At 40.4% G+C, this 144,179-nt stretch overlaps 1 protein-coding gene across 5 annotated transcripts; it reads left to right on the plus strand.

Annotated features, from left to right (window-relative positions):
- The first annotated feature begins 47,554 nt into the window (after nucleotides 1–47,554).
- On the plus strand, nucleotides 47,555–108,963 carry LOC126412382 (clathrin light chain). Of its 5 annotated transcripts, none has more exons than XM_050081957.1 (10): nucleotides 47,555–47,739; nucleotides 47,814–47,948; nucleotides 52,619–52,729; nucleotides 72,619–72,660; nucleotides 72,741–72,773; nucleotides 75,318–75,518; nucleotides 83,111–83,146; nucleotides 100,407–100,508; nucleotides 108,082–108,193; nucleotides 108,643–108,963. In XM_050081957.1, the coding sequence occupies exons 2-10, from the start codon at nucleotides 47,816–47,818 to the stop codon at nucleotides 108,821–108,823; spliced, it is 951 nt and encodes a 316-aa protein (XP_049937914.1). In that variant the 5' UTR covers nucleotides 47,555–47,739; nucleotides 47,814–47,815; the 3' UTR covers nucleotides 108,824–108,963. The 5 variants fall into 5 exon arrangements, with proteins under 5 accessions (XP_049937914.1, XP_049937913.1, XP_049937915.1 ...); XM_050081956.1 differs by having other exon boundaries at nucleotides 47,567–47,739; nucleotides 72,616–72,660; XM_050081958.1 differs by having other exon boundaries at nucleotides 47,574–47,739; nucleotides 72,616–72,660; nucleotides 75,318–75,464.
- Nucleotides 108,964–144,179: the final 35,216 nt, after the last annotated feature.

A 144,179-nucleotide genomic window follows, 5' to 3' on the forward strand; every position in this document is an offset into this window, starting at 1 on the left:
ACTTTATTGAACAATTTTTTTCAATACCTTGTCTTCCATTTTTTGTTGTTGTTCCATTTGGATTACATGTGTCAACAAATTTTTTACATATCAAGCAACAGATATGACAGTCTGAAAGGTGATTAAGGTTATCCATTTATATAAGATAAAATTTCACCAAACAAACTATTTTCACATCAACTATAAAATTTCAACTTTCTCTTTTGATTTTACAATTTAAAAAATTGATTTATGCAATTTTTGTATTGATTGGCTAGCAATAGTTATTTTTAATGAATATCAAACATATTTAATCAAAATCATTAAATAATAAATTTGTATGTATATTTTGGCAATAATAACAACTCAATATATACTCAAAATAATTATGTGTTTTTTGTTCATTTCCATTTACAAATCAAAGTTCAATAATTTCTTATCATAGACCTTATTTTTTATCCATTAAATTAATCTGAAGTATAATTAAGGGTTGAACTGATATTATTAATATTTTTTGATAATCTTCAATAACACCATCATATATTGTATTTCTTTTATTAAAATTTGTTGAAATGTTTTTAGTTCCTATTTTAAAAGTTGTTTGATAACAACATCATAACCATTAATTGGATCACTCACTTCTACTAATCTTCCATTTTTAAGTAGTAGAAGACTTACTGTATTGAAAAATGTTACCTAATCCATTGTTTAATTAAATTTCCTATTTTTGGATCTATTCCATTTTTTATTTTTCTAGTAAAAATCTTACTGGTAACTTATCAACAACTTTTAATGTGCTGATGGGACTTAATTCGAAAACTGTATCACCAATATTCATTGATTTACGTTTATTTCCTTAATATTCGCTACATGTTCATAATATTTTCTCCTTTTTAGATCTTTTACCCTTCTTCACATTTATTCACGAAATCTTGAATTTATGATTCTCTTGAAGTATAACCTTTATCATATTGTTTGATTTTTTGTATATCATTAATTTCTTCCATTTAATGTGGTTGTTGGTGATGAGGAATAATTTGTTCTTCAACTTCTCTATTTCTTCAAGTGCTATTAGTACATTGTCAACTACCTACTGAATTACATCAGTAACACATTCGTCTGTTTGATATTGTGTTCCATGGTTGTGTTTCCCATGTTTTAAAATCCTCTCATAATTGTTCTTTTATGTTTGAAAAATCTTTAAAGTTTTTGTTTAGTTCATGTTGTTAAAAACGCTGCATAGTAGTTATTTACAAAATCTTTGATGTTTTTCGTTCAGTTTCTATTGTTAAAAACGTTTCCTAACGACTATGTTGTTCAAAAAATCTTAAATGTTTTTTTTATTTATTTATGTTGGTAAACACGTTTCTTAACGATTAAGTTGTTTAAAAAATCTTTAACTTTTTTGTTTTGTTTCTTTTCATTAGGTTATCTATTCATATCTATTGTAATAAATACCAATTTAATGTTAGTCCTACATTTACTACACGTTTCTTTAAAATCATAAAATTTTTAATCGCTGTCAACAAATTCATGATATATGTGATTTAAATTTGTATCATTTTGTCTGCAAATATTTAAAAAATTAAAGTTATTTCTGATTAAGTGTGTTGTATGTTTCAATAAGTTTGGAATAAATAAGAACAATCTGTTCCTTTATGTCACCCTCTAATAAAATATTCTTCTACTCTACTTTGAATTTCAATAATAAAATCAACAAGTAAAACAACTGAATTATCTTCATATTCATCTAATGGTATAATTTCATCATCAATTTCAACAATTTCTACTTATTTTCAATTATTTGCTTCTTTTTTTTATTCTGATTATTTTCGTTGATCTAAACTTTTAGCATACATATATAAATCAATGATTTTATCCCAGTTTAACCATCCAGGAGCTAAAATATAATTATTAAGCAGTAATGTCGTTTTTCCACATCCACTTGGTCCTGTTATGGCACATGGAACAAGCTTTCGATTCTGGAATCCTTATTCGTGATTCCCAATTGGTTTCCATATAACTAAAATAATATTTTATTAATGTTAGACGAGTCACCAGTTACAATTAAAAAGTAATTCATCAGTTTGGAAAACAGAATTGTGTTTTCCTGTAAAAGAAAGCTATAGAAGCGTTCTAGTTGAATTTTAAACAAATTTTGACTCTAAATTTTAGTTAAAAATAATAAATTTTATTGTATGGAGAAACTGTAATAATTCCTATTGGTCAGCAAAGTTTAAAAGTTTTAGAAAACGTTAATCTTACAAAAAAATCTCAGTAAAGAAGATGAAGTTTTAAATAAAGTTATCATTGATTATAATGTTAAATTATATATAGGTTTAAAAGCTGCTACTGGAAAAATTTTGTGCTTTAATGTACAGATTTTGGAAGCTAATCAAGAAATTGTTGCTAACAGATTACCAAAAGCTATCTCTTTTGAATTAATGAATGAAAATGTTAATTTAGCTAATGGAATATTTTCATCAATAAATTAATATTATCGCTTCACATAATCTATTTAATAATTTCGTTTTCCATGTCTATGAAATAAAATAAGCTTTATTTGTTCCATATTTTGATAAGCGAATACAAGATTTAGAAATAAATAATATTGATGAATGTAATAATCTGATAGGGTTTAATGATGCAACTGTAGCAGTTTATTTAGATATACATTAAACAAATTGTGATGTTATTCAATGCTCAAATTTCGAGATAATTTTTCTATAAATAAATGGAAACATTCGTTAAGATGCACAGCAATTCAAATAATTCTAACTTTTTGTAAAAAAACTAGTGAGACAGTAGGAATTTTTTTAGATACTATTACTATGTGTAAATATTTGAAGAATAGATATGACAAAAATCTTGTTTAGGACTCAATAATTAACTTACACTTATTTTGCTAGATAGATATAATAAAGCAATTAAGTGACATGATATTAATTATTCTAAGGCAGGAATACAATATTAAAATATGAAGGAATGAAAATATATATAAAACAATGATATTCGCAGTATCAAACTTTTAAACTAAAACAACCCATTACATCTAACATTTTTTTTTAATCTGACAAAATTTTCATCTTGTAATATAGTTCTACCAAATCTGATTTTTGCATCTCAAATAAATTTTTGTTTTTAAAAAATAAATCATTTTACCCGCAAAATGAGTATACAAATAAAGGTGACTCTAATTTGTCAAAAAATAATAAGCAAAAGTTAATTTTTTATACAATATTATTGACTGTGGATATATAAACACTAATCATGGAAAAAGTATTTGTTTGCAACTCAATAAGGAATGTAAAATTTTTGTGCCAAATGATACTATAAGAAATGGATAAATATATGTTTCACGATCTTCAAGAATAGATTTCTAAACTAATGTTAAAAGTATTAAAAATAATAGGTTCTTCGAATTTTAATTCAGTAATATATCGTATGCAATTGAAGCTTGTGACTCTCTTAAAAGTAATTTCACTGTAGAAGAACTTCATGAATTTTGTAAATGAGGAAATTGAAAGGGAAATTATAAATAAAATGAACATAATTTAACTGTATATATAATTAAAAACATAATAAGAAACAGAAAAATGAAGACCCCCATTAGGTTTTTTATAATATTGAAAGTCATGATGGAATTTTTCAAACTAAACCTACTAGAACAACAATTAATTACTATATAGTTGAAAATGCATTTAAAAATGATTACAAACTGTATTTTTCGATGTAAATGTAAACTCAATTGAACATAACTATTTCTCACATGCCGTGAACTCAAAAATTATGAAAGCAGTCAAAGAAAATTAAAATTATTTAGAGGTTTAAAAATGAACTTTAATTTATCTTGTGAATAAAGATTGCAAACAAATAATGATGTTAAGGGATATGGACATCAAATGCTAGATTGTAGTATTTCTACAGGAAAAGAAATAATTAAAAAATTTTAGACCTGAAACAAGGAATTTTATAGTAAATGATTAATATTCAAGCTCAAGATTCTGGTTAGACATTAAACAGACTTAATGGAATACAATTAACAATTAATAGTTACATTCTTGCATCAAGTTACCAGAAAAATAAATGAAAAAATGCTTTCATTAATAATAAAAATAATGATGAGAAATGTTTTCTGTGGCCCATAAAGCCTGCTTTATATCCTATAAATAAAAATATAGAAAACGTTATAAGATATAAAAATTTAGGACTCACTACTGACCAAAAAATTTTAAAAATTGAGACTACGCTGAATGTATCTATTATTTATATTTTTATTAAAATATCAAGTATATCCATTATATACAAAATAATTAGAGTGGAAGATGGAAAATACATTAATTTACTTATCTTATATAAGGAAAAAAGATTAATTAAGACTCGTTTCACCTCAACTCTAAAACCATAAGGAATCGAAATTTTTTGTGACATATTTGTTAAATTTAAATAATAAAGAAACAACTAGATGATCACATAAATAAATGTTTAATTAACGAGCTAGTAACAGTAGAACTACCAGAAAAAAGTTTAAAATTTAAAAATTAAAAGTATACCAAAAAATTTCATTGTGTTATTTATTCAGTTTTCAAGTGTTTTTTGTTAAATAAATGGATAATTTCCAACCCAATCTGTAAATCATAAAAATGTTTAAATTAATTCAAAAAATACATTATTAGCAGAGAAAGAATTTTTAGTGTGTTATACAAAGATACATCGAAAGATTGATACAAATATAGCATTAAAATTAAATGATGTATCTTATACTATGAGATATCAAAAGCATGAAGAGATTACAGAATGAGATTTTCACTCTGCAGCGGAGGTGTGTGCTAATATGAAACTTCCTGGCAGATTAAAACTCTGTGCCAGTCCAAGACTCGAACGCCTGAAAGAAAGGATATTGAGGAAACATGGCTTAGCCACAGCCTGGGGGATGTTTCCAGAATGAGATTTTCACTCTGCAGCGGAGTGCTAGTTCTGCAAGATTCGCAGGAGAGCTTCTGTAAAGTTTGGAAGGTAGGAGACGAGATACTGGCAGAAGTAAGGCTCTGAGGACCAGGCGTGAGTCGTGCTTCGGTAGCTCAGATGATAGAGCACTTGCCCGCGAAAGGCAAAGGTCCCAAGTTCGAGTCTCGGTCGGGCACACAGTTTTAATCTGCCAGGAAGTTTCATGAACAGATTAGTTTTTATATTATATTAAATACGCAAATAGTCCCTGCAAAGAACCAAATATATATAGAGAACCAAATAAGGTTCGTTAAATGTATGAAAAAATAAGTTAAAAAAATTGGTTATGTTTATTCTGAAACTGATGAAATGAAACCACTAATGACTGAAGATCAATCTAAACATAATGAATCTGAAATTTGTTCTGTATGTGAAACCCAAAATACAAAAACTAAAAGAAGCCAGTCATTATTATTATTGGACTGAAAATACATAAATCCATTATATAATAATTGTAATGAAGACTAAGGGATCATTGTTTTGTACCAATTTAGATACATAATTTACCAGCAAATGATTTTCACTTTTTTGTGAAAGATCTTGGATGTGATGAAAAAGAAATAAATTTAATGCCAAGCTATAAAAATGAATACATTAGTTTGAGAAGCATCCTCTGAGCTGATCTTAGTGTGAGACACGCAGATCGTACATTATGGTAACTTTCAATTCTGCTAAGTATGTCCTTGACATTATTCCTACATGTAATATCTGACTTTCAATCCCCTGCCCCTGTTGATGAAGCACACCATGCTAGGACACACACCACACATATAATAAGTGTCAATTTAATAACAGCACAAGAGCAATCCACCAAAAGAGTAACAGCAGAATGAAACAAATTTCATTATGACTAGCTTTTTACATTACCATCTCAAAATACATGATAAGGTGATGCCTTCTGATTAATAATGGCACAATATGCACAAATAAAAAATGACAACTAACAAAAAAGTACTATTTTCATCAGTTTTCAATATAGATTAGCACCTCTCCTATTACTGACAGAGAGCATTAGATTCTAGGTGATTTACTTATCAACATGAAGTTTATTGACATACTGAAGAAAACTACACTTTGAGCATGCATTGCATATATGATCCACAACTAGCCCTTCTGAACCTGTCTTTACAAGAGTGATTTGAACAGGCCGGAGCTGTGGATGTTACCCTGTGATTTTCTATGCAACATCAAAACCACAGCAGGTAGTCAGCTCATGGTGTTGAGATGTGGATCAGCGTCTTATCGCAACTGTGACTCCCCTTAGCGATTGGGTATGTGCAAAACTGATCTCAGGGCTGACACACGAAAAACAAAATTAACCTGACAGACGAAAAACAAAATTACACTACCACTCTGTCACGCTGATGGCTTCTCTTCAAAGCCAAAACGCCTCTCATATCTGTAGCTACCAGACGGACTTGACACTTAGGGCCAGGACATGTCACATAGTAACAATTTTCTTATTAACTACCCAATCACTGTCACTCTCGCTTGCTGTATGGATGCCCAATGGCTGTCCAATCAGTGATGCTTTTGGAAAGCGCCCATTGTCAGAGATCACTGGCCTCGGTGCCACACTTGCGGCATTTTCATAATTCATGGAAGGTCCCTCTGTTGCGCAACAATGGCGCCACCGTCATGTGGTTTGGGCGTCTGGTCGAGGGTGCGATCAAAGGGATGATACCATACAGGATCTCTGTGGGTGTTACAATATCTCCCAGCACTGAGCCCATTTGCAGCGGTTTCCAGCAGAGAACTCTGCCAAGGAAAAGTTTTTCATAATACATGATTTTTACTGCAATGTGGTTTATGCTCATTGTGCGCATAGTAGACCTGTGATAGTTATAATTATGTATGCAAAAAGCTTAACTTGGTTTTTGCACTTTCCTAGTATCCATGACAACCATCAGTTCAGTAATAAAAATGCAAATTGGGGGACAATATGGGCCTTGCACTTGCATCACATGGCCCAGATGGGACACCACCTTGTAAGTTTAGGTAAACAAACAAAAAGTTTCAAAATGTGATTTATTGATACATTTAGGTTTATGCCTTTTAGCCTTGATAAAGTTTCTGCAAATTTAAAAAGTTATTTTTGTTCTGGTCTTCAGTCTAGAGACTGAATTGCATCCCAATGCTGGCTAGGAAGTTTGACATGTAACAGTACAATTCGTATAACTTCAGAATGAATTTGTATGTTGCTGGGAGAACATTAACAGCCATTTGTTTCCTTATTTAAATACTTTACTGTGTAGTAGAACTGTGGTAGCCAAGGTTCAATAACATTTAGGCTCCTGCTGGCTTTTGTTATATCACTTGAGACTCCTAATAATTAATATTTGAACCAGAAAAGTTAGTTTCGCCACTAAATGTTAGTAGAATCGCTAATTTAGATTCATTCTCACAGTTTACTCTTCACCCCACTGGCGTAGTTTCAGCAGCATGTGGCAGTTTGAATCTCACTGGCTGAGTTCCAGTCGAGGGAACTGCTTTCCTACTCGTCACAGTAGTGATCTATTTCAATGCTTAAGAGAACAACTTACTTATGTTAACTGCAATGTCGGAGTACAACGTTAAAACAATAAAATAAATAGTGTCCAAATTAAGAGGAGCCTCGCACTCACTCCCCTCTTGTTGCAAAAGTTTTGTTTAAGACTGAGGAGAGGGCACTTGTTTCAGTGGAACCTAAACCAAAAATCTTCTGGCGACATTTACATGATACTTTCGTAGTGTTCCCTTTGGTGAAGTATACCTGACACGGTTTTCATGGCATCTGACTTCAATCCAAGGATTTTCATCACAAATTTTTATAAACACCATTTCTACATTAATTGATTTCTTTGAAATTTTACGAAAAATAAATAAATTTTACAAAATTACAAAAATACATACTAACATCCTTTTCCTTCAGATCACAATAACAATCAAATGCTATCCACCATGCTCTCATAATATTAAGGTACAATACCAGTATTAATTTAATAAACAACAAATACATTGTGGTCAATATAAAATATGCAATATTTCAAATTAATTCTTTAATATAATAATGCATTTTACCAAAATTCTGCTTTATATATGGAGAACAAAGTCATGTAATTATTAGAAACAATTTCTTGAGTTGTATGTTACACAACATTTCAGTTACTCTCATAAACAAAATTTTTGTGATAATCATTATCCAGTCTCAAGTTTTACAGTACCTCTATATACAAATATAAACATTACACTCATGTTTTTCTGGGGTCTGGGTACGTTCTGATAGTAAACCATATGAAAATTGTGTTACCACCTACTACTGTCACACATCCACATAAAATAACGCCTTTAATTTTGCAAGAGGCACATTTATGACATACACATATAATCTGACATGGGATATTTTCTTTTCTTTTCACTTTATTGCACACTTTAATGATACCTTTTACATACACTTTACACTGTTTCCTTCAGCAAATACAGAAGTTTTCGATATGGTGGTGTGGCATTACTCAGTACTTGGTGTAACTATCGAACAGCCTCTAACCAAGTCTCATCCTTTCTGGCCCTCTTGATCTAATCTTGAGATTTGGTCTTCTGGTCATCTGGATCTAATTTTTCCCATGTTTCAGGGTGTTGTTGGCTGTATTAATATTACATTTAACATAAAAAACATGTATTCGACAAGTACAGAAAATATTTTTAATAATTGTCATAAAAATTATTATTAACCATCCTCCCCAAGTAACATACAAAAATTATTAAAATCGCCAAAATAATAAACAAGGCCATTTAATTTTCATATATATATGACGTTATGTCTGCTTAAAAATGGAAAGTGACATGGACCTTGATCAAGTGTGACTTCCTTTTAACTGTACGTTATATGTTACATTGCATTTAGGAAATTTCGGGTAATTGGACATGTATCAATAGTTACAGTTTTCTGTAGTTGTATATATACGTTTGGATGTAGCTGTATTGCGTTGATGTACTGGTGGATATTGTGTGGTATAACTCCTGTAGTTGATAGTATAATTGGTATAATGTCAACTTTATCCTGATGCCACATGTTCTCAGCCAGTTAGAAGTATTTTTCAATTTTTTCTCCTGTTTTCTTCTGTATGTTTGTTGTATTGGGTATAGATGTTTCGATTAGTTGTGTTAATTTCTTCTTTTTATTGGTGAGTTTGATGTCCGGTTTGTTATATGGTGTTGTTTTATCTGTTATAATGGTTCTGTTGCAGTATAATTTGTATTCATCATTCTCCAGTACATTTTGTGGTGCAGACTTGTGTGTGGGATCGTGTTGCTTTATTAGTTTATGTTGTATGGGAAGTTGTTGATGTAATATTTTTGCTACATTGTCATATCTTCTGGTGTATTCTGTATTTGCTAGTATTGTACATCCACTTGTGATGTGATCTACTGTTTCTATTTGTTGTTTGCAAAGTCTGCATTTATCTGTTGTGGTATTGGGATCTTTAATAATATGCTTGCTGTAATATCTTTTGTTTATTGTTTGATCCTGTATTGCAATCATGAATCCTTCCATCTCACTGTATATATCGCATTTCTTAGCCATGTGTTGGATGCGTCTTGATCGATGTGTGGCTGTGTTAGATGATACGGGTGCTTGCCATGTAGTGTTTTCTTTTTCCAATTTATTTTCTTCCTATCTGTTGATGTTATGTGATCTAAAGGGTTGCAGAAGTGGTTATGAAATTGAAATGGTGTAGCCGATGTATTTATATGAGTGACTGCTTTGTTTATTTTGCAAGTTTCTGCTCATTCTATAAAGAATGTAGGTTTTTTATATTGATAAACCCCCTTCCTCCCTCCTTTCTGCTTAATGTGAATCTGATTGCATATTATTTTGTTCCAGTATTTGTTGTACTTGTAGTTTGATGTTTTCTAATTCTGACTGGGGTATCCTGTTATTTTTTATTATTACATGGATCTAATCAGCTAGTCGTTGTTCTGTTAAAAATTTTAATTCAGGGTATCTGGTAATAAATGTTGTGTATACTTGTGATCTGTATCCAGTTGTGTTGGTTCCTAAGTTTGTTGGTTGGTAATAACAGAACATGAGGTGTCGGTTAACTTCATCTGACCATCTCATCCTCTGTCTTCGTTTTCTTTCTAGAGTGGTTGCAGGAAGCATATCCTGGAAAACACCTCTATTTGGATTTAAATCATTTTCCATGTGGCTAGCAGTGTCGTTATCATTGTGGACTCTGCTCACAACATATGGATCTTCAACAATCTCGTAAAATTTATTTACCTCTGCATTAATCTTTGGCCATTTCTGCTGAATTCTAATTATAACTGTATTTTCTACCATATATCTTTTGGAATAATTTTCTTGTCGTATCTAGCTTTTATGATTCGCCTTTTTCTACAGTTTTTCCAAGGCTAATTTCCGTTTCTACTCTGAACTAATATTAGTTCTATTTGGGAATTACAGGCCTCTTACTTGTTAAGGTTTCATAGAGCTATATATCTGTTTTTGAATGTGATAGTTTGTTAAGCACTCCTCATAATCTTTAATGTTTAGTCCCCAAGTTGTATAGTGCACATAACAGAAAACACTGCAGAGTACACCCAGTTCTCTCTACTGGGTTTGGAACCATTCTGAATGTACATGATGTACATAAATTATCTTTGTAACTTCAGATTTTAGAACTTTCAATGCTACACTATATATTAATAAATGGTTTTCAATATGTGCTGACACATGAAGTTTTGTTTCCTCATTCACTCACATCAGCACGTGCACCCTTAGTGGCACAGATAGTGTCTAGACGGAAATTCATTTCTCTCCACATATGATTCAAGATTTCAATGGTGACGTGTTCAAATGCATTGCTCATGTGTGCCTTCAAGTACAGTTAGTTCATAACATTGGTTTGATAAACCAGATCCTTTGCAAAACTCCACAGGAAGAAGTGGAGTGGTGTGAGGTAATGGAATCGTGGCAGCTATCAAATTGGACAATTTTGTCCAATCCAATTATCTGAAAGCTTTTCATCTAGGAGTTGACAGACATTTAGGGACCATTGGGATGGCGCCTCATTGTGCCAGAATATGACATAATGTTGCAGGTGTTTCAATTGTGGCCCAGCAAACCCTTGTAAGATGTCCATGTAAACATCACTGTTGATGGCAGATTCAATGAAAAAGAATGGACCAATGATGCAAATGTGCATCAGTCTACACCAAACAATTACCTTTGGACTGTGTCTTTCCATTTCACATGTGACATGAGGATGCAGTGAAGCTCACATACCAACATTATGATGAGTCATGGGACAAACAGATATTTTCCAGAAACTCATTCTTTGCATCAGTCTTGCCAATGATACCTATGCAAAATGTTCATGTTCGGGTTTCTCTGCAGCATTTACTGCTTGAAATAGCTGCACCTTGTAGGGGTGTGGCTGTAACCTTTTATACAAGATATTGAGCACTGTTAATCGTCTCATTTATAGCTCTCTGGCTAATGTAAATACCAATTTAGTTGGACTCATTGCAAACGCCTGCCATGCCTTGTCCACATTGGCATCTGAAACAGATAGGCAACCCTCACCTTTCTTATGGAGTACACTACCTATTTTCATAAATGATGTATACCACACCCAGATAGTTGGTTGGAATGGTGGTTGCCATCCATACTGTACTCAAAAGTTTCATTGCAGTTTGGTATCAGATGCTGCCTGTATGAACCAGGCCACGGACTGAGCTTTCTCCTGTGGCGTCCCCATTTTACAGGTTTTCAAGTTCAATTTCGCGTCACCTGAAAGGTAAAAAATGCTTTATGAGTAATCTTATCACATGTTGAAAACCATTTGTTAATATCTCGTATGGTTTTAAAGTTATTAAGGTCTTCAGTTGTAATGATAATTTATGGACACCTTTCTCAATAGCCTTTGTATCTAACCTTACCAGTATGTCTTTCGAAGGTTTGGACAAAAACTGAGGACTATTACAACTGAGTATTTTCTTAGGTTACCTACAGTTGATCCATAATCTTTGCTCGATTTGATGACCACTGTCTTTCCAATAATGGGTACACTCAAAAATTTCGAAAAATATCAGTAATCACTAAAATGCAATTAAAACAGTCTCTGGTTTTTGGGAATGGTTCAAATAAATCTGCATCGGCTAACTCATCTACATCTTTAGGAATAATAAAATTCATTGACCTACTGCTGATCTTTTCTACCTACTTTAGGTATTTTCGTTCTCTGAGACTTGTGACAGCTTTCAAGAACCTCCCTAGAACTGTTTGCCATATTATTTAAGGTGTCTACACGCCTTAGGTCCAAAATGGTAATACTCTGATTGAGTATACTAGATACACTGATCTATTGCATTTTCAGGCATGCACAGCTTCTAATGTCCCTAAATTAGGTTATATCTACGGTATAATTCGCCATTTTCTACAAAATAATATTCCCTTCCTTTGCCTTCTTCGTTCCCTTCCAATTTTATGTCATGGTGCCATACTCCATCGAAAGTTCTTGTAACCACTTTAATATGACCCAAATGCTCTGCATTTCTGACATAGAAGAATGGGTGTCTCATATGTTACAATTATATCTTTCTTGGTTGGAACTGTGTATCAGATTGGTGTTATTGGAGTACTATGAGCCAACTAGTAAGCCTACCATGTGTCAGCATACAGTTCTTATGAGAGCTAAAAATTTTATTATTATTGTGGCCTTCAGTACAAGTACTGGTTTGATGCAGCCCTCCATGCTACTCTATCCTGTGTGAGCTCCTTCACCTCCAAATAACTATTGCAACCTACGTCCTTCTGAATCTAGTTACTGTATTCAACTCTTGGTCTCTCTCTACGATTTTTACCTACCACAATTCAATCCAGTGCTAAACTGATGATCCCTTGATGTCTCAAAATGTGTCCTGTCAACCAGTCCCTTCTTTTGGTCAAGTTATACCACATATTTCTTGCCTCCCCAATTCTGTTCAGTACCTCCTCATTAGTTATGTGATCTACCCATTTAATCTTGAACATTCTTCTGTAGGACCACATTTCTAAACCTTCTGCTCTCTTTTTGCCTAAAGTTTTTATTTTCCTTGTTTCTCTTCTGTACATGGCTACATTCCAGACAAACATTTACAGAAAAGACTTCCTAACACTTAAATCTATACTCGATGTTAACAAATGTTTCTTCTTCAGCAATGTTTTTCTTACTGTTACCAGGCGGCATTTTATATCCTCTCTGCTTTGGCCATCATCAGTTACTTTGCTCCCCAAATAGCAAAATACGTCTACTACTGTAATTGTCTCATTTCCTTATCTAATTCCATTTGCATCACCTGATTTCATTCGACTACATTCCATCATCCTTCTTTTGCTTTTGTTGATACTCATCTTATATCCTCCTTCCAAGACAATGTTCATTCTGTTCAACTGCTCTCCCAAGTCCTTAGCTGTCTCTGACAGAATTACAATGTCATCAGCAAACCTTAAAGTTTTTATTTCTTTCCCCTGAACTATAACTCCTCTTCCACATTTTTCTAAAAGCTCTATTATCAGTATATCTAATGACTTTCTCGCCAATTATATAATAGCGATATTTACAGAAAGCCCATACTATGGCAATTCTTCCTTCTCAGTGACTGTGTAGTTTTACTCACATTCACTCAGCATTCTGCTGTTCTGTCGTCTTTTCTGTCTCTATTAACTGTAACAGATGGGCCCCAATCCCTTATATTCCCTTTGCATATGGCTTCCTTAGTGTTTTCAAACTCCATTCAACGTTGTTGCCAGCATTCTTTTTCATTGTGTTAAGTAAACCTGTTGCATTCAAAACTTGTTTATTTACAAATTCTTATAGAAAGTACATAAACCGATAAATGTCTTTCTGTGTTTTCTGCTCATTGGTTTCAGAAATCCTCTCGCTGCCTCAGTTTCTCTGGACTTGGAGTGGTGCCTCTTTCTGAAATTATATATCCTAGGAATTGTGTCTCACTGCAAGATATATGTTGTTTTCTTATCTTTCACTGATTCTCCAATCCATTTATTTAACTTGGTACCGTTTTTGTCTGTTTCAATTCTGTGGAATAATAGCGATACCCAAAGGAAGTATATGTGTAATCTGCGTTTTATTTTTTTTTAATTTCCTTTTTGATCAGCAAATCCTAACTCTGTGATGGGTCACTGTAGAGCATGAGTGTGTAAGTTTAGTTAACCCTTTGTATGGATTTCGGCTTTGCCTTGGTGAAAGAGCACAGGGAGGTTCCATTAGCTTCCATCACACACAACAGTGGGATGGTCACACTGAAGAAGAAGCTGTAGGAGGCCCAACAGCGCATTCCTGTGCGGTCTACACGATTCAACCGGCGTGTGCCCACGTCAAAACAGACATTCCCGCCAAGTTTACAGGGAAGATGCTTCCTTGGCTCGTCCGCTTCCTCGCGAGAGCTTCTAGAAGCTTCCGATAGCTTTCTCTTGCTAGAAAGGTTCCAAATAAGGAGTATTCCCACATGCACTTCTCGGAGTCTAAGTGGCCTGTACTGTCGCGCAGAAAAGTATGAGACAGGACTGGTCGGTGTGAACTGCGAAAGACGTGGAGAAGGTACCATCATGGTCGCTGTAGTGAAAGCAGATAGCTTTGGTAACACGAAGGGTAGACTTGAGATAACTTTGGGAGACACTAAAACTACCATCAGGTATTTGAATAATCACAAAGTTCAGTCAGGTTGCGTTTGGAAATTATAGACAGTATGGAGAATAATTTCATTGCCACATATAGTCAGTAACAGGGAGTAACAGGTAATTCATTCAATGCTGAGGTTCTCAGATAAACTTTTAGTTGCTGCACAAAATAGATCCATGTTGCAAGCAGTAAATGAAAGATGGAAGACCACAAAGGTAGCTGCCATCCAAAGCTGTTCCAGCCAGCACACTGAAATATGAATAAACAAGCAACTATAACTATTACTAAAGCTTTAATTAGTGAAGCTTTAACTGGCCTCCATCAGTTGATTCATACATGCTCCGTAGCTTCCATTGTTAAAATATCTGGATTAGCTTCTGTTTCTCATAGTTTCCTTCAACGGAACAAGTCACGTGTTTGCGTGATTAACGAGCTGTTCAGAAAAAGCAGAACACTTTGAATGAATAGAGATAGGGCGGTCATATTCACAGGACATCTACATTAAAATGTCCTGCAGAAATTATTAGCATTTGAACCCTATTGGCCCGCGGGTTCAAGGTCAACATCGATATCGCGGCGCAACACCACCTACTGGTAAAAATGTCTGAGGCTCTCGTTGTCGCTATAAACTGAAGGTATCGGATCAGTGTGACTTGAGCAGACGTGCAGGGTGTATTGTAGACGTAAGTGCGAACCATACCATCAAATCAGTGAGTTGAAAGAGGGTGCATTATTGGCGTGAAGAATGTGATATATCCATCTGGGAAACAGCTGCTCATGTGGGATGAAGTGTTTTGGCAGTGCAATGGGTACATGCAGATTGGTTCACAGACGTCCAGAGATAACTACCAGATCACACCACCCAGACAACCTCCAGAGAAAATCGAAGTAGTAGGACAAATGCATTGTTGCCAAATTTATTCAAGATGGCGGATCCAAGATGGTGTCAATAGATATGTCAGCTTCTCAAAGACGTCATGGCGGTAAGTTCAAATATTATTGGGAAAATAGGTCATTTGGACTACCTCTACTAAGCTAATGCCCCGCTCCCCTCACCCCACCCCCCTCCCCTCATCCCAAGAAAATGGTGCGAAATAACGGCGGGAAAAATGGTCACTTAGGCTACCTCCCCCAATCAGAGAAAATGATGACGGCAAAATTTTGGCGGGAAAAGGTCTAGTGGACTGCCTCCACTAACCTAAGTCATCCAACCACTGCTTCTTCCTTAGAATTGGCGGGAAAAGCACTCAGTCTCTACTGGGCTGCTGGATAGGATGGACATAAGCCTTTATTTTGCATGCATTCTTTATGTAAATAATTTGAGTTGTCATAGGCAGTAGCTCCATCCAGTTTGTTCACCATGAAGTATGGAGTCCAACTCTACCTAGTACACAGTACCACCACCAGAGGGCGCTGTCGTCCCTCCTCCTCCTCTCCCCTTCTCACGACGTAATTAAGATGACGGCCTGGAGAAAAAAAAGCGGGAAAAGGACTCAGTCTGTGCCCAGCTGCTGGAGAGAAGGAGTACTTTAATTATTTTCTGTGGGAAGTTGGATTAATTTATTTAGGGGCAGATTTCACGTAATTTATTTATTACACTGATACAAAACATTGCCCTGATGCGCTTGGGGTCACAATAAACAGCCTACAGAGCTGAAAACTACTCGTAAATTACCAAAATAATGCAATACACTGACTCACAGACACACAAAGAACTCGTAAATTCTCAAAAGAATGCATGTGAAACGCTCTGCAAACACACTCACTGCTTGTAAACTGTCGAAATAATGCATTGCACAGCCTACAGACCAGACAGGTTCACAAAATAATCCAGTACACTGATGTACAGACACGTTCAATACGCGTCAAATTGGCAAAATAATGCATCTATAATGCTCTGCAAACTCGCTATTATCCCTTAACCAGCCGAAATAATGCAGTGCACCAACACTCACTGCACTTAAAAATACTTTCGAACTGTTGTTAAGGCATCTGACCATGATGTGTCAGCGAACTGTTCCCTACAGAGATCCAAGGCAGAATGGTGACCTGATGTGTCAGGAGTGTACGCCAGTCCAGACTGTCCCCCATGTGAGACACATCTGTGCATGTACATGTTTACCTGGCCGCTGTGGCTCGTACACTGATGCATCACCTTTGTCCTAAGGGTCTTGTGTCGGTCTAATTGCCTACCGAGATGTTCGCCTAGCGACCCACCCTTGCAGGTGCAGCCGAAAGGTTGTCAGCGTTATACTGATGTCTCATGTCTATGTAAGTGTCCCTCTGGATGCACTATAGAAATCTTTTGAAATGCTTTCAGAAACTATTTACGAAAATATCTCAGAATAACACCGAATTCATTCTTTTCGGTGGTCCTAATGAGGTACCCCGTCCATTACGTGTTACCCCTCCTGGAAATGGTAACATTCGGTTTTCAACATATGTCTCTGAAACGGTAAACGTTCATTCATATTCTCACCACTAAAAGCCTTCATCATGTCTGCGCATACTTGCAAAAACACCATTAATCATAAAAGAATTCTTGTTGTTTTGAAATTGAACACTGTCTAAGCACAGACGGGAAAATCAGAACAATTATGCAGACAGAATTCTAAGCACTGTCCTACAGAAGAGAAAAAGATTTACTATTGTCAGTGTTCTACAACTGCTGGTCTGGAGATGTCCTATTGCCACAATGGGGGATGAGGGACAGCAACCCACCAGAGACAGATAGTTTGCTTCAACTTGTCTTTGAACACCTGAACAAAGAAGACATCATATTACTCCCAGAACTTTCTGTAGGTACCTTGCCCCCATCTAGTTCAAACCAGTCTGTAGAGGGTCCTACACCCCAGCACAAAGGATGTCTTGTGAATGAATGGAGCATTATCACTGGCTCTTACTGAATTTACCCGTCAAAGTGCTGCTGCTGCCAGTGTGGGAGCACTGTCCGCCACAACGGACTCGAAAAAAATAGAGGAAACTGATAATTCCATTCGCGAACACTAATGTCGGTGTTATAACAAATTTCGAATCATCCTTATAATTACAAAGTCAACTAAGGTGTTTTTGATGTCTAGAGAACCAGCAAACGTATCTTCCACCCGTCTTTCACCTGCTGGATGCACACAACATACATCACAATTGATGTTCTGCCGACCAAATAGAGATGGGATATGTGCAGAAGCTGTCAACTATACAATTTACATGGGAGGGAATAGTGCTCCAGCACAAGCACACACCCATACTGAATCTTCTCAAATTTCCACGGGGAACACACGTGATCATAAAGGCTGTCCAACACATACTGATTATTAGTTCGCTATTTAGCCGTCTAGAGGGCGACACGGTTAGGTCAGCTGTATTCCTGTACCGCAAGTGGCCTTTCCATTTGGCTAGCTCCTGCTGTAAGCCAGAAACGTGAATCGTTCCCTCCACAGGCCACCGTCGCCGCACGCCACACACTCCCAGACAGAATCGTCCTAGAAAACCGGCCACACATACTTGGTCACTCCACTTACAATTAAATATTACAATTGCAGCCTCAATCGGATGACGTTCGACAATGAGTGAAGTACCTGAAATACCCTCACCTGACGACTGTGGCTGTGGAAATAGAAATATCTGTACCGTTCTTATGACTTGACATAATTTTCCAAGTAAAAAAAAGTCTTTCATTCCCTTTGCGTCTGTCGCAGTGTTCCAAGTCAAATCCATACCTTCCCTTACGACAGGACATATCCATTCTCTTTGCACATGTTGGAACACACACACACACATACTTTATAAGCCTGAAGCTCAAGGTGAATCTATCATGCATCCTCTACTACTTAGAATAATACTTTGCGAAAAACTGAATGCTGGCGATACGAAACAATACTGAGCGATGGGTGGACATAAATGTTTTTCTTGCGAGTGGTGCCACTGTGTCTTAGAAAGAGAGGCGTAATCGTCTTACAAGCCGCCAGATGTTAAAAACACGATCGCTACGACAATGTTACTTTCACAATCGGTCTTAGTTTCACAGTTGCTCACAAGTATCGATAACGATATCCACATTAAAACTTATACTAGTCTTATAAATCAAGGAATGGCATTACCTTCGAATGGCATGGTTTTCTTCCATACAAATACTGTGCCACTTATTAGAGACGGTAATCGCCGAAGTGTACATTAACAGATCAACAATGCAATTACTCGTCGCCGACGGTGTAAGCTCGTAATAAAATCACCAAATTTAGGAAGTGATTCGGCTAAGGAACATGATATGAAGCCGGTATTTGCAACTGCGTCGATGCCACGACAGAGGTTCTGTGATATATCTACTGCGTTTTAGGCGATGGTTGATTGAGAATTATCACATACAGTAGATGATGTGCTGATTGATGTCGTAAGAAATGTACACAGGCTTTTCAGATCTCTAGTGTTACACTTTCTGGTTAAAATGCTGTCTGCGATTTGGAATCAAGTTCGTCCATTCAACCACCTACCAGAGTTTGATCCTATGGAGAAGACGCGGCACTCTCATATCTCGAAATGTCACCTTTTCCGAACCTGTCTCAGACTCTGCCCTGCCATCCCTGCAGATCTGTGCATGTTATCGTTCTAATTTAATTCGAAACTCAGCAGAAGTCGGAGATCTGCCACATTCTGCAACCTGTGTAGAAACAGCCTAAGCTGAGTTAGTATGGCAGGACCGTGTTTTGACCATTCAGTAGAAATGGGAACATGTTGCCGTAGCTCTGCCAACTCAGTACGATGTGTAGGGTCAACACCAATCAAAGCCCGCTCCTGCAACACGAGGTAGTATAAAAGACAGTACAAATAGTTGTGATGGTGTTTCTTATCGGGAAAATTAGGGACACTGAAAATCATACAGGTATTTCAGTCTGAAGCATATCCGCTTCCCTCAGTGTCTGTTCAGGTCTACCACCCCAACATTCTATCATCATTATTTTATACCATCCAACAGAGAAAAATTACGAACTATAAAAGCTCCGCTAACTTCATCCGATAGAGAACTGGATAAGATTTTTACCACATCTCATTCATCCGATATATCTAAAACATCGAGCATATGCAGCGATCCTATTAAATATGAAAGTATTGATCCATTGCACAAACCAGTGTAAAGTGTCAACACCCGTACTGTAGGAGGAGGAGGTCCTTATCCCACAGACTATCAGTCGCAAGAAAGGCTCCCAGTGAACCTGTGTCATTGTTTGAAAAATTGTTGTTTTTTCTGCTGTAGCATGCTTTGTACATTGCCATACATTTTGCTTTTTCCATCCCGACTTCGAGGTCTGTGTCAGGTTCTAAACTGACATTAACATGTTTCAATCCATTGTCTCTTACAGAAAACTAGACATTGCACATTGTAAATCATGTTTTGCTGCTGCTCCTGCAAAACACACACACACTGGATGATTGAAACAAAAGACAGTCACAACATAAGGTCTATGGAAGAGTTCTGTGGCTTTGTGGAGCGTTTCCAAACTTCTAACCGAAGGTGATTGACGGCCTCTACATTTAAACTCATCTGCCACAGCTGATGGCTCTGTGTTCCGTTTCGATTGATTCCTCATATTGCAGTCATGTACACGATCACTAAACGTGTTGCCCATCCTCCATGACTCTTTCTCCATCTCAAACAAGCGATGTCAGTCAATCATTACGTGGTAATCAACAGTGTACCAGTGGACGGATGAGATGGAAAAGACACCATCAATGTACTCTAATAATAAGCATCACAGTTGATGGTACGAACAATTTTAGCAATTTTACTGTAATTTCACCATCAGCCAATGACGTGGCAGCATGCTTCCCAGATTCTGTATCATCGCTAAACCGCCCCTCCCCTACTTTGCGAGTACCACTGCGGATGTAGATAGATGACTGTGCAGTACTTCCATTCATTGTTAATTCTCGAACATATATACGTATCAAAGTATACCAGACACTGATCTACATATTTCTAGCACTTCGCGCGTAATGGGTAATTTACGATCTTTCTCTATGTGGATGGAAGACATAGGGCATTTTCGCATAAGATAAAGTTAGAGATTGAAAGATCTCCTTGCATGGTCTTTGACCAACCCGCCCTGCAACACTGTCATCGATTTCATCTGCAACTGACCAGAAGTAGACCACTACATGCTGCGTCTCATGAAGTAATGGACTGTGCGAAGTCTGTAACTGCTGTTCCGCACAGGACAGCACAGACATACAGAAAACAGAGCAAATGCACTGCAACTGTAGAATATGTGGGTGGAGGTGACTGGATGCAATCGAGCACAGTGCTATACTATACCGCTCGAACAGAAAAGTAGTGCATTTGTGCTAGGTGTTGGCAGCTGTACTACATTTACAAGCAATTTTAGAACACGGAACGAGAAATGGTCATGATCGCATGGGTAGAAGTGACATAAAATTGATAGAATTACGAAAAATGACGGAAAATACGTATAAATTGAGGGAAGATACACCGAAATTTGGGGAAATTGAGGAAGTACTTGGGTGTCTTCTGGTTGGCACAGAACAATACTTGTACATGGGAATGAGTATGCAACAGCAAGAGAAAAACGAGTAAACGTTGACATGAAATCACCGGAAAGCAGGGAAAAAGTCATTTTTTTCGTCAAGGCAGAATTCTACTGTATGTCTATTGAGATAACAGTGATACACACGAGTTGACTGCTGTCTCTGATGCTTTCCTGGAAAAACAGAGAAACATCTGCCTCTAAACTTACTTGCATCTGCGTTAAAGGTTGACTGAGAGTGGATGGAGTGATCAGTTGAGATGGAGCTGTAAAGAGATACGATTTAATGGTAGACTAATGATGCATTATAGAGAAAGAGGGAGATGTTGCTGCAGGTCATTTGACTATTTTTTTTTTCGTTATTCTGTCAGGGTGCATCAGTTGTGTGACATAACCTGCGTTCGACTCACATACAACTGCGTGTTCTGTGTGTGGCTTAGAGTACTGTCTACTTGCGATCGTTAACAGCAAACCTCTCGCTCATCAGGGGACTTCCATCTCATGTGTGATGAAACGTGACAATCCTGTTTCGACACATTCCTCTAAACGAACAAAGATATATGCGACCTATTCCATTCCCCTGTCGCATCTGCGGTATAAAATCGAGACTTCAGTTTCATAACTAAGGTGATTCTAAGTGAGCGACAGGTGTTTGTACGGCACTGTAATCCCCGAGTATACATCTGCTTGACAGACGTCCTGGTCACAGAGTTAGTGGCGACACGTGTAATTTCACATGTCAAACGCCGCTGCTATGCGTTTATCTGTTTCCTTGTGAAAGGTATTCTCCGTTACTAACGATCATTTTATAGGTGTGATGAGAGCATAATAGAATTCCTCCTCAACTGTGATCGGATGTGAACAGTGGACGCTACACACATCTGGAAATCTATAGTGTGCTTGTATCGCACTAATCGATGTTTTAAGAAAGTAGGTTTTTTTTTCATTTTACAGTCTGTCGTCATAGATTATCGCAGAGAAACCTGCAGGAAGGATGTATGTCATGTTCTGGAAATATATTTCTTACTTTGGAATATTAACAACGTTGCATTTCACATGACTAATAGGCCAGAAACTGTAACGATCTAATATTATAGCATTTTTTAAGTGCAGATTCGTGTAGCCTTAGGAGTGCTCGTGTTTTTGTTCTCTCTTACCAGTACCTTCTTGGTAATGCTCTCAGACTAGTTTTCATGTAAAGGTCTTCGCAGACGAGATAAGTGGTTTAATGCATATTCCACCTCGCTGCACCTCGCTGACGTTTCGGGTTTCTAGAGAGATGATACCCAGTGCATAACTTCGGAATTATACTGTGCAAGCAATACTGCTATGCAAACGATATTGCTATGTGATTGATATCGAGAAGTATCACATAAATGGTATGATATTCTGGTAAACCATGTGAAAATACATATGTTCTTGTAATTCGAGAATCTGGAGATGGGTGTAGAAAGCAAGCAAGAAAGCAGGTCAGGCTGTGAAACAGTAACGCCTTTGAGCCGAGGGAAACCGAACCAGCCTTTGTACAACAGTCACAGAGTGGCCTTGGTCACCTGAGGGTGCTCTGGTCACTCGTCGCGTGTGGGGGCAGATGACTTGTGACCGTTGGCTGCGGTGGATGACCGCCCGACTTCGTGGGAAATATCTAGTGCTGTGAGGACTATATACAGTGCATGTGCTCGTGCTATCTGTCTTTGTGGTATATGTACGAGTGTCTGGTGGTCAATAGCTATATGCAGGGTGCAGAAGTGGTGATTTTGTATGGCGCAGGATACGAATTGTGTGTTTACTACATAGATAAGGTATGTGGTGATATAGCCGGGTCGGAGATCGGCTGCACGCTGAAATATTCTAGCTTTCCTCGACATTAGTAGAGCAGTGTAACTGAGGGCGTGACTTTCTGTATTTCATGATCTGTAGACCACTTCTGCAAGGTATAACTGTTAGTGCTATATGCCGATCTGAGCAAAACAGTTTTCCCACTGAAAGTCTCATCTGCAGAAAATGGCGGAAAGTGCTCTCACACCAGCAGCATTAGTTTAGCGGATTTCACACCGAAAATATTGAGCTTTGCTCAACAACAGCAGAGCAGTGTAATTGAGGAAGTGTCTTTCGGTATTTGATGATCTATAGACCACTTTTGTAGCCAATATGGCGATCTATACAAAACAGTTTTGCCGCTGAAAGTCTTGTCTGTTGTGGCGGACAGTGCTCCTACACCGGCAGCAGCAGCAGTTTGATAGGTAAATTCAGTAAGAGCCAATCAGAATGCTCCATTCATTTACAAGACATCCTTTCAAAAATGGTTCAAATGGCTCTGAGCACTATGGGACTTAACATCTATGGTCATCAGTCCCCTAGAACTTAGAACTACTTAAACCTAACTAACCTAAGGACATCACACAACACCCAGTCATCACGAGGCAGAGAAAATCCCTGACCTCGCCGGGAATCGAACCCGGGAACCCGGGCGCGGGAAAGACATCCTTTGTGCTGGATCACAGGAGCCTTTACAGACTGCTTTCAACAAGATGGGGGCAAGGTATCTTCAGAAAGTTCTGAGAGTAACGTGATGTCTTCTTTGTTCAAGTGTTCAAAGACAAGTTGAAGCGGACCATCCATCTCTGGTAGGATGCTGTCCCTCATCCCCCATTGTGGCAATAGAACATCTCCAGACCAGCAGCTGTACGACACCGACAATTCCAAACATTTTTCTCTTCTGTAGGGCAGTGCTTCGAACTCTGTTTGCGTAATTGTTCTCATTTTCCCGTCTGTGCTTAGACAGTGTTCTCTTTCCAAACAAAAGGAATGCTTTTATGATTAACGGTGTCTTTGCAACAATGCACAGACATGATGAAGGCTTTTAGCGATGAGAAGATGAGCGAACGTTTACCATTCCTGAGACATATGTTGAAAGTAAAACTTTACGATTTCTGGAAAGTGTAACACACAATGGATGGGATGCCTCATTAGGGCCATCAGGGAGAATGCATTTGGTGTTATTCTGGAACATTTTCGTCGGTAGGTCCTGTTAGGACTAGTATTTCCATGCAGATAAACTGAGACATCACGGAAGCACCTACAACAAAAGCGACCATTAACTATTTCTATTGCACTTTACGATTTCCGGGAATGGCTGACGTGTAATGGATGGGCTGTCCCCTTAGGATTGCTAAGGAGAATGCATCCAGTGTTATTCTGGGATATTTTCGTAAACAGTTTCTGAAACTATTGTAAAAGATTTATATAGCGCGCCCAGAGGCGGACTTACATAGACATGAGATGTCAGTATAACACTGATAACCTTGTAGCTGCACCTGCGAGGGTGGGTCACTAGGCAAACATCTCGCTCGGCAATTAGGCCAGCACTGAACCCGCAGGTACAAAGGCAATGCGACAGCGCACCAGTCACAGTTGCCAGGTAAACACGCGTGCGCCCAGAGTTGTCTTGCATGTGTGACAGGCTGGACTGGCGTGCGCCTGTAACGCCGGAAATGCATATCCTCCTATTTCCATCTATTGTACTATTATTTTTTTCCTTGTTTTGTTACCTCAAGATATGACATTTCTGTCTCTTTATATATTGTAATTGCTTTACTGTTTGGATATATATATATTTATGCACTTATGTCGATGTATAATTGGTTTGTTTCGTAAATATTATTTGTATTTTTACGCTGGGTCTTGCCTAGGGAAAACTGCTATCGAACGATTACGTCGATAGGTCGTGTGAAGAATCAAAGTGTGTAGGATCTTTGGTAGTGTTAACTCTGCCGCGTGAAGCGCGGGCGGAGCAGTGGGAGTCTGGCGGGAGTAGCGAGTGGAGCAGGTGTGTTGTGTGACGCTCCCGCGAGTTGCCGCGCTTTCGGGGTTTGGCAGCATGTAATTGCGCTCGACTCGCGATGATAGTTTCTGACATGGTGTCGCGGACGGGAAGCATTAGCTGGCGCACATCAAGAGCCCGTTTCGCCTGGTGACCGTGTCGAGAAGAAGGCGCGCCAACATCCAGCTTCTGCAACAGCGACGGCCGACAATGAGTGACTGTCGCCACCTCCTCGACCGACGGCTTCAAACCTTCAATCAACCGACAAGGAAGACTGGACGCACGTAAAGTTTTAGAGCTGTATGGCAGACCTCAGCTTTTAATCTTGTTCCATTTTCGTAACTATAATTACAGCAACTTAGCATGAACGTTTGTTGCTCATTGTCCCAATTGCATCACCAAGCAGAGTCCCTTCCTTTTCCGAAATGAACCCGAGTGTCGTTGAAATTCAAACGCCAGCATTAAAGTAATATAGCTAACTCGTTTTCACTGCTTTAATTTCAAAGTTCAATTATGGCATTAATAGCTGGCTACAATATTCAGATTACACAAGCACGAATTAAGAGTGCGAGCTTTGTTACCGTATTTTAGCTTACCTGTGACTGCAGCTCAGCTTGGTACGTACTAAATTTTACTATTGTTAATTGTTCAGAATCATTTAATTCAAGTTCAAAGTTAAATCTCTTCTTTCTAAATTGCGTAGATTCAAGTAGCTTTTGAAATGATTGTTGAGGTAGTCCAAGACTAACCGTATTTTACTGAATTTCGATGTGCTTCAGAAAGAAAGCTCACTATTAACTTCAGTCACTAAATTAACTTTCGATTTTCCGGTTTTAGTAATTCTTTTGCTAAATTAAGTCAGAGTGTAGCGAAATTTATTACTTCTGACAAACTTTCAGTTTTCACACTACACGTGTCAACCTTCAGTTGCCACGCTTCTAGTGCTAATTATATGTGTAATTACCTTTCTTTTTCAGTTACTATAGTAATTGTCCTTAGGACTGGCGACCGTGATTTCCCCAAATCTCAAATACCTAATTACCGCTAGTTAATTGTTAATGTAACGGCTGCACATTTACTTTCTTTATTAACTTTACCCCTTTTCAAAATTAATTTCCACCAGTTTCATTAGCACATTTCCTTTCATTTAGATGTAACCCTTTCCTCCCTCTTTACCGACAGGTTAACTTCGGTGACGATTGCTTTTCCAAAACTCCCATTAGGTACACGCGGTTTCATTTTTCACTGTCATTAAGGTCGGTAAGTGAGGGGGGAGGTTACACGTGGCGACCTGGTGACAGGACAATCTTCAAATTTGAGGTTGTTCTGGACACGAATTTTGCATTGTGCAAATCTCGTAACAAAGTACTGGTTACGTACAGGCCGTTACGTCAGCGAGAATAAGTAGTGGGAGTAATCCTAATTACATTTGAGATTTGTCATTTATATTGAAAATTATTAAAATGAGTGAAGGCAACAATTACCAAAATTTGGTAGACTTGGATACGGAACAATCGGTCGAACAGTGGGAAACGCGCACGGCGGTTCCCATTGTTCAGGGGCAGGCGGCTAGCATGAAAGACGCGACCGCCGAAACGCAACAAAGAGCAGAAATGGAATTCCAAACTTTAGAAAATGTTTCGGAATCGGAAGCGAAAATAAAATCTGTACCCCTTGATGATGAATACGGGGGAACATGTATAGAGGAACCAGCTACGGAAGTAAAACCGGTAGTCTCCGGGAATTTAACTGATTTATTGAATGTTTTGATTAATGAAATCAAGAGTCAATCGGCAGAAATTATAGCTCTGTCTGCCAAGCAAGAAGCTCAGTCTGAAAAGATTGAACGAAAGCTAGACAATCAGAACAAAGCTATTAATGTTGTTAACAACAATGTTGGAGTTGTTAATACAAAAGTTGATAAAATCAAAGAAGATATTGTTGTAATTAATACCGAAATCGGTAATCTTAAACAGGAAATGATAGGCGTTCAGGCGGAAATTGCGAGCATAAATACTCGTTTTGATTCCGAAATTAGCAGAATCGAGAAAAGTGTAGGAGAAGCAGTTGCTCCGATCATCGAGAATAAGGTGACGGAACAAATTCAATTAGTGAAAAAAGAGGATCAACAGAAGGTGGAAACTTTAAAGGCTTTAGTGTCCGAAGTAGACACTAAAGTGAGGGAGCAGGCTAATACCTGCGAAGAGAAAAAGAGGGAAGTGGAAACGCTTGCGACAACCACTTGCCAAGTAATTACGAGAGTGTCGGAATTAGAAAAGAAACTTGACGAAAAACAGAGCTATGTGCCAATCTGTGCACATAGTTCGGAATTGTTGACGAAAGAGGAGCGGTTCGACCCCTTGAAAAAAGGCGGTATACACGCGACGGATTTCATTAAAAATTGTGAAAGAGTTTTACCCAGATCATGGACTAATGAGAGAAAAATTAATGCGGTTATTGATGTGCTGGCTGGTGATGCCAAGCGTTGGGGCTTAAACCTCGACATTACGAACCTGACTGTTGACGAGTTTAAAAATTTGTTTCTGGCTGAATACTGGTCAGAGCAAAAACAGCAAAGTGTCTGGCGCGAATTTGTCGTATCGAGGCCTTTCGATGCGAATTCGCGCGGTTCGATGAGGGAGTTTTGTGAGGGTTGGATCCGCAAGTTGGAATATTTGCGTGATCGCCGCACGGAATCCGAAATAGTCTGGGAACTCTACAAGAAGCTTCCAGATGATACAAAACGCTACGTAGGAAGCAATTACAGGACAATCAATGATTTCCTGGAAAGAGTTGAGGACGAGGACAATTGGCGCAATAATCGCGACAGTGGTAGAGGCCGTGGTAACAACAACGGGTACCACCCCAACCATAACAACGATAACCATGGGAATAATGCATACCGCAGCAATGACAATAATGGTTCGGACCGTAATAACAATCGGTACAATGCAAATAATAACCGGAATGACGGAAACCAATATCATACTAGCGTGATACGGGCTGCGCAGAATAGTAATAACGCCAGAGGGTGTGACCAGCCGCCTCAGCAGTATCCGGGGAGCGTATCTGCTGGGACGAGACAGGGAAACCATTAGCCGCGCCGGTGAGGGGCCGACCGGGCGTGGAGAAATTTTGGCGGCCCAATAACAGGAGAAAACCCAGGTGTCGTCGTTATGAAAATTCCGTATGGAATAATCAACGGCGGGAGAGTGTGCCAGTGTTAGGAGAAAGGAGTGCGCCCACAAGTAGTAAATCAGCTGTATACATGGCAGCAGAAAATACATTCACTGTCAGTGAGAACAATTTAAGTAGTGTTCCGGAAATCGATTATAAAGTGGCAGCTGTAATACCCACAGCGGAACTGGAGATTGAGTTTAAGAATGATTCGCAATTGTTGAGAGAAGATCAGATGTCGGATAAAACGTCCGTCATCGAGCGAGGGGATGCAGAGAGGGATGAGGTCTGGTTAAGGCAGTTCGGTCGCTTATACGACGAACTAAGAGATTATAGGGGCCTGTACGGGAGGAGCGTTTATAGGGAGCGCGGGCAGGATTTGCCGCGTCTCGTCCCACAGGAAGATAGTATTTGTGAAGTGATGGAAAGTTCTGGCCCTAACCGGCAGACTTTACCAGAAATAGTTGGTGTTAATGGGGAGCACGAGCAAGATTCGTCGTGTTTCGTCCCGCAGGAGTTAGATGTTGAAGTAGTAACGGAAAGTTCTGGCCCTAACCGGCAGACTTTACCGAAAGTTATAGTGGTAGAAGTAGCCGACCCATCCGACGCAAACCTCCAGTTTAAACATTGCGAGAGTATTAAGGAGAAAGATTACGAAAATTTTAGTGATAGCCGGACACGATTGGTAGAAAAGCACATAGATTACAGCGTGTATGAGGTTAGAGCTGACATTATACGGTCAGACGATAGCAGTGTGGGTTGCGCAGATCCAGAGGAAGTAATTTCAGATGCTACTGGGCACATTCCTCCAGGTAGATTGGCAGATGAGATCAATCTGACCAAAGTGGAATCAACGAAGGTGACAATTAGTGAATTGATAGCAAAGCAACACTCACTAGTTGACGAGTTACAGGAAAAGGTTTCGGTATTGGAGGCGAAGCTACAGACTAAGCCTCAGGACAAACGTGTTGAAATTAAAACTGTATGTGAACAGAGGCTGAAAAAGCCGCCAGATAAACCGGATTTAGGATCAAAGCCGGATGGTTTTTTCTGGAATGACCTGGATATAGACGAGGATTTACTGTGGGAAAATAAAGACACAGTCGAGGACAAGTGTAGACAGATAGTAGTGTCTGTTAATATGCACGACCTACAACTAAACGTGTTGATTGACACCGGTGCAGAATTGAGTGCTGTATCTGGGAAAATATTTGAGTTACTGAAAGACAGACCTGGCATCGTAGTTATGCCAGTAACAGGAGTGAAAATTATCGGTGCTACTGGGAAGGCCAGTAAACCGGTCATAAAACAGATTTTTGTCAACTTCGAGATATGTGGGGCACGATTTGAACAAGAGTTTGTCGTCGTGCCAGACTTAACTACTGAAGTAATTATCGGGTTAGATTGGCTATTAAAGTACCGTGCAGTGATTAACTGCGAAAGCAAAACTTTGACTTGTACGTCCCAAGATAAAACAATAGTAGTTAGTTTTGACGAGGCAGGAGACGGTGTGCATAGGCAATACCAGCCTATACACATTGTTAACTGGCCGAATGGTATTGACGTAGGTATGAATTTGAACTACTGTAATGTGAGGAATCTCGGCATTGACAATAGTGTAGAAAGTGAATTGGAAAGTATTGTAGACGGTGTGTCAAACGTAACACACGAACAAAGACGAGGCCTGTATGAAGTAATAATGAGGAATAAGAGTGTGTTTTCAGACAAACCGGGTCTTGTGGAAGGATATAAATGCAAGTTGCACGTAATTCCGCACGAACCATTCTTCGTGAGACCGTATGCTATACCGCTGTCCAAAAAGGAAGCAGTGCAACGGGAGATAGATAAGATGATCGAATGGGGAGTGATTGAAAGAAGTACAAGTCCATACAATAACGGTTTGGTCATTGTAGCAAAACGGGATGGTAGTGTGCGTATTGTGATTGACGCATGCACGTTGAATAGGGTCGTTCAACGTGAAACAGACAGACCAGAGAGTATGGAGGAGATTTTGCAACGTTTTCATGACGTTAAGTTCATGACTAGCCTCGATCTGACGGCTAGTTACTGGCAAATAGAACTCGAAGAAGAATCTAGGCCATACACCGCCTTCTTGTTTGCGGGCAGGTGTTATCAGTATAGAGTACTGCCGTTTGGACTTAATATATCTCTGTCCGTATTCATCAGGGCCCTAGATAAAGTGCTAGGACCGGCTTTGAGTTCAAGATTAACTGTATATGTTGACGACCTATTGTTGGCCAATGCCACTTGGCATGACCATTGTGACCTGTTAGATGAAGTTTTTAGAGCATTGCGCCGTGGCGGAATGACTCTAAAGCTAAAGAAATGCGAATTTGTGAAGCAGGAACTGAAATTTTTAGGGCATGTAATTACCACTGCTGGTATTACGAAAGACCCAGAGAAACTAGAGGCAATAAGGAATTGTCCTCCACCCAAGTCTAGGAAACAGTTAAAAAGTTTTCTAGGGCTCACAGGATTTTACCGTAAATTTGTAAAAGGACAAGTGTTTAATGATGAAAATTTGAATAACCTCTTACGCAAAAATGTTCCGTTTGTGTGGACTGACGGGTGTCAGACCGCTTTCGAGAGATTAAAAGACGAGTTGTTAAGATCTAACATACTATTTCATCCTGATTTATCGCTACCCTTCCATCTGGGAACGGATTCGTCGAATTACGGGGTGGGGGTAGAACTGTTCCAAGAAGTTGGTAAAGGAGAGGATAAGGAACACCGGACGATAGCGTTCGCGAGTCGAACTTTATCAAAAAGTGAGCGAAACTACACGATTTCTGAGAAAGAGTGTCTCGCTATCGTGTGGGGATTCAAGAAGTTCAAGGGTTACCTATGGGACCGTAAGGTGATTATTCATACGGACCATAAGGCGCTCACTTATCTGAAGGATTGTAAACTACTTCACGAAAGACTGACTAGGTGGTCGCTGTATTTACAGCAATTTAACTATGACATCTGTCACGTAAAAGGGACCGACAATTGCGTAGCGGATGCGCTGTCGCGGTTGCCCGAGTCTAATCAAGGTCTATTGAAAGATGAGGCAGATGGAGTGGTCAAATTGTACTATTTTAAAGAAGTTGAGGGACGTAAATTAATAATGAACATTTGTAAGAATTTACGTCGTCATCAGAACGAGGATGGTTGTTTAAATATGGTGAAAACCCGATATGATGAAAAGAGCCCAGAAGGAGAGAAATTAAGGAAGTATTACAAGATATACGATCATATCTTGTACATACGTAAGGGTGAAGATAGTAATATTTGGCGGGTATGCTGGCCCAGCAAATACGTCACGGAAATAATAGACTACTACCATTTGGCGTATGGTCACTGTGGACCAAAGAAATGTACGGAAAAGCTGAGTGAAGTAGTGCATTTCAACAACATGTTAAAACGAGTTACTGACAGAGTGAAAACTTGCGATTTATGTCAGAAGGTGAAGGTTACCAACTGTACGAGTCGTGGTCCTATGCAAAGTATAAGGCCTAACGACACCTTTGAGTTACTGTGCGTGGACTTGTACGGACCTTTGCCCAAGTCATCAGAAAACTTTGCCTACATTTTAGTAGTGCTAGAAGCTTTTTCCAAGTTCATCAAACTATACCCGATTAGGAAAGCTACAGCCAAAGCGGTCTATAGCAAGCTGGTGAACGATTATTTTGTTCATATTGGTAAGCCCAAGGCGATTCTATCAGACAATGGGGCACAATTTACTTCTAAGTTGTGGAATGAAGGCATGGAAAGTAATGGGGTCGATGTGATCCATATTTCAGCTTATTGTCCGGCTGGGAATCCCGCTGAGAGGTATATGCGCGAGCTAGGCCGACTGTGCCGTACCTATTGCCATCACAACCATAGGGCATGGGGCAAATATGTAGCAGTATTTGAGAGAATTATGAACACCTTGAGACATGAATCGACGGGATTTTCTCCAGAGGAAATCCTGCTGGATGACAGAAGTAAAAGTTTAGTGGAAGAGATAATCAAATTCCCTCCACGGATTGACATTAGTATTGGTGTGAAAAAAGATCGTTTGCGAGAAGTAATGAAGCTAAAAGCCGATGCTCGCATACGTCGTCATGACGCTAAAGCGCGTTTTGCTAAGTTTGCGATCGGAGACTTAGTACTTGTAAAAGCTCATGAGAAATCGAGCGAGATAGACAATGAAATCTCTAAATTTAAGTTTGTTTATAATGGACCATATAAAGTCATTGGTATACCTCACACAAATGCTTATTGCTTAGAGTATCCAAGCTCTGGAAAGCTATTAGGTATTCGAAATATAGTAGATTTGAAATTGTACCAACCTAGGATCGATTAATACCACACAATGGGTAATTTGTACAATATGTAAATATAGAGTGTAAGATTTAAGGTTTGCTAGATTGCCATGCTTTTGACTGACCAAGGTCATTAAAGAAGTTGTAATTAATAAGTAATTAATTTTGATTAATCAATTTAATTTTAATCAATTTAATCATGATCTAATCAACTGAAAAATCCAAGCTGCTAGTTTAAGTTTTCAGCTGAGTCACAGTAGATTAAGCAATGTAAATATGATTTTGTAACTAGCTGTAAGATTTCATGAATATGTGTTTTACTAGTCATTGCCGATGTACTTAGACGCTGTTTTAAGTTTCAGGCTTGTACATGTGTGATGATGGACAGTGTTGAGTTATCCACTGTGATAGTGTTTATGGACTCCTTGAGATTACTCGGGAGTGAGTTTTTCCGAAAGAATTCAGTGAAACGGACGTTCTGGAAACGCCGTCACAAGGGCGAGTGAGATCAAGCGTGCCGCACACGCGGGCGCAACAATACTGGCGAGGCGAGCCGCTGTCGGCTCTTGTGCCGCTGTTGGCTCTTGGGCCGCTGTCGGCATTCTTTGTACTTGCGAGTACGGAAGGCGGAATTGTTTTTCTTCCTGGACAGCTGAAAGAATTCTACTGTCAATATTTATGTTTTTTTCGATCTGATGTGTGTTATTTTCTTGTTTAGCGTTTAATGGACTCCCATGACGAGAATATTAATTATGAAAGGGTTATGTAAAAATGTGTATTCTATGTAATTAATTATTAATTTGCGTATTTTGATCTACCTGTTTTTATGACCATGTACTCTGATTAATTTTGTAAATAGTATTCCATTTCTTATACTGTTGGGAATTTTGACAATTTTAGAATAGCTAAACCATTTTCTATGTTTTCTATGAATTTTGATATGTTGTCAACCTGTTTTATTTTGTGCAAGATGACAGAGTGGAATAAGATTAGGAGTTTCTCCACTCAATTATTATTGTCTACAAATTGGTTTATGGTTAATTATACGAATGCTAAATTTTTTTGATGTTTCGAGCATATGCATTTCCGCTGTTTCTTTTTTGGGACATTTTCTGAGTCTGTTTACGTTACACGAACATCCTCAGACAATGTGGGGCACGTGTAACGCCGGAAATGCATATCCTCCTATTTCCATCTATTGTACTATTATTTTTTTCCTTGTTTTGTTACCTCAAGATATGACATTTCTGTCTCTTTATATATTGTAATTGCTTTACTGTTTGGATATATATATATTTATGCACTTATGTCGATGTATAATTGGTTTGTTTCGTAAATATTATTTGTATTTTTACGCTGGGTCTTGCCTAGGGAAAACTGCTATCGAACGATTACGTCGATAGGTCGTGTGAAGAATCAAAGTGTGTAGGATCTTTGGTAGTGTTAACTCTGCCGCGTGAAGCGCGGGCGGAGCAGTGGGAGTCTGGCGGGAGTAGCGAGTGGAGCAGGTGTGTTGTGTGACGCTCCCGCGAGTTGCCGCGCTTTCGGGGTTTGGCAGCATGTAATTGCGCTCGACTCGCGATGATAGTTTCTGACATGGTGTCGCGGACGGGAAGCATTAGCTGGCGCACATCAAGAGCCCGTTTCGCCTGGTGACCGTGTCGAGAAGAAGGCGCGCCAACATCCAGCTTCTGCAACAGCGACGGCCGACAATGAGTGACTGTCGCCACCTCCTCGACCGACGGCTTCAAACCTTCAATCAACCGACAAGGAAGACTGGACGCACGTAAAGTTTTAGAGCTGTATGGCAGACCTCAGCTTTTAATCTTGTTCCATTTTCGTAACTATAATTACAGCAACTTAGCATGAACGTTTGTTGCTCATTGTCCCAATTGCATCACCAAGCAGAGTCCCTTCCTTTTCCGAAATGAACCCGAGTGTCGTTGAAATTCAAACGCCAGCATTAAAGTAATATAGCTAACTCGTTTTCACTGCTTTAATTTCAAAGTTCAATTATGGCATTAATAGCTGGCTACAATATTCAGATTACACAAGCACGAATTAAGAGTGCGAGCTTTGTTACCGTATTTTAGCTTACCTGTGACTGCAGCTCAGCTTGGTACGTACTAAATTTTACTATTGTTAATTGTTCAGAATCATTTAATTCAAGTTCAAAGTTAAATCTCTTCTTTCTAAATTGCGTAGATTCAAGTAGCTTTTGAAATGATTGTTGAGGTAGTCCAAGACTAACCGTATTTTACTGAATTTCGATGTGCTTCAGAAAGAAAGCTCACTATTAACTTCAGTCACTAAATTAACTTTCGATTTTCCGGTTTTAGTAATTCTTTTGCTAAATTAAGTCAGAGTGTAGCGAAATTTATTACTTCTGACAAACTTTCAGTTTTCACACTACACGTGTCAACCTTCAGTTGCCACGCTTCTAGTGCTAATTATATGTGTAATTACCTTTCTTTTTCAGTTACTATAGTAATTGTCCTTAGGACTGGCGACCGTGATTTCCCCAAATCTCAAATACCTAATTACCGCTAGTTAATTGTTAATGTAACGGCTGCACATTTACTTTCTTTATTAACTTTACCCCTTTTCAAAATTAATTTCCACCAGTTTCATTAGCACATTTCCTTTCATTTAGATGTAACCCTTTCCTCCCTCTTTACCGACAGGTTAACTTCGGTGACGATTGCTTTTCCAAAACTCCCATTAGGTACACGCGGTTTCATTTTTCACTGTCATTAAGGTCGGTAAGTGAGGGGGGAGGTTACACGCCCACGACATATCCGGTCATCACTCCAACTTGGACCTATGTAGGGAACAGTTCACTGATACATTGCAATCGAATTTCCTAATGATAGTTCGAAAGCGTTTTTACATGCAGTGAGTGTTTTTGTACTGCATTATATAGGCTGTTTAAGCGTTCTGAGCGCGTTTGCAGAGCTTTATACATCCATTATTTTGCATTTTCTGTTTCAGTGTAATAAATAAGCTACGTGAAATGTGTCCTTAAATAAATTGTTCCAACTTACCACAGACAATAATTAAAGTACACTCCTTCCTCTGCAGCAGCTGGACACAGACTGAGTCCTTTTCCCGCCGTTTTACCCAGACCGCCATCTTGGATTACATAATGGGAAAGGGTGAGGGGGAGGGACAACAGCGCCCTCTGGTGGTGTTAATGTGTATAAGGTCAGTTGGACTCCAGACTTCATGGTAAACGCACTGGATAGAGTTACTGCTTTTGACAACTCAAATTGTTTAAATAAACAATGCATGCAAAGTAAAGACTTACATCCATCCTATCCAGCACCCCAGCACACAATGAGTCCCTTTCCCACCAATTCCAAGGGAGAGATGGTGGATGGATGAATTAGGTTAGTAGAGGTAGCCCAAGTGACCGTTTTTCCCACTATTATTTCCCGCCAAAATTTTCCCATCATTTTCGTGGGGCGGGGAGGGGAGGGGAGGAGGTAGTGGAGGTAGCCCAATTGACCTATTTTCCCATCAAAATTTGAACTTCCCGCCATGACATCATTGCGACTTTGCCACATCTATCGCCGCCGTCTTGGGTCCAACATCTTGAATAAATTTAGCAACAATGTAACGTCAGGTGATGCCCCTGTTGCCCTTCTAAAGATCGACACCTAATTCAAATGGCATTAAAGGACAGATCTGCATCCTTCTCAGCTATGACACAACAGCGGAACATTGAAAAAACGTCATACACTATCAGGGGCTACAGTCCGTCACCGCTTATTATAGCATGGGCTACGTGCACGTCGTCCACTTCTCCACCTACCTTTGACGAATGTGCAAAAACATGCTAGGCATCAATCGCTTGTGTAATGTCATATCACTGGGGACAGGAATGGCATCAGACAGTGTTTTCAAACGAGTCCAAGTTCTGTTTGTTTGAAACTGTTTGGTTAGCCACATACAGGGGGAGCAGCATCACAGTGACTGCATTCATGAAAGACATACAACTCCAATGATTCAAGGCCTTTAGGGTGGGGTGGTGCAGAGTACAACCACAAATCACAATTCCTGCCTGACCAAGGCACTATGACCACTGTGACCTACATGAATGACATCCTTTGACCTGTAGCCATACCCGTTCTACACAGCACCCCAGGTGCCATTTTTTAGCAAGACAATCCATGACCACATGTTGCTGCATGAACACGCGCCTTCTTGCTGTCACAGGATGTTAGCCTTTTGCCCTGGTGCACCAGATCACCGGACATGTCGCCAATCTAAAATGTGTGGGACATGGTGGAATGACAGATGCAGTGCTGTGATCCAATACCAACCACCACAGATGAACTTTGGAACCACGTGAATGTAGTGCGGATGACTATGATACAGGACGCCATTCACGCCTTATATTCCTCAATGTTATCACACATGGAACAAGTTATCAGGGCCCATGGTGGACCCTATGCCTACTGGGCAACAGGACACCTGCTGAACCGAGGTGACTGAAATGCTAATTATTTCTGCAGAACATACTGATGTACATGTCCTGTGAATATGAACGCCCTGTCTCTAGTCGTTCGAGGTGTTCTGTTTCTATTCAGTATGAATGTAAATCAGGGCTTAAATACTTCGTTTTCTGTGGGTAGAACTCGGCAGAGCCATTGCATTTAGGGTTTGTTGTGTTGGCAGAAGAGCCAACACCGTGTTACGAGAGGAGGCCGAAATGCACGCGTTTTAGCTCACGCAGGCTGGCGTGAGGAGGGAAGGGCTATACTGACGTGAGGTCTGGAACATGACAAGGAATTAGAATTCAGAAAGCGGACGTAATTAGTTTGATACTTAACTTTAATCCATTAATGATGAACGTCGCTCTTGACGGTACATGATTCACAATATTATCTGTTCAGAATACATTCGTAGTAACTGAATATGGCGCCTTGCTAGGTCATAGCAAATGACGTAGCTGAAGGCTATGCTAAACTGTCGTCTCTGCAAATGAGAGCGTATGTAGCGAGTGAACCATCGCTAGCAAAGTCGGCTGTACAACTGGGGCGAGTGCTAGGGAGGCTCTCTAGACTAGACCAGCCGTGTGGCGGCGCTCTGTCTGCAATCACTGATAGTGGCGACACGCGGGTCCGACGTATACTAACGGACCGCGGCCGATTTAAAGGCTACCACCTAGCACGTGTGGTGCCTGGCGGTGACACCACAGGGTTGATGCACGATTCAAAATTATAACAAAAAAGATTGGGAAGTGTGACATGAGACAATACTGATATACTTATATAAGCTAGAAACTATCATCTGTTAATTCATCACAAGTTTTGGCTATGATTAGGCCCAGACATTCATTAAACACAATAAAATAACAAATACCTTCCAATTATTGCGACTCTTCCTTAGAACAGGGCTTTATGGCATCTTTTTTTCCTCATGGCTAGATCAGTTAGGATAACTTAGATTTAAATTTGCTAGTGAAATTGACATTCTTTCCATCTGAACAGGAATTAAGCAATTCTGTGTCGCCTTATGTTTGAATTGTTCACCTCTGTTATACAACGTTGATGATTATGCAGAGTTGTTTGTACCAGTTTTTCTTTTTTTCTCGTCAAATATTTCAAGGGGTTTACATAAACTGTGTAGCTGAATTGGGTATAGATAGCAGTTGCAGATTTAAATTTATTTCAGTGTGTGGTTTAGGGAAATACATCATCTATTGTTGTTAAACTGTAAAGATTAAACACGAATATTGCTACACGATCGCGAGCGAAAAGTTTTGTAGGCTCAGTCTCTGAGGAGGCCAAAAAACGATGCCAGCTGAGAGCGCCACGGACTCGGATATGGCAGAAGCCGTTTGGACGGGTCTGGAGCGAGCCAATAGCGAGGGTGGCTGCATAAGTGAGAAAACTGTAGCAAAAAAGACAGACACAAGATGCTGGAGTCCAGAATGTTGTTTGCTTCCTGTAGTTCAGGGACAATTTCAGGCCCAGGTTCAAGAACCAACAACGGAGGAGAATAGATCAGACATGGCACAAAGTCCAGTCTGTCTTTGACATGACTAGTTTGCAAACACTACTGTGGGACATAAAATTGCAAGAAGGAGATACTTCAAAAAATTACAAGATACTTTGGAAACATTAGAAGTTACCTGAAAACAGTAATCGTAGGCATTTTAAAAAAATTCAAAACCTTCAGCAACAATTGTGAAGCGTCAAATTGGAATTAGATGTGATCAACCAGTGGCGAGACGAAATGAAGAAACACAATGTGGTCGTAGGTGAAAATCTAGAGAAACGAGTTGCACCGGTCAAAAGTATTGAGGGAAACAGTGCAGTTACTGTTGCGTTTGATCCAGCCGTTGTAGAAGAACTTCCGGGACCGGTCAACATAGAAAAAATATAATGTTACGTGAAGAGTGCCAGAAAGTGTAGAGTCATGAATAGATCTTAAACCAACATGATGGGGTAGTATTTGTAAGGTAAACACCCAAACCAAAGTCTTTACGCAGGCAGTTGAGCAGCTAGCTGCTCGAGAGAAGAATGATTCGGACAGAACTCGTGCAGTAGGCGTATCACAATCGTAAGAAGTACAGTATCTGCATCGTTTTAAGGAAAATCAAATTGAAATTAATAAGAGTCACTGCGAAGTGCGAGACGAATTGCATAAATTAGCCACACAGGATGAGAAATTGCGGGAGCCACAAGGAGTTATGCATTCAGATAACGTTGATACAAAGAAGAGAAAACGCTCTTTGATATGCTCAAATAATCTGAGGAGATATTGACTAGGATTCGGGGACCAAAGGTCTATAACAGTGGAGCCCCAAATGGATCGATAGAGGAGTCAGAAGACGATGAAAATAGGAAGCATTTCCTGACACTTTAGAGATATTGTCAATTTCTAGATCCTATGAAAGTCAAGTTAAGAACTCATTTCCTGTAACGTGGAGCAGCCCACCACTACAAATGTGCGTTGTATACATACACCTAAGAAGTGACTCATCACCACAGATATACGTTCTCCTGTAAGGTTGTAAGCCATACACAGCGTTCCAAACAGCATTCTTACATGAATATTGACCGAAGAGTACGCAGAATCAAGTCAAACGTAGCATCCTGACTGGTGATGCGTATCACGATGCGAGATGTCAGAATCTATTACAGTGCTTCAGAGTTATGATGCAATGTAACCAGTATCACGAGGTTCCATTGAAATTAATTGTGATCTGCTTAACCAAACTGCCACACAGAGTGCAAAGAGAAATGGATTGCTGGAAGGTATATGAGTGATATTCGAGGTTTCCAATCTCTGTTACAAGAATAGGCTATGACCAAACTGCAACACTATGTTTGTCATTATCTCCAAAGAGAGAAATCAATCTGCAATTACTGTCACTTCCATGAGACACAAGGAGGTCCACAGCCATATTATTTTAAGTGGAAAAATGGATGAAAAAGCTGTAATGGAGGGAGGGACTCCAGACGCCACGACCTGTTCAGAAAAAAAAGAAAAAACCAGAACACTTTGAACGACTAGAAATAGGACGTTCATATTCACAGAACATGTATATTGGTACGCTCTGGAGACATGATTAGCATTTAAACTATGTCGGCGGGCGGGTTCAAGGTCAACATCGACACCGCACTTTGACACTACCTACCAGTAATATGTGCCTGCGGCTCTCGTTGTCGCTGTAAATCGAAGTTAACCAATCAGAGTGACCTGAGCAGACGTACAGGATGCCTCACAGATGTATGTGCGAACTGTACTATTAAATCAATCAGTCTGAAGACGCATTATTGGCGTGAGAGAATGTGTTGGATCCATCCAGGAAACTGCTGCTTAGTGTGGGACGAAATGTTTCGACAGTGCAGTGGGTGTGTGCAGAATGGTTCACAGAAGGCCATAGATTACAACAAGATGAGCCAGGTCACATCACCCAGGCCACCCCCTCCTCCCCCCCCCCTACCCCGCCCCGAGAAGATTGACACCTCATCCAAATGGACAAACCTGCATTATCCGCGGCTCTGGTGCAGCAGTGAAACAGTGTAACACATCTTACACTATCAGGGGTGACAGTACGTCGCTGTTTATTATGGCATGAGTCACGTGCGCGTCGTCCACTTCTCCACCTACCTTTGACGTATGAGCAAAAACATTCTAGATGGCAGTCGTGTGTGTAACAACGTCAGTGGGAACAGGGATAACGTCAGATAGTGTTTTCGGACGGATCCAGGTTCTAGTTGTTTGCAAAATGATGGGCGCATTTTGGTTAGCGACAGACAGGGGGAGCGGCATCACAATAACTGCATTCCCACAAGACATGCAGCGCCAACTCAAGGCCCTATGGTGCAGGTGCTATTGGATACAACCACAGATCACAGTTGGTGTGTGTCCATGGCACTGTGATCACTGTCACTTACGTGAATGACATCCAGTGAACTGTACCCATACCCATTCTGCATAACATCCCAGACATCACTTTCCAGCAAGACATTGCACCACCACATGTTGCTGCATGAACATGTGCCTCCTTGGTGTTACAGGATGTCAGCCTTTTGCTCTATCCTGCCGGATCACCAGTCTTGTTGCCAATCGAAAATGTGTGGGATATGGTGAAATGTGCAGCACTGTGACCCTATACCAACCACCACAGATTAACTTTGGAACCAGGTGAATGCAGCACGGGCGGCTATACCACACGACGCCGTTCGCGCCTTATGCGCCTCAATGCCATCATGTATGGAACAAATTATCAGGGCCCATGGTGGACCATATGCCTACTAGGCAACACGATAGTTGCTGAACTGAGGGGACTGAAATGCTAACCATTTCTGCAGAACATACTGATGTACATATCCTGTGAATATGAATGTCCTATCTCTATTCTTCAAGGTGTTCTGTTTTTTCTGAATATGAGTGTACAGTGGTCAAAGAAACATTGACCACCCAAGTCCGGCACGAGTAGAGAAAGTTGTAGAGAGAGGAACAGACATTCATTAGACAGAACCCCATCAGATTGTCCCACATGAGGAAAAGCTAAATAATGGCAGAGTATCAGTAGAAACATTAAAAGACAGAGTCAGCAGTTTCTTGATAATGCAACATTATTTTATAAATAGACTTTGAGTGAAGGAGAGGTAGGTTATATAGGTTTAGTATACAGCAACAGAACAGATAGACTCAGGGAGAAAGCGGCCTACCCCAGTGCAAAGGTACCGAGATATAACAAGGTTGGCAATTGGTGGAATAAAGGTTCAAACAAAGGAAGTAAAAGAAAAACCTGCAGGAGGGATTGGGAAGATTAATTTAACTATAGGACAGAAGATCCTAATTAAAACATATTATTTGTCATGAAGCATCAGTTTATTTATAGCAAATTTTCAGTGCTCATACAGGAACTTTCAGAGTCAAAAGGAATGTGCTTTGAGGTGGACACTTTGAGAACTGGTAACGCAATGGCCTTACAACATATTAATTATCTGAAGATATTCCGAGAATGAAGCGCAGGATTGAAGGTAGAGAGACAAAGGGTTCCCAACCTGATACACGTATTAGGTACTTGTCTGCGTTTGTGAATATGTTATACCTGATGTACTCTGATAAACTGTTGATAATTAAGGTGTACTATAATTATTGGCATTTGGTTAAGCGAAATTTTGATTGTTGTAGTAGGTCTTGTTCACAGTGATGACATATATCATTTAGTTGGTATCTTTAACTTAACTGAGTCAGGAGTCATGCGTGAGTGCATTTTAATTGAGCTTGAGGGAAGCTGTAATGTAAATGTGATGATTACAGGTGATGTATGCAGTAAGCCATGCTGGGAAAGCGCTTAGGATAATTAAGATGATGGAGATTCGTCATTATTGATGTGTCTCCTGTATTTATATGAATAATTGAGCTCTCTGTTACATTAAGGAATGGATACCTTGATGTAAATGAGAGCAGATGCCTAGATGGATTGTTGATTTGCTGGGCAGTGGCAACACACAGCTGGTTGAATACGCTGTTCAAACTGATAAAGATAAGTAGTTACTATCCAAGCATTGACTGGAAGCAACTGTTATGACTACTAAAATGCTGGAATCAGGTATGTCCCACTCCTCACAGTAATAAAGAGCCAAGAAAAGAGTACACATTGTTGTTTTGATTGGATTTTTGTCCTTCTGTGGTGATTTCAGCTTTTGTTTCAGGTCCACCACCTGGAGTTTTCTTTATACATGTAAAAAATGATCAACAGGACAATTAGGCTTGATGTCTGGTCAATTGGTCATGTCAACAACCTTTCACTATGGAATTTACCATAGAAAATGGGTGCCCACGTTGGTTACATTCTTTTGGTAGCGTGGAATATCTATCTTCAGGAGACAGTAAATGGTCTTGTTCACAGAAGGTAGAAAGAAGGAAGATTAACTTTAACGTCCTATCGACATCGAGGTCATTAGAGATGGAGCACAAGCTCGAATTGTGTCAAAGGAACCATCCTGATATTTGCTTGGAGCGATTCAAGGAAATCACAGGAAACCTAAATCTAGATGGCCAGACGTGGGTTTGAACTATCACTCTCCCAAATGAGAATCCATTGTGATAACCACTGTGCCACCTTGTGCAGTGGGTCTTGATCTCACTATAGTGAGATTGGTTGATGTTGGATAGTATACAATGCTTCACTGCATTGACAGGTGGTACACTATCGTTTGTTGCCCAATAATGGCATGCTGCAGTAATTTGACTGGAAACCCCTGCCAGAACACTTCAACCTGATCCATTAATATCTATCCCCATCTGTGTGTTCTGTTCTTGTCTCGCTAAACTATACTTACAGGAAATACGTTTTGTAGTTTAAGATGTACATAAATAATAATATGTTTCATGTTGTAGAACATGGGGGTAACATGTTTTGCGCTGCATTCTATGCCCTTTGTATAAATTTTGATCTTGCTTTTAATGTCTATAAGGAACAGCAGATTTCTGTAAAGCATTCTTCTCCATTGTGTAAATTTGGAGTTTATTGCTAGCTTTTCATGAACCATAAGAATTTTTTTTTATTTGGTGAATATTAGGATAGTCAGTTCTCATTTCTTATACTCTTTAATCGTCATAAATTGTTAATGAAGATAAGAACTGTTGTGTATGGAAACAGTTGGAGGAACTAAGTTTATTTCATTTGTAACCATGTTTCATATCATGTTAGCGTTACATGGAAGATGTATACATGGCAACAGGCAAGCTGAATCAGAGTCTCAGCAAGGGACAAAATGGCAAACCCTGGCATGACAAAGCAGGGTCCCTGTCGACAGCCTGGCACACTGCTAGCTCTCACTCTGGGACAGCCAAGGCATGCTGCGTCACAAGCACCAACACACAATTGGGTCACTTGCCACCAGCTCAGTGTGCTTTCCTCTGAAAAACCGACCGACTGCACCCTGCTCTTGGCACATGACAAAAGCGAAAATCTTAGCACTCAATGAGCGTTGATTATCAGTGAGTCGCAATCTGTCTAATAAGCCCTTCCACTTGACTGGCACTGCAGGAATGACAGCTGTAATGAACGATATTGCAAGTAACCTACCAGGTCTGAAGTCAGAGAGAAAAGGATTGTGTAACTTATTTTGAACCAACAATGGGCATACATGTCACAGGACACTACTGCCACAGTACGATCAGATGAACATTACATACATACATACATTAATGTCTTAATCCTTGTTCCATAGATCATGAATATGACATTTCGTAATTATGTGGAATGTGTCATTGTAACATAAGTTTTCTTTAGATAAAATAATTAATTAATTAATTCTTTTACAGTTACTACTTCATATTGAAGAATTCATCTATTGAGTAGAAGGAGTTGTCATTCAGAAATTCTTTAAATTTGCTTTTAAATAATAGTTGGCTATCTGTCAGACTTTTAATGTTATTTGGCAAATGACCAAAGATTTTTGTGGCAGCATAATTCACCCCTTTCTGTGCCAAAGTGAGATTTAATCCAGGATAGTGAAGATCATCCTTTCTTCTAGTGTTGTGGCTATGCACTTCACTGTGATTTTTGAATTGGAATGAATGACAAATTTCATAAAAGAATATGTGTATTGCGAAGGTACTGCGAATATCCCAAGTTCCTTAAATAAATGTCTGCAAGGTGATCTCGGGTGAGCTCGAGCTATTATTCTGACACAATGCCCCAAAATATGATGCTATATGAAAGCAGTGAATGAAAATAGGCGTAGTAGGCTAATTTACTGATATGTTTATCACCAAAATTTGGAATAACCCTAATAGCATAAGTAGCTGAACCTAACTGTTTTAGCAGATCATCAATGTGTTTCTTCCAATTAAATTTTAAGTACTCTGCCTTAGCAACAGACTTCGGCTCATTGTCTATATTTATCAATGGTGTTATGCCATTTACTGTACAGAATTGTATTAACCATGTTTTATCAAAATTTAGTGAGAATTCATTTGCAGGGAACCACTTAATAATTTTCTGAAAGACATTATTTGCAATTTCCTCAGCTGATTCTTGCTTCTTGGGTGTGATTACTATACTTGTATCATCAACAAAAAGAACTAGCTTTGCACCTTCATGAATATAGAGTGGCAAGTCGTTAATATATATTAAGAACAATAAGGGACCCAAGACTGAACCCTGTGGGACACCATTCTTGATACCTCCCCAGTTAGAGGACTCTGCTGGTTTTTGCAAACTATCTGTACTATTAATTTCAACCTTCTGCATTCGTCTAGTTAAGTATGAATTAAAACATTTGTGCACTGTCCCACTCATGCCACAATACTTAAGCTTATCTAGAAGAATTTCATGACTCACACAATCAAAAGCCTTTGAGAGATCACAAAATATCCTACTGGGTGATGTTTGGTTATTCAATGCATTTAATATTTGATCAGTGAAAGCATATATAGCATTTTCTGTTGATAGGCCTTTCTGAAAACCAAACTGAGATTTTGTTAGTACTTCATTTTTACAAATATGTGATGCTACTATTGAATACATTACTTTTTCAATAATTTTGGATAAAGCTGTCAGAAGTGATATTGGGCTGTAGTTGTTAACATTAGATCTATCCCCCGTTTTGTGCAATGGTTTAACAATAGCGTATTTCAGTCTGTCTGGAAAAATGCCCTGTTTCGGTGAGCTACTACATATGGTGCTGAGAATCCTACTTATTTGTTGGGAACAAGCTTTTAGTACTCTGTTGGAAATGCCATCAATTCCATGTGAGCTTTCACTTTTGGGTGAATTTATTATTTTCCTAATTTCAGTAAGAGAGTCTGCAGAAAGTGGTATAGGCAACATGCAGTACAACTGGTCATTCATTCCCACTCAAGGCAGAAGGAGTTAGTTAACCCTTTCTAGGGTTATCTTTGTGAATCAGCACATATAACTTCATCCAGTCTGCTGTATACAGTTCTCTTGCTAATGTCTAATGAAGTCCCCTGAATCAGTTTTCATAAATAGTGGATCACTGTAGGTTCAGGCAAGAATTTTGATGACATCAGTATCAGCATTCCTGGAATCGAGAATATTAACGTTCCTCGAATCACTGATGCCAGCATCCAGTGCTCAGGCAATGACAATGACATCAGCATCATCATTCCCTGAATATTACCAGCTCAGTGCAAATATTTGTGCAATAGTCGTATCTCCCTCAATACCTTTCCCTTGAAGAGGTTTTCTTTGTATCTTATATTTTGACAGCTGAAGTGCCTTATTTGTGCTAGGTTTAGCTAGTGAAACTGCATATATATTGACCACTGATTCTTGCAAAACTGTTTCATGCACAATCCAGAGAGATACTTAACATTAAATAATCACATATTGAAGCAAATAACTGTAACGTATGGAAAAAGAGCATTTTTACATTTTTTTCAGTGTCTGAAGCTTTCAGTTTGTTCCTTTATCAAACATTACAAATGCCTGACAACATACAAACAAATTCCACTTAATAATCTGTCTGATTCTACGCACTTGTTCCACTTCGAGTTGCAGCCATATGATTCATTTCATTTTAAAATACTAAGTACAGTACTAGTATGTGCAATAATCGACTTTATAGATGTACTAGAGGACAAGTACTTCGTACACTCAGCCCATACAATTCAGAATAATGCCTCACAGTTCCGTCATTATAGAATTATAAATAATTAGAAAAGAAGTACCGAAACAAAACAATTTTTAACACAAAAAATAGCGAAAACAGAGACTTGCAATAACAACTGATATCAACAACGAAAAGCATGACAAAATGAAATATGGAGTTGAGCACATGGCTGTGTATCGGAAGGAAATGAGATTCGGGGTCACGCGATCAACAATGGATGATGACATCAGCCGTCAAAACTTTCTTCCCGAGAAACGTTGACGGTGGCGTGGTGTGACGTGATATGACGGCCAGTGTGAAATGGTTAACTTATAACCTCACTTTCACCGCGTAAGCTAACTGACGTGACGTGACATGACGGACAGCGTGAATCCACCGTGCCGTAATGGTACAGAATAAACTGCTCGTAATTGTAAAGCCTAAATAATTTTTTTCTCTCAGATATCTGACACTGCTTATGGAAGAACACTCAATGAAAAATATAACCAACTCGTCGTGGAATATTTGCAATTTTCCACAAAAGCAAAATCGTCCAAACTTTTATCCCTAGAAATAAACATTAAGAAAACATAACAGCACAACATCCACTATTGTAACATGACTTTGAACGGCCAAAATAGATTAATTTCCAATGTTAGCAAGCGACGTCACCGTCCAAAATTTCTTCCCGTGAAACCTTGGCGGTCGCGTGAAGATCTGCTGACGGCATGTGCAAATGCCGCCATTTAAATAATATTGTGGAATGTCTTCATGTGATGTGACTTGACGGCAATGTGAAATATCCTAAACATTTTTTTCCTAAACATCTCCTGCCAATTCTTTTCGCTTCTTATTTCAAAATAAATTTTATTTTATACAGAATATATTTCAACGAGAGAGTGTGGTTAAGAAATAAATCAGTTCTAGACGGACATTGGGAAATATTTCATACTGCCAACAGTCTACTGTAACTTTCCTGTGAAGTGGTGGCTGCATTGCTGGTGGGGTGTATCCAACTGTCAATGTACGTCATGTGCTGTGTGCTGCATGTAGTAGTGTGAAGTTAAAGAGAGCAGATTGGAACGTGAGAGATAGTTAATTGGCGATTTCTGAAGAATTACTGTAGTGGCTTGGCAGGTAAAACACCATGTCTTTATAAAAAGCTTACGTAGTGTTTTGGCGCACAACTGATTCGTATCTCAATTTTTTAGTTATGGATGGTTTTGGTGATAATTTCGATCAACCTGAAGTTGATCCAGCAGCAGAATTCCTAGCTAGAGAACAAGATCAGCTTGCCGGATTGGAGGATGAATTAAATCCTGGAAATGCGCCACCTGCTGCAGACGGTAAGAAGGAAGTACATTAAATGTAATGTTGGAATGTGGTTACCCACTTTGCAGGGATTTGTGTGTGTGTGTTTACTTTTGGATTTATTAACGTGGAAACCTAATTTTCTTTGCAAACGATACTATGTACCAGAGCGTTAGACAAGGTTGTTAACCTTGTTTTTGTTTTTTTCCAATCGTATGTTTCTGTAGGCTCTATAATTTGTATTTAATTTTCATAATCAGTTAAGTTACCTTGGACGTTTGATTTACTGATGCCTTGGTCTATGACTTTAACTAATTTTTAGATCAAGGCACAGTGAAATTACAGGAGATTTGAAACATTCAATATAGAAGCTGTGTGATATTGTCGCTAATGATATTGTTTTTCTTTTTATCATTGTGCTACTTAAAATGCTGCGGTGACTCTACCTGTAAGTTTGATAGATCAGAGTAGTATTGTTGCATGAGAATGAACAACTGTTAATGAACATCTGAGCATCTATTTTTCGAAATTTAATTTATGTTGGTGTGGTCAGGACTGTATTTGTCTTTTGGCATTTTAGTTTCTGCATATGTACCTAATCATCAGCAAGAATTTCAATGAAAAACTGTATATGTGAGAAGTTTCGTTTGGCGTGATACCGTTAAAGAAATACTGAATCATTTGTACATGGACATACATATATATGGTGCTAAACAGTTTTCATTTAGTATGTTTTTCTTATGTTAATGTATTGTGGTGATAAGACTCTTAGTAAATTAGCTTACTATGCCTACTTTTATTCACTGCTTTCGTGTAGCATTGTATTCTGGGGTAATTAATCGTTGAGTAGAAAAGTATTCATTGCTCAAAAACGTGTAATCAGAATAATTGCTGGAGCCCACCCACGGTCATCCTGCAGACATCTATTTAAGGATCTAGGGATCCTCACAGTATATATATTCACTTATGAAATTTGTTGTTAATAATCCAGCTCAGCTCAAAAGTAATAGCAGTGTGCATAGCTATAACACCAGGAGAAAGGATGATATTAACTATGCAGGGTTAAATCTGACTTTGGCACAGAAAGAGGTAAATTATGTTGCCACAAAAGTCTTTGGTCACCTACCAAACAGCATCAAAAGCCTGACAGATAGCCAACTAACATTTAAAAATAAATTAAAAGAATTTCTAGATGACAACTACTCCTACTCATTGGCTGAATTTTTAGATATAAATTAAGGGGGGGCAAAAAAAAGAAAAAAACTTAAACATTAGTGTCATGCAATATTTTGTGTAATGTAATATATTGTACAGACATCTTTTATTAACCTGACACATTCCACATCATTACGAAGTGTCATATTCATAATCTATGGAACAAGTATTAATCTAATCTAACCCCGTACATAGTTAGTTTTATACATGACCATGTCTGTAAGACTACATTGAACTGGTGGTTTATTTCTAATTGCCAGTTAACAAGACTGATCTCTTAACCGTTAAAGCTGCAAAAATACAAATACTGTGCAAACCAATACACTGACTAAACACAATTCAATTAGTGGGGCAACCAGGGGAAAAGGGGATTTTGGATGGGGACTTACTGAAAACTCTATACCAAAAAGTATTAGTTATTGTGTGGGCAGCTTTTCTTGCATTTTACAGTTGGTAACTGTATGCAAGTTGTATCATAGGAAGTGAACGTGACAAATGAGTCAGATAGGACAGGACAGTGGAACCCATGAGAAAATAGTTTACAATGAACATCATAAGTGGATCAATGTTTTCTTAATTAAATTGTGGGAGAAGGTAGGTGGATCAGTGTTTATTAATAATAGTTGCAGGTTTGATATGTTAATAAACATATTGACCTACCTGCTCCTGTGAATTAATTAAAAGTATTGATCCACTTATTCAGTGGTTATTCGGGCATCCAAGAATCAATTTAAATTTTATGACATATTGTTTTTTTATATGACAACATTCTGTGCAGTTTATTCCATTGTCACCATGTAATTTCCTACAGTCCATATCATGATGACTGTAGCACACTAAATGACCCAATAACGTTCCTCAGAAATATATCACCACCACATAATAAAACTACTATAGTGTGCCACCACTACACACACCATACCCTTTACAGTGTGTTACTTGCACTCCAAATCACAAACCACAGCTCGATGTCCCACAGCACATCGCGGCACAGTGCAACTACATCCCAGGTTAAAGCAGATGGGTGGTATCCTACAACCAAGTATGCCACATCCATCCGTATTCAGATTTTCTCTTTATCCCATAATCTATTCAGGCAAATGCTTGAATGCTTCTTTTGTGGAGGTGTGATAGGTGTCAGCCCCATTCTCATAATATCTAAGCTTGTAATGTCTCCAGTCGGCCTCTTCATGGAGTCAGTATTTATAACCCAATCTTCTTTAATTTTTTATGGTTCACAAATATCAGTCTTTGACCAAAGCTTTTGCAGGTCACATTGTTTAGCTGTGCCCATTTTATGTGAAGTGCTTCCTCTGATTAGTGAATAGTGGTAATCCTCCTTTACATACTGCAATCTAAATTCTCATCAGTGAATTTTTTTACTGTACAGGCAACAGAGTAAACACGATGTGGCATAGCTGATGTCTCAAATATAATAAATTTTAACATAGGAAGGAGTTTAGTTCTTAGTGAGCAGAAGAAATCAGTTTTGAGATAGTGTAAGATGTATGGGAAGAACTGTACAGTGTTCCTGGAAGATGCTATGGTTCAGATTAATCATTTTAAAGTGATGAACATCCATGTTTGGAACTGAGACCTTTTATCCCTTCATCATAGTACACTGAAGTACTCGGTATCTTATGTTGATCATTCAGTTTAGCATAGTGAGTGAGGTTGTCAACTCTTTGGAAGTTTTTTCTATTAAGGATTTTGAAACATTGTGAAAAAGAAGTATTGATCATGGAGAAGATTAATACAAATACCACTATATTTACAATTATGTACAGTGGTTTGCCTGTATATGCATGCTATTAGGCATTTCTTTGAATATTGGTACTGCATGGTTACTAATACAGGACAAGGTTGTTTTCAGTTTTAGTGTTGATTTGTATAGTATCATAACTGTTCATAATTTTGTTAAGATCTTTTTTTGTAACTAAGAAGGAAAGATATCTAGAACTATGATAAATTAGAAGGGAATGATCATTGCATGCAGCTTACCGTTTCCTTCAGTATTCTTAATTCTGTAGTATGTAAAAGTTCAAAATGGATGTGAACTTTTAGATTGACAATTATTAACCATATTAAATGGCAGAAGTGTCTGTTTTCAGGGGTCCTCAGTTTGAAATGGAAGGGGAAATAAAAGTAATTAGATCCCCATGATGTAAAACCAAAATTTGTGAGCATATGCTTTCAGGGTGGTAAGAGATTTTTCTGTACATTACCCAGTTGCATAACTTTAGATAAGTCTTGTGCATCAGATCTAGATTTTTTTTTTTTTTTTTTTTTTTTTTTTTTTTGGGGTGGGGGGGTGTCATAAAGTGAAATTTTATCTCTGAATAGCTTCTGTGTAAAAGGGCTACCACCTGGGTGTATTGTAGTAATAACAGTATGGGTAAACTGATTCTCTGTTGATAGCCATGACTGTGGTGAGACTGGAAGGTCACAACTTAAGAGGCCAGTGCTGCCAAACAAAAATATGGACAATTACACAAGCTAGAAACATCTCCATGACATGAAATACAAAAGCTACCTGCACAAGAGTACATCTGACAGTATTGCACAATCGAAAAAAGTGCAAGTTTACCACTGTAAGACTGGGTGTAAACGCACTTGCATTGAGGCTAATTCGTGGATAGAAAAACACAAATAGCACAGTGCAGCATGCTAGCTTGAACACATCAGAAAATGGCAATGTTTACTGAGATGGAATAGTATTCTATACAGTGGGACAGTGTTGCCCCAGCAAATATTTATGTTCATTGAGAGACAATCGTGGTTTTGATGAATGCTCCAGACATTGATTGTATCTGCTTGGATCATCAGTGTCAGCTAATACCCACCATGGGACTCATGTCTGTACTGCTATAAAGTGAGAAGTGCACACTGTGAACTAGGAGCCAAGAAATCTCCACATCTTATGTGCAGTCACTTAACAGTTGTGGTTCAGTTTCTCTGTGTTCTTCATTTGGCAAAAGAAGATACCTGATGCCTAGCAATGCTGTTGCTGGCTTTAAACTGTGAAGTACAAAATGTTACTGGTGGTACTGAAGCTGTGTGACTGAAAACAGTTGTGTATAGAACTGCAGCAACGCTGATGTGTAGCCATGGAAACACATACAGAATCACTTTACATAGACTGTTGTAGACATGAGAAGCAGATATGTTATACCCTCTTTGTCATGTATCTGTTTCTCATTTTATAGCCTAGACACAGTGTATCTATAAGATTCAATGCAGTAATGTCACTGTAATTGTAGTGTTGAAACTAACACTTGCCCATCAATGCACTGCTATAGTGAATGAAATATGAAGAAATCTTTGGAGTCGGTTAGCTTTTTCTGCCATGTTTACCTTGCCTGTTTATTTCATGCTTTGCATATTTGTAATTGCATATAAATTCTTGTTCTTCCCACATAAATGTATAAACATTAGTTGTGATATATAGTACTATCTGTTTAAGTTACTGATAATTTTGATGTGCCTACAGATGCCATGTTTGGTACACAAGGTTCCGCCCCTCTCACTGGTAGTTTTGAGATGATTGATAATTTTGGACAACAGGATGGCTTAGGACCAGACCTTTTATCATCGGCTCCAGGTAAGCAGCTTAAGACACCTCCACAAAAAAACTTTCTGCTATGCACATTTTACCTATTATAGTGAAAGAAATATTTTTCATCAATACTAATTGCTTTTTATATTTCAGTTTTTGTCAAATTGAATACATTTGTATGACAGAATAGATTTTCAATTTTTTTGTGGGATGAAATAACTTCTAAAAAATTAATAATTTTGTGCAACACTGAGATTGCGAATCAGAAATAAAATGGATTTCACTTCTTCCAAGTATGTATTGGTTGTGCATTTAGTTGATTCGTATATCTCATCTTATTTTGATAATCATAAATCAAATGTATAGTAATAAAAAAAACATTTGTTTTGGTCTCTAACAATTTTTCATGATTTCAGAAGTAGGGATAGGGTGATAGAAATAAGAATGTCAGTCAACAGATTATGTCTTACGGTTCAAGGAAAGAGAAAAGACATTTAGATAGAATAAGAGTAAGATAAGTGGAGAATTTGAAGCATGAAACACTAATTAAATTGGTTTATCATTTCTACTTTTAAAGGAAGATAACCTATTTTGGTTGGTATTTCTTACAGATGTTAGGAATTAAAATGGGGGGGGGGGGGGGAGGAGAGGGAAGTCCACATACATTTTGGCTTTTGGTTCAATCCTTTGTAATTTTTGGGAAAGTTAACAAATTTTTGTCAGTCATAACACTCGACCAGCTGGTCATATGCTGTAATATTGAATGCCTCATAGCCAAGCTTTGCAGACTTAGGTTTAAATCTGACTGTGGATTTGTCAAAAAAATTTTCATATGAAGATATACATTTTAACTAAACAATTAGTATTTCTGTATTAGTCATTTAATAGGAAAGTGAATAGAAAGCAGAGGTGTTGTTCGTAACAGTGGCTGGAAACTTTAACTAGATGTTCAACTAGGACAAATATTAGGGCCACCAATATTTTTGTATTATATCAGTATATATGCCGTGCCAGGTTGTCTAACCCTTTAACTGCTCTGGATGTGTTAGCACCCACGCCTTTGTAACTGTCCCTGTGTGCTCTGAACATGTTTGCATGTGCAACCAGTCCTTCTACCTGGTACTCTGAACATGTCAACGCGTAGACACGCTCAGAGTACCAGGTAGGACTGGTGGTGCCCATAAACATGTTCTGGGCACACAGGGACAGGTACAAAGGCACGGGCACTAACACATCCAGAGCAGTTAATGGGTTAATACTGCCCTGTGTGCAGAAAACTCACCAGCAATAGTCTATTGTGAACCTGACAGTTAATTAATTTTGAGCAGAAACCTACGGAACTAGACATTGGTAAAAAAATAATTTGAAATTAAACTTTGCAAAAACAAATTGTTTATTTCCTCACAAAACTACCAGCTGAAAATATTAAGATATGGCATGGACAAAAAACTTGACGCAACAGTGTCAAATTTGTGTAGTAAATAAATGTGCTGTGCAGAAATAAAGTGGACAGCATACGGTGTTGAACTTTCTCGTGATACTCCTTTGAGCCTATCTAGTAAGGATCCTACACTGTGCAGCAGTGCTCCAAAGGAGGACAGACAATTTGAGTTGTTCGTAATTGCACTCCCTAGGTTTTTAGTTGAATTTGTGTCGTTTGGACTCGATTGATTTATTGAGTAACTGAAGTTTAATGGATTCTTTAGCACTCCTGGATAACCTCACGCTTTTCACTGTTTTGGGTCAATTGCTAATTTCACACCATACAAATGTATTTTAGAAATCATTTTGCAGTTTTGATTTCCTTATTACTTGACTAGGTGATAAACGACAGCATCATCTGCAAACAACTGAAGACGGCTGCTCATACTGTCTTCTAAACAGTGTAGATAGGTAAGGAACAGCAGAGGGCCTTGAACACTATCTTGGAGAATGCCAGAAATCAGTTATGTTTTGATTGATGACTTCGTGTCAGTTATTATGAACTGTGGCATCTGACAGTAAAATGCGAATCCAGTCAAATAACTGAGATGATATTCGATAAGCACACAACTTGATTACAAGCCGTTTATTTGGTACAGTGTCAAAAGGTTTCTGGAACTCTAGAAATGTGGAATCAATTTGAAATCCCTTGTCAACAGCACTCAACACTTTGTGTGAGTAAACAGCTAGTTGTGTTTCAGAAGAAAGATGTTTTTTAAATCCATGTTGACTGTGTGTCAATAAGCCATTGTCTTCAAGGTAATTCCTAATGTTCCAAAATCCTGCTGCATATTTACATTAATGATAAGAGTCTGTAATTTGGTGGGTTACACCTATTGGGTTTCTTGAATCTTGTTGTGACTTACACAACTTTCCTGGCATTGGGTGTGGATCTTTTGTGGTGCAAGCAGTTGTATATGATTAAGTGTAGAGCTATGGTATCAGCATACTCTGAAAGGAACCTAATTGGTACACATTAAGGAAGACTTAATTTTATCAGGTGATTTAAGTTGCTTCACTGCTCAAAGAATATAGACCTCTAAGTTACTCATGTTGGCAGCTGTTCATGTCTCAAATTCTGGAATGTTTACTTCAGGTTCCTAGGCGAAGGAATTTCAGAAGGCTGTGTTTAGTAACTCTGCTTTAGCAGCACTGTCTTTGATAGTATTTCCAATGCTATCATGCAGAGAAAGCATTGATTGTCTTGCTGCTAGCATACTTTACACATGACCAGAATCTCTTTGGATTTTCTGCCTGGTTTCAAGACAGTTTCATTGTGGAAACTATTATATTTCCTTGAAGTCTGTGCTAAATTTTGAGCTTCTGTAAAAGATTGTCAATTTTGGGGGTTTTGTTTTCTTTTTAATTTGGCAAGCTTTTTTAGTTATTTCTGTACCAGTGTTCTGACACGTTTTGTGTACCAAGGGGATCAGCTCAGTCGTTTTTTAATATATTTAGTATAAATTTCTCGAGTGCTGTTGATACTACTTCTTTGAATTAAAGTCAGATGTGGTCTACATTTACATTATTAATTTGGAAGGAGATGGTCTCTCAGGAAGGTGTCAAGTGAACGTTTATCTGCTTTTTTGAATAGGTATATTTTTAGTTTATTTTGAAACTTCTGCGAGTTAGGGTGTTCAGTCTCGCTATGACAATCTTGTGTTCACTAATCCCTGTATCCATTTTGATGCTAGTTATTAGCCTGTCCCAGATCTTCTCCTTGGTGGTGGTATACCCAACAGTGCATTGGATCTTGCCAAACATATCATGACCCATTTTGTGCATGCATTGATGCCCTCTTCTTATCCTACTACGTAACGAAAGCATAAAAGACAATTGAAAACATTCTGCTTTCCTTTAGCCTCCCATCATGCCTACATAATGAGCTTTTATCTGACTGGGAACTGCTTCAGCCTCTTTACTCGCCATACAATATTGTTCAGGCCCTAATTAGTCTTAATCAGGTGATCCAACATCTTACTGTTACTCAGACACCATCTACTGACGGCCTTTGATACCATATTTTACAGACTATGATGCTCTTATTTCTTTGAAAAAATGCCTCCATAATTCAGGTGCATTTATGCTCGAAATTAATATAATGTCCAGCGTGTGATTTAAAATACCTGTTGTTGTTGTTTTCAGTCCTGAGACTGGTTTGATGCAGCTCTCCATGCTATCCTATCCTGTGCAAGCTTCTTCATCTCCCAGTACCTACTGCAGCCTACATCCTTCTGAATCTGCTTAGTGTATTCATCTCTTGGTCTCCCTCTACGATTTTTACCCTCCACGCTACCCTCCAGTACTAAATTGGTGATCCCTTAATGCCTCAGAACATGTCCTACCAATCGGTCCCTTCTTCTTGTCAAGTTGTGCCACAAACTCCTCTTCTCCCCAATTCTATTCAATACCTCCTCATTAGTTATGTGATCTAACCACCTAATCTTCAGCATTCTTCTGTAGCACCACATTTCGAAAGCTTCTAATCTCTTCTTGTCCAAACTATTTATCGTCCATGTTTCACTTCCATACATGGCTGCGCTCCATACAAATACTCTCAGAAATGACTTCCTGACTCTTAAATCTATACTCGATGTTAACAAATTCCTCTTCTTCAGAAACTTTTTCCTTGCCATTGCCAATCTACATTTGATATCCTCTATTTTGCTCCCCAAATAGCAAAACTCCTTTACTACTTTAAGTGTCTCATTTCCCAATCCAATTCCCTCAGCATCACCCGACTTAATTCGACTACTTTCCATTATCCTTGATTTGCTTTTTTTGATGTTCATCTTATACCCTCCTTTCAAGACATTGTCCATTCCGTTCAACTGCTCTTCCAAGTCCTTTGCTATCTCTGACAGAATTACAATGTCATCAGCGAACCTCAAAGTTTTTATTTCTTCTCCATGGATTTTAATACCTACTCCAAATTTTTCTTTTGTTTCCTTTACTGCTTGCTGAATATACAGATTGAATAGCATTGGGAGAGGCTACAACCCTGTGCCTAGACTCTTATAACTGCCATCTGGTTTCTGTACACATTGTAAATAGCCTTTCACTCCCTGTATTTAACCCCTGCCACCTTTACAATTTGAAAGATAGTATATCAGTCAACATTGTCAGAAGCTTTCTCGAAGTACACACATGCTAGAAATGTAGGGTTGCCTTTCCTGAATCTTTCTTCAAAGGTAAGTCATAAGGTTAGTATTGCCTCACGTGTTCCAATATTTCTACGGAGTCCAAACTGATCTTCCCCGAGGTCGGCTTCTACCAGTTTTTCCATTCGTCTGTAAAGAATTCGCGTTAGTATTTTGCAGCAGTGACTTATTAAACTGATAGTTTGGTAATTTTCACATATGTCAACACCTGCTTTCTTTGGGATTGGAATTATTATATTCTTCTTAAAGTCGGAGGGTATTTCGCCTGTTTCATACATCTTGCTCACCAGATGGTAGAGTTTTGTCAGGACTGGCTCTCCCAAGGCTGTCAGTAGTTCTAATGGAATGTTGTCTACTCCCGGGGCTTTGTTCGACTCAGGTCTTTCAGTGCTCCGTCAAACTCTTCACGCAGTATCGTATCTCACATTTCATCTTCATCCTCTTCCATTTCCATAAAATTGTCCTTAAGTACATTGCCCTTGTATAGACCCTCTATATACTCCTTCCATCTTTCTGCTTTCCCTTCTTTGCGTAGAACTGGGTTTCCACCTGAGCTCTTGATATTCATGCAAGTGGCTCTTTTCTCCAACGGTCTCTTTAATCTTCCTGTAGGCAGTATCTGTCTTACCCCTAGTGAGATAAGCCTCTACATCCTTACGTTTGTCCTCTAGCCATCCCTGCTTAGCCGTTTTGCACTTTCTGTTGCTCATTTTTGAGATGTTTGTATTCCTTTTCCCCTGCTTCATTTACTGCATTTTTATATTTTCTCCTTTCATCAATTAAATTCAATATATCTTCTGTTACCCAAGGATTTCTACTAGCCCTCGACTTTCTACCTACTTGATACTCAGCTGCCTTTACTACTTCATCCCTCAGAGCTACCCATTCTTCTACTGTACTACTTTCCCCCATTCCTGTCAATTGTGCCCTTATGCTCTCCCTGAAACTCTGCCATCCTCTGGTTTAGTCAGTTTATCCAGGTCCCATCTCCTTATATTCCCACCTTCTTGCAGTTTCTTCAGTTTTAATCTACAGTTCATAACCAATAGATTGTGGTTGGAGTCCACATCTGCCCCTGGAAATGTCTTAAAATTTAAAACCTGGTTCCTAAATCTCTGTCTTACCGTTCTATAATCTACCTGATACCTTCTAGTATCTCTAGGATTCTTCCGTGACTACAACCTTCTTTTATGAGTCTTGAACCAAGTGTTAGCTATGTTATGCTCTGTGCAAAATTCTGCCAGACGGCTTCCTCTTTCATTTCTTACCCCCAATCCATATTCACCTACTATGTTTCCTTCTCTCCCTTTTCCTACTCTCGAATTCCAGTTACCCATGACTATTAAATTTTCGTCTCCCTTCACTACCTGAATAATTTTTTATCTCATCATACATTTCTTCAATTTCTTCGTCATCTGCAGAGCTAGTTGGCATATAAACTTGTACTGCTGTAGTAGGCGTGGGCTTCGTGTCTATCTTGGCCACAATAATGCGTTCACTATGCTGCTTGTAGTAGCTTACCCGCACTCCTATTTTTTTATTCATTATCAAAACCTACTCCTGCATTATCCCTATTTGATTTTGTATTTATAACCCTGTATTCACCTGACCAAAAGTCTTGTTCCTCCTGCCACCGAACTTCACTAATTCCCACTATATCTAACTTTAACCTATCCATTTCCCTTTATAAATTTTCTAACCTATCTGCCCAAGTAAGGGATCTGACATTCCTCCTCCGATCCATTGAACGCCAGTTTTCTTTCTCCTGATAACGACGTCCTCCTGAGCAGTCCCCGCCAGGAGATCCAAATGGGGGACTATTTTATGTCCGGAATGTTTTACCGAAGGCAACGCCATCATCATTTAACTATACAGTGAAGCTGCGTGCTCTCGGGAAAAATTATGGCAGTAGTTTCCCCTTGCTTTCAGCTGTTTGCAGTACCAGCACAGCAAGGCCGTTTTGGTTAGTGTTACAGGGTCAGATCAATCATACAGACTGTTGCCCCCCAGCAACTACACCAGTTTAAAAATGACCATATATTCAATGCCGTAGGAAACCTCTTTCTATCTGGCAGCATTGGATTCAACTTGCGGCGGCAGCAGCAGTGCATTGATGCGATGAACATGAGTTCCAGGGATTCAGAAGCTTGCTAACACTTTCTGCCTCCCACCCCACCACCACAAAACCAGAACACTAACCTGTGACGTGTCGTTGCAGTCTGTCGTGCCAGTGAAATTGAACTGAAAGTGATTTGTCTTATTGGTAAGAGTACAATATTTTTGTTAATAGCTAATTTCACAATAATAAATGGTATCCATACAGTGTGAGATATAAATTGAAAATAATAGCATATGCAGAACAATGTGGAAACAGGCGCTGAGCAGCAATTCGGCCTTCCACCAAAAGAAAAAACCACTCGTGATTGGCGGGCTAGGAATGAACAACTTAATAAAAGTGAGGAAGATTTAATGTGCAAATAAGAGAACTGAATGCAAAGTGGCCAAAACTAGATGACATATTGAAATGGATTCAAGTACACCATCAAAACGGCATTGAAATTAATACAAAAATGATTAAAAAACATGCTCATAATCTATCGCTATAGTGATACTTAATGAACTTTAATGGTAGAGTTGCTTGGTACTTACAGGTTTATGAAGTGTCGTGGGCTTAGCATGCGAACCAAAACAAAAATATCTCCGCAAATGCCACAAGAGTATGAAGAGAAAATATTATCATTCCGTCATTTTATTGTTAAACATCAAAAGAAAATCGGTATGGAACTAAGCCAAATAGCAAATATTTATGAAACTCCTGACATTTGGTGTACTGAATAACAGAACTGTTGCCATGAAAGGTGCTAAAACTGTAGTTATAAAAACAAGTGTACATGAAAAAATGCACTACATTTTTGTCCTTTCATGTTGTGCTGGTGGTACTGAACTTCATCCAGTGAACGTTATCACGTGCAATGCAATGCCAAAACGTTTTGAAATACCACCAGATGATGGTAATGTACATGGCAAGGGTTGGATGGATGATGCTGGGATGAAATTATGGATCAACAGTGTGGGAGAGAAGGAAAGGTTCTTTATTGAAGAAAAGGTCTCTTCTTGTGCTAGATCAGCTTAGTAGTCATTTGAAAAATTCTGTGAAAGAGAAATTCAGACAGTGAAATGCAGAGCTTGCTGCTGTTTTGGGAGGACTCACTTCACAATTCTAAACCTTGACATCTTTATAAATAATCTATTTAAAGTGTGTACGGGAGAGGAAAGGAACAAATGGATGATGGATGAAACCCAACATGAATTCATGTTGAAGGGAGCTTCAAAGTGACCCACAATAAAAGAAGTATCAGTGGATAAAACAGTCATGGCCTAGAGTGAGAGAAGACATTACTGTTAAATCTTTCAAGAAGTGCGGCATATGTAACGCTCTGTGACAATGGAGACCATCTTACATATGAAGAGGACAATGATGGTGATAATGAGGAGGAGGAGAAAGTTCAGGTGACTATTTTCAGTGATTTTAAAGGTCAGTTCAGTTTTTAAACAAAGAATTCTTTTTAGTCTGGTCTTGCAATCTAGTAAGCAGGCCAATAATAAAAATTGTTTAAAAAATTGCTTAAAAATTTTAGTCTGTAAAGTATGGTAACATTGGACTAGGAAGTGTTTCACGAGACAGTATTGCCCTAATGTCCATAAACAGCTACTGACCCCACAAAAGAGATCTGAAAACTGCTTGAAAGTTATGGTAGCCTGACAGTGATGCAGAGTAGTAAAATCATGGTGCCTTTTGTCCCCATATCAGCATGGTTTTTGCAACAGATGATACACAACTGGTGTGTACGGGAGAGGAAAGGAACAAATGGATGATGGATGAAACCCAACATGAATTCATGTTGAAGGGAGCTTCAAAGTGACCCACAATAAAAGAAGTATCAGTGGATAAAACAGTCATGGCCTAGAGTGAGAGAAGACATTACTGTTAAATCTTTCAAGAAGTGCGGCATATGTAACGCTCTGTGACAATGGAGACCATCTTACATATGAAGAGGACAATGATGGTGATAATGAGGAGGAGGAGAAAGTTCAGGTGACTATTTTCAGTGATTTTAAAGGTCAGTTCAGTTTTTAAACAAAGAATTCTTTTTAGTCTGGTCTTGCAATCTAGTAAGCAGGCCAATAATAAAAATGGTTTAAAAAATTGCTTAAAAATTTTAGTCTGTAAAGTATGGTAACATTGGACTAGGAAGTGTTTCACGAGACAGTATTGCCCTAATGTCCATAAACAGCTACTGACCCCACAAAAGAGATCTGAAAACTGCTTGAAAGTTATGGTAGCCTGACAGTGATGCAGAGTAGTAAAATCATGGTGCCTTTTGTCCCCATATCAGCATGGTTTTTGCAACAGATGATACACAACTGGCAATCTGGTTATGTTGGCAACAACAATCTGACAGGCATTTTTCTAAATGGGAACATCTCATTACAGTCTGTCTTGACCTATGTATGACATGGGGCACTGTTTGGCACAGTCACATTTTACTTGACCTTCCGTACTGGCACATTAAAGGCTCCCTACATGTTGCTGTTTGTCAATTTTTACCTCACCGGTTGGTTGTTTCCGGTTAGAGTTGGTATGCCAATTAGCTCCTTATGGGTTCAAGAGGACAGTGTTCTGCAGGGCTTCTTGCTGAGTGTTACTCTTTCATTGGCATCCTGTTGGACCACTGCTCATCCTTGGGCTGTATGTCAACTACTTTTGAATGTATTGTAGCTTCCATCTTTAGTCTTGGTTGAACACCACTGGACACTTTCCCATGGATTCCAGGTTTCTCATGAGAAAGTCATTTCTGTTCTTACATCACAGTCCATCCCTCATCCAGAACTCTGCATGGGTACCCAATTTTTGGGACTCCCTTTAATAAGAAATCCTATCTGGTTGCTTTCGTGCCTACATCTTGTGGGTTGCAGATCACTCTAATCTCCTCCCTATTTATTGGATCCTGCTCTCATCTCTGTTGGAATATAGTAGCCCGGTTTATGGCTCAGCAACACCTTCAGCTTTAAAATTCTTTGATAGCGTTCTGCATCATGGAATCACTCTGGTCACTGGCACCTTCAGGACTAGTCCCACAGTATCATTCCTGAGATGGGGTTATTACCTCTTCAGTTCCAACAGTACCACTTCTTGTTAATTTGTGCAATTGTCATCTGACAATTTCCTATTATATTCAAATTCTTTTTTGCATACAAGGGGCATCACTGTGCTAATACTTGCTCTCAGGTGAGATTACCAAGTGGAATGCACGTCAAGGCACTCTGCCAGGACCTCCACCTAACCTCCTTAGAATGTGATCCTTGTGTTCTGCCCCCCCCCCCCCCCCTTCCCAGGTTAATACCCACGCCACAAATTAGGTCTAATTTATTTCAAAGAACTTACTTTTGTTCCTTCATTATGTTTAAGTATCTTTTCCTCTTTGCTCTTAAGGAGTTTCAGGAAGCTCGCATCATTGTCACTTCCAGCTCTAAAACTGTGGATAGACTAAGATTTGCTTTTACATCTCCAGTCAGTCTGCAATATATGTTGCTGGGAATACGTAGTTTACAACAGGGGTAATAGCCATTAACAGAGCCGTGCATTTCATTATTCAGATCTCCCTAAACTTCGTTTTAATTGGTATGAACTCAATGGTCTGTTTTCAGGCTATTAATCAGCGTTAATTTGTCATCCTCTGTTGTCTGCAGTTCACGACTTTCTCTCTGACCTTAGGCATACTGCCTGCTGAGTTGTCTTTCTCTTGCTCCCAAGTCTTCTGGGTACCTCCAAAGAATGAAATGATTAACTGTATAACTAGAGAAACAATTATTTGCCCAACATTCATTTTGATGATCCAAGGTGTGGGTTTGCAGGTGCAAATAAAACCGCTTCTCAAAGGTAGACCATCTGTTGTATAAAATATTTGATCAGACGAACATCTGCAATTGAGGAACATAGTATGAGATAAAAATCCATGTTTCAGTTTTGAGTAATTTTTCTTGGTTGATGTAACTAGTTTCAAAAGCTTAAAGTTCCATCAAGTGCCACCAAATAATCATAAATATGTGGTGGTTGGGCCAGTTGGTCATGAAGGACCAAACATATACCAAACAACACATGGAAATGTAGGAGCAGCAACCATGGCACCTGCCTTGACAGCCAGTAAGGAACTCCTTGTTGGCTGTTGAGGTCGGTGCTGTGTTCACTGTTCCTCTGTGTTGATTGGGTGTGTTTGATCCCTGTTACTGCCTGGCCTGACTGCTACACATTTATGATTATTTGGTGGCATGTGGAGCTTTAGACTTCAGATATAATTCATGTAATAAAAAAGACAAATTACTTAAAACTGAAGTGTTTTTTATTTCATCAGCATCTGATAGTATTTTGTCCCTCTAATAAATGGTTTGTTAATCCAGTGATGCCAAACATGCAAAAACCATCAGTTCTTTTGATAGTGTTCCTTGCCATTCAGTTCTCAAGGTGTTTGCTATGAGATGCAGGTATGATAGAAATGAATGACTGGTGTAAGCTTGCATATTGGCCTCGCTCTTGCAAAGTGATATGTGCAGAAATATGTTTGAAGTGCATTTTTTCCAGTGGTAAGTGGCAGTGTAACTCACAGGAAGGCACATTGTCAGAGGATGCCATATAAAAAAGTTTTGAGGATATGTAAAGACTTCTTAAAGGCCCCACTGTAGAAGTGGTTACTCGATAAAGTATGGTGGAAATGAGCTTGTATGGATGGAACAGAACTATGATCTTACTAATATCTCTAAATGTTCGCTTACTATAATTTTATACTGTTTTGTTAATAATTTTATGTTTTTGTTCGGTATTTTACCTTCCAGATTTACATCTCACAGTTTTATGTAGTTTTGCCGTACACTAAGTAAGCAAAATTTTACTTGCATTAGGTGTCTGGAATACTGAAGTTGTCTTTCTGGTGTTGGGAGTTCTCTTGTTGTGTGTATTTAAAAGAAATGTTTTAAATTGATTATTAAATATTTTCATTTTGCATTTATCATCTTGGAAATATGGGTAACTAAAAAAATGTGGTGATATATCAAGCAATCGGGTGTCAGACTAGCCTGTACATACATCAGAACATTATTATGCATCTGATTTAAATCATGTTATCTTGTGTTAAGGACCTATGACAGAATTCTAGTTTGAAGTTGATTCTTAATATTATATTCATCTAAATATAACAACTAGGAAGTTTCAACCATAACAGATATTCCACAGCATTAACTTTAAGTGCAAACATTTAATTCCATAGCATATCTGGGAGTGCAGTTATGTAAACTTTTGTATTACCTGGGTGAAGGAAGTAAAACTTGAGCCTTAACCTCTTTCAAAACAAATCAATTCAGATTTAAGTACTAAGAGTACTGCAAGATTTAGATAGTTAAATGGAATGTGACATCGAATGGAGTTCTGTGCAGGAGGTGGAACTCTGCTTGTCATCTTAACATACTGCTGTTTGGCGTCAGTCTTAAAATGATTTTGAACTGTGTGTCTAGTGAAAATGGTTAGTAAGTTGAAGCTTACAGTTCATCATTAAATACAGTAGTTAAGTTTTGTATTGTGAAGCTCTTAGCACAGTGCTAATTTGTGGTCAGCTCTGTTGTGATACGTTGGCACACATACTGGAATTGTGTTTGAGAACATTGGTGCTCAGATACCTATCAGACCACCTTTATTCAGTTTAATTTCCATTTGTGCATGCCTGGAGTATTTGTACAAGGCCAAGGTCACTTCCTTCCACAGTCGGAGCATTGTCTCGAAGTACCTAAATGTCAGTAGGATGGTAAACTCTTACATACGTTCCTTGCTTGCTTCTTTTCTTTCTATCTTTGTTTTCCTTCTCATATTGTCAATAGTAATTTGCTGATCTGCTGGACCATTTATTTAATCCTGGAGTTTGTGAAAACAATGTTCACTGTTCACACATGCTTAGCACTGTCTTAATCAGGCAGAAAAACTGATACTTTATACTTTCTAGTCCAATTTTAGCTTTAAATTTTTTTATGCTTTTCCATGGGTGTCCATGGAAATTTATGGAAGAGAAAGCAAAAATCTAAAATTCCAGTTTCGACATCATAAAACTTGAAATTCTTGGTGATTATTAACAAAGGCAAAAAGGAATACCAACGTCACAAATGAGATCGACAGGAAGTACAAAATGGCTAAGCAGCGATGGCTAGAGGACAAATGTAAGGATGTAGAGGCTTACCTCACTAGGGGTAAGATAGACACAGCCTACAGGGAAATTAGAGAGACCTGTGGAGAAAAGAGAACCACTTGTATGAATATCAAGAGCTCAGATGGAAACCCAGTTCTAAGCAAAGAAGTGAAAGCGGAGAGGTGGAAGGAGTAAATAGAGGGTCTATACAAGGGCAATGTACATGAGGACAATATTATGGAAATGGAAGAGGATGTAGATGAAAATGAAATGGGAGATACGATACTGCATGAAGAGTTTGACAGAGCACTGAAAGACCTGAGTCGAATCAAGGACCCAGGAGTAGACAACATTCCATTGGAACTACTGACGGCCTTGGGAGAGCCAGTCCTGACAAAAAAAACTCCACCATCTGGTGAGAAAGATGTATGAGACAGGCGAAATACCCTCAGACTTCAGGAAGAATGTAATAATTCCAATCCCAAAGAAAGCAGGTGTTGACAGATGTGAAAATTGCCGAACTATCAGTTTAATAAGTCACAGCTGCAAAATACTAACGCGAATTCTTTACAGACGAATGGAAAAACTAGTAGAAGCCGACCTCGAGGAAGATCAGTTTGGATTCCGTAGAAATATTGGAACACGTGAGGCAATACTGACCCTATGACATTTCTTAGAAGCTATATTAAGGAAAGGCAAACCTACGTTTCTAGCATTTGTAGACTTAGATTTTTATTTATTTAGTGTATGGCTAATACAGACATATCATGAAATTACATATACATATGTACATATTGACACACAAGAAACTTAAGTTTGTCTTTACAACTGAATATCCAGTCCTTCAATCCAGCGCACTGCATCTGGAGTTGCTAGCAGGAAGTCCTCTTTGGCGCCGTGATAGGCTCGAATCCTGCATTCACTGACAATGTGGTGAACAGTCTGGTATGGAGCCCCGCAGTCACAAGCTGGATCAGGCAGCTTGTTCCACTTAGAGAGCATCCCTGCATCGCCCATGGCTGGTACGGATTCTGTTGAGAGTAGACCACGTCTTGCGTGGTAAGTCGAATCCACTTGGAAGTTTAGCACCTGAGAAGATGTTATGCAGGTGCACATCTGTCACTGCTTCCCACCGACCTTTCCATTCTTCAAGAGGTTTGAAATTCTTAGCAACCGTGTCAGCAGCATCGCACAGAGTTGGATGACGTGATTTCAGTCTCTTGCGATTTAAAAGTGGCACGTCGCTATGCACGGGTAGGTTATAATTCCTGGAGATCTTGTGGAATTCTCTCATAAGGGCAGAGCTCATTAACAAGAAACATTGGACCAACTATCAGACTCCTTCAACTGTAGACTTAGAGAAAGCTTTTGACAATGTTGACTGGAATACTCTTTCTAATTCTGAAGGTGGCAGGGGTAAAATACAGGGAGCGAAAGGCTATTTACAATTTGTACAGAAACCAGATGGCAGTTATAAGTGTCAAGGGGCATGAAAGGGAAGCAGTGATTGGGAAGGGAGTGAGACAGGGTTGTAGCCTATCCCTGATGTTATTCAATCTGCATATTGAGCAAGCAGTAAAGGAAACAAAAGAAAAATTCAGAGTGGATATTAAAATCCATGGAGAAGAAATAAAAACTTCGAGGTTCGCCAATGACATTGTAATTCTGTCAGAGATAGCAAAGGACTTGGAAGAGCAGTTGAACAGAATGGACAGCATCTTGAAAGGAGGATATAAGATGAACATCAACAAAAGCAAAACGAGGATAATGGAATGTAGTCGAATTAAGTCGGGTGATGCTGAGGGAATTAGATTAGGAAATGAGACACTTAAAGTAGTAAAGGAGTTTTGCTATTTGGGGAGCAAAATAACTGATGATGGTCGAAGTAGAGAGGATATAAAATGTAGACTGGCAATGGCAAGGAAAGCGTTTCTGAAGGAGAGAAATTTGTTAACATGGAGTATAGATTTGTCAGGAAGTAGTTTCTGAAAGTATTTGTGTGGAGTGTAGCCATGTATTGACGTGAAACATGGACAATAACTAGTTTGGACAAGAAGAGAATAGAAGCTTTCGAAATGTGGTGCTACAGAGGAATGCTGAAGATTAGATGGGTAGTTCACATAACTAATGAGGAGGTATTGAATTGGATTGGAGAGAAGTTTGTGGCACAACTTGACTAGAAGAAGGGATCGTTTGGTAGGACATGTTCTGAAGCGTCAAGGATCACCAATTTAGTAATGGAGGGCAGTGTAGAGGGTAAAAATCGTAGAGAGAGACCAAGAGATGAATACACTAAACAGGTACAGAAGGATGTAGGTTGCAGTATGTAGTGGGAGATGAAGAAGCTACCACAGAATAGAGTAGCATGGAGGGCTGCAACAAACCAGTTTCAGGACTGAAGACGACGATGACAACAACAACAACAACAACAACAACAACAACAACATCATTAACAAAAATAACCAAAACTACTCAATACTAAGAACAGTTATTAAAAAATCAAGGAACATGCACATAATGTCAGAAATCAGCAATTTTTACAACCTAATTGAGGCTGTATATAATGTAGTGAAACGAGACAACCAGCCACAAAATAGGATAACATCATTGTTGAATTGTATGGAAGGGGCAATAAATAAGTCACAGGTAACAAATATATTTAATAATTTCTTAAATATATTAGAAAGTCTTGGGACAAAGAATTAGAGGAAAATCACAGGAGCATTTTGAGAAAGTTGTTGTCTAAAATTCAGTTAAATGAATGAATGAGGGTGGTTTGAAAAGTTCTCAGAATGATATAGAAAAAAAAGTACTTACATGACTGAAACTTTTTTATTTTTCAATGAAGTATCCTTGTAGAGTAATGCACTTGGTCCAGTGATGTTCCAGTACCTTGGTCTCATCTCGAAAATGAGTTTCCTCTAGGCCTGCAAAATAGATGTCAACTCCGGCTATTAATTCATTTGAAGTGAATCTTCCATCCACCAGGAAAAATTTTCAGTTTTGGGAAGAGATGGAAGTCTGACAGAGCCATATCAGGTGAATAAGGTGGGTGTGGCAACAATTCATTCCTTAGTTCATGTAAGTTTGCCATGGCGACGGCACGCGTGATGATTGAAGATGACTTTCTTCCTTGCTAAACCTGGCCTTTTTTGTGTATCTTTTGCTGCAATATGTCCAGGAGGTTAGCACAGTATTCCCCAGTAATTGTTTGCCCAGTGGGAAGATAATCTACAAACGCCCTTCACATCCCAGAACATTGATGCCGTGACCGTTCCCACCGAAGGAATTGTCTTTGCTTTCTTTGGTAGCGGAGAATCCGCATGTTATCACTGCTTGACTGCTGTTTCGTCTCTGGGGTATAGTAATGCACCCAAGTTTCATCTGTGGTCACAAACCAGCACAAAAAATCTTGTTCATTTCTCCTAAAATGGGCCAAACATTATTCCAATATGTCCATTCTCATGCGTTTTTGATCCAGCGTCAAGTCGCGGCACCCATCTTGCAGATAAGTTTTTCATTTCTAATTCTTCAGTTAAAATGTGATAAACCCTTTCGGGTGACATCTGGCAAGCGTGAGCAATCTCAGGCACTTTGTCGGCAATCCTCCATAACCATTTTGTGCACTCTTGCAATGATTTCCGGAGTAGTGACACATTTTGCCTGACCAGTGCGTGGATTGCTATCTAAGCTCTCCCAACAAAGTTTAAATTCATTTGTCCACCTAGCAACAGTTGAATATGAAGGAGCAGAGTCCCTTAGTGCACTCTGGAAATTGACATGAATCTCCTTTGCTTTCATACCTTTCTTCATGAAGTACTTAATCAATGCTCAAATCTTGATTTCCCCCCCCCCCCCCCCCCCCCCCCCCCCCCCCCAAAACAAAATCACTACAAAGGAACAACAGAGCAACATCACTGCCACAGCTCTCTTCCAAGAGCACTTATTCTCTCAAAACTGAAAGCATCATCTAGTTTTGGTGTTTCCAGTAGAGTACTAAAGATTTTCTTTCCTTTTAATAAGCCCAGTCTTAAGTGAAATATGTAATGCATCACCAACAGAAGGCATTTTTCCAGACTGAAATATGCAGTTGTCAAACATCTCTTTAAGAAAAATGATGGGAGAGCCATTAATAACTACAAACATGTTTCACAGCTAACAGTTTCCAAAATATTTGGGAGGGTGGTGTACACAGTAATATCTCACCCGAGCAACAATAATATCCGCAGCAAAACAGTTTAGATTTCAGAAGATGTATTCAGCTGAGAACGCCATTTACATGTTCATTTGCCAAATTGTACAAGCATAAATAATATAACAGTGTTGGTTGGTATTTTCTGTGACCTAACTAAAGCATTTGCATGAATCATAATATGCTCCTAGATAAATTGAAGTTTTATGGGATTGAAGATATAGCCAACCAATGCATGTCATATCTAACCAAAAGGCTGCAGGAAATTGTACTTAGTGACTCAGCAGTGTAGTATAAGGACATTATTCTGGCTGCAGAGAAATTGTGTATGGGGTTCTCCAATACTTGATCTCAGGTCTAGTATTGTTTCTCATGTATGTAAAAGATGTTCTGTCTAATATGCAGCAAACAGAATTAGTTCTTTTTGCATATGACACTGGTATTGTATTCAAAGTGTACATACAGAAAGAAAAGATATGGTGATCCACCTTTTAAATGTATCATGACTGGTTTTCTGTGAATGGTCTCACACTGTTTTACAAAGACGCAGCATATTCAGTTCTGCACATCTAGGGGTACCAAGCCAGTAATAAGTGTAACACATGGTGGGGAAATAATAAAGTAGAAACTTCAAAATTCTTAGCTCTCCATGTTGATGAGAATTTAAAGTGGAAAACACACACTTTGAACTCCTAAAACAGCTTAGTTCAGACACATTTGAATCATAGCAAATCTTGGAGGGACAAATCAGTAAATTGAGATATTTAGCATATTTTCATTCAGTAATGTTGTAAGTAATAATGTTCTGGGTAACTCATCTTTAATAAAGAATCTTCAGTGTTCAAAAATGTGTCTTAAGAATAATATGTGGGACTTGACCACAGTCATCTTGTAGCAGTTTGTTTCAGGAGTTGGGTATTCTGACTACTACTTTACATTATATTTATTCCCTCATGAAGCTTTTTGTAAATAACTCACTAAAGTTCAGAAGGAACAATGATGTACATAATTTCATTACTGCAAGGAAACTTGACATTCATTACTCCACAGTAAAACTGTCTTTAGTATGAAAAGGGATGCACAATAGTGCAACTAAAAGTTCTGCTCACTAATCCAGTGACATAAAATGCATTACAGACAGCAAAATGAAAATTGAAAACAAACAGTAGTAGTTTCTTCATAAGAGCTCCTTCTATTCCTTAGAAGAAATCTGTTACTGTAATGTGTGAAAGGTGGTGGTTAGGAATTATTAACTAAAAACTATACATAAAAAACTTAATTGTTCAGCATGTAACCACATTACCCATTAATTTGCAATGTGAATGTAAAATATCTTGTTTCACATCATTAAAATTTATGATCCATGGAACATAAAACTAACCAACCAACTAGCCAGCAAAAATGCCACTGATAAATATTCATCAAATTGAAGAAACAACAATCTAACTTCAAAAACACCTGTTCAACTTGTCCTGTACTACTGTTTACTTACAATAACTTTACCTCTAATGACATTAATGGATTTTGTTGCATTACTTTCATGTCTTCTAGTTTTAAAAGTTGACTAGAATAATTAAATATTAACAAAATGTTTGGAAAGTTGCATTTTTGAAGTTGTTAGAATAAAGTATAACACAGGCTATCATTTGAAAAAATGACTGAGAAACCTCCCAAAATAAATTGCCCATTACAGCTGACTCTTCATAGCCTAAGATTGACCCAAGATCAGTCTTATCCGTCCGTCCTCCTCCTAGTATGACGTATCTTTGTGCAGCCATGCCATTGGATTGATGAATTTGTCATTCTGGTGATGTGTTGTGCTATGTTGCACCCCATGGAGTTTGAGCAGATCCTATTTCTTGAAGTGGTTTCTCCATATGTTTCCCATTGTGCAGCTGATATACAAATTGTGGTCTCAAAAAGCCATGATGTATCTTCATTGACCACATACAAATGGTAAACTACTATTGTGAAGAAGTTGACCTGGAGGAGGTGGGGTAGGGAGGGGAGGGGGGGGGGGGCAGTGTCCTTTTGGGAACTAGGGACAGTTGTTGGGCAGGTTACTGCAGCTGTGTTAATTTTGTGCAGAGAATAGCTGTCAGAATGCCTTTCTGGACCGTGACAAGGACTTTTACGAGGGGATAGAGAATAGTTTCAGGACTGTAAATTGACTGTTCTGTAAATAATATCTGCCTTGAATGAAAAACAGTGCCAAAATCCCCACTGTGCTGAATAAGGCACAATTTGCCCTGAACAGTCAGTTAGAACTCTGTACCAAAATTCCAACTCCTGCCCCTCCCTATTCTGATCATTTGTCATTGTTAGATTATCACATTTATGTATACTCTTTCACATACATTCACAATCTGTTTGTACATGTAACATTTACTGTATTAAAATTTAGTAAATTAGACAAAACCAAAATCAGCTATGGCTGATCACATTACATGACAAATCTCTCTCTCTCTCTCTCTCTCTCTCTCTCTCTCTCTCTCTCTCTCTCTCTCTCTCTTCCCCCCCCCCCCCCCCCCCCCCCCTTCATCCGTCCCCTCCTTGCGTGCTCAAAATATTGTTCAGATGAATAATTATTTTTACTCTCTGGTGTCTAATTTGAAGGTGCAGACCCAAATGACTGAAGACAGCATTTGTATGCTTTCCCTTAATTAATAATTATTACAAATCTGTCAATTTTAGTTTGTTGAAAAGTATTTAAAGCACAATTTCTATTCAGTATATATTTTTTCTGTTTTCATTTATTTTTCTGTTTAAATGTATCAAGTGGCTGCTTTTATATATCTTATTGCTTGCATGTGCTTTTTGTTGTGCCATGTGGTATTGTTTGCTTATGTCATTGTTGTATTGATTCAGAAGGTGTTCCTTCAGAGGTGAAAGCAGAATCAGAGCCACTTGATGGTAAGTTACTCAACAATATTCCAAATACACTGAATTCCATACATAAAATTTCATCATGCATGACTTTCATGTTCTTGCAGCAGAATCAAAGGAAACTGAAGCAGAAAATTCAGGTGAGCTGCATCTGATTTGTAGGATTTCCCTCTCCTTAATTTTTTGCCTACATTTTTAATTTTGTTTCATTGTTGAGCAAAGGGTACGTCAGTTTTGCAACATTGGGCATTGGAAATTACTCAGAATGGTGTTGACCAGATAGTGTTGACCAGCTTAGAGTATTGTACGAGATAGTGCTGATTACAATTGAACTGTCATGTTGTGCTCTGTTACCTTAATGCTCTGTGGTTCACATAAAACTGTTGATGCTTGTGGTGCATATAGTTATTGGAATGTGCAAGTGTCTTATGTGATACTTCATTCACACATTGTAGATTGCTTTCCACATGTCTAGACTTATCATATTTGGTTATTTATTCATGCATCTATACTCTGCAAAGTGCATGGCAGAGGGTCATCCTATTATACCCATCATTATGGTTTTTCCCATTCCATTTCACATATGAAGTCCAGGAAGGAAGATTGTTTAAATGTTCCCACGCGTGCTGTAATTTATCTAATCTTCTCCTCAGTCTTTCCCTCCAATATGTAGGGGCTCTAGTATATTCCTAGAGTCATCATTTAAAGCTGGTCCTTGAAATTTTTTTAAGCAGGTCTTCTAAACTACATATTTAAGAGTCAGCCAGTTCGTTTCTTCAGCATCATCTGTAAACAATCTTCATTATAGGGATGGAGCCAAAATATACAGTATTTACATTGCACTATTTCCATTTTCTTTAGATATAACATTAACAAACTATGTAGATCAAGTTAAAATTAATTAAATATGCCTTTGACATGCTCTCAAATTCAGTAAAAGATTGCATAGCCACATCCTAAACAAAATAAAAACAAAAACAAATCACCCTCTCATCTTCACAATGCTAGTCTTACGTAGGTTCACTTCTGTAGAATAGATTATGTCCAAAGAGGGCTGGGACGTGTGTGTTACAAAAAGGAACAGTCACTTTATGCAGATGTTGATTGGTTTTTGGATGTGTAGCAAGCTTGATAATTTTTGTTTCGAAGGAGATCCTCTCTAATGTACAGATTCTAGATTTCTGTGAGGTTACACAGGTGACACTAAGTGAATTCATATTTCTAAACATGGATACTTCCTTTACATCTTATTCTGAGAGATAGTTTGGCACGTAAATGAGCCCAGAAATTACGGAATCCTTTTAGTTGTTCAGGCAGTTTCCCATTTAGATGGGCATCCCTGTTACTCTTACTTTACTGTAATAAAGCCTCCCCCCCCCCCCCCCCCCCCCAACTGAACAATATAGCAGTGTAGTTTCCCAATTTCACAGTTGTTGCAAAGATATATCCTGGGGCCATTTGGGATATTAATTTTTTGGAATTTATTTGTGCAAGATTGTCAAGGCATCAAATTTTTCACTTCTCTGAAGCACCACAGAACTGTTATGTACATTTGCTGTGTGTGATCAGTCTTTTAGTATTTTTATAGTTAGATTTCTGCTTATTATGGGGCATTTAATACCTCTGTAGTAATCTAATGTGGAACAAAAACATTCCAATCTCTAATACTTTCTATTGCTCCAGTCTTCAGCTTTTTTGTGATATTAGTAGTTTACTTATATTTTCTCACTTCAGCAGTGTAATTTTTAGAGCTGATGTTGCTTCCTGATATTTCAGCTACTTGATCACAATCATTGATAGTTGAAATTATTATCTTCTGTTCCCTTACACTGAGGTATATTTGCAATTAAGGTACCAATCAACCTGTAGGTAGTAATTATAAAAGCTTCTTTTATAGCTACTGTCTTTTAATATTTTAACATTTAGATCACCTACTATCAGGGGCACCCATACGATACTTGGTGGGAGGGGGAGGGGGGGGGTTATACCTGGGTGCATGAAGTATTAATATTATGGAAGATGAATTGCAAGTTAAAAAAAGTTCCTTTCCGACCTTGTTAAAAACCTGTTCAATTTTGACTTTTAAATAATTTTCTTGAAAGAAAAAGCCTAACCACACTATACTTTCCTTTTCCTTTCCTTGAGAGTTGGGGGAGGGGTTTGTTCGAACCCTCCTCTTACCCTGGGGTGGGTGCCCATGTTTCCTTGATAGCCTTATCAAAAAATTCTAGTTCTTTCAGAACACTTTTTTAGCTAAGTGATCAGTACAGACTTAATATCACACTTCCTTCCAGTACTTTCATAGCAGCTTTTGCTACTTAATTACCCTGCAACTCCCCTTTAAAGCTTGCAGAAATTGAAATTGTTCGTAATCCTGCACACAACAAATACTAATTTCATTCTCTTTCAGACCATCCTGTGTTGTAATAGAAACATGTGGTAGCTCAGCTGTCAGTGAAATTTTTGCTTCATAATTTACTTGACACATTATGAATGTTTCAATGTAATTTTTTATTTTTTAATCGGATTGTTTACATCAAAGTTTTTTTACTTTCTTTGCTTCCTGTGTTTAAAAAAAATCCTGGTCCTTCATGCATATGGGCCACTACTTCTGCCTCTTTCTGGATGAGGAGCAGCAGCAGCAATTGCTGCTGCTTATGACGATGGTTGTTATGGACGTGCAGGTAGTGAAGATGCTGCAGCTGCTGTTCTTGATGTTGATAATTACGCTGGTGGTGGTGACGACTCTGCTACATGTGATGATGGTGAAACTGCTGCCACAGACAGAGGTGCTGTTGTGGAGTGTGATGGCTCTGTAGCTGCTGCTGAAGGTTTTGCCTCTGTAATAGATTCTACTGTTGATGATGATTCTGTGGCTAGTGATGGTAATTCTTCCTCTACTAATTTTGGGGGTTGATAGTGCTTCAGCTGTAGGCTTTGAAGGCATTGTGATTGTTTTGTGCTTTTCACTTAGGGTGTTACCCATAATAACCTGTAACGTATGTTGACACAGGATGTAGTCTGGTTGGTAAAACAATTCCTCACACAACTTGTCACTTTGACAGACATTGTGTGCTGTATTCTCGTGCAAATCTTTTCGAATGTTCATGAACTGAAATTTCAGGAGTGCAGTCATGTAAGCTTTATTTCTTCTGTCTGTAATATTTTGGGTGCATATATTTCTGCTATCTTCTGGGTGAGCCTACAGAAGCTACGGTGAGCTGCAGTATTTGCGGCATCATTTTAAATTGCAGAAAAAAAAGACACCAGATACACTGATTGGTGGCAAAGAGTATTCAGAAATTGAATATGTGGCTATGCAGTGGATAAATGCTGGGATGTCAATGTGTCATTATTAGCTGTGTTGTAGTAACATCTTTTGAGTTTATTAAAGAAAGTGCCATGATTTGTTAGGTCAAAACACTATCTTTAATTAAAATCCTTTACCAGAAGGATGCCATCTGATTCTTTCACCAGAGTCCCAAAAAGGCGAAGCACACACTAGAATTTAGATATTGTCATGCTGCATTGAGAGACAGACATCAGTACAGTGCTCTGTAACAGCTGATTTATTGGGCTGTAAGAGCTGGGTGTACCTAGTGTTCCATGCATCCTTGCTATGTGGTAAGTCATCTGCCCAGTAGAAGCAGTTGAAATTTATTTATGAATAACTTTAACGAAGATAGTGGTTTCAGCCTAGACAAATCATGAAATCCAGCACTTTCTGCAGTAAACTTGGAAAGACATCAGTTCAGTGCTGGTAATGATACATTGGTATTCCAGAGTGGATTGATCATGCAGTCAGATTCAGTTTATGCTTACTGTATTTACTCAAATCTAAGCCGCACTTTTTTCTGGTTTTTGTAATCCAAAAAACCGCCTGCAGCTTAGAATAGAGTGCAAAGTAAGCGGAAGTTCTGAAAAATGTTGGTAGGTGCTGTCACAACTAAGTTCTGCCATTGAATATATGTAGTGTTACATGCTTTGCAGGCACAAAGATAAATACTGGTGCCAAAACCTCTGCGTCAGTAAATAAATTTAAAAAACGGTGGAAGAAGAGCTTTTTTCTCCACCTCCAGTTTCGACCACTGCGTTTTCATACATTATCCAATGAAGTAAATACAAATTCTGTATTGTTCATCTTTGAATGTAGCGGCATTTAAATGTACTACAAAAATCAGACTGGCAAGACTGATGTAGCAGCATTTCAATGTACTACAAAAATCAGACTGGCAAGACTGTTTGGGATGTTTGTCAATATGGCCAACTCTACGTTCTGAATTTTTTCGTACCTGTGAGAAGAGATGGTTGCTAATAGGAACTTTTATGAATTGTGAATCACATGCAGTATTCTCTTCACCATAAGAATAATACGAATATAAACATTTTGCCACGTATTCTTTCATGTTTGCTGCTATCTCATTTAAATCCTGCCTGCCTAATAAACTACGAAACTAGAGTGAGACAACAGCAAACGCGGAAGAATATACATATCAGGTCATGTTTATATTCGTACTATTCTTATGCCTAATAGTGATACAGTCAGAAATGAAGCACGGCAGTTGACTAGATTTTTAAATCTAAGATGACTCTAATTTCTATACAGATTGTAATGTACTAAAGAGGCGTCTGCAGAGATTTTCAAATGGAGAAAAATTTTTGCTAAACTCTCGGTCAGAACATCTTCTATGATATGCAGTCTATTATTTGGTTCTTGTTGATCATTATCAAAGAAAGCAGCAGTGTAAGTAACAACAAATACCAGTCTCTTGCCATTGTTTCGCTAATGAGACGATTGCTCTTTTTATTTTAATTGTAAGCGGCGGTAGCGTGCACAAAAGCAAGCCATGCCGCGAGCGGCGACAGGCCATAAACACTCATTATCAGAATGTGACAAACAATGCATGACACAGTACAGTAATGTATTTTCAGCTTTGTGACACAAACACCTGTAACAAAGAGAACGGCACTTATCAGATCAAAGAAAAATAAGCAATCAATTCAAACCAAACGAAGCACGTGAAAAAGGAAAGGTACCTGTATAAATACGGACAGAACACCTGACACATAGCAGTGGCTACCTGATAAGTCTTAACTGCTAAGCTTAAGACTCAAACCAAACTACTGTAGCTGTATCATCATTCATTCGACCTAAATTGTCTCATATTACAATGGACCAACTTTGTTTAGATTTGGAGGTGCGGCCTAAAACTTTTCTCTCCCCTTTAAATTAGTCGCAACAGGTGCGGCTTAGATTCGGGAAAATTTTTTTCCTTGATTTCGAGTCTTATTTTTCAGGTGTGGCTTGGATTAGAGTGTGGCTTGAATTCAAGTAAATACGGTAGTCTTTGCTGCCATTTTTGTTTTCTGTGGTTCAAAATGATGGAACAAGTACTGTAGTGTATGTCTCCTTGCTCTGAAGATGGCAGATATACAGCTGAAATTTAGAAAAATAAGTAAAGTTTATGCATCTGCACTGCCAAAATTTTTTGGATGAATTATTAGGTTGTGAAAAGTCAAGATGCATTTCTTGAACTTTGTTTGATGCTGCTATTTTCTTTGTGAACATAAAATTCCTCTAAGGAATGCTATAAACAAAAAAGCTTGCATAGTTTTTTCTAGTACTCTTTAGTACCCATGATGCTAGCCAACTCTTAATATGAAAAACATAATTTCCTGTGCTAGTTGTAACACAGTTGGCCCCTTTCTTAACTGATTCCTTCAATACCTGAGAAGTTTGTGTAGTGATATTTCTAGTGTTGTACTTTAACTCAGTACTAGCTGCATTTCTGCTGTAATAAAGGTTAGTCCCTCCCAATTTGTTGCAGATAAAATAGTTCATCCCTTTTTTATGTAGATGTTACCTCTGTAATTGATTTACAGATTTCCATCTGTACAGTTCATGCTGTAAAGTGTGCATTTGGAGTCATAGATCCAGTTTGCATCATGAATGAGATTTCTTTGTTTTGGTATTTTATGTTGGTCTTTTTCACATGTTTTCATAGTCCATAGACAGAACTTTGTCTGTTTCGTAGTGGCATACTCCATCAGAATTTGTAGGAACTAGAGCAAAAGTAGTGTTTACTCTTCCTGTTTGTTTGAAGCTCCTTGTTCACACTTTACCACTTTTAGTGGATCATTCGAGAGTTGCATCACATTCTCCAACAATCTTCTGTAGAAAATCTTCATGCAGTTCATCTTATCTGTTTAAGTAAAGTCCACTGTTCCTCATTACCACATCTGCTACACAAACATTGCACAACTCTAGTCGTACCAATGACAATCAATATCCTTGACTGAAACCATTTTTACATTTCTACACTTTCTCTATTACCTTTATCACATTCTCTAAATGTAAAACAGTTAATTGGTGTCAAGTACACATTATGTATAGAGATCTTTGTTTACTTGTTTGCACGCCACCATTTTCGGTAATGAAAATTTTAAAGGAGATGAACTGTTAGACATAGTTTTATTTGGTATAAGAACACTATAATTGAGCAGCAAGCCATAAAGAATGCAGTACAAGAAAGCAATTGCACCGTGTGAGAGTCAAAGAATGAAGTACTACGTGCACTCCTCCTGTCTTCCTGCCTCTTAGACAACTCGGCATTACAGTTATTTAGTGGCTTTTAGTGTGTTAATTTAGATGACAACTAATCTGTTGATGTAGATGTAGAAGATCTGTACTGGACACACACTGGTGAGCCAAAACATTGACCATTGCTAACCATTAGATTGAATACTTCATGGTATCCTTGTGGGCACATGACACAGTAAGGAAAGTATGTGATCAGAGCAGAGCCTAATGGGGAATCATTCTAGTGATACAGGGGAAAATCCATTGGTATAAGGGACTTTGAGAAAGGGCAGATAATGGCATGGTTCCTTGGAACAAGCATTACAGAAGCAGTGAAGCTGGTAAGTGGATGATGTGCTATTGTAGTCAGCATCTGTGGAAACTGGTTGAAGGATGGTGAATCCACGAGTAGGCAACAAGGTATTAGAATTCCATGTCTCATCACAGAACATCACAACGATACCATCTTACAGCAGGATAACTAACCATATCTCAAGATCAGAACTATGCTACAGTTATTTGAGAAGCATTTGACAATGCACTGGTGGATGTCTTACCCAAAGGTTTCCCCTTCTCTAAAATCGATAGAACCCATATGGGACACTGTTGGGTGCCAGCTCTGTGGGCACCAGATTAGCAATTGAACAAAGATGCTGTGACTTACCAAACGAGAAAGAGCTGGTAGATAGACACAATAATAATAAATAAATAAATAAATAAAACCACACACACACACACACACACACACACACGCGCACACACACACAAAATTCAGGCTTTCGAAACCCACGGTTGCTTCATCACAAGAGAGGGAAGGAGAGGGAAGGATGAAAGGATTTGGGTTTTAAGGGAGACACACACACACACACACATCCATCCATCCATCCATCCATCCATCCATCCGCACATACACAGACACAAGCAGACATGTCTGTGTCTGTGCGTGCGTGCGCGCGAGACGCGAGACAGAGAGTGTATACCCGTCCTTCCCCAAGGTAAGTCTTTCCGCTCCCGGGATTGGAATGACTCCTTACCCTCTCCCTTAAAACCCACATCCTTTCGTCTTTCCCTCTCCTTCCCTCTTTCCTGACGAAGCAACCGTTGGTTGCAAAAGCTAGAATTTTGTGTGTGTGTTTGTGTTTGTTTGTTTGTTTGTGTGTCTATCGACCTGCCAGCGCTTTTGTTTGGTAAGTCTCATCATCTTTGTTTTTCGATAAATTTTCCCACGTGGAATGTTTCCCTCTCGAGAAACCTACCAAGCACTTAGCAAATCGATGACATGTAGAATTTCTGCTGGATTGTGTCAAGAGTGGACTAAAATGCCATTAATGTTTTGGCCCATCAGTGTGTTTCCTTGCTGCCAGTTCATCTATGTTCTTTTTTAATGTCCACTGCAGTGGACAGCTATTAATGGTCACTTATTTTGAGTTTCCAATCAGTCGTAAGGCTGCAAATGCGTGCAGGGCACAGTACCAGTAGGGAGTGTCCACTGAAGTGGGCTATGTGCATTTGCAGTTTCGGAATTGATTGCAAAAAAAGTGACATTAACAGCTGTCACAACCACAGTGGGCATGGGTACCACAGGGTTAACAATAGTTACAATACAGTTAAATATACAGTGATAATTGAATATTAATAATCTTACAACTAAGTGTTCTCCAAATTTATGTGCATCAGCAGTAGCCTTTAACAAAATGAATTGTGATGTCACCCAATTTCCATATCGATTGGTCCAATAAAAGTATTATTGATTTTGTGAGTTCTGTTCTTTCTCATTGCTGATACAATATCAGCAATTTTTCTTTGAAGAAATAACTTACTTTCAGAAGTCTTATATTAAATAAGAATAAATTTCCTTCAGAAAGTGAACTGTATTGTATTGTTGCACTGTAGCATCTATTGATGTTACATTGTACTAAAACTATTATCTGGATAATGCTGTCAGCTGTGTGGATTGGTTATTTTGACAATATCTAAAAACCATAGGCTATGGAAACATCCACTAGTCATGTTACAGCTGAGCTGTTATTTTTGACAACATACTAGTGAAGTTTAAATAGCTGTATTAGTGATGGTTCCCAAGTTCAGGTGCAGAGCAGAGACAGCATTAGAGCACTAGTTTCACCAAACTCAAATCATTTGACTGCCTAGAAGCTGTGCAGTGATAGGTCTCTGACAGTGGGTCACTGTCTGAATATGCCCAAAGATTTTCTGTAAACTGCTTGCAGCTGTAATGCTCTGCATGTTAATTATTATTTGTGGGCAGTTGGCTCTCCAGTTGGAGAATCTTACTTCAGTTTTCTGATTCTTTCACATTGTTACTAAGGCAAGCATTTGTTGCAAAACATAGAAATTGTTTCTGCCAACTCATTCTTTTCCTTACAAAGCTGCCTGCAGCAAAATGTTTGTATTGTGCTCCAGTTAGAGCCAATTGTATAAAGCATTGAACCTTGTGTTAAGACAGAAAACAACCTTAGATGAAGCTTAACCTGGAAATCTGCATTGTATATATATGTTGATTCTAGACCATTTCACCATGAAGTCGGATCATATTTGACGTGAAAATTCGCGGTTCAAAGTCAGCTTCAGCTCTAATTATCAGTTTATAGTGCTACTATTCATTGCTTTTGTTTTTAGCAGATATGGAATGAAATAATAAAGTTTTAACTCAAAGCACACTTAGCAGTAAAGTAAGAAAGCAAAATTCGAAATATTTGCGTTCAACAGTGAAGTGCAGGAATTTTGACAGTGGTCAATAATGATTCAATATCATTTACATATGTAGCAGTAACCATGCAATTAAAATCAAATTTGTAACTACCGAACAAGTCCTTAAACTGCTCTGACAATTCCATGTGTGTTTATAAATAGAATGTAGGAAAGAGTTTTGAAATACTCTAACCACATACTTCGTTCCGTTCATTTAGTTGGGTTGGAGGTTGCATTGTAGACTGCAGTGCAGATCATCACATGCTCAAACCCACGTCAGTTCTTGAAATTTTTTCCATTTGTTACTACTTTCTCTACTTCACTTGTCGTAAAGATCATTGTAACAATATTACCAAGCCATTCTATACCATTGAAACCACACCGTATTCTCCATTTTCCAATTGTTCTGGACCACTGTTGGCAAAATTCTGTGTGCCGTAACACTAAGCGATGTGAATTACATTGTTTTCTTTCATTTACTTTTCGAATATCTGAGCATTCAGATCCTGAGGATAATAATGAGAATCGGTGAACTGCTCACACATTCCGTGAAAGGGTGCACCCATTCTCGGAGATGAATAACAAGTTTCATTTGCAAAAAAGTGCTGTAGAGCAGTTGAAACTAAGGCTCAGACTATCTAATGAAACCAACCACTGATTCCAGTGTGCATGTTGCTGTTGAGATTAAGATTTTACACCACAGGAGCATTTCAAATAGTGGTTGGTCATATTTTTAAAGCAGACATAGCACCAGCTTGCAGAGCTCTCCATAAGGTATTGGCCTTATGAGAGAATTACTCAACAGCAACTTCTCTCCATGGGGCAAAAGGAGATGCAAAAGTCAGTCAGTATACTGCTTCCTTAGTATTTCTTTGTGTATCTCTTTCCCTTTCTCACATGAATCTTGTATTCAGACAGGGATACATGTAGTAAACATCAGGGTTCAAAAGTGTTTGTTCCTGTAGCAGTAAGCTCGGTTGTCTCAGAAATTCAAGTAAATGTTATTTCTCTCATGTAATAAAGTCTGCAAGTATATAAAAGAATACGTGTTCTAATGGTCACAGAATTGTATTGGAAAAACTGTATTGCAGCATTATTGAAAAATTGTTATGAAGTGAACATTAATGTAATTAGTGGCTCTTTCTTCAATATTTTGTTTACTGAAATGAAATGTTTTTTCTTTACAAGCAAAAGTTCAGCTGGATGGTTTAACTAGTCAGCCAAGTAAGTGTGCTTAAAATGTCTCCAACAATAGTTTGCTTTGATACCATATTATTATATTATTTGGATGCTCATTGTTCTTCCTTTGTTAATGCTGTCAGAATTACAATCATATGTTGAATAAATTCCTTTAATTTTTCTTTATCTGAGGGTGTTCAAATCTTTTGCTTTTAGTATCACTGGTATTACAGATTATTTGGTGATATTACGAGGGTGGTTTGAAAAGTTCTTGGAACGGAATAGAAAAAAAGTACGTACATCACTGAAACTTTTTATTTTTTAATGTAGTTTCCTTGTAAATTAATGCACTTGGTCCAGTGATGTTCCAGTACCTTGATCCCATCTCGAAAATGAGTTTCCTCCAGGCCCACAAAATAGTTGTCAGCTCTGGCTATCAATTCATTTGAAGTGAATTTTCCATCCACCAAGAAAAATTTTCAGTTTTGGGAAGAGATGGAAGTCTGATGGAGCCATATCAAGTGAATGTGGGTGTGGCAATAATTAATACCATAGTTCGTGTAATTTTGCCATGTCCATTCTCATGTGTTTACCTGCGTCAAGGGTTGTGGCACTCACCTTGCAGATAATTTTTTCATTTCTAATTCTTCAGTTAAAACGTAACATTTGGCAAGCGTGAGCAATTTCATGCACTTTCAATCTGCAATCCTCCATGACCATTTTGTGCACTTTTACAGTGATTTCCGGAGTATTGACACATTTTGGCTGACCAATGTGCGGGTCATCTGAGCTCCCCCAACAAAGTTTTTAATTCATTTGTCCACTTAGCAACAGTTGAATATGAAGGAGCAGAGTCCCTCAGTGTATTCTGGAAATTAGCATGAATGTCCTTTGTTTTCACACCTTTCTTTACGAAGTACTTCATCGCTGCTCATATCTTGATTCCCCCCCCCTCAGAAATCGCTACACAGGAACAACAGAGTGACATCACTGATCACTGCCACAGCTCTCTTCTAAGAGCACTGATGTGGCACGTGTTTACAGGCAACAGACCAATGAATATCATGTGAACAACTCGTTGTGCTAGTGCTGACTTCTTGTAGCGATTCAGAGAACTTTTCAAACCACCCTCATAAGTTTATTGGACATAGGCAAAGGTCTGTGCCATGTTTCTGTGCCGAATGTTCAGTCTTCTAAGGCTGGAGACATCAGATGCTATAAAGACATAATTAGTTAATTCTGAAAGCTTACATTTTAAAATGTTAGGCACAGAAACAGCCTAATGTCTAAAACCTTGTATCACTAAGCGTGTAAAATAATTTGATTAAAAGTAAAAACTTACCGATCGTAGAGGATTTGTGCTGTTAACACAAACATAAATAAGACTGGAAGCTTCACTACCTTTTTGTACAAATTACACACACACACACACACACACACACACACACACACACACACACAACAGTATTGCAACATTGTGCCAGCTCAGGTGAAGGGCTTGGAGTGGGCGAGGGGTGAAAGGACTGGGAGAGTGGGAAGGAGAGTGCGTGGAGACTGGGTGAAGCCTAGGAGGGAGGCAAGAGGTACCCATGATAGGGATACAGGAGCTAAAGGTGGTGCATAGTATAGAAATGCAACACATTGACACTGGTGAGTTAGTGCATCACACGGTGTTTTGGGGGGGGGGGGGGGGGGTGTTTGGATTGGAAGGTGTGACAAAACAGAGGAAGGGAAGACTGTGTTGCTTAATTGACCATGAGCCAACTCTCTTCCCCACAGTCTCCCCTTCATCTGTTCTCTCACCTCACTCCCAATTCATTTCTTGTCAACGTATATCGTGCAAACCCATTGGTGCAAGTACATGTTACAGGCATGTGTATATGTGTGTTACATTTATTCTAAATAAAAAGATTTTTCTCAAAGCTAGTGAATTTTCAGTCTTGTTTTTATCCTGTTGACACAGTACCTCTACTATTCAGTAAGTTGTCACCTTTACTCAGATTTAACAAACATCCGGGATAAGCATGGATTTTTAGTACTGCTTGGGGTAATTGTCTGGGTTTGTAAAAATGTTCAGGGTCTTAGAATTTTATGAATGGTGAGGATATAGTTCTTAGTCTCTAACCTATATGTTAGACATTTGGTTTTTTAATATTCTCTTACACATATCTCGCTCGACTGTGGAACAAGTGCTGACATCGATAGGGACGTGTGGTTAACGGATGTACCACAACTTTTCACTTCGGAATTTGGCAACACAACTGGTATAATGGGTTCATGTTGTTTTCATGCATGAAGTAGTGTGCCTACACATTTTTGATAATTTTTTGTTTATGTTAACCTGTAACAGGAAAGGAAATTTTCAAAGTTGTGTAATGACATTAACAATGCAGTGTAGTGCTAAAAAGGCTACGTTTCCGTACCGTGTCTACGTCTACATAGAAAGTGGAGGGTACTTCTGATACTACTGATTCCCTTTCCCTGTTCCATTTGCGAATGTTGTACGGTAAGAATTACTGTCATCCAGCCTCTTTATTAGCTTTAATTTCCCCAATTTTCTCATTGAAATTTCACAAGATATATTTGGGAGGAAGTAATGTGTTGTTATACGCCCCCACCCCCCATAAAATATTCACTCAAAATTCCAGTAGTAAATCTCTGTGATGCACACCGCTTCTCTTGTAGCAACTGCCAGTGGAGTTTGTCGAGCATTTCTTTAATGCTCTTGTGCTAGCTCTTGCTTTGTCGTCGATGTCAACATCAGAACTGTCTCTCTGATGCCTTTACTTTACTTAAAGCTAAACTTTTCGTCATCCAACACGTGCTCACTTTTCTTTTCCATTCTACTGTGTGACAATTCTCACACTTGTCGGCTCATCTCAAGATGAAACGTGCTGCTCTTCGTTGGCTCCTTCCTCTGTCTGTCTGTCTGTCTGTCTGCCTGCCTGCCTGCCTGCCTGCCTCTGTCTCTGACCCTCTCTCTCACTTGGTAAGAATTCCAGATTGATGAACAATACTAAAGAATCAGTGGAACAATCACCTTGCAAGTCACTTCTTTCATGGGTAAGTTAAATTTCTGTAAGATTCTTCTTATTTATGTCTCACATCTGCTTTTCCTACTATTTGTTTCATGTGATGATATTTCAGATCACCATAGTTTTCAAAGTTGCTCCTAGAATTTTTTAAGACAGATGCTGTATCCAGAAATTTGTCATCAATATTGTAGTTGTGTAGTAGCAGATTTCTTTTCCTTCATATGCACAATATGTTGCATTAATTTATGTTGTGGATCAACTGCCAGAATCTGCATCAGTTATCATGTCTCTGTACATTGTTCTGCAAATCAGTATTCTCCTCTGGTATTACTGCTTTCTTATAGATAACAGCATCATATATGAACAGCCGTAAAGCACTTCCAACACTTCCTACTAAATCATTTTACATACTTCGTAAACAGTAACAGTCCTAGCACACTTCCTTGCAGTACTTCAGGAATTACCTTTGCAGCTGTCAATTTTTTTCTGTTAAGAGCAACGTATTAAGTGATACTTGCAAGGAAGTCTTGAATCAAGTCACAAATATGATCTGATACTCAATCAGCTTGTAATTTTTTCACTAAGTGGCATTGTGTGACAGTGCCTTCCGGAAGTCAGTGAACATGGCATCAAGCTGAGATTATTGTCTACAGCATTACGGATCTCATTGAGGAACAGAGCGAACAGAGTTTTGCAAGATCCCTGTTTGCAGAATCCATGTTGATTTCTACAGAAATTTTAGTTTTCAAAAATGTCATAATTCATGCATAAGTCATGTTCCATAATTCTAAAACAGATTGACTTCAATGATAGAGGGCTACAATTAAGTGCATATGTCCTACAGCAGTTCTTGAAAAGAATGACTTGCTCTTTTTTTAATCACTAGATACTCTTCTTTGTTCCAACAAACTATGATAAACGGCTGCTGAAAGGGAGCAAATTCTTTAACATAATCTTTCTAGAATATTACAGGTGTGTGTCCACTATTAAGATTGTAGTTGCTTTTCTATTCTGTGTTTGGTTCTCAATATCTGCCATTTGTTTTTGTACAGCAACTGAAAGGAAGGAAGGACTGCATTACAATCTTCCACAGTGAAACAATTTCAGAAGACCAAATTCAGTATTTCAGCCTTGTCTCTTTGTATCTTTCATTTTTGTTCCTGTAGGGTGAGACCAAAACCTCTTGGTTTTCTGTCAGCCCGGTTGACAATATTTTACTGATGTCATTGAACACTTCTCTAATGGACACCATTTCTGAATAAAATAATTTCCAGTGAAAAATACAGCTGAATAAAGTTAATGTTTCAGTAAAATACTTTAACTAATTTCAAAAAGATGTCCTGAGTTGATCACATGAAATAAGGTAAGCGTACATTTACCCCTAAATTATTTACATTCTGTCAGAACTTTCCATACCATATTTGTCACCAAATACGTGGATATTGACTATGGAAGCCTGCATTGTATGATTGCAGGTACTGTAGTACAGTGATTGTCAATAATATGCTATGTAAATACAGGAATCAGTGAAGTGTATAATGACTCTAAATAAGAATATTGAACTAAGTTCCCCCATTTTTTACAGTCAATATCACGCCATTGCATGTATATCAACAACTGTGAAATGAAAAGTGATTTTACATATGGACTTCTCGTGTACCCCTTAAATCTCTTCCAGGGGAAATTTGCAATTGCATTTTTCTGTTCTTTTTCAAGTCTTTTATGAAAATATTAATAAATATTGAGTCTTAAGTGGATTATTTTCAGTAATGTAAAAATTTTAAATAAGAAAGTTTTACATAGACTTTAGCCCATGACCCTCAGATTACCATTGTGCATGGTTTACATTGTGCCGACCGCTGCTTGGAAACTGCACAATCATAAATGGCTCATGGCCCCGTGGCCTTTCTAAACACTTGTCCATCTGGAGCTCCCTCTTCTATCACTTTAATTTCTGGCCGAGACCTGCATATACTGAAGTGAGATGAAATTAGTGCTGAGGAACAGATGCTGAGATTTAATGAAATAGCTACAGGAATGATTTAGAGCAAGTACATCTGGTACTTCTGTTCTTCAAACCTTTTCTTCAACTTTCTTGTGCTCCACTCCATGGCCCTAATTTTCAGTTTCAGTGGTGTCCTAATAATACAATATTAACAGTAGTTAAATTTTCCCTGCTTTATTCCATATTACCTGATGCAAACTCCCACAGTGTGTGTCAACTTCTTAGTTACTATACAGATCCTAACTATTTTCCAAAGCTTCTTTTTCTTCCTGTTCTTAGAGTAATCTCATGGAGATCATTAGTTTAGTGGGAGGGCTTCTCTGTTGATCATTAAAATTTTAATACTGGGAATGATAGTAGATAAAAAAATTACTTTGTGGGTATGCAATACAGTAAGAGTAACACATTTATTATGTTTTTAGGTGATTTTGGGGTGTGCAGGGGGTGAAATTTAGTACATACTGTTTCTGCCTATTGCAGCAACAGTGGCTTTAACGTGACTGGGCATTAAGTCAAGCTGAGCTTACATGATAGTGACACTTTTTGTTGTGCCTATCTACAGCTCAGCATCTCTGCTATATGGTGAATAGCAACTTTCCTTCTCACAATTTTGTTACATTCCATCCTGGATTTTCCATTGTTTGATTCGATATTGGTACACCATTCTATGCTCCTTCAATCCTATGCCTGCTGTCATCAATGGTGGTGACGTGAATGGTGGTGTGCCGACCGCTCTCCAAGCCTTGACCAGATGTTTACAGTAAGTGAGAGAACAAGAACATGTTGGCCAGTGAAACAAACACGGTCTGTAAAGACAGGGTTAAGCCACTGCCTGTAACACACCTGAAATGACATTTTTTGTCCAAATTACCAGCTTTGTGAATCAGTTTATGGTGTTGTGTACTTAATGATACATCATGCGATCGTGCCATATGAAGATGTAAAATGCAGTCTGGTGACTGTCTCCTCAGAGCCTCCACATTTAAATAGATCCGTTGTGCTGCTGCATGTAGAACTGAGATTTGCCCAGAACATGACATGGTGCCATTCTTTCTTCTAGTTTTGTCATTGTATGCCCCATTGTAAGAGTGCCTTTTTAATGACTCAGAGCATGTCATCTTGACAGTCTTAAATGGCTGAAAAAATGATTTGTATGTCCTTTCAGATTCTAGTCTAGTCGGGTTGTTGAAATCCTATGTTGAAGTATGGCTCTCCTCAACCCTTACAACGGAAACCCCCCGTCGCACCGCCCTCAGATTTAGTGGTAAGAGGGCATAGTGGACAGCTTGTCAAAAACTGAACACAGATTAAGCATGAAAACAGTAAAAAAAGTGAAATAGAAACAGTGAATGGTCCAAGAACAAAAGGTGCAATAAAGAGCAGCCGTAATGAGCAACGGTGTCGTGGGTAAGTGGTCATGGTGTTGGACTGTTAAGTGGGGGAGCTGAGTTCAAAGCTCCCTCGTGCCTATTTATTTATTTATTTATTTTTCCACTGTTCGCTGTATTCAAATTTGTCTGTCATGTGTAATGTCCATTTGCAACACTGAGGTGGAAGAAGGGTACCTATAATGAAAGTTGCGTCTGCACCACTACTCTGTTAGCATCCAAGAGGAAGTGGGTTTCAAATGGGAACAACAAAACATGTCTGGTGTGTCATACACAACATTAGTGACGATGTGTATTTCATATGATAGGACCTATAGGCCTCCTTACCTGATATAGGTATTTGTATGAAAGTGAATGTGATCACTCATAAGGAAATGATGAAAACATACTAGTTTGTCACATAAGCTGCAATAAATGAATGCAACTGTTCATGCTAAGCACAGTTTTTGTGTTCTGTCAAAATGTATGTTTTTAACATTTTTCAAGCTGCGTTCTGTTTTGGAAGTTTTGACTCTTGAATTCCTTTGTTCATTTGTTTTCATTTCTTTGAAACATCTATGTGGCATCTAGCCTGCTCTCACCATTCATCACATTTACTTGTGACAGTAAAATATTCTTACCACATGACTTATATTCTATAACCAATGTGTAGTATGACAACTGCCAAGACTAGAGTAAGAGAACAAATATTTCTGTAACTGGACAGACAGTTTATAAAGTTGTGAAAAAAGTGGTACGATGGGGTTTAGAACCTGGCTCACCTATTTCCTAGTCCAACCCTGTGAGCATGATGCCATGGCTTTCACATTCTCCTGATGTTGCGCTTGTTAAGTCTGGATCCTTCACAGTTTGTTTTGCTGTTTTTTAATAGTACAGTACAATCCACTGGGCCATCTTACCACTAAATCTGAGAGGGGTGCTTTGGGGAGATTTCCTTGTTTGATTCCTTATTCATATGACAGTTATCTGATCACAAGCAGCAATATTGCACAATGATAAACCAGTCATAATAGATGATGATGATGATGATGATGATGATGATGATGATGATGATGATGATGAATTCAGACACATGCTGGTAGAAGTATCTCTTTGCACAAGGCATAACACAATTTTCTCACAAACATCATAATTCAAATGGGATTTCTGAATTAGAAGCCCTCTCAATAATCTTATCTTATATGTGCAGAATGTACACTGTCTAGTCACATTGTGACCACATGTCAAAAGCCTGAATAACCCTTTCTGCAGTCTGGATCACTGCAAGACACACAGGAAGTGTCTGAGGTTCTGGAAAGTATCAGCAGAGGTGTGGAGTCATGCCAACGCCAGAGCTGTGGCCAACTGGTCTAGGTCTCTTGGTGGTCTGAACAGCCCCATTTGAGATGGCCCTAGAGATTCTAGATTGGTTTTAAATCTGGAGTTTGGTTGCCGTGGGAGTATGGTAAACTCATCCTAGTGTTCCTCAGACCATGCATTTACACTGAGAGCTGTGCGACATGTTGCATTGTTCTGCTGGCAGGTGCCATCACGCTGAGGAAGAAAAAACTTTATGTAGGGCTGGACACAATTTCAAAGAATAGATGCAGATCCACGTTAATGGATTATGTCTTCCGGAATGATGAGATCCTGCAGGGAATGCCTTCCAGCCTGCAGTGTTCCGATGATTGTTGCAAGGTGTTTGCTTTGATGTTTCAAGCCAATGGGGCAAAAAACATGATTTATCTGAAAAGGTCACTTGTCATCACTCAGAGGCCATCCAGTTGTTGTACTGGCATGCAAAAGCCAGCCATCATCGCCAATGAACAGCAGTCAGTGTGAGTGTATGAACCAGGTTCCTGTTGCAGAGACCCTTTCACAGCAGCATTTGCCGAGTGGTCATTGAGAAGATGCTGTTGGTAGCCCCTTGCTTTATCTGGGCAGTAAGTTGCTCAACAGTTTCACTTCTCCTAAATACTATAACAATTCGACCAAATTCCTGGGTGATGTCATCAACTCCAGATGGAACACACCATGAATGAGGGACTGATGACCTCACTGTTTACTCCATTAGTCACCCCGCACCACCACCACCACCACCACCAACCACCTTATATACCCATATACGGCCAGGGGGTTCACTGATCTTTGGCGGGTTCGTGCTTGGCTACCACGTTGCTACTCTTTCTCCGCTCTTGGGGAACACATCGGGGGTGTTTTTTGGAATATGTTCCGCATTTTCAGTGGCTGAAATAAGAACATCCTTCCCATTATTTCTCGTTCCATTTTTCTTTCTTTATTAGTGTTCTCCTATCCTTCCTCCACTTATGCGTTTGATGTTTCTCTTTTCCTTATTCCTCCCTGTGAGGTCCTGAAGGCCGGCCAACATGTTTAATACGTCACATGTTTAATACGTCACATGTTTAATACGTCACATGTTTAATACGTCACATGTTTAATACGTCACATGTTTAATACGTCACATGTTTAATACGTCACATGTTTAATACGTCACATGTTTAATACGTCACATGTTTAATACGTCACATGTTTAATACGTCACATGTTTAATACGTCACATGTTTAATACGTCACATGTTTAATACGTCACATGTTTAATACGTCACATGTTTAATACGTCACATGTTTAATACGTCACATGTTTAATACGTCACATGTTTAATACGTCACATGTTTAATACGTCACATGTTTAATACGTCACATGTTTAATACGTCACATGTTTAATACGTCACATGTTTAATACGTCACATGTTTAATACGTCACATGTTTAATACGTCACATGTTTAATACGTCACATGTTTAATACGTCACATGTTTAATACGTCACATGTTTAATACGTCACATGTTTAATACGTCACATGTTTAATACGTCACATGTTTAATACGTCACATGTTTAATACGTCACATGTTTAATACGTCACATGTTTAATACGTCACATGTTTAATACGTCACATGTTTAATACGTCACATGTTTAATACGTCACATGTTTAATACGTCACATGTTTAATACGTCACATGTTTAATACGTCACATGTTTAATACGTCACATGTTTAATACGTCACATGTTTAATACGTCACATGTTTAATACGTCACATGTTTAATACGTCACATGTTTAATACGTCACATGTTTAATACGTCACATGTTTAATACGTCACATGTTTAATACGTCACATGTTTAATACGTCACATGTTTAATACGTCACATGTTTAATACGTCACATGTTTAATACGTCACATGTTTAATACGTCACATGTTTAATACGTCACATGTTTAATACGTCACATGTTTAATACGTCACATGTTTAATACGTCACATGTTTAATACGTCACATGTTTAATACGTCACATGTTTAATACGTCACATGTTTAATACGTCACATGTTTAATACGTCACATGTTTAATACGTCACATGTTTAATACGTCACATGTTTAATACGTCACATGTTTAATACGTCACATGTTTAATACGTCACATGTTTAATACGTCACATGTTTAATACGTCACATGTTTAATACGTCACATGTTTAATACGTCACATGTTTAATACGTCACATGTTTAATACGTCACATGTTTAATACGTCACATGTTTAATACGTCACATGTTTAATACGTCACATGTTTAATACGTCACATGTTTAATACGTCACATGTTTAATACGTCACATGTTTAATACGTCACATGTTACAGGGTAACATGTAATTCTCAGCCCTGGGTCAACAAGTAGGGTTCACACATACCATCTGGTACAGGCCAGGCCCAGGAAAGGATGATTACCTGGGCTGCTACCTTCCTAGATTGCCGATTGGTCCCTCTGTCAGTTGTTCGGGAGGTGCGACCTGAGGTGTGGACAATCATGTAAGGCAGGTGAGCCCCCCTCTATGGGGGGAAGGGGGCGGGGCAAGTTGGAAAGAGCGTGCCATCGGATATGATGGCAATCCTGGGGATTTCCTCGCAATGAGCCTATCATCTTCTTTACAGTCAATGTCTGCTAAATGTAAATGGAATGAAGCTTCTGATTCAGAGACCCTCCCAGCTGCACCACAGTTCCTCGTTGTTTCACGTACTGGAGATGGTCAGTCCTTTGCAATGGTAAATCCGTTTCTTATTCAGAAAAGTGTTGGTGCAACTGTTGACCCTGGGAATCCAGCTCTTTTACACTATGGCAGTTTGCTTTTGGTGGAGACTACTTCTGATTCTGAAGCACAACAACTGCTTGCTGCTTTACTTCTCCACGGCTACCCTGTTTGTGTCGAGGCCCATAGAACTCTGAATTCTTCCCGTGGTGTTATTTACACTAGGCTGCTAGATGGTCTGATCGAGGTAGAAATCTAAATGTAGCTCTCTGATCAGGGTGTCATTGCAGTCCATCGGGTGATGATGCCTCTATAGATCTTGTGGAGCAGGATCGCCCAGCCTCTGTGCCCTTCAGCATTGAGTCTTTGAAAGCTAGCACTAGGCAGCCGCCGAGGTGACACCCCTTCGTTATGACTCTCCATTAACAGAAATTGGAGAGGGTTTGCGGCTGCCCTTAGAATCACAGTGTCAGTGTTCGTGCCTGCAGGAAACACAATTGTGTCCTCACAACTGCATTGAGCTCTTGCATTTCTTTCCAGTTCATTTTGAGCTTCCACTCCAAGGATGGCATTCTATCTCATGGGGAGTCGTGCTTCTCGTACGGGATGATGATCATAGTCTCCCTGACTACCTGCCTTCAAGCTGTTGCAGTTCACCTCTCCCTTTCTCACTTGACCTTTTCCCTCCATACCATTCACATCCCTCTGTCACTTAATGTCACCAGGCAGACTTCCTCTGGCTTATAGGACAGCTACCTCACCCCTTTCTGCTGCTCAGTGACTTTAATGCACACAATCCCTTTGAGTTTCTCTCAGAACCTGTCGGGAGACTCCCTCTTGACTGACCTCAATCAACTCGACCTCCTCTGCCTTAACTCAAGAGCACCCATGTTCCTTTCAGATTCCACACACACCTCTTTCCATTTGGACGTATCCTTGAGCACTGCCCAGCTTGCCCATAATCTTGAGTGGTCTGTTCCATCTGACACATACTCGAGTGACCATTTCCTGTGAACTGTTTGCTGACTCCTACCCCAACTACATGTCCACCCAAATGGCAATTTACTAAAGCCGACTAGAGGCTTTACAGCTCAATAGTGACCTTCGAAAACATCATTTCCCCAGTTGAGATGACTGGGTAGAATATCTTGGAAACCTTACTGCCACAGAATGTTCGTTTCCTCACACTTCCTCTTTACCACACTGTTTCCCCACCCCTTGGTGGACTGAGGTGTGCCACGATGCAGTTTGCACTCAAAGACATGCTCTCCACATTTCTCACTATCATCCTATGATGCCAAACTGCATTAATTATAAACAGTTGTGTGCACAGTGTCGTCACCTTCTTCGGGCTAGCAAAAAAAAGCTAACTGGATTTCATTCACTAGTTATTTTGACAGTTCCACTCCTTTTTCTGTCACGTGGGTCAACCTCCGATGGCTCTGTGGGACCAAGATCCATTCCCCAATTTCCAGCATGATAGTAGCAGACAATATTATTGTGGACCCTATTGCTGTCTCCAACACCTTGGGCTGCCATTTTGGGAGATTTCGAAGCTGCTCAGACTATCATCCTGCCTTCCTCCATCAGAAACGGTGGCTCGGGTGATGCCCGTCTCTTCGCAGAATTAAGAGTGCTACAATGCCGCCTTTACTAAGAGGGAGCTAGATCATGCTCTCACTTCATCCCGATCTGCTGCTCCAGGGCCAGACAATGTTCACATTCAGATGTTGTCTACCTTTCTCTTGTGGGCAAGCACTTTCTGCTTCATACATAAAACTGCTTCTTGGCAGAGGACACATTTCCCAGACACTGGCGTGAAGCCACTGTCATAACCATACCTAAGCCTAGTGAGGACAAATACCTTCCTTCTAGCTACCGCCCCATTTCTCACCAGCTGTGTTTCCAATGCAATGGAACGTATGATTCATGGTCGGCTGGTATGGTGGCTCGTCTCTTGCAATTTACTAACCACTACACAGTGTGGATTTTGAGCTCGTCATTCTGCAGTTGACCATCTCGTCACATTGTCCATCCATGTCATGAATGGTTTTCTGCAGAAATCCCACACACTGTCCATGTTTTTGAATTTGTAGAAAGCCTAAAATACCTGCTGGAGGACTTGTATCCTGTGTACACCCTACATATGGGTCTTCTGTGGCCACCTGCCCAATTTCCTTTAGAAACTTTTTGTGTGTGTGTTTCTCCTTGTCGGTCATCTTTTTCTAGGAAGACCGTATGCTCCGGTTTCTCTCCTGAGCATCATCTTCTTTGCTATCGCCATTAACCCTTTAATCGCCTGTCTCCCGCTGGGCATCTCTGGCTCCCTGTTTGTTCTAGGTTTTGCCTTCTATTGCAGTTCTCCGTGGACTTGTCTCATTGAGCCGTGTTTCAGCGATGTCTTGATCATCTACTTGTGGAGCATCGACAATGGTTTTAGTTTTTCCACTGACTAAAGTGTTTGTACGAATTTCTGGCGGTGCAGTTGGTTTCTTCCACAATCTTTACGTCTTGGGTCTGTTGCTCTTCCATTTGTTGAAACTATGGAAATCTGGGGCTTGTGCTCGATAGGAAACTTTCTTGGTCCTCCCTTATCTCTTACTTGGCAGCCTGCTGTATGTGGTCCCTCAATGTCCTAAGTGTCCTCAGTGGTACTCCCTGGAGAGCAGATCGAACTAACGTCCTCCATTCGTACCCTTCCCTTGTCCATTCGAAACTAGACTATGGGTGTTTTGTTTGTGCATCTGCACACCTGTCCCTCTTACGCTGTCTCAATGCTGTCCATTGTCGTGGCATTCATGTGGCCACTGGCACCTTTTACATTAGCCTGGTTGAGTACGTGTATGCCGAACTATCGATGTCATACTTTCGTGACTTTCTCCTCAACAGATATGTGTGCTGTTTGTCTGCAATGTGTGGCCACCCATCCTATGCCTCCTTTGATGACTCCTTTAGTCGGCACTGGGGTGTATCTCTCTTCTCTGCTATCTGTTGGAGCTCGCTTTTGGGTCTTAATCTTAACTTCATGCTGCTTGCCACTTTCCCGATGGGTATGTACCCTTCATCACCGTGGCTTCGTGTAGCAGCCTGTGTTCACCTTGGCCTTCATTTGCTCCCTAAGGACACTACTCCAGCCTTACTCTATCACCTTCAGTTTCACAACCTTCACACAGAACTTCGTGTAGTACCTTTGTGTACACTGATGGCTTGCAGACTGACTGTGGTGTCGGGTGTGCCTTCGTCATTGGCACTGACATTTTTCAGTATCATCTTCCGGAACATTGTTCAGTATTTATAGTAGAGCTCTTCGCCCTATATCAGGCCGTGCACTACATTCGGTGGCACAGGCTTTTCAGTTGTCATCTGCTCTGACACTCTGTGCCCTTCAAAGCCTCTGTGTGCTGAACACCGTCCATACTTAGTGCAAAGGGTGTACAAATGCTGTCACTTGCTCACTCTTCGTGGAGCCACTGTAAGGTTTGTGGGTTCCTGGCCCCATTGGTCTTGCAGGAAATGAGGTCACTGCCAAGGCTGCAGTCCTCTTACCTCAGCCCGCTAGTTCTTATATTCCCTCCAATGTCTGTCAGCAGGTGGTTTCACTTCAGCATCGCCACTGGACGTCCTCTTCACGCCCTTTTCGGCGGGAGGAGGTAGTTTTGGCCTGGTTAAAAATTGGACACTGCCGGTTCAGCCATCGCCATCTGCTGACAGCTGCACCGGCGCCGTTCTGCCCATGTGGGCAATTACTGACGGTCCGCCACATTTTAACGTCCTGTCCGAATTTTAATACACTGCGTGTTGATCTTGGCCTGCCATGTACTCTGGATGCCATTTTAGCGGATGACCCAGGAGCAGCTGCTCGCGTTCTTCTTTTTATCAACTTGACAAACCTGTCTAAGGACATTTGATTATGCTGTTTTTTTTTTAATCCTCTGCCTGTCTGTCTTTTATAGTATTGTCCCTTTTAGTTGCTGTTTTAACCTTGTGCCTCACGTTGCATTCCTAACTTAGTCTGGGTGCTAATGACCATTGTAGTTGTGCGCCCTAAAACCACAAAAAAAAACACTGGTGTTCCCTTCATGGGAACAACATCCGGGTTATTAAGCCCCTCTCAGTGGCTTGGATGACTGCCTCCTCAGCCCTCTGGCTATGAGATCATCATTTTAGCTAGGTTGCATATCAGGCACTGTCTTTTTATTGCCATTTAAGTGGTTCTCCCCCACCACTTTGTGCTCATTGCACTCAATCTTTGACGGTCTGCCATTTCCTGATAGAATGCCCTTTTTTGACCACTCACATTCTCATTTGTGTTTGCCTTCTGAGTTATCAACTGTTTTAATGAAGACATGTGGGCTGTCAACTGCATTTTACTTTTTATCTGTTGTAGCAATATGGTGAAGGACATTTAATTTTTAGTTTAGGACCTCCATTTCTCTACAGTGTATTTTGTAGATATTTCTCGATGACCCTGTTTTTAGCTATCTTATCTTCCGTCGATTGGGATTAAAATGGAGTCGTTTTTAACTCTTCACTTTGTCTTCTTGTTATACAGTTCTGACATGGGGGCTTATGACCCTAGATGTTTATGCACCCAAAAAAAAAAAAAAAAAGAAACCAGCCTATCATTGGTGCAGATTTGTGACACACCGAATTCTCAAGCTAAAGCTAGTCAGCACACTAGTTGCTTAGTATCATAACTGTGGGCAGTCTTCAGAGACAGCTGTATAGTTCTTTGGTAAATCCCTTGATAACAATATACGTCTACCTCAGTGTTCGGCAAGTGACTATGGGATGGATAGCTGCTAATGCAAGACTCTTCAGAGGCAACGTCATGGGCAGCCTTCTCCAAATAAGTTGTGCTCTGTCTCAATCAACATGTTGACTCTCCCTGCTACTTTCATGATGTCCATGGAACTTACTAATTCATATGAACTCATCCAACAGTGTGGGTCACTGTCAGGCAGTATATTCACAAATCTGTTGGCTAGTCTCTGTGGGGAAAGAAATAGAAATGAGAGCAGAAACAGGGTGCAGATCACACACCAAAATGTACAGTGCGGCTATAAAATAACGGGACTGTTGTTGTAAAAATTTTTATTTCAAAATTGTACAAATGTCGCCATCAATATAACTAGCTGTCCAATGCTCATGTGAATTTTCATTGATGGAAATAGTGCTATAAGTCATCTTCCGTGAGATCCTTGATGATGCTTGTCACTTTTCTTCCTCTGCTTAAATGACCTGAAATGTTGATTGTTTTCACGTAAACTTGACCTCGGGAAATAGAAGAGTCACATGGTGATAGGCCAGGTGAATAAGGGGGTCTGACACTGGGAAGCTGTAAGTCACAAAGAACCTTGTAACAGAAAAAATTCAGTATAAGCCAGTGCATTGTCTTGATGTGGAAACCATGACTAAATATTCTATGAGGTTTTGGGAGTGTAACCAGATCATGTTGACTCCTTGCCACAATATTCGGCTGGCAACCTTTCAGCCATCGGCAGATGAGTGTCCACCACTGAAGAGTGCTAATTCAAGATGTTAGCTTTATAGAAAAAACTGGCATGGAGACACATGTGCATTGGTGGCCCTCACAGTAGCATTCTCTATTGAAATCTACCCCACTGCAAATCCTGTTTCATCTGTGGCACCCAGGCGCATGCATAAAAATGGCCACCCCTCTGTCAGGATGTGCACTCGCCGTGCTAAAAACAAACGTCAAACGTCAGATGTCACCAGACACGTCATTATGAATAAAATACTTTTTCTTACAAGAAATTAGAGATCACCGGGTCCCAAGCCTTGTCCAACTGAAAACCACTGTCAAGATTTAAAACTCTTGTTCTAGAGATATTTGCAGATTCTTTAATTACTGAATCCCAAAAGGACCTCACGGGGGCCAAGATTTTTGTGGCAGAATAATCCATAGTGTCCTGTGGTAATTGTGCTCAGCTATGGCCAACTTACTGGGCTGCAAAAGGCGAGGGTGGCACTCGCGTTCAGTACACCTTTCATGTACTGTGTGAATCATCTGACATTTGTAAGCTTTGCTGCATTGGCAAGGAATTTTGTAAATTCCAGCCTTCTGCAATCCCATATCATCCTTTACTGAACTGAGAAGAGCATTGATTGTTGCCAGTGGCCAGAAAACTACTTCAACTTGATGTTTCCTTAGGATCTTGCCTACTTTAGATGAAAGGTTGCCAATCTATGGAAGAAGCCGTTAAAGTCCAGGCAAGACAGAAATCTGTTTTGAAGTTCTAGATACTATAAGGTCTCTGAAATTACTAATTATTTTGCGGAGTAAAACAGAATTGAATTAAACTCTTGAGTTCTGGTAGTAGTGTTAGAAAGTATTGGAGTACAGTTTGAGAAAAGTTGATTCACGTGTGGCTAATGATATGAGGCTGTCATTCATTTAGTGAAAACTTTCTCAAAATTCATCTCGTTAAAAAATATGTAAGTGGTGCTGAAAATATTAGAGAACGGCAGCTTAGATGAAATATCGTGGCTTCTCCCTGTATTGTTTCTAATATGTTTGTTTTCTTTCCCCCACCCCAATCATTCTCTATTTGCGCAAACCATTGAGATACATTCTGTATCTTCCATAGTGTCCAGTTTTATTTTTTGAGGCAAAGTGCAGAGTCATTGTCTTCTATTAAAGCGTATTGTGCAAAGTAGAGATTAAACTTAGAATCACTCATTTATTCTTTCTGTTACTGGAATGCCCATATTTGTATGGGAATATCTTCTTCACTTACTAAAAGTTATTTGTATGTTTCTTCCAGAAATATTTTCGACACCAACACCTCCAAAACCGGTTGTAAAGGAAGAACCAGAAAAAATTAGGAAGTGGAGGGAAGAACAGAAGAAACGCCTTGAGGAGAAAGGTTAGTTATGTTGACTCACACAGCTGCACTTCATTTCAGAGTAAAGGTATGGTAAATAACAGGATGGACCCAAGAGTTCACTTAACAGTTAATGCTACTCTGTGCACTTCGAGAATCAGTTCATTGCATTATCCTGCAAAATGATCGTCAGGTCCTGCGGAAAGTGTCATCACTTTCTGCAGGACAATGCTCCAGCACGTAAGTGCAAGCTGCTACTGATTTGTTTGGCTGATGGGGCTGCTAAGTGCTATACCACCTACTGCACTCCCCTGACTCAAGCCCACGCAAGTTCAACTGTTTCTAAACTGAAGGAAACACTTCACAGCATTCGCTTCAGAACTACTACAAATTCGTCGGGCAATAGACCGCACCATTTGAACTGTCAACATAACGCACTGCTAAGAGTATCCTAAGACTTCCACATTGCTGGCAACGAGTTATAAACAATGCTAGTGACTACTTTGAAGGTCAGTAAAACTTTGAAACATATATCTGTTTTGTACGAGCTGTAAATAAATGGTTGCCACTATTAAAGTTCCAACCCTCGTATAAAATGTGGTTATCAATTTGTGTGTCATTACAAAATGAAAATGACTAGGGTTCTGCTGCTGAGGCCAGCTTGCGAGGAGTTGAAAGATATTTGGACCACACAGATACACCCCCCAGGGGGGCCACAGTCCTTTTGTGGGTACGTGTGTGGCGTGCACGGGGCCCCGAGCTATTGCAGTCTCCTTTCCTTTCCAGGCTGCATTACGATCCCTGTTCCTCTCCCTCCTTATCCTTACTCCTTTGTCCCTGCCCCCTCTTTTTCCTCTTACTGGACTTCACGTCGGCCTGGCTACCCTCCTGGCTTTGTTTTGGTCTGTGCTATTGTCTAGTTTGCTGTTTCGATCTCCTTTTCAGCATTTTTGGTCCCGTTGGGGTTTGACTTCCATTCCCAAAATTTTCCATTCATTGTGAGCCATTTGGGGATGAACTCCCTACTTAGCTTCCATGGTGAAGGTTCCTCTCCCCCTCCCCTCCTCTTTCCCTTTGCACCCTGCCACCTCCCCCCCTGCCCCTCCTTCTGCTAGGTCACCAGCATGGTAGCCGGTCCATGTGGTGGGGCTATTAACTACCATCTTGGCTGAGCCCCCTGAAACCACAGGGATCACACTGCTAGTACCTGAGCTGTTAACGCCTCATGTATGCCCAGGAGTAGATGCTCATCACTATGGGGCACCAGAACTCCCAGCAGTGGCTGCTGTGCCAGATGGCCCTTGCTGTGGCTGGGTGGCGCCCATGGGACGAGCCCCTGATCGGAGTGGGTGGTATTAGGGCAGACGCCATGCACATGAAGCGACAAAAGTTTCACCATCCTGGCCATTCTGTGGCTGTGTCTGAGTGGTAGCAGATGTGACACTCCTTCTGATCCTTCGGCCTTCCCCTCCCTGGCCACCCCCTGGGAGGAGGGTCAAGCTCACTGGCTTGGGTTGAAACCTTTCCCTTGGTACCTGGCTTGTGCCAGGACAGGATGGTGGAAGTTTTGCAATGACCAAGCCTATGTTTTTTGTGGAGACGATTGAAGATAAGTATGGCAAAGTGGAATCGATGAATAAAATGCGATCCAGTGCTTTGCTCATAAAGATATGTTCTGCTGCCCAATGAGACGCCCTGCGTGCCTGTGACAGTCTCGGTGACGTCCCAGTCTCTGTCACGCCCCACCAATCTTTGAACTCGGTACAGGGCATTATTTTCCACTGAGATCTTCTTCTCCAAACTGACGAGGAGCTCCGTGCTAACCTCGAGCGGCGAGGGGTTCATTTTATCCGCCGTGTGTAGCGAGGCCATCCAATCAATCGCACTGCTATGGGTTCCTTTATCCTGGCCTTCGAGGGGATGTACTCTCGGAGAAGGTCAAGGTAATGGTGTATCAGTGTGATGTAAAACCTTATATTCCTACACCGATGAGATGCTTTAAATGCTTACGGTTTAGACACGTCTTCCCGCTGCACCACTGATCCCCTCTGCAGTGACTGGGCACCCTCTCCATGAGGGGAGTGCCTGTGCTCCCCCACCAGTGTGTGTAAATTGTCATGGACAGCATTCTTCACGCTCGCCTGTATGCCCGGTGTTTGTGAAAGAAGGAAAGATTCAAGAGTACAAAACCTTAGATCGGTCACCTACACTGAGGCTTGTCGAAAGTATGACTGGCTCCATCCCGTGTCTGTCTTCTACTTTTGCTTCCATTGCGTCCATTCCCCCCTCCTACCCCCCCCCCCTCTTCCCAGCCCCTCCCCATTCGCCCCATACTTTCAGCCTCCTCCTCTCCCACTCCCCCCCCCCCCCCTCCCTGTCAGTACCCATACCCACACCTTCGGGTGCTGCTCCCCCTTCCCCCACCGAAGAAGTGTTCCCCTCCTTCAGCAGCTGCCGGTACTGGAGCTCCCTCCTGGGACTCGTCTTCCAGGCACCCCTCTGAAATCTGTGGCCGGTGGGCACCAAGATTGCCCAGTGTAATGTCGTGCCCGCCCTGTCCTTCCCAAGAGAACAAGCAGAAACGCGAGTATAAGGGTAAGGCCCCTCGGGTACCCTGTGAGGTGCAGTCTTTCACCCCTCCAGTCAATGAACCAACAGTCTGACCCCCACCTATATGGATATTACCCCATCCTTATCGGTGACAGATGGCGACTCGGTGGCGTGACAGCCTCTGCTCCCTTCGATTCCCCTTTGGACTACGGCTTGAGAATCCTCCCGTGGAATTGTAATGGTTATTTGCATCACCTTCCAGAGCTGCAGCCCCTTTTTTCCTTCTACTCTGCCACTTGTATTGCGCTCCAGGAGACCCATTTTGTCAATTCTTACTCACGCGCCCTTCGTGGGTGAGAACCGAATTGGCCCTTTGCAGGCTTCTGGTGGTGGTTGCACCTTGGTCCGCAAGGACATTGTTAGTAAATGGGTTCCCCTCCTACCATTCTGGAAGCCATTGCTGTCAGGGTCCATCTGGCGACTCCAATCATGATCTGTAATCTCTACCTCCCACCTGACAGACCGCCCACATTCCATACCCTCACCACCCTTCAACTACTACTCCCTTCTGCCTTCCTGCTATTAGGGGACTTAAATGCTCACAACCCTCTTTGGAGTAGTCATATGACTACTGCCTTCGGCAGGACAGTTGAAGCTGTTCTGGCAGGGCTTGACCTCTGTTTACTAAACACAGGCACTCCCACACACTTAGTGTGGTGCACAGAACTTTCTCTTTTCGGGTCCAAGTTAGGTGCTCCTACAGCACTCCCCATTGGCAAGGAAATGGGGTTCCACAGGGTTCCGTGCCGAGTGTCCCTCTCCTTCTCTTAGCCATTAATGGTCTGGTGACAGCTGTCCGACAGTGTCCCCCTCTTTGTATGCTGATTATTTTTGTATCTACCTCTCTTCCTCTGTAATGGGCACTGCAGAACGCCATCTACAGGGGGCAATCTGCCGGGTGCACTCATGGGCTCTCTCCCATGGCTTTCAGTTTTCGGCAGCCAAGACGTGTCATGTGTTTCTACTGTCGCCGTACAGTCCACCCCCATCTGGAACTGTTCCTTGATGGCCAGCCCCTCAAGGTAGTGGACACCATTCACTTCTTGGGTCTGGTCTTTGATGCCTGGTTGACATGGCTCCCTCATCTTCGCCAGCTAAAGAGAACATGCTGGTCCCATCTCATAGTTCTTAGATGTCTGTGCAATACAGCCTGGGGTGCAGACCGCTCTGTTCTCAAGCGTTGGTCCAGTCTCGTTTAGACTATGGAAGTCCTGTCTATGGTTCTGCAGATCCTAGACCCCATCCACCACTGTGGGGTCTGACTTGCGACTGGTGCCTTCCGGCCTAGCCCCGTACTTAGTCTTCTCGCAGAGCCAAGGATTCCACCACTGCGAGTTTTGTGCCAACAACAGCTGATATCTTATGCGCTCCGCATTTGCTGCACCCCAAAGCACCCTAAGTATGGTCTCCTTTATGCAGACATGGAGATCACCCCGCCACAGCGGCGGCCACTATGTGGGCTTACCATGGCTGTCTGCATTCAGTCACTCTTTCCTGAGCTCAAGCAATTCCCTTTACCGCCTCTTTTCTGCTCACGCAAGTACCCCTCCTTGGTGCGTCTCTCGGCCACAGCTCTGTCGTCATCTCTCAATAGATTCAAAGAATTCTGTCCCTCCCATGGCCGTTCGCCACCAATTCTACTGTCTCCCCAGTTCATTTCAGGGTTCAGAAGTGATTTATACTGATGGCTCCATGGTTGCTGGCTGCACTGGTTTTGCTTACACATATGCACAATGCACAGAACTTCGTTCCTTGCCTGAAGGCTGTAGTGTTTTTACTGCAGAATTGGTAGCCATCTTGCACGCACTGGACCATATCCACTCCTGCTCGGGAGTATCCTTCACTATCTGTAGTGACTCATTGAGTGGTTTGCACACTATCGGCCATTGCTTCCCTCGCCACCCAATGGTCATCGCTATCCAGGACTCCCTTTCTCTCCTTGCTCAACGTGGATGCTCAGTGGTTTTCATTTGGACCCCAGGCCATGTTGGGATTCCTGGCAATGTACTTGCTGATTGGCTGGCTAAGTTAGCTACTACCAGGCCATCGCTTGCTATTAGCATTCCGGAAATAGTTCACTCGGCATTACATCATCATGTTTTGGGCCTTTGGGATTCAGAATGGCACACCCCTTCTTCGTCGATCAAGCTCAGGGCGATTAAGGATTCTAAAACTCCGTGGCGGTCCTCTTCCTGGGCTCCTCGGAAGGCCTCTGTCATTCTATTCCGGCTCCACATTGGCCATAGTTGGTTGACTCATGGTTAGGACCCCCCTCTCTGTTGTTGTGGTCGATGTTGACTTTGGCTCACATCTTATTGGACTGCCTCAACTTAGCCACCCTGCGAAGGACTTTTAGCTTTCCAGACTCGCTATCCCTGGTGTTGGCTGACAATGCCTCAATGGCGGATCTCGTTTCACGTTTTATTCATGATGGGGGTTTTTATCACTTTATTTAAGGGAGGGACCTTCCACCTTATCGGTGAGTGGAAGGGATGGCAGGCCCTCTTGTTCCTCCTTCATCCTGACTGGATTGGCTTCAAGTGGGCGTGGTGGTTCACCCCAGCCCTCTGCCTCCCCACTCCTTTGCTCTCTTGTCCCCTGTGCCCCTATCAGTCACTTTCTTTCTCACCTCTTCTTCCATCCTTTTCCTTCCTTCCTTCCTTCCTTCCTTCCTTCCTTCCTTCCCTGTCAATAGGTCATAGTTTTATGGATATTGTAGTTCCCTCTTTTTTATGTGGGATTTTATCATTTTTAGTTAATCTAAGATAAGAGGGACTGATGACCGCGTAGCTTAGTCCCTTCAACCAACCAACCACACAAATATAGTGAATGCTTTCTGACCCTGCTTGTTGTTTACCTTAAATGCTGCAAAGTGCCATGGTAGTCGTTTGGCACAGGATTCGTAGTTCTCAATCATAATTCAGTGCTGGTAATGCAGGTAACAGGACTTGCAAACTGCTGCAGCGCTTCTTGTGTCTGTTGATTGGTGGTGGAGGATGATTCCTTCTGCATAATTAATTCCCTCGACTGCTTTGGCTGCTGCAGTTGGTGAAGTTGTTACTGCTGTTGAAAGTCGTTGCTGTTGCAGATATAAAATATTTAGCAGGATGGAATGTTATGTACATTAGATTGTGTAGTGTTAATCAACACAATTCAGAAATCAGTTCGTAAGCAACACAGTCCATGTGGAAGATCGTTACTGTAGATAGCATAGGTGTAATAGGAGAATAAGAGTGCTCATACTGCTGCACTACTCCCCCCCCCCCACCCCCCCCCCACCCCCCACATGCCCTCGACCCTTAATCACCTATGGCTAGTGACTGTCACCTTGTTCTTGTGTGGCAGTGTGGCATCCTCTTTAGACATACTGCTTCTGATTGCATAAATGCCTTTGGCATATCTGTATGGGTAGCACTTGCAGGTACTAAAGTTAGTATACAGTTCTTCAGTTTTGAAATTTCGTGATACTGATGACACAGACTTAAAAGTACTGAAAGGTCTTTTATACAAATACAGCAAAAGATTTTTCTTTCTGTGGAAAAATAATAGTTTGGTTTAAACATAGTTTCACAGAAATGGGGCTAATATTTTATACACACTAGTTCATTTCCTGCAAATTGACAGATTTTACCAAAGGTTCAGTAGTCCTTTTTGGTTACTGTTGTCTTAGTAATAAAGAATAATCAAATCTTCAGTTGATATTCCATCACTCTGTCAGCTGACTCAATCACTACAGATCAGTATAGATGACTAGGAAATTGTCACTGAATCCCTTTCTTACTAAAGATGTTATTTGATTTCCACTTCTTTCCTTGAAGCTCATTGCAAAGAATCTTGAAAATTGATGGTATTTGGAGTTCTAGTAGTGGCATTTAAATCATTTGAATTTGTCTGAAATATATGATACACAGATCAGTAGAACATAAGTAGCTTTTGTAAGTAAATATCAATAAGCAGTGCATCCTGAAATGTCAAGTTGTCATGGAAAATCTGTGTCTGGTTGGATGCAGGAGCCTGCCACAATTTAAAGGTTGTTTACGTACTAATGTAAGGCTCTCATAACATGTTTTTCTAATTTTTCTGTACAGTAAAAAACTAAACATATTATCTTTAATTCAGTGTGGTATTGCTAAACACTTAGCAACTGCAAAATAAGATACGAGGGCTATCCACAAAGTACATCACGTTTTGGAATTAAAAATAAAGTATTGGAAATTTTTTTATTATATACAGATGAAAGCCACACTTAAATACTACTTTTCTACATAGTTGCCATTTAAATTAACGCACTTATCATAGCGATGGACGGGCTTGTAAATTCCTTCATCGTAAAATTCGGCCGCCTGCGCCTTCAACCACGTGGCGACTGTCTTTTGGGACAGAAAAGGTGTGATTTTTGTGGATTTCCTGGAAAGAGGCACTACAATAAACTCTCAAAGGTATTGCCAAACTTTGCACAACCTCAGAAGAGCAATACAAAACAAGCGCAGGGGAAAGTTGGGCTCAAAGATCTTGCTGATTCACGACAACGCCCGGGCCCACACGGCAAATGCCACTTGTGAAGTTCTCGAATCTTTTAAGTGGGAGTTGTTTCCTCATCCGCCGTAGAGTCCCGACCTGGCACCGAGCGACTTCCACTCATTCCCAGCAATGAAGAAGAGGCTGGCTATGCAGCGTTTTGATGACGACGCACAGCTTCAAGAAGAGGTAACCACGTGGTTGAAGGCGCAGGCGGCCGAATTTTACGATGAAGGAATTTCAAAGCTCGTCCATCGCTACGATAAGTGCCTTAATTTAAATGGCAACTATGTAGAAAAGTAGTATTTAAGTGTGGCTTTCATCTGTACATAATAAAAAAATTTCCAATTTTTTATTTATTTTTAATTCCAAAACATAATGTACTTTGTGGATAGCCCTACACTGGATAGACTACACTGACAAATTAATCATTTATTAGTACTAATCTTCTGTGTCTGTTTTGAGAACAATATATTCCTGTTTTTAGATGCTAATGAAGAAAAACGGAAGGAAGAACTACGGGAGCAAGCTAAGAAAGAGCTGGAAGAATGGTATAAGCATCATGAGGAGCAGATAGCCAAAACAAAGGCGGCAAATCGGTAAGTTGGAATGATTTGCTCTAAAGAGTCTATTGTTAATTTTGGAAAAGCAATTATATTACCTGCTTCCTCTTGGAGGGCTTCCTTGCTCTAAAATGTTCCACCTTCCCCCCCCCCCCCCCCCCCCCCTACCCCCCACCCCCCCACCGCCGTTATCACTCTTGGGAAGATTATGGAACAACTGCATATTTAACATGGTGTAACTCACTGTTGTAATTTATTCTTGCCATTACACAAAGACTTTTATGCTGAAAATATGCTATCAGTTGTAATGAAAATGTAATATTAAATATTCTCTTCTTTTTTTTAATGCTGCCACAGGGAAGCAGCTAAGTAAGTGCTATATATTTTGCTAAAATAATTTGCATAATTACTAACAGCTGCTGATCATATTTATTTAAGCACCCTATAGCAGAGATCAATTTAATAACATTTCATTAACTTTACAGGAATGCTGAGAAACAGTTTGTTGCTGAAGCAGGAGAAATTGAGCCAGGCACTGAGTGGGAGAGGATTGCAAAGCTGTGTGATTTCAACCCTAAATCAAGCAAGACCAGTAAGGATGTCTCCCGCATGCGTTCCATTATTCTTCAGTTGAAACAGACTCCTCCTGCAGCTAAGCGTGCTTGAGGATATATTCAGCAAACTGAATAAACAACAGGTCACCTTGTAGTTAAGAAATGTTGTTAACTGTCGAATCATTACCTAAACATGTAGGGAATATCTGAAAAATTCTATATTTTCATGTTGAAAATAAATGCCTCACTTCAATATAATGTTAATTCAAATCCTCAAGATGACATCCCCGATGACGTACCACTCTTCTGAAAATAGTTAAATCTCGTAGGGTAAAAAAGCTGATTCTAGCAGTAAATAATTATTATTACTATTTTTATCTTCAAACAAAATTATGCAGTTCGTAATTAATGTAAATAAAATGTAGGCAAGATGGCTGCAGTTCCTTCAGTTCTGAATACAAAATGTAGGGGACTTGAATCTGTCCATGTAAAACTTCACTGCTCATATCTTCAAGAAATGAGGTATGAGATGGGGTCATTATCGTTGGAACAGAAGCCTCTCTTAATCCGTAGGCAAATTATCTAAGATCTTATAAGGCAAGTAGAAAATGCATGCTCCAGAGTCCATCTGAAAGTAAGAATTTGCTGTTAATGTTATAATATTTTGTGACCACATTTAATGATCAAAACTGGCTATTTACAAATATAACTTTGATGACAACTCAAGTAATATCATCATAAAGAAGTGCAACAAAGATTGTTGTTGAATAAACTTTGAGTGCAAAGTCTTAAAAATGTTAACAATGTAAGTGGAGATTTCACTGTTCTACTTTTGTAATTTATGTGAAAAATAAATTTGTGTAAAACACAATTTGTGGAGCATCCTTGAGTATGCACGAAGTTATTGAATATAACAATAAATAAATGTTAATGAAAATAATCAATTTTTGAAACTATAATGGAACTGGATTTATAAAAAATCTAATCACCAAGTGATGGCAGGAGGGTTGAAGCAGAAGTAAGAAGGGTGAAGGAAAAAGATGGGTGAGGTTGAGGAGTGGGGAGAGTTTGTAAAAATTGCCCAGAACCCTGGGCCATGGAAGTCACCAGACTTCTTACCCCATGCGGTTACACTCCTAACCTGGTGCTCAGGGAGACTTTCCTGAACTATCCCATTTCCTGAACCTCACCAGCCCTGCTCCTTCAACCCTTCTGCCAGGCTCCAAAATCATGCAGATTTAAATATCCTCATGTGTGTTGTTCTGCCACTGCTTGGTTAATGAATGAATGAATAAACATTGTATTGTGACTGGTGTGTCAGTTTTGTTGTATAATTTTCCAAGCTTCTTTTCATTTGGCTCATTCTAGGCGGCATTCACTAAAGAGGAATATTGCTGCAAGAAAAAGGGGAACTAATATCAGTTTCTTTGAGAAGTTTTCAATTCCTGGTACATATTTTGAAAAATATAGCTCTGGTGCTAGTTGTGAAAGCAATTCTGTACTTCATCTATACTCCACAAGCAATTTCATGCTGAACATAGTCTACCCTCACAGGTGACAGCAAGCACTGCAAATATTTTTCTGCTCACTATGGAGATAGACATCAGATGTCAAATGAAGCCAGCAACAGAAAACATGTGTGAAGATTATATACTGTGTGAAATGGTAGTTAAATTTCTAGACGAACATGGAAATAGTGCAGACATGTGGCTAGAAATGACTGAAACACTTGATGTTGCAGATTGCAAATCTGCAGACGGTAAAGAAACTTACTCGTGAAGACTCTTGGAGTAACAGTGTCATGTATAATCAGTTATCTCCAAAAGTAATGCCACATGCAATCATTAGTTATCTCCAAAAGCAACACCAGTAAATAAAATTACTTATCAGACAAAAAGCAGCAATGTTTTGGTTGGTTGAAAGTGGTAAGAAATTGCTGTATGTCAGTACTGTTCAAAATACATATTGCTTTGTCCGTTCTGAACGTGAATTGTATAGGTGGAAAAAGTCACTAGATGACATAAGAGTTGACTAGAGATTGAGACAGTCAAATGTATGACTTTTTGAGCTATCACTTCAGTAGAACACAAAGTTGTGCCAAGAAAAATAACAAAATACATATTGAGAAACAGGTTGCAAAATGAAGCGATTCAAACAAGCTTTTATGAATGAATGCAAAGCACAAGATCAATCACTAGTTTTAATGAATTTTAAGTTTAAAGTGCAGATTAGTCTGGTTTTCAAAACAAAATAGGTGCTAAAAGAATGGGGAAAACAGAGGCGATTGCACTCAACCATTCATACACTACAAGGTGCATAATTAGAATGGATGCTTCATTGCTGCCTAAATTATACGTATGTCTTAAGGAATAAACTGAATGTTTCAGACCATGTGGCAGAACAACAAAGTTCTATGCAGACAATCTTGTGGTAGACCCATTGAAATTTATAAAAAATGGGAAATGAAAAAGTCTCGTGCATCATGCTTGTCTTCTGTTCTGTGAGAACAACTCTTCTTCTAGATTGGTGGTCAGGTCAAAAATGTTCTGATTCATTAAAAGCAGTATTTCGAGCTCCAACAAAGCAGAGATAGTTCAGATGTCACTCAGCACAATGAACATACTGTTAGAGAATTTTTCCGTCAGTGGAAAGAATGTTACAGAAAACTAACAGAGAAATTATTGTGAGTACATCACTGCAGTTTCCAGTCTATCAGCGTGACAACGTTCTAGAGTTGCAAGCTAGCAGTACATCATCAGTTTCCCTCTCAAAGGCTTCAAAATTTGATTAAATGTGTGTGGCACTCCTCAAAATATGCTGATATGAGGCCTGACTCATTTCTAACACCGACCTAGTTTTGTCTAACGTCTGTGACTCATAGGGCTGTTGTACATCGTCTTTGCAGTTGTCCTCGTCAACGAAAGTTTAATTATCTTAATATTGCTTTCACTGGGCAAATCGGCTTTCTCATTGCTGTGGCAACAGTGTGACGTGTAGCTAAAGCCACCCTAGATGGCACTGGCATAGCAGAACAAGGGATGTCAGGGCTGTATAGTAAGCAGTTAAATGTGCAAGAACCATGCGACAAACATCTTACTTTGTAAAGGTTTTTTAAAGACTTCCAGGCCATGTCAGCAGATAAAATATTGTTTACGCACTGTTCTCAGTGCTAACTCACAGCAGTAAAAAAAAAAGCAACAGTTTTCAAAATGACAAGTCTGACCATTCCCTTGTCAGACAATGAGAGGACATCATTTATCAGCAAATTTTGAACCATTTGTAAATAACTCTCCTGAAGCAGGATGTGCCGAGTAACGGGCTTAAAGATCCTCCATGGTTTCATTACAAAATTTTGAAAATGCTGAGGAAACTGATTATTGTACTCTCAATTGAAGAAAAAACACACACACACACACACACACACACACACACACACACACACACACATACTCGGCAGGCAAAAGTTAGTTGAAATCATTTGTGTTTGAAAATTTCCGTGTGTAAAGCATACAACTCTCATAAATTAGCAAAAGATCTTGCCGAAACCAAGACAAAATTCTGCTCCTACATAATCACCAAGTGCATTGAAGGCTTCTATCCTGTCAATTGTCAGCCAGTTTGGCGTAGCGATAGAAGACAAAAAGAACTGCTGAAGTTTTAAATTTTTGCATTCAAAAAATTGTTCAGGAATATCAATGTCTTGTAGTTGCGCAAATTCCTGTTTGGAAGACTTTGAAGTAGGTATCCCTGGCATTGAGAAGAAACTCAAATCGTTGAAAACAAATAAGTTGCCACGTCCAGAGTGCTCTTCGTCATCGGCCCCTTACTTGTATTTATTGTGAATTCTCGCTTAGTGCAAAGCCTCAAATGTCCCAAAGGAACTGCAAATAACTCCCATATATAAGAAAGGAAAAAACGACGAACCTGCAAAATTACAGGCCAATGCCCTTAAAATTGGTCTGTTGCAGAATTATGGAGCATATGCCAAGTTTGAATACAATAAATTGCCTTGAGACAGATGAGCCACTGTCTACCAATCAGCACAGATTTAGAAAGAATCACTTGCACAAAACAGCCTGTCTTTTTCTCATACAATATCTTGCAAACCATGATTGTAGGGCAGCAGGCAGATTCAATATTCCGATATTTCCAGAAAATGTTTGGTACGGTGCCAGACTGCAGACACATATGAGGATCCGAGCATAGGGAGTAGGTTCTCATATGTTAATAGCTCAGACTTTTTAAGTAATAGAATCCAGTATTAAGATGTTGATGGCGATTGTTCACCATAGATGAGGATATTGTTAGGTGTGCCCCGGGGAAGCTTTATAGGACAGCTCTCTATATACATAAATGATCTGATGGTTAGGGTGAACAACAGTCTGCATCTGTTTTCTGTACACTAAAGAATAGTCAGCAAAGTGTTAAGTGAATGTAAAAGATAGATGATGACTTTGAATTTCTATTTGATGTGATGAGTAGTTACTTGCTGTAAATGTAGAAAAATGTAAGTCATTGTAGATGAGTAGGGATAAGTCCTGTAATGTTTTAACACAGTATTAGTGACATGCTGCTTGACAGTCACATTGAGTAAATATCTAGACATAACACTGCAAACAAAATTAAAAGGAATGAGCATATACGATTGGTTGAAGGGAAGATGAATGGTCAGCTTTGGTTTATTTGGAGAATTCTAGAAAAGTGTAGTTCTTCTACAAAGAAGACTTCAAAGAACACGTGTGGTTGAGTACTGCTTGAATGTTTGGGATCTCCAACAGCTCAGATTAAAGGAATATACTGAAACAGTTCAGACAGCTACTGCTAAATTTGTTACCAGTAGGTTTAACAGGCCAGTATTACGGAAAATTTCCATGAACTCAAATGTGTTCCCCAGAGAAAATAAAATGTTCTTTTTACAAATCATTAACAAGAAACTTGGAGAACTGGTATTTGTGACTGATAGCAGAACAATTGTACTTCCATCAACATATGTCTTGTATAATTACTGTGATAAGTCAAGACAAAATAAATTAGGACTTACACAGATGCATTTAGACAGCTGTTTTTCCCCTCACTCCATTTGCAAATGGAACAGGAATGTATTAATAATTGCCCAGTCACTTTAATGTGACCACCACCTATTTTCAATGCCAGTGTGTAATAACCACTCCAGATCGGAGGTGGCTGCATAAGTAGCGGAGGGTTATAGTGTTCGGGGTGGGGTGGGAGATCAGTGCAGTTGTCTTAAAGCAGAAGCGGAGAAATTTATCTGATGTCCAGAAGGGCAACATCATTGGCTTTCGGGCGAAGGTTGGAAGCATTTTGAAAGATATGATACTGCGTGAAGAGTTTGACAGAGCACTGAAAGACCTAAGTCGAAACAAGGCCCCGGGAATAGACAACATTCCATTAGAACTACTGATGGCCTTGAGAGAGCCAGTCCTGACAACTCTTTGGTGAGCAAGATGTATGAGACAGGTGAAATACCCTCAGACTTCAAGAAGAATATAATAATTCCAATCCCAAAGAAAGCAGGTGTTGACAGATGTGAAAATTACCGCACTATCAGTTTAATAAGTCACAGCTGCAGAATACTAACGCGAATTATTTACAGACGAATGGAAAAACTGGTAGAAGCTGACCTTGGGGAAGATCAGTTTGGATTCCGTAGAAATATTGGAACACGTGAGGCAATACTGACATTACGACTTATCTTAGGAGGAGGATTAAGGAAAGGCAAACCTACGTTTCTAGCATTTGTAGACTTAGAGAAAGCTTTTGACAATGTTGACTGGAATACTCTCTCTCAAATTCTGAAGGTAGCAGGGGTAAAATACAGGGAGCGAAAAGCAGATGGCAGTTTTGAGTCGAGGGGCATGAAAGGGAAGCACTGGTTGGGAAGGGAGTGAGACAGGGTTGTAGCCTCTCCCCGATGCTATTCAATCTGTATATTGAGTAAGCAGTAAAGGAAACAAAAGAACATTTAGGAGTAGGTATTAAAATCCATGGAGAATAAATAAAAACTTTGAGATTCGCCGATGACATTGTAATTCTGTCAGAGATAGCAAAGGACTTGGAAGAGCAGTTGAACGGAATGGACAATGTCTTGAAAGGAGGGTCTAAGATGAACATCAAAAAAAGCAAAACGAGGATAATGGAAAGTAGTCGAATTAAGTCGGGTGATGCTGAGGGAATTGGATTGGGAAATGAGACACTTAAAGTAGTAAAGGAGTTTTGCTATTTGGGGAGCAAAATAACTAATGATGGTCGAAGTAGAGGATATAATATGTAGACTGGAAATGGCAAGGAAAGCATTTCTGAAGAAGAGAAATTTGTTAACATCGAGTAGTGATTTAAGTGTCAGGAAGTCGTTTATGAAAGTATTTGTATGGAGTGTAGCCATGTATGGAAGTGAAACATGGACGATAAATAGGTTAGACAAGAAGAGAGTAGAAGCTTTCAAAATGTGGTGCTACAGAAGAATGCTGAAGATTAAATGGGTAGATCACATAACTAATGAAGAGGTATTGAACAGAATTGGGGAGAAGATTAGTTTGTGCCACAACTTGACTAGAAGAAGGGATCGGTTGGTAGGACATGTTCTGAGGCATCAAGTGATGACCAATTTAGTACTGGAGGGCAGTGTGGAGGGTAAAAATCGTAGAGGGAGACCAAGAGATGAATACACTAAGCAGATTCAGAAGGATTTAGGCTGCAGTAGGTATTGGGAGATGAAGAACTTTGCACAGGATAGAGTAGCATGGAGAGCTGCATCAAACCAGTCTCAGGACTGAAGACCATAACAAACAAGTCTGTAAAATGCTCATGAGCCACTGTGGTTGAAGTATACCACTCATGGCAAAATGGTGTCGGTGCAACTGCAGTGCACCACAGTGCATGGGTGAATGGGTAAATAATAGCTGTCGAGTGAATAGATATACAGCTGTTAAGCAACTGACCGCCCTGATGAGCCAAGGGGCTGCCAACAGTATTTCCTCAATAACCGTTCAACGAATGTTGCTGCGTGTGGACCTTCGCAGCAGGTGCCTGGAAAATGGACTCAATCCGACTACTGTTCATTGGCAGCAAAGGCTGGAATTTGCACACCATACTGCAGCTGGACGTCCACTGAGTGGTGACAGATGGCCTTTTCAGATGAACCACATTTTATGTTCCATTGGATAAATGGCTACTCGCATTTACAGTGTGAAATTTCTGAAAGTGAAGGCTCCAGGCTGGAGGAGAGAGTACTATGGTGTGAGAAATGTTCTTTTGACATTCCCTGAGTGATCTCATCATTCTGGAAGGCACAGTCATTCAATACGAGTGTGCGTATATCTTCGGAGACCATGTCCACCCCTATGTGCAGTTTGTTTTTCCTCATCACGATGGGTTCTATCAGCATAACAGTGCAATGTGTGTCGCAACTCGCAGTGAATGTGCATGGTTTGAAGAACAGCAGGATGGATTTCCTGTACTCCTCCGCCGACCAGACTCCCTGAATTGAGAACTAATTGAGAATCTGTTGGACCATTTTGATTGGACTGTTCATGCAGTCTCTCCTCACCTCAGAAATGTAGTGCATCTGGCCACAACACTGGAGTGGCATGGCTCTACAGCTGTGTCGGTACCTTCCAGAACTCATTGAACCTCTTCCTGTTCATCGCGCAATGGTCAGTGTGCTGTGATAGGTGGTTATTCAGGCTTTTGAGAGATGGTCACATTAATTTGATTGGACAGCATAATAAACCATCACTATACTGCTTAGCACTAATCATTCTTGAGTGATATAAGTCTGAATAAATTAGAAAGAAAACTGCTACTTTGATAATAACAGCTTCCTCATCAGTTTTACTATATAGCTGCTGTTTATTTGCTATTAATAGTTAACTATTTCATAGATTAAGGTATTTTCAATTTATAATACATGACTACTACATAGCTTTAAAATAAACACTGCTATTTGGGTTTCCCCTTTCGACAGGAATGTGCCTATATTTATCGCAAATTTCCGCTATTTTCGAGTATATTACTTGAGTTTGTTAGTGGTCATAACCTAAAACGAAGTTCCATATAGTTTTACGACATCAATAACTTTTAATCCAGTGTTCTCTGCTGCAGTAAAATCCCCTTTGCTGGATGTTAATTGGTTCAGTTCCTAAAGTGAACTTGAGAGTTTGAAGTTAGTTGTGTACTGTTTTGTAAAACATTGCACTAGTGAAGTGTGGTGCGCAAGACAAGTAACGTGATGTAGTGCTCTGCAACTTTTATCTGTAGCATTTATTGGTGGATATGGGTTACTGGTTTCATCTGCCACACTACTCAGTCAGCTTAAATAAAGGTCTCCGGCTTCATATTGACCTGTTAGACAGTGATTAACTTTTAATTACTCCAAAGTCAATACTTAGAAGCTCTGTAGCAATCCATTTTCAGAAACATTAAGAGGTATAACCACTGAATGGAATATGTACGGTGCTAACACTTCATATACTACCTCCAACTGGCTCCTAGCAACTTTTGCTGATAATCTCCACAGCAACAAAACGTACATTCCAAAGTCAATATGGAAAGTGTCACAGAAAACCTCACACTCAAATTTCTGTGGAAATGAATATAATATATTGGCTTCAAAGCAATACCACTATCCAGCTAGCTCCTTGGATCCATAACCTAATTGCTCTGGATACTGTGTCTCTGCACACTTATTTAATGCCAACACTTGCCTAGAAAACTGGACTGACAGAAATCCTCTCCCACTTACAGGAACATATTTTTGGATTCTCATAAATTTCTGTACTGCAAGAAATAACTCAGCTGATCATTAAAGGACTTCCTCATCCACCTACTGAAGTATAGGGTATCCCTTTCAAACCACCCACTTTTCACAGACCCAGAAGAAAAGGCTACAATAGATATGGTAATGAAACTGCACTGTATGCTAGATCTCACAGATTTTATATTTCCACGTCAGATGTGCCAACCATTGCCGCCAGAGTGCAGCATGATCATATGAAGTGAAAATGGCGACTCCACAGCAGTGCACGCAAGCAGAAATGTGATTTACAGAAACAAAATCACCAATTACTGTGCAAAGAAATTATCGTAGGTTGTACGGATCTGATTCACCTGGTAAGAAACAATTTCTTAATTGTTTTCACAAGTTTCTGGCAACTGAAAATGTTCTGAAACATTCTGGAAATGCATGTCGTAGTGTTTTGGAAGAGACAATGGAGGACATCCAACAAACATTTTTCAGAAGCCTGTTTGTCAGTTCAGCTGGCATCTAGGTAACTCAATGTATGCCAAGCCACACTGCATCATGTAGTACACCAGCGTCTTCATTTTTATGCTTACAAAGTGCAACTTCTGCAACATCTGATGCTGAATGACAAGCAATGCCACAAAAAATTTCCTACAGGTATGCTGTGGCTTATTGACCTTCCTGGGAAGGTTTATTATTAGATAAGACAAGCTTTCATGTATCAGGAACAGTTAAGAGACATGATGATCGGATTTTGGGCTCGCAACATCCGCGTTCTATCATTGAACATGTTGTGATAGCCCTAAACTGAATGCCTGGAGAAGGGGAGGGGGCTAATGCATGACACGATTGTTGGATCATTCTTGTTTGCTGAAAACACAGTGAGCAAGACAGTGTATCCGCACATGTTGGAGAAGGTGCAAGACTTGCAACCCAGCATCATGTTTCAACAAGATGGAGCTCTGCTGCATAGATCAGCAAATGTTCTCTGTCACTGAATTGGAACCAGATGACCCATCGTCTGGCCACCACATTTCCCCAATAGTAACCTGCTGGATTTCTTTATGAAAGACCGCATGTACGTGATCAAAGTGGACAATATTTATATGTTACACTGTCATATCATTGATGCAATTGCAAAGTGACAGCGAATGTGGCAAGGAAATGAGTAGAGACTCAATATTTTTCATACTACAAATGGTTCACATGTAGAGGTATACTAATCAGCGGCGCCGACACTGTGGCTGCTGCGGTGCTCACACACCCTCCACCTCACTCCCCCAAAAGTTTTCTGGGATGCTCAGCACTGATACAAAATGGGGAAAGAAATTTACTACTCCTCCTCCTCCTCCTCCTTCTTCTGCACATCAGGGCTTAGGCACTTGTGCCTGTTCCACCTTGACTTTTCACTGACAGCTCATAATGCGTCTGCCTATGTCCCATTTTCCTCTTGGCTGGTACAGCGTGGCCAGATGTGAGATTCTCCTTGCACTCATTCAATGCAGCTAGGGGATTTTATGCATATTTGCTCTCTTCACAATTCACGGCCTCAGAAGAAAAATGCGATAGGGTTTTTTTAAAAAATGGGGAAAAATTCAAAGCTGTCACTTAACACCAATTTTAACATCATGGTCCAGCACTTCTCAATCATCCAGAAACAACTGACAACTGCTCAGCTCTACTCTTTGACAGAAACATCAAATAAGTTTTTGAACATCCCACACAACTGGCAATGGCCAGCAGAGATTTAAACCACCTGCTTTGCTTGAACAAATATTTACTCATTCAGTATCGTTCTTTGTGGAGCAGTAAGCTTTAGTTTACATTTTTGCAATTCCTTTTTATTTTGTTTATTTCTGTGTTGTTGTTGGTTTTTTAATGGATAAATTCATTGTTTGCTCGTCAAAGAAGAAAAGTGGTTTGGTACAACATATGCAGATATTGTTTCTGGTGGCTCTGGTCATGTTTGTGCTGGTTGTTCTTCCCAAAAACAGCAGAAAGATGAAGATAAGCGGATGTTATACAATGAGAAATATGACATAGTGTTTTGTCCTGTATGAGAGGAAATGAGTTTGTGGTGTGTCTGGTACAGAGTGCCCTGTCTTTGTGACTTTTGCTTCTTTGGACTGCTTTGTTCCAGTGTTCACTTTCGGCGTGTAACATGTTCAGCTGCTATATTTCTTATATATGAGTTATTAATAAATGTGTATTGAATACGTAGTGTGTGTTATCTCCCAACTAATCCTCCATGATAACTACAGTGGTGACCCCAATGCTGTCGTCGTCTCATCCTGAGTTATTTTGTGCTTGTTTTCATCATTTACGAACTTCATGTGCCAGCCCACATTGTTTCCGCCACAATGGATCTACCAGTGTCTTTTGGTGCAAGTGTAACGGGCCCCATTAACTATGCCGCTTGCGGCCAAGAGTGGAAAGTGTACTTACTTCGAATTTCATTAAAAGTGAACAATTATTTATGCCTGGCCACATCATGGATGACACAGTTAAAGACATTGTGTTTATCCTTCATGTACATCGTTCCCTTCGGAATGGTTTGACGTGCCGACAAAGGACAAAGTTCCAGAACCGTGAGTCGAACAATCCTATGCATGGGGTAGCGCATTCTAACATACATGGTGTCACAGCAAACCCCCCCCGCCAATGGTTGTACCACAACTGCTTTCTGCTCGCCTTCGTAACTGCACTAGCCGTCCCACACGCGCCAGTTACTGGGTCAGCCACCCCGTGGCTCCACCGCGACCACACCCCACCCACTGTTGCAGCGGCATCAGTCATTACACTCATGCCACGTTCTTCGTTGGGCTTGCAGATTGGGCATACTGTGCTGACTTATATGCCCATTCACTCCACACCGTGTGCTGCATGTGGCCACTGCCCCAGAAAAGACCTTGGACAACACACCGTTCACCGCTACTGCACTTCCAGCATCAGAGGCGTCCTGCTGTGCCTGCGCTGATCCCCATCTGCCGATGCTGCCTCAACATGTGTTACCTGGCAGGTTCCCTAAGCTACCTACATTACAAAGAGACGATCCAAAAACTTGGTTCGCGTTAGTGGACCATCTACTGGACATCCACGGCATTTCGGACGACAACGCGTGTTTTGTCTGCCTGGTGAGCCACCTACATGCACATACGAACCTTATCAGTGACTTGCTTGTCTCACCACCCATGTCGCACAAATATTCGGTGTCCAAAGTACTGCTCATCAAGTGCCTTTCCCACCCTCTGGCGGAGGCTATCCATCACATTATTCATGAGGAGCATACCAACGACCGTATCCCTTCGCAGCTTTAGCGACTCGTACTTGCATAAATCGACAATCAAGTTTCACCTGACACTGCACTTGTACATTGAGGATGGTCAAAATGCCTTCGGACCTGCAACTTCATCTACTGTCTCACACCGTCGACCCACTCGAGGTTTAGTTACGCACGGTGTATCAGGCCTATGCTATCATTTGTCACCGCCACCACCTGTCACGAACGTCTTCTCCATCATCCTCAGTTGGTCCACCTCCGGTTCTGCGCCCTGTCGGCAGAGGCCAGCGCGCTCACCTCAGCTGCCGGTCAGGAGCTGCTACCTAGCAGCCTACTGGACGTACTGCCAGCGGGCTGCCAACAGCTGTTGACCTTGCCTGAGCAGCAACCCGATCGGCTACTGGCTCCGAAGCTGTTAGCTGCAACCCCCTCCCATACCGACCGCCACGCCAGCCGGCCTACCCGCTGTGCTGGTTCCACATAACTTAGGGGGACGCCACTCACAACTGCCTTGTGCCTTGCACTTACCCAAACAAGACTGGCGGGCACATTTAGATGCCACATCCCGCCAAAGTGCTTCAGTGATGCGATGCCTCTATGCCATAGACATATCGATGGGCATCCGTTTTCTTGTCGACACTGGTGCCGATGTTAGCATGTAACCAAGCATGCTGTCAATGCACTATCCCCTTCCACCCTCACCATGGTAGCCACCAATTGTAGTCCTATTGCAGTCCATGGCTCCATCAAGATGTCACTTCATCTATCACTGGTCACACCTTCCATTGGACCTTCTACGCTGCCGATGTGGATGAACCTGTGAACGGTATGGATTTTCTATACCATTATGAACTTTCACCAGACCTGCAGGACGCCACATTTGGCTCTACAGTTCCGTGCTCACACGAGTTCAGCATGAATTCACTCTCCGCCTCCTTGGCTACGCTTTCCACGTGTGCATCCCTGGTCGACTGAATAACCATGTGGCTCGCTGATGTCACAAATAGACGAACTCCGCACCCAGAATGATGCCTTGTGCACCCACATCTCCTCTGGCTCCGCTGAATTGTCACATGGACGGCGTACCACACTTTGCCTATCTGCAGTCCTGCAGCGAGGTGACCCATCACATGCCTCTACTGTGTCTCCTCATCAAGCTGCTACTGTGTCTCCTCATCAAGCTGCTACTGTGTCTCCTCATCAAGTTGCTACTGTGTCGAGCATTCCACAGCCTGCTGTTTTTTTTGCAACACTGCGGACAAATCTCCAAGACACATCTGTATGCACTTGTCCTGATTCTTCACACCATGTCATTCCTGCATCGCGCCTTCCATCGCCGAGTACAGCCAAGGTCCCACCTACACCGCCCTGGTTCACCAACCTTGCCTGTCGATACCTTCTTGATCCTTCTTGCCAACCCTCCTACTGGAGTATCGCACTAGGATAGGATACGCACTACCAGCAGTCCGTCTGTTCATTATAAGGCCAGGGGCCTTAATGCTTCCAAACTTCTGTGTGCCAAAGAGGATGTTCAGGATCTGTTGGCTTTGGGCATCCTCCACCCTTCCGATAGCAACTGGTCTTCACCTACTCACCTTGTTCCCAAAAAGGACAGCACCTTACATATATGCAGGGACTACAGGTCCCTTAATGCCTGCACCATTATCTGTAACTACCCCATTCCATATATCCAAGACTTCATGCAGTTACTCCATGGTTCTATGTTTTCTCCGTTTTAGATTTTTCCAAGGCTTATCATCAGATTCCTATGCATCCACCGGACATTCCAAAGGTGGCCATCATCACCCCCTTCGCCCTATTTGAATAGTGTTACACGCCTTATGGACTGAAAAATGCTGCACAGATTTGGCAGCAATTCATTCATTCCATTTTGCTACTTCTGCCATTTGCCTATGATATACTTATCTTTTCCTCCTCCACTGAGGAACATAAAGTTAACCTTGATGCAGTCCGTTTGGCCCTCGCTGCCAACAGCGTGGTGATCAATCATGATAAATCTCAACTGTTCCACATATGTTACCTCCCTCGGCCATACTGCCTCTGCCGATGGCCTCCGACCGACGAGTTCTCATGTCAAAACCATTCTTGAACTTCCTTTCCCTGAGGATTATGCTCAACTCCGTCATTTTCTGGGTATGGCAACCTTTTATCACCACCATATTCCTCAAGCTGCCTCCATCCAAATGGCCCTCACCATCACTCTCTCCAGCAAAAACACAACTGGAAAACCCAAGTTGGGTGGACCAAACCAATGCTCGATGCTTTTGGTAACCTTAAAACTACCCTCACCAAAGCCGTCGCACTCGCCCACTCTGACCCTGAGGCCCATGTTGCGATCACGACTGATGCCACTGACTCCACCCAACCCCTCCGCTTCTCTTCCAAGAAACTAAGAGCAAGTGCAAGTGGTTGGCTTTCAACCGTGAGCTCTTTGCTGTGTACGAGGCGATTAAACATTTCCGTAGTGACCTCGAGGGGCAACCCTTCACGATCTATACAGACCACAGCCACTCGTGGATGCTATTCATAATCCGGTTAAGGACCTTCCGCCGAAGTGTATCCGCCATATGGACTACATCTGTCAGCTCTCTTCCAATGCATGTTATATCCGTGGCATGGAGAACATTGTGACAGACTACATTTCCCGCATCTGTGTGCTAACTGCTTCCGCTGAATCTGGAGAAGCTCACCCGACTAAAAGTCGACGACGATGATATACAGTGAATAATATCAGACAGTGACTCATCTCTCTACATCCAGCCCCATATACCATCTGGTTCAACGATCCCTGGTCCCTGCCACCCTTCGTCATAGGGTCTTTACTGCCTTTCACGTCGTAGCTCACCCTGGGACACGAGCCACAACGCAGCTGGTTACAGAGCACTTTGTCTGGCCTGGTGTGAAGCACAACTGTCGCACTTGGAGCCCTGTGTGTGTCCCGTGCCAGCGCAGCAAGGTTGGCAGGCAAGCTCAACCTTCATTGGGCAAGTTTGAAATTCCGAAGGGGCATTTCGAGCACATCCATATTGACATTATTGGTCCCCTCCCCCCTTCCGAGGGTTACAGATACATCTCATCGATCATCTCATGTGACCCGCTGGGTCGAGGTGGTCCCCCTTACTGACATCACGGCCGAGACCTTCACCCCCTCCTTCGTCTCGGCGTGGATTGCTCACTTTGGCTGTTTTGTCTCTCACGGCAGACCACAGATGCCAGTTTGAGTCTGCCCTCTTCACAAGCCTCTGCGAACTCTGCAGCATTGCCAAATTTCATACCGCAGCCTACCACCCAAAGGCGAACAACCTGGTCAAGTGATGGCAATGCACACTCAAGGCTGCTCTAATGTGACACGGAGGCCTATGGTCGGAAGCTCTTCCGTGGGTCCTACTAGGTATTCGCTCAGCTCATAAAGAAGATCTTAATGCCTTGCACGCCAAGGTTCTATATGGTGAGCCTCTCCTTCTCCCCACCAAGTTCGTCAAGGATTCACCTTCAGCCGCATCTGAGGATATCACCGCATTGGTTGAATGGGTATGCACACACATCGCACACCTCCACACCCCCTTACCTCACCCCCACCCCACCCCACATGTGTTCATCCACAAGGACCTCATTACATGCGACTTTGTTATGCTGCAGTACGTCACTGTCCTAGCAGCCCTGCAGCCACCTTATTCAGGCCCTCACCATGTTCTACATCGTGGTATGAACACTTTCATCATCCAGCTCCACGGATGGCCACAGACAGTGTCTGTTAATTGACTAAAACCGGCAGTGTCACTCACCGATCTGCCTCCTGATGCAACCAACCTGCCTTCAACTGATTCGTCTCTGCCTGTGCAGCCGTTTGAACCATGGCACTGCTGCACCGCTGAGACTGACGCCTCCACTTCCTGCACCAGCCGTCGCCTACAACTGCCGCGTTGGCACCGAGATTACAAATGAGGCTTCCCTCTGCCGTGCTCCACACTACTGATGGTTGGTTGGGGGGGGGGCCTCTGTGGCATGTCTGACGCAGAGTGCCCTATCTTTGTGACTTTTGCTTCTTTGGACAGCTTTGTTCAAGTGTTCACTTTCGGCGCATAACATGTTCAACTGCCATATTTGTTATATACGCGTTATTAAGAAATGTGTATTGAGTACTTAGTGTGTGTTATCTCTCAATTAATTCTATATGATAACCACAAGTTCCTCAAGTAGGCCTTCTGCGAAGAAAACTAAATAAGATGACATTGTGACAAAAGTATTCATTTAAGTTTGTTTTTCTGCTTCGAACAAAGTGTTGGAAAGGTTTGCTTGTCACAAAAAGTCGAATTATCATATGTCTTGGTGTATAGGAAAAGTGCAATTGAGAAAGGTGTGAATGTACAGTGTTTAATGCCTAATGGTAGGGAGGGAGATATGAAGTCTACAAGAACAACTCTTTTGAAAATGTTATCTTCACCGCATTATCTCATGGTACAGGGGTTAGCAATCCATGGTCACACAGATGAACATTCTAACTATAATGGATTGTTGGAGTTAGTTGCTGAAGATAACTCTGCTTTTTCCTCTTGATTTTGGCGTACAAAGTGCAGATGGCATTCACGTAACATAACAAATAAAGTAGGTTCTATTATGACTAATGAAGCCTTATACAGATTTGCTAAATTTTGTAAAGTATTCTCAGTACTGTTCAATAATTGTGGATGAAACTAGTGACATATGTCAACAGGAGCAGGTTTGAATTTGCTTTTGGTGTGTCAGTGGTGATAATTTTCAAGTTAATGAATTTTATCAAATAATACAGAATCTACCACAGTTTAAGTATTGTTGTCAATCATAATGGATGATCTCCCTGCTTTTCTCTAAATATCAAGTCGTACCGAGATATTGCTGCTGATGGAGCAATATGACCAGTGCTTTTCCAGGGTTGCAAGCAAATATCAGAGAAATTGGGTTGTGAGCTTTGCATGTTCACAGTTTTGCCCATTCCATGAACCTTGTGACCTAAGAGACAATGCAAAATCAGACCATGGTTGGGGACTATCCTTCAAACGAGAAAGAAATGGCCAAGTTTGTATGCGGTTCTCCCAAGTGACTAACAATAATTGAGTTTCTACAAGCTGCCCAAGGTGCTAGCTTGGTTCATTCTGTAGCTCTTCAGTCATTTGACCCTGTTAGGTGGTGTTGAATAAATTCATCGCAAACTATTTTCCAGAATTATGAATCGTTAGTTTTGTCCTTTGAGGAACTTGGACTCGAAAAATCTCAGATGCTGGTGCTAAAGATAAGTTTCTTTAATTTTGTGCCTTGAATTTATCTTTGTCACTACATTTCTTATTAAAATTTTAGAACCAGTTGAAATTCTGAGCACTCTTCTGCAAAATTCCTCTTCACAGCTCCAAAAAGCCATGGACAATATTAAGTGTCCGAGAAATTGTGCAGTTATCTCAAATTGATGAAAGTTTCGATGAAGTATGGAGCTCTTGCTTGGAATTTAAAAAATTGATGTTGAAGATTGGAAATTTCTAAAAGTTCAAAAGATTTCTCTAAACTTGAATGATGGCACTACCCTGTGCTTCTGCCAGTGGCCATGATTATTACTGGAGAATTTATTTTGTAGTTTTACATATTGGAATTCAGTATTTCAAGGAACAATTTTCTAAGGCTTATTTGACTCGTGTCACAAAAATAGAAATAATTCATCTTTCCAAATCTAAAGATTGCAGTTATGTAATGCCAAGGAATGGGAAGTATCATTTTGTTTACTCAATGTATATGCCTGGCAGCAGTGACAAAAGTTCCATTTCCATAGGTTCCCGATTTGTGCTGCCCAAAGTTGAATTGTAAAGACAGAAAGGGAGATGGGTCTTAATCCAGACAACAGGGTGTATTTGGGCATGAAGTTGATTGGTGTGGCTTTGGAGATTCATCCCATTGGGGTCTACCTCAAAATACACCGTACTGTAGGTGGCGATAACTGTCCGGGATCCAAACTGGCACCTGGCTATAGGTGCTGGTGAGACCACTGAGTAACATGCGTGAGCTGATGAATGCATCATGGGATGCAAGAGATCTAACAAGGTGTGTCAGCAGTAGCCATGAAGTATCTCGTTCTGGGACTGTCCATGAATTAGAATGGTCTGTTACAAAGAGTGGAATTCCATCAGGGTATCCTCTTTGTTGTGATTGCTAAAGTTGTTTATTAAAGGTATGTAAAAAGCACTCTGCTGGTTTTGGATGTGGATATATGGGTCAACCGTTAGTGACAAAATGGCACGCTGGATGAAGTAGAGGGTCATTACCAGTGGCTATGGTTTTGACCTCCTTATGGATTTTTGAACCCTCAACAGTTGCACTGCGTGTACCATCTGTCTGAAAGCACGTGGGCTCCTGAGAATCAAATGAAGGGTCAGGACCCATGAGGAGATGGGAGAGAGCATTTGTGTTTGCATCTTGAGATGATGTATGGTAACGAATGTCATACTAGTGCTTGCTTAAAAAGTTTGAAGTCATTGGGTATTTCGATAAGACAGCTTGGATTTACGTCTGAATGGAGCAGGGTATAGTTTGCTGTGAGTGATTAAGTGATATTTAGTTCCAGATAATATCGGCATGAAGGGAACTGCAATAATGGTCACAACTGTACTGACTGTCTGGTGTTCCAGACATCATTCCACTATCTCTGTGGATACTTGTCGTGCTACAATAAAACTCCTACCTGACTCAAAGAATGTACAGTCATGTATGTCCAAGCAACAGTATGTCTGTCCTCTCAGGTGCTAGTCCTGTGAAGACACTGAAATAGATGTTGCATGGTATTGAGTATGGTTTTCTGAATGTATCAATTCCATATTTTCGCAACAGTCATGGGTCACGAGTAGCAATGCCGCGGAATGATAAATGTCACTGCTGTCGAATACCAACAAATGTGGGCAGACTTTTCTTCTTTTGGCACAGGACACAACACGATTATCTCAGCATCAACTAACATTCAAATGCGGTTTTTGAGTGAGATACACGCTGTGTAATGCAACAGAATGATTGATTCCTGAAGATTTGATTTGCTTGCTGCCACCATTCTTGGAATAACAACTTCTGCCAGTACATAGGTCTGTGGTTACCAAGGGAGATTAGTCGAAAGAGAACTCACTTCGATATGAAATATACATTTATTGTACACTTGACAATTATAGCTTTGTGGACAAGGGAATGGTATGGGAGCAGGGGGGGGGGGGGGGGGGTGCGGAGGTGCGTGTGGACATGCTCCACCAGGGTGGGGAGATCCTCTGATGCAGCGGGAGGTGAATCCTCAATGAAGCTCGCTGTACAGAACCTCCGCGAGCAAGGCATTAAGATATTCCTTATGAGCCGAGCAAACATCCAGCATGACCCACAGGAGGGCCTCCGACAGTAGGCCTCTGTGGCACATTAAGGGGGCCTTGAGTGTGGTGCCACTGCTCGAAGAGGTCACTGCCTGCGGGTGGTAAGCTGTGGTATGGAACTTGGCGATGCCGCAGAGCTCACAGTCATACGAAGAGTGTGGACTCAAATTAGTGTGCCTGGTTGGTAATGAGAGATAGGGGACAGCCAAAGATAGCAAACCACGCCGAGATGAAGGAATGGGCAACAGTCTCGGCCGTGGTGTCAGTAAGGGGGACTGGCTCAACCCAGTGGGCCACACGGTCGATGACTGACAAGAATATCTGTAGCTCTCAGACGGAGGAAGGGGACCAACGATGTCGATATGGATGTGTGGGAAACACCCCTTAGGGATGTCAAACTCGCCCAGAGGAGGTTTGGCGTGCCTGCCGACCTTGCTGTGCTGGCACGGAATGCACGCATGGCTCCAAGCACGACAGTTGCTTGACACCAGGCCAGACAAAGCTCTCCATAACCAGCCGCATCATGGCCCATGTCCCAGGGTGAGGTAAACCACACAAGGCAGTAAAGACCCTATGGGGAAGAGCGGCGTGTCACAAAGGACAGGGATTGCTGAACCAGGTAGTATATGGGCAGAGTGATGTACCGTTGTCTGATCTTAGCAGTGCAGTTAGCACGCAGGTGTGGGAAAGGTAGTCTGCCACAATGTTCTCTGCGCTGCGTGTAGAAAATCCAACCCCATCACAGGTTCATCCACATTAGCAGTGTGGAAGGACCAAGGGAAGGTGTGAACTGGTGAGAGATGAAGTGACATCTTGATGGAGCAGAGGACCACAATGAGAGAACAGTTGGTGGCGATCAATGCAAGGATAGTGGGGAATAGCACATCAACAGTGTTGTAACGTCCCAAAAGAAAAATTTAATTATAATATTCACATTTAGTGTAACCTCCCAACAGAAAATTCTTGTTTAAGTTCCCAATAGAAAAAAGTCCTTCCAATAATAAAATTTCAAGTTTTAATGTGACCTTCCATTAAAGACTGACTGCATATCGAGATTAATAAGTTCTGATGTCAGCAGGGCTGCATCATGGCCCTGTGAAATCATCCTGAATAAACTGAAAAATTCTGACCTCACAATGATGTCGCCAGATAATGCTATCTATATATGTGGTCCTATGAGAAATTTGACACAACCCAGTGCAATGCTGGCCCCTAGATTTTCATTTGTAGGAAAACAACTGATTTTCTTTTGCTTAATCAACATGAGTAAGCACAGGAAAAATTCGTAAAATCTTTAAACTCAGATAAATGACTGGCAAAAGTTTTCTTCAGAACAAAAGTTATTATTGAAACATTTCTGCAAGGAATTACATGGGACTTTAACATTACAATTGTGGTTAAATCAGTTTGGCAATTAACATATGCGAATGCCAACAAAGAACATTTTTTTTTACTACATCTCTCAGGCACGACCATCGTTTTGCACGACTGGCCCAACACAAGTCAACCGCTGGACTGCCTTGTCCAAACTTCAGAACTCAAGTGCTCTGTGCAAGCTACAAAACACGACTGCTCTCTGTGAGCTACTAAACTCGACTTACTGCCAACACTGCTCTGACCTGCGATTCTATTGTAGCATAGATATTCCATATCGTAGGCAGCGCATGAGCAGTCCATCGAAATTTCATCTGTTCAAGTGCACTAGCGAACAGTAATGAACCCCTTACAGTGTGCTTGGCCACGATGACACTGTCGGCGCCAGTGTCGACAAGAAAGCAGATGCCGATCGAGGTATCTGTGGCAAGGTGGTGTTGCGTTGCTGAAGTGGGTGATACAGCATCAGAAGATAGGTGCCATGAAGGTACATGGTGGGGCATAGTGCCTAAACGTGCACGCCAGTCTCGTTCGGATTAGCACAGGGTGCTCATCAGTTGCAGGTAGCATCCCTGTTAATAGCGTCGAAGCAGCACAGTGGGTAGGCTGGGTGGCAGGATAGTGCAGTGCTGGCGGGGTCAGTGGCTGACTGCGGTGGGCCCAGTAGCAGATCGGGTCACTGCTCGGGTGAGGTCAGCGGCTGTCAGGAACCTGCTGGCAGTACATCCTGTAGGCCACTAGGTGGCAGCTCCTGATGGGCAGCTGAGGCACCAAGGCAGAGTGCTCCGGCCTCTGCCGGGTGGGAGCTGAACCGGAGGCACAGGTGTGCCAGCTGAGTAGGATGGTGGAGATGTCATTCATGACAGGTGGTATAGGTGACAAATGATGGCGTAGGCCTTATCCTCCAAATGTAATCGAACCTTGAGTGGGTCAGTGAAGTGAGACATCAGAGGAAGCTGCAGATCCAAAGGCATTTTGACCATCCACAATGTCCTACGAGTGGCGTCAGGCAATCCGTCGTCGTTGATTAAAGCACATAGACGCTGTCCAAGTTGCGAAGGGGTGTGGTCATCAAGATGGTCCTCATGTGTAATGTGATGAATAGCTTCCGCAGGAGGGCAGCAAAGGTGCTCGATGAGCAATGGCCATCAAATATTGTGCGATGTGGGCAGTGAGAGGAGCAAGTCGCTGATGAGGCCTGTATGTGCATGGAGATGGCTCATCAGGCAGACAAAATGGGCACCATCATTGGAAATGCTGTGGATATCCAGGAGGTGGTCCACTAAGGCGAACCAAGTTTTTGGGTTGTCCTTTTGTAATGCAGATAGCTTAGGGAACCTGCCTGGTAACACATGTTGAGTCTGCACCGGCAGCTGGAGATTGGTGCGGGTGGAGCAGGATGCCTCTGATGCCGAAAATGCAGTATTGGTGAAAGGTATGTTGCCCACGGTCTGGTTGCCTATTCTGTATCTTTTCGCTATTTTACCGATCGTTTCGGTACTCAAGAGCACCGAACTGTCTAGTACTCGAATTAGAGCCTCTGCATTATTCAGTATGCATTTCGGAACCGATACCGTTCAGGTCTAGAGAACCGAAGCGCTGTTGTCGGTTCGCATCGCGCAGGCAAATCAAAAGCAAGCGGCCACAGATCCGTGCATGCGCACTGCAGCGCGCACAGGGCCACAAACACAAAGCGGCTAGCAGACGACACAGACGCACTTTTCTTCGAAGTATCGAAAGATAGCGTATTTGACTGTGTTGCGCAGATTGTCGTAAATGCCGCATTATGTCATCTTATTCTCATTTACACTGACATCGTGTTTTGGATTTTACGTTTCGGAAAATGAGTTAGGAATAGTGTGTAGTACCAGATTGTACTAATACATCTATAAAAACACCCGAAAAATTAATTCTGAGAGTTTCAACGAATAAGAAGATAAACAGAATATGGTTATAGCTCGCTCCAAGAGATGCAAATGATTAAGTAGCCCACTTCCCTATATGATACTTCAAAGATTTGGGTATATTTGTGCTGGATCGTTATTCCCTCCCATGTAAATTGTTCGGTTGACTGCTGCACATTTCACGCCTTTATTTAGCTGAGAGAAGATCGATTGTGGTGTGTGGATCTAGCATGTGGAAGACACGTTTGCCTGTTCTCTAGACATCAGAAAGACCTTACTCGGCTTGTAAATTATAAGAATGATTTGGAATCTGGTACATCGCCGACTTCGGTATTCGAGAGTAGAAATATAAGTTTCCCCTATTTGTTTGTAGTTACTCAGTGGCTTACAGCACGCTGCACCTTGCTAAAGCATGGGGTTTGTAGAGAAATAATTTCCAGTCTATATCTTGGGAATTATGTTGTGCTAGCGATCGTTAGGATGCTGCCTAGTGCTTGACATCGAGAAGTACCGCGAAAATGGTATAATATTATGGTGGCCCATGTGAAAAAAATACATGTGTTCTTGTAATCCCTGAGTCTGGAGATCTGTGCAGAAAAGCGAGCAAGCAAGGAAGCAGGTTTGGAGCAGAAACAGTAGCGCATTTGTGCCAAGGGGAAACAATCCCGAATTTGTAGAACAGTTCTGAGAGCGACTTCGGCCCACTGAGGTGCTGTGGGCACCCGTTGGTCGTAGATGCCCTAGTGCTGAGAGGAGTATATATACGGTACTGTCCATTTTCGTGATATACGTACGAATCATGTACAAGGGATGATTTTGTGTGGTGGAGTATATGAATTGTATGTTTACTACATCGACACGGTACACGGTGATATATTGCTGGGTTGAAGATCAGTTTCACAGGCTAATATTCAAGCTCCTGTCCTCGGTGGGAGAGCAGTGTAAATGAGTAAGAGTCTTTCCGTATTTGACGATATATATGGCACTTTGCGAAATTTAGTTGTCATTGCAGTATGTTGATCAGTGTAAAATAGATTATTGCCGCTGAAAGTCTCGTCTGCAGAAGTAAAAAAAAAAAGGCTGACGGTGCTTTGATACTGGTGGCATCAGTAATTCTCAGTGCCCTGTAGAAGCAGAGAAAAAATTAGAGGTTTTGCACTACATAGAAAAATGAACAACTTCCAAACAACAGCTTGCAGAACTAGTGCCGACTAAATTCAAAGAATGTGCTGTACGAGACAGACAATGTGCTTTCCGATTTCGTTCTTTGATGCGTGCCTACAAACCAGTGTAGGTTCCTGACATAGTGCTTGCGTTGTCATATGACTGGCCTCTACAGTCAGTAATTCAATGGAATTTGTAGATAGGACTTTTAGTATGGCCTCAGCTAAGCTTTCGGACTTGCGCCTCAGGTTTGGTAAAAAACAGAAGGAAACGTTCAACAGGTTCACCATTCTCGTTCACATTTCTTAATACGAAGATAATTGATCAATATGTGAAATGTCCGCAGTAGAATCTATTCTTATTGAGAAATATTTGGATTGTTTTATTTATCTTACGATAATTCTTTTTATTCGTTCAGAAAGAAGCTCTATTATTTCATCATAGATTGTTGAAGAAAGATAACTTATATGTGCCTGCCCTGGATTTCTATATCGTTCAACGTGCTCTGCAAGAAAAGGATCAAACTCTGCTACAAGTTCAAGAGACATCATAAATTGACCACTGTGTAATGAATGGAACCTTTCAACATGTCCACGTAGGGGAAGTCCACGACTTGTTAACTTCTCCACTAGTGCAAACACTCTTTTCAACACACTGCGCCAGCACATTTTTTCTGTCTCAGCATATGACTCGAAATGGTTATCTATTGTTCCTAGTGACTTTTTTCTTGTTAAGAGTGACCACTCAGAATTTTTGTGTTCAAGTGAATTCTCGTGATGAGATAAACTAGTAGAAATATTTTTCCAATCTGCAATACCATTAGTAGCAATCGTGGCCTTACCTCCGAGCTTTTTGCATGGTGCACAAAAAGAGCACCAGTGGTACAGGAGTATACTAGAAAATCACGCAAAGTTGATTCACCCTTTAAAAGTTTACAATGAAATTCATTTTTGTTCAAATATCTGGTTTTATCGTCTATTCATTTTCTTGAATTAGAAAAATCGCAGTTACAATTTTGATTAATGCCACATTGTAAGAGAATGTCAATTGTTGATTCATTGACACACCATTCCGCAGGACCATCACAAACTAGGTTGTTTTTTTTTTTTGTAATGTCTGACTCGACACTTAGCTTTTCGTGAAACTCGAAATCAGGAACAATTTGCTTTTCTTCATTTTTAACTTTTGTTTCGTCTGTATTTACTTCTTTTACAACAGCTACAGTGCCAGAAATATCATCCGAAGTACTTGAACTCTTAAGTCGGACCAGCAACATTTTTTGCGAAAAATTTATCTACTCTGCCAAGCGTTTTTAGAACGTTTCCTTCGATAATTTCTGAACTGCCGCCCCACTTAATGTTACACGTTTGCTTTTTTCACTGTTATTAATGTTAAGGCACTTACAAAATTGACAACCAACATTCGAAACAAAGGAAAAACATTTGTAAAATGAAAGGAAGGAAGACTGTATCCAGTTCCAATCGTACTACACCGCACATGAACACAAAGCTTTTTACTTTAAACACACCACACGAGCACAAAGATTTTTCCTTTAAACACGCAGCGATGAACCGACCAACTCGGATTACTCGACGTAACTGTGCTATGAAAGAACGAAAATGCAGAATAATTTAATTTCATTGTCGCCCGTTTTTCTGTTGTCTTTGAACAGTAGAATCACACCTGGCGGCTGTCTCGTAAACAGTCCCATTTTTGGCTTCTGTTTCCCGCGTCGCAAGAATTTTAGCTGGGACGCAAATATATTCTGAATATTCTTGACACTGTCTTTCTAATTTAAAAAGCAAATAATTTTTGCAATTTCTTGCAGTGAGCTGTGCTGGATCGACTCTTATCCCAGTTATTCATACAACATTTTAGCGGTTTCTGTGGGCAGAGAAGATAGACAACAAAGTTTAAGTAGTCTCGTTGGCAGTTGTTGTGTTGTTATTTGTGTGAACACTACTGTTACGTCTAGACGCAAATGCACCTTTTGTTCCAACGTAAAACAAAAATAACCTTTCCTCGAAGGAAAAAACCTTAGTTAAGAAGTTATTATAAAATTTGCAATGCCACATACTATTCGATTGCACAGAGTGGGAACTTGGATATCGTGCAGGCTGCAGCTCACTAAATGAGACAAACGAAAGTTGGTTGCTTCTTCTTTTTTCGCCAAAAAAAAGGAAATAAGTAAGTAAATAAATAAATAAATAAAATTTTTAAACTGTTATGAAGTGTGTTTCACACATTATTAGATATTCTACTTATGTTCTTTTCGTATAAACATGTGTTTAAAAATGTAAAACATTGCCATTGTCAACAGGTTTTGTTAAACGTGTGTCATTAAATCGAAGCTTAGATGTTAAAGACCACAGAGCTTTCACATTAAATACAGTAATGGAAGGCTTGCTAGATACTTCCCTGTAATTTCTACAATAAATGTAAGTAGAGTCAGTTTTACATACTGAGGCCCACACATGTTACGGTATTTAAGAAACTGCTGATTAGTTTATCACAGCTTTTCAGGGGTCCTGGTATTTTCACGGGGAAAATATGGTAGGGTTAAGTAGAAGCCGACAACATTCTCGGAATAATAACGTTTTAAACACTGCCATCCTGACAGGTTACTTCAAAATATTTTGAACAATCATGAAAATGATACTAGGCAGAAATCCAATGTTAAATTTCCATTCAGTCACCAAGTAAACTACGTATATTTCCAAGCGTGTATTGTCGAATTTCGTTCTTAAGCCTTATTTAAAATAGCAAGTTGTTAACAGTATTAAAAAATTTTGTCGTTTGTAAGCGCAGTTATTTTAAAACGCAAAAGGTTAAAATGAGTACAGAGCAAAAAATTCCCCGCCCCCCCCCCCTTTAAGGAGCCACCGCTAGGCCCGCGCCTAGTGGGCATGTATGTAAATTCGTCACTGGTAACAGTTCTGAAAGATGTTTCTGAAAAACTGGAAGAGTAAATGGTGACTTTCTCTGGTAGAAAGATAGAGGCTGCAACTAGGTCTCCAGTTAGTTTAAATCAGTCATTTAGCCTCGTAAAGTACAACATTCATACTTCTTTTACCTTCTGCAGTTCCTTACACATCTTCACTTCTCGCTCTTTTATGATACTTGTGAAAATCTGTTGGATTTTTAGTCATGCCTTCCCTGATGTCTGTAATTTAACGATCAAAAGCTGTCAGCTGATCTTGTGCGTAAGTTGGGTCAGTATCCTTTTTCTGTACATTTACAAAATATCCACATGAATCATAATTTGATTAAAAAACAAGAACTAGAACACGAATCGTTGTCCTTGAAAATCGTTGTTAAGCTGCAAGCCTATACAATGATATTTTTCTGTGGTGTCTTGCCCCCTTATGTCTTATAGGGTGCCTAGGAAGCTGTTCTCGGAGAGCTAGACAACATACAAGCAAATCATATTAAAAGAGTTTATTACAATAAAGAAGACCGACAATACTTAACTTTGGGTCGCAAGCAAATGGCGACATGCAAATAATCAATGTCCTTCGCTATGTACAATAACCATACAAGCAATTAATGTAAGGCACAAGTCTCAGTATAAGAGTTAGGGTGACAGCTCTTCTAGTGCTCTCTTCTAGTGCATGGTTTCTACAAGTGTCCGACCGAGGCCGCTTCTGTCGTGGTGCGGTCCTAGTCAGCGTACTATTGCTGACGTCGTCTGCTCTTGCGGTCATCATCTTCGTGCTGGCGCTTGTCATTACGCCAGAACATTCCCCCCGCCCCAAAGCGACTGGCCGTTGTCGTGTAGGGAGTGTGACAACGGTGGGGGAGACAGGAGTGTGGGCTCACTACTGGACCGGAAGCTGTGGCTGCAGGGGACGTCAAGCTTCCGGTCGTACCATTCCATCCAGCCTTTGCTCTGGCGGAAATGTGCCCCGGGAAACGACTAGAAGGGTAGGCGTCAATCTCCCGATGCCATGAACCAGACCAGGTGAAGAATGCGCCGACTGCAGCGATGTGGGTCTCCATACGTAAGACGAGAGAAGGCGGAGGAGGTGAAGGCTCTTCTCGCGATGTCGTGATGACACCTTGTGGCGGCAGTTGTGGCCGCGCTGTCCTCTGGATCCGTGAATCTGGGGTAAAAGACACTGAAACATCATCGTGCATATGACAGAGGCGAAGTTGATTTTGATGTCGTCACTGCAAGCCACCTGGACCTGAAATAAGATACGACGGACGATTTTGCCTCGCGCCCACCATCTGCTGCCGCTAAAAACCCTGTAAAAGACAATATCATGCGGCATGAAGCGGTACTTGCGGCCTTCCTTCGGCGCAGGATACTGAGGAGGGTCGAGCAGATGGAGCACTGTCCGATGGCGGCGGCCTTGAAGCAATTCCGCCGGCGATGGTCCATCTCGTGGGTGCGAACGATAGGAGGCGGGAAACAATTGCAATGCTTGATCCCTGGTGTTCTACAACCCTACGTCTACTACTGTAATTCGACGTTGAGCGCCCATAAACCCCCACTATTGGAGGATAGTCCTGTTGATAGGAGAAGAGTTAGCCTTTTTACAGGATTTGACCGTGTGTTGTGTCTAATGCATAAGTAAATCAGACTATTCACTTCTTTTCCTAAGATCTTACCCAGCGGTTAGACAGAAACGCAGTATGAATAATATTATACTGAAGCTAGGACAACTCAGTACAAAGTTCATTTAGTGGTTTAAAACATGTATTAATGCTCGCCAGCCTATCCAGCCAATGAAACAGTGAAGTATTGGAAAAGCAGAAGTATGAATTTTGCCTATTTTCTTGCCACTGTTCAAGTTGCTTCTTCAAATAAATATTACTCCACGTGAACAGTGTTATACTACACCCTTATACATTACGTTTCTAAAAGAGAAAAAAAAAAACAGTAGATAACTTCAAGGAAGCCAAATAAATTTGGCCAGGGGTGACCTTTAGAAAAGCACTTTACATAATCAACAAACTTAAATACTAAAATACTTAAATAATAAAGCACAGACTTTTTATACTGAACATTTCACTTCAAGAAAAATCTCTTTCTTACTGGAATTTACTTCCAAAAGCTATTATTCTTTCAACTAACTCTGTGTAGTTATTCTGGTAGATTCTAGTAACTTGGCTACACTCTGAATTTTACGAAAGCAAACTTTTAGTATAACACTTTGCAATTGTTAAGAACACACAAAAACAATTTAAAAGGTGCTTCTTTATATTAACTTGGCACTTCATAAGTCTGTAAACCAGGATACTCGGATTAATCAAACACCAGGAAGGAGCCCTATATGGGTGTATGATTAGAATGAAATAACAGGGTGAACCAGTTTCTTTAAAGTTCAAGAATAATTATTAAAACACAGTTTAAATTAATGATTCACGCTGTACAAAAATAAAATACAAAAAATTCTTATCTGGTGGCTGTAGGCTTGGGTGTGGCGAACAATTATGACGGTTACACTACCCACAGAACGGCCTGCAAGTATCTTGCTGTATGGGCTCAATTTCTCTTCTTGGCGTCGTTCAATTTTAAATACCATCAACTCGCTGGTATGCCGTCTGCGGTCTTCATCCGAGGCAATTTTGTGCAAATTTGCAGGTAAAGCTTCTCCTGCTCCACAATGGTGTTGCCTCAATCTCCGCTGCCTACAGACTGTGTAGCTTACTTCTCGCACTAGCTCCAGATAGCGCGCCAATTTGCCCTTGCCGCCTTTTCCACTCCCCAGACACACCTTCGTTTCAAATAAAAGCACCCAGGCCTTTACATAAAACCTATTTCTTACATTGTTCCTAAGCGTCGCTAGTTCTTACATTTGTCAAATTTACATCAATATGAACAGTTTATAGACACATACATTTTTAATATAAAATGTCATCAGAAAACTATTTAACGTAATAAACAATTTACATAGTATTTTCAACTGCAACACTTCTTTTTGCAAAGCTTTAGGGATCAATATTGGTGACTGCTCACTGTCATTTAACAAGAATCGCACCTTTCTGTACATAGAGGCTATGCCGACGTGCAAAATATCGGCGCACTACAGATTTCTTTAGCAAGGAACGAGGCCAAGATGTGCGAATGCACTTTAGCAAAATGTTCTGATCTGAATCAGCTTCCGTGGCTTGTGCAATTTAACTGTAGTTCAGCGGAAAAGATTGAAGCAATCCTGAGCATCAATGTGACAACAAGATGTAGCAGAGGCGTCAAAGTTTGTGTCAGGGCCAATCGGAAGACATGAAAGTGCGTCTGCATTACCATGTTGAGCCGTCGGATGATACACAATCTCCTACTGGTATTGAGACAACAACAAAGCCCATTTCTGCAATTTTTGGCAGCTCGCACAGGAAGCGGTTTCGTCAGATGAAACAAGGACTGCAAAGACTTGTGATCAGTTACTAAGTAGAATTTCTGCCATACAAATAGTGGTGGAATTTGGTGACGATATGCACAATAGCCAAAGCCTCTTTCTCAATTTGTGAATAGTTGCACTGAGCCTTGGACAACATATTTGATGCGAAAGCCTGTCTTGATCACCAGTTCTGTATGAAAGCTCTGCACCGATTCCGTAAGAGTAAGCGTCAACTTGCAATACTACTGGTTTGTCGGGATCAAAGTGAATTAAGCATCGATCACTGAGCAATGCATCCTAAAGTTTTTGAAAAGCGGCTTGGCACGCATCCATGCAAACAAAGAGGACATTATTGCGACGCAAGCGATCCAATGGAGCTGTGATTTGCGCAGCATTTGGTAAGAACCGAATATAATATTTCTTTTTACCTAAAGATGACTGCAATTCTGTGACATTGCGAGGAAGAGGATGTACACCTTGACTGTTTATGACATGAACAAGATACTGCAATTCAGGTTAAAAAAAAATCACTTGTCCAATCTACCCTTTAGTCTTGCATCGGATAACACAGGAAAGGAAGCACGTAAATTTGCAATATGTTTTTCAGGTGTACAACCTACTAAGACAACTGCCGTCTGCTTCACATCTTCTGTGCAGCAAGCTACGTAAATTGAAGTATTAACTGTGTTTTTCTTACTTGCCACTTCTTTTTCCCCGTGTTTTTGCTTTTAGGAAGCTTTAATTTTCGAGTACTAGTAATAGTGTTCCATAGATTTCGTGTTTGTTTTGAATATAGTCCAGAGACAGCTATGCTTATTTTCATTGTTTCCAACACGAAGTGTCTAGTAACCACAGTTTAGTCAACTATCAGCCGCCTTTAGTGAATTAGCAGTCTAGTTAACAGTTGATTAACTCTCTATAGTAAATTGTTGATTTCTTAGGATGGATAGGATGTGTGACTGCTGTGTACGGTCACAGGAGGAGCTGGCCACTGTTCGCGAACAGCTGAACGTGCTGATGGCCGCGGCAGCCGTCTTCAGGCTGCTGCCTCGGAGTGTAGCGGCAGTGGGGAGTCTGGTGCGTCGAATGTTACAAGCCAGGTGTTACATGCTTTACCCAAGGCCCCTGCTGTCGAGAGATCTTCGCGGGTACCGGGCGCAGTTGTGCCACCCTCTCCCCAAGGGGAGTGGCGGGTTCAGCGGCGTCCGCGTCGCAGGAGGCGGAGGGTCAATGTGGAGGCTGGCCGTGTTGCATCGCCCGCTCTGCCTGTGAGTGGACATGCGGCCGCTCCTTGAGCAAGGTCCGAGCAGGCACATGGGGGGAGGGGTTTATTAGTGATTGGGAGCTCCAATGTTAGGCGGGTGATGGAGCCCCTTAGGGAAATAGCGGAAAGGTCGGGGAAGAAGGCCAGGGTTCACTCTGTCTACTTGCCGGGAAGTCTCATCCGAGATGTGGAGGAAGCCCTGCCGGCGGCGATAGAGAGCACTAGGTGCACTCGACTGCAAATTGTTGCTCATGTCGGCACCAATGATTCCTGCCGTCTGGGTTCAGAGGTCATCCTTAGTTCATAAAAGCGGTTGGCGGAGTTGGTGAAGGCGGAAAGCCTCGGTCGCGGGGTGGAATCTGAGCTAACTATTTGTAGTATCGTTCCCAGAATCGATCTTGGTCCTCTGGTTTGGAGCCGAGTGGAAGACTTAAAACCAGAGGTTCAGACGATTCTGCGGAGACCTGGGGTGCAAATTTCTCGACCTCCGCTATGGGGTGGAGAAATGTAGGGTCCCCCTGAATAGATCAGGCGTGCACTACACGCAGGAAGCGGCTACAAGGGTAGCGGAGTACGTGTGGAGTGCAAATGTGGGGTTTTTAGGTTAGAGAATTCCCTCCCTAGGCCAGACAAGATGCCTCCTGAGATGCGACAAGGTAGCAGTAAGGAAAACGCAACAGGGAATAACAATATTAATGTGGTGATAGCAAACTGCAGGAGCGTCTGTAGAAAGGTCTCAGAACTGCTCTCATTAATAAACGGTCGCAATGCCCACATGGTACTAGGGACGGAAAGCTGGCTGAAACCTGATGTAAACAGTATTGAACGTCTAAACTCAGATTGGAATGTACACCGCAGAGACAGGCTGGACAGTGAAGGGGGAGTCGTGTATATAGCGATGAAAAGTGCAATGTATCGAAGGAAATTGACGGAGATCCGAATGTGAAATAATTTGGGTGAAGGTCACGGTTAATGCAAGCGTAAAAAATGGTAACTGGATGTCTCTATAGGCCCCTGGCTCAGCAGCTGTTGTGACAGAGCACCTGAAGGAAAATTTGGAAAATATTTCGAGTAAATTTCCCGACCGTGTTATAGTTCTGGGTGGGAATTTCAATTTACCAGATATAGACTGGGAGACTCAAACGTTTATAACGGGTGGCAGGGACAAAGAATCCAGTGAAATTTTTTTAAGTGCATTATCTGAAAACTACCTTGACCAGTTAAACTGAGAACCGACTCGTGGCGATAACATATTAGACCTTCTGGTGACAAACACACCCGAACTATTTGAAACAGTTAATGCAGAACAGGGAATCAGCGATCATAAGCGGTTACTGCATCGATGATTTCAGCCGCAAATAGAAATATTAAAAAAAGGCAGAAAGATTTTTCTGTTTAACAAAAGTGACGAAAAGCAGATTTCAGAGTACTCGACGGCTCAACACAAAAGTTTTATCTCAAGTACAGATAGTGTTGAGGATAAGTGGACAAAGTTCAAAACCATCGTGCAATATGCATTAGATGAGTATGTGCCAAGCAAGATCGTAAGAGATTGAAAAGAGCCACCGTGGTACAAAAACCGAGCTAGAAAACTGCTACGGAAGCAAAGGGAACTTCACAGCAAACACAAACATAGCCAAAGCCTTGCAGACAAACAAAAATTACACGAAGCGAAATGTAGTGTGAGGAAGGCTATGCGAGAGGCGTTCAATGAATTCGAAAGTAAAGTTCTATGTACTGACTTGGCAGAAAATCCTGAGTAATTTTGGTCTTATGTCAAAGCGGTAGGTGGATCAAAACAAAATGTCCAGACACTCTGTGGCCAAAACGGTACTGAAACAGAGGATGACAGACTAAAGGTCGAAATACTAAATGTCTGTTTCCAAAGCTGTTTCACAGAAGAAGACTGCACTGTAGTTCCTTCTCTAGATTTTCGCACAGATGCCAAAATGGTAGATATCGAAATATATGACAGAGGGATCGAAAAACAATTAAAATCGCTCAATAGAGGAAAGGCCGCTGGACCTGATGGGATACCAGTTCGATTTGACACAGAGTGCGCGAAGGAACTTGCCCCCCTTCTTGCAGCAGTGTACTGTAGGTCTCTAGAAGAGTGAAGCATTCCGAAAGATTGGAAAAGGGCACAGGTCATCCCCGTTTTCAAGAAGGGACGTCGAGCAGATGTGCAGAACTATAGACCTATATCTCTAACGTCGATCAGTTGTAGAATTTTGGAACACGTATTATGTTCGAGTATAATGACTTTTCTGGAGACTAGAAATCTGCTCTGTAGGAATCAGCATGGGTTTTTTAAAAGACGATCGTGTGAAACCCAGCTCGCGCTATTCGTCCACGAGACTTAGAGGGCCATAGCCACGGGTTCCCAGGTAGATGCGGTGTTTCTTGACTTCCGCAAGGCGTTTGATACAGTTCCCCATAGTCGTGTAATGAACAAAGTAAGAGCATATGGGCTATCAGACCAATTGTGTGATTGGATTGAAGAGTTCCTAGATAACATTCTCAATGGAGAGAAGTCTTCCGAAGTAAGAGTGATTTCAGGTGTGCCACAGGGGAGTGTCATAGGACCGTTGCTATTCACAATATACATAAATGACCTTGTGGATAACATCGGAAGTTCACTGAGGCTTTTTGCGGATGATGCTGTAGTATATCGAGAGGTTGTAACAATGGAAAATTGTACTGAAGTGCAGGAGGATCTGCAACAAATTGATGCATGGTACAGGGAATGGCAATTGAATCTCAATGTAGACAAGTGTAATGTGCTGCGAATACATAGAAAGAAAGATCCTTTATCATTTAGCTACAATATAGCAGGTCAGCAACTGGAAGCATTTAATTCCATAAAGTATCTGGGAGTAGGCATTATGAGTGATTTAAAATGGAATGACCATATAAAATTAATCGTCGGTAAAGCAGATGCCAGACTGATATTCATTGGAAGAATCCTAAGGAAATGCAGTCCGAAAACAAAGGGAGTAGGTTACAGTACACTTGTTCGCCCACTGCTTGAATACTGCTCACCAGTGTGGGATCCGTACCAGATAGGGTTGATAGAAGAGATAGAGAAGATCCAACGGAAAGCAGCGCGCTTCGTTACAGGATCATTTAGTAATCGCGAAAGCGTTACGGAGATGATAGATAAACTCCAGTGGAAGACTCTGCAAGACAGACGCTCAGTAGCTCGGTACGGGCTTTTGTTGAAGTTTCGAGAACATACCTTCACCGAGGAGTCAAACAGTATATTGCTCCCTCCTACTTATATCTCGCGAAGAGACCATGAGGATAAAATCAGAGAGATTAGAGCCCACACAGAGGCATACCGACAATCTTTCTTTCCTTAGAAGGGAGAACCGATAGAGGTACTCAAGCTACGCTCCGCCACACACCGTCAGGTGGCTTGCGGAGTATGGATGTAGATGTAGATGTAGACAATATCGTCCAAATAGTGTGAACAATTTGGTACTGCGCAGTCAGCTGTTCCAAACACCGCTGGAAAATGGCGGTTGCGGAAGCATTGCCAAAAGGCAACCGCAAACATTTAAACAAGCCCAAATGAGTATTTACTACACACACTTTTTGAAATTCTTCATCAAGCGGTATTTGAAGACATGCGTCGCACAAATCAATTTTTGAAAAGTAGCGTCCAGTGCCTAATTTGTCCATGAGATCCTCTGGGTGTGGTAATGGGTAAGTATCAATCATAGTTTGTGGGTTGACTAGCCTTCAAGTCGACACAAAGGCGCATGTGACCTGAAGGTTTGGGGAGCAATACCAGTGGACTTGCCCATTGACTAGCTTGCATGGGTGCAATAGCTCCAATATCTTGCAATTCTTTAAGTTCAGCAGCGACTTTGTCCCTTAATGCAATGAGAACAGCTTTGACCCAGCAAAATTTTGGCTGAGCATTGTCTTTCAGAGTAATATGTGCAACAAAATAGTTAGCTTAGCCTAAACTGTCAGAAAAGAGT

The sequence above is a fragment of the Schistocerca serialis genome, chromosome 7, assembly GCF_023864345.2.
Source record: "Schistocerca serialis cubense isolate TAMUIC-IGC-003099 chromosome 7, iqSchSeri2.2, whole genome shotgun sequence".
Classification (NCBI taxonomy): Eukaryota; Metazoa; Arthropoda; class Insecta; order Orthoptera; family Acrididae; genus Schistocerca; species Schistocerca serialis.

What these genes read in the sequence shown, in the direction of transcription:
- LOC126412382 (XM_050081956.1), top strand. Translation starts at nt 47,816, where the DNA reads ATGGATGGTTTTGGTGATAATTTCGATCAACCTGAAGTTGATCCAGCA. An exon ending in CCTTTTATCATCGGCTCCAG is followed by an intron (nt 52,730 to 72,615) that starts GTAAGCAGCTTA and finishes GTATTGATTCAG; the next exon opens with AAGGTGTTCCTTCAGAGGTG. An exon ending in AAAACAAAGGCGGCAAATCG is followed by an intron (nt 108,194 to 108,642) that starts GTAAGTTGGAAT and finishes TTAACTTTACAG; the next exon opens with GAATGCTGAGAAACAGTTTG.